The 125,269-nt window shown below is 45.9% G+C and overlaps 2 protein-coding genes across 2 annotated transcripts; one reads left to right on the top strand and one right to left on the bottom strand.

The window, feature by feature from the left end:
- Positions 1–28,334: 28,334 nt before the first annotated feature.
- On the bottom strand, positions 28,335–87,542 carry CAPN14 (calpain 14). Its single transcript, XM_015112047.3, has 22 exons — positions 87,340–87,542; positions 59,027–59,303; positions 56,875–56,944; positions 55,952–56,070; positions 55,680–55,816; positions 54,305–54,479; positions 53,316–53,381; positions 51,106–51,191; positions 48,381–48,455; positions 47,103–47,266; positions 45,819–45,982; positions 45,300–45,308; positions 42,818–43,023; positions 41,857–41,893; positions 41,297–41,353; positions 39,948–40,005; positions 36,204–36,268; positions 33,793–33,861; positions 33,037–33,112; positions 32,292–32,408; positions 31,853–31,908; positions 28,335–29,984 (listed from the first exon to the last, which is right to left on the bottom strand). Exons 2-22 carry the CDS (start codon positions 59,249–59,251, stop codon positions 29,958–29,960), a joined length of 2,058 nt encoding a protein of 685 aa, XP_014967533.3. The 5' UTR covers positions 59,252–59,303; positions 87,340–87,542; the 3' UTR covers positions 28,335–29,957.
- A 17-nt stretch (positions 87,543–87,559) lies between these two features.
- On the top strand, positions 87,560–120,659 carry EHD3 (EH domain containing 3). The gene is given in 6 exon segments (NM_001257730.1): positions 87,560–88,384; positions 98,695–98,871; positions 103,771–103,868; positions 114,917–115,329; positions 115,978–116,142; positions 118,438–120,659. Coding segments are annotated over 6 exon segments (1,608 nt in total). The 5' UTR covers positions 87,560–88,157; the 3' UTR covers positions 118,966–120,659.
- Positions 120,660–125,269: the final 4,610 nt, after the last annotated feature.

Genomic DNA, 125,269 nt, shown 5'->3' with positions numbered 1-125,269 from the left:
TAGGTAATGAGCAAAACAATGAACAAAGACACTGTGACCAAGACTCTGGGCAATTTGCTGTGAGGAATACAAATAAATAAGGCCTATTCCAGCTCTTCTGTAAGCTGGTGATTTGAACAAAGGCTTGAGTGTTAAAAGATTTGGTCCTTCCTCTTGGGTTTCTGTTGAGTAATGTTGAGTCTTAGATAGAGGCGCTTCAGTCCACCTGAGAAATAGCTACATTGCAACAGGAAAGTCATTTTTGAAGCTATGCACTGCACCTGTCTTCAGTTTCCCTCTCTAAGTGCTGTGCAAATGTTAATTAAACATAGATTATTTGAGAAGTGCTTTCAGCATTTGAACTCAACTGGGCTGCATCAGATGATGATATTAATATCATTCCCCTGTTGGCAGAATGCTGTTTTTTAAAATAAAAACTCTTTTCTTTTTACAGTTTTTGCCATACAGACAATTTATTTTGCCCATCCTGTGGCTATTTCACCTTTTGTGTCATCATTTTCATGAGACAAGTGAAAATAATATTTCTCTTATGCTCCAAAGAGCCAAATCCCTTTTTCTAGTTTGATCCGAGGAAGGCCAGTTGGAGCAGTAATGTGAAAACGCCTGATGTACAGTTCAAGTGCAAATCCTCAGGGAGAAATAATGCATCTCTTTGGGGAAAAAAATAGCTTATACTTATGAGGTAGGAGACTTTCAATTTATAAAGGTTTCCTATTTCTTTCAATTGCCAGGATAACTGCATTCCAAAAAGATTGGGCTTCTCCCGTATAAGACAGAACTGCTCTCTTAGATCTGGGATGTAGATTTAAAAATGATGAGTGACAAGCATCCTTCTCCATGCCCTGGACCACTGCCCTGGGGGTTTTAAAGCAGTGCAGATCATAGGGTTAAAATCCATTACCCAGAGAGATGGAAAAGTTCCTCTCAGTGATTTCTTCCTCCATCACTGCTCTCAGGCCTGAATTCCAAATTGATTTCCTTAATAACTATTAAAGATCTTTTTAATTAAACCAGGCATCCTCTTCCTTGGCAAACTTTTCTTGATGACATCTCTGGTTAATTAAAGGTTTAAGCTGCAAAGACGTATTACATAAGAACAAGGGAAGCTGCTTTATGGTGTGCCAGTGAAGGATCCTGCTGATTCCTACTGCAGAAACGAAGGCTATGCCAGAGAGCTGCTCTTGTTTTCCTTTACAGCATTTCCTTTCTTTTAGAGGCCCCAGAAAGTGTTAATTCATAATAATAAAAATGGTTGGGTGAGTGGGGGTTAATTTTTCTGTTTCCTGAGGTTCAGTTTCTCCTTTCATGCTTGCCTGGTAAGTGTTCATTGAGTGTTCTTCATTAAAAAACATCACTCATTTTTATCACGATTCACTGATGCTGACAAAACATTTTCATCCAAAATTCCTGAGGTAGTTGATACATTTAGTAATCAAAGAACAACGAATAAAAACCTCTTTTCACCCATCAATAACATGCAGCCACCTCTATAACAGAATGTACCAGGTTCTAACAATAAGGAAAAATCATATTTTATATATATAGATATCTATATATAATATGATTTTGCACACATATATATATATATATATATATATATATATTTGTTGTTGTCATTGTTGTAAATTGCCCTGATTCATTTACCTTTTTCTTTTTCCTGGTTCAGTTTTTTTCTACCAGGACCCCTATTTTTAAATGGTAGAACAGAGTATGGTGTATAGATTGTAACTATGGAATAGAACTTTTCCTTATGAAAAGCTAAATATCTCTTAAATCGGGAACCAAATCCATGACCTTGACTTTGTTGTCATCATAGTTTAAAACACTGGGTCTCAAACCTAGATATACATTAGAATTATCTCTTGTTATTGCTAAGAGTCACATGCCACTGCCTCACCCTAAGCCTGCTGAAATTTTATAGATGATGTCTCTAGGCACCCAAGTTTGGGAACCAGTGATCTAATCAATACCTTCAAGTCCAATCAGTTCCACCTGTAGGCCTTCCTGGAAATGGGAAAGATGGCGTACTGTTTCAATATTTCAGACTAACGGACAAATCAGACTGTCAAAACAAAGTAAGGGAAAATAGAACCTCACCACTATTTCAGAGGAAAAGTGGTTCCAATTCTGATAAGACACCAAGGAGGAAATTTGAAAGATTTTCTTTTGTTTTCTTCTTAATCTGGAACCAGGAGCATAGACAATCCCATGTCATAATCAGTCACGTGGAGAGACCACTCACAGACTGTCATTGGTCACATGTTCTATAGCTCTATATCAGTGGTTCTCAAAACATTAGAGAGAACCAGAGTCATTGGAAGAATTTATTTTATAGGCCACTTTATTATAAAAATTTTCAAATATATGGAAAAATAGAACAATAGTATATTCGACACCCACACATGAAATATACCTAGATTCAAAAAATGTTAATGTTTTGCCATATATGTATGTGCCCACATATGCGTGGGTTTATAATTGCTGAACCATTGAAAGGTAAATTACAGATGTCATAATATATAACACTTAAATAATAACCCTAAACAACCCAGAAGTACTTCAGCATGCATTCCTCAAATTAATAACATCTGCCAACATAACCACAGCACCATTATCACACCTAAATGAATTTAAAATAATGTCCTATGATCACATAACACCAATTTTTAAGAAACTTTAAAAGGCAAAACAAAATAAAATAGCAAAGCTTCCAGGGTCAGATTCCTAAAATCTTTGATCCAGTTAGGTGATGCTTCGCAAAACGCTACTGCACATGACTAACTAATGAAGAATGTGTCTTTCCAGTAACTGAAAAGAAGTTCATTTTTTGTGTGTGTGCTTGAAAATTGCTTGGCTATTTGCATGGTACTTAACAGTCACAATTTTATTGGATGCTTTTAGCGATGCTACCGTAAGGGAGATAGAGTGATGATAAAACTGGGGCCCAGGGTTATTGAGACCAGCCCAGGTTTTCTAGGTAGCTAACAGTGGTGGCTGGATTCCAACGTTGGCGTAATGGAAGAAACACCAGGCTAGGAGTCTGAAACCAGAATTCTGGTTTTCTCTGTGCTCCCAACTCTGCCTATGTAACTTGGGGTATTGGACCAAACCTCTCTGGACTTTCATGTCTTCTTCTAAAAAGTGAAGAACTAAATCAGTGGTCTCCAAGAGACTTTCTATCTGGATCTTTCTTTCATTCAATACATTTCTGACTTCTTTACTAAAACTCTTCATTCATCTCCATTTGGCCCCATAGCAAATTTGTACAGGGGCTTATCAAGTCATAAAGGAAATACTCAATATTAGGATATTGGTGAGAAACACATGAATTTGACAAAAATCTTACCACTTGCTATGGGCAAGTACAGCAGAATGCTGAGCGTCTGCCTGTGATGCTTGCTGTCTTCAGGTAGCCCGTTAGAGAAAAGAGTGAGTCCCTACAGAGATACAGGAGCCCAGGCCTCCTCTTCCTCACTCCCTTAAAAGAAAACTGCAAAAATCGAAGAGCACATCCCTGGCAAAGTCAACAACTCCTAAACATAAAGGATAAGTTCCATTAACTACTCTCATTTCATTTCACAGGTGATCCCTGCTTCCCTAGCCTTCCCTGTATTACAAGAGCTCAGTGTTTCCCTAAACCTTTACCAGGTCCACTGACATCTCCCAGCACTGGCCCACCACAGACCGGGGGGCTGGTGGGTGAGGACCAGAGCTGTTTAAAATTATTCCCTTGGGGAGACTTTCATTTCAGATGTATTGTGTGAATTTTTTACAACCAGAACATAGTCATGCATTGCTTGTGTGATTAAAAATAAATAATTAAAACCCTTGACGGCTGATGGGTTTTTCTTTGGACTCTCAAACACAAAGTAATCTCCAGGGTGCAGCATTGACCCTGCAGTTTTCACTAGTGTGTGGGGTGTGTGTGTAACAGAGAGAGAGACAGACACACACACACACACATACACACACACACAGAGAGAGAATTCGGGGCAGAGAGGTGGTATGAGATCCCATTTATAGAAACTGAATGGAAATGGCCCATTGATGCTAATACAGCAACGATAATAATGTGTAAGCCCTTAGATATAGATCATGTTTACATTAAGAGGCAATATGAAAACTAAGGTTAGAAAATCATGGTAGAAACTGGGACAGTAGTTCAAGGTGTGAAAGAAAGATGTGGAGTAAAGAACCAACTGTCCTACTTCATATTATCTCTCTCTCTCCTTTCTCTATGTATCTCTCCTTTCTCCTGGCCTCTCATGACCTCTTTTATATCGTCTCTCCCTACCAGACATGGAACCCCCTCATAACTTCACTCATGACACGCCCCTGCCACAGGTTCTCTGAGACAATAACAGTGCTCATTGAACAGGTTTCTTCTTCAAAAGTCCTCTTTTATCACTAGGAAGTTCACCATCACCAGCTGACTGTCTTTGTCCTTTAGGGACAGAACTTGCCAGCAGTCAAGATGATCACCTGAGACAAAGCCCAGCAGTCTCGTAGAGGGGAGTTAAGATCCAGAGCTTTTTCTCCACAAAGGAGTCACGCTCCTCAGGGAGGAACCCTCATCATGGAGAGCAGATCAGGCTGTGACCTTACAGATCACCTGGCTGATGCCCTGATTCTCCAGCCTGCCCTCAGGAGGTCTCTGGGTGGTCTGGCTTCAGTAACATCTCCCCACTCCTAGGCAGGATCAGCTGAGATGGTCACTGTCCCTCAAAACAATGGAGCTGGAAAGGACATGTTTGAAAACCTCAGGACTGAACAAAAAGCATTCAGAACAATGAAGGTAAAGAGGGGCCAGGCAATGCCAGACAAGGCGGTGCTGAACACTGTGTGGAGTCAGCTCAGCTCATAAGGACTGGAGTCAGAGGCTAGTGTTCTGATCCCAACTCTGCTATCAACTGACAGCAGACTTCTGCCAAACGACTGAATCTTTCTGGCCCCAGTTTCCCCAGTTTGGAGTTGGCCAGAGAGACCTCATTTTCTACCCTGGGATTTGCTACTCATTAATTGTGTGACTTGAACACATTATGTAACCTTTCTAGTCTCAGTTTCATCATCTGGCATTAAGAGTATCTTTTTGCAGGGTTGTTGTCAGGCTTTAGAGATAATGTATACAAAGCACCTGGTACCGAAGGTAATCAATAAACTAGTCATCCATTACTGTTGCTCAGGACTATGTGATGAAGATGAAGCTATCACTTGCAGGGCAACCATCACATCATATCTTTTGCATCTTTATACCCTCACATCTTAGTTACAATGTTGGGCATATTGAAAATGCTCAACACTATGGTTTTTCAACAACATCTTAAAAAGTGAGCATTGCCTTCCACTTTGGGACCCCTGCAAGAGGAAATATGAAGTGGGCTCTGGAAATAGAGCACCAAACCCACCCCTCACTGACTATGTCACTGCTGCAGCTCTGGTGGGCATGTGACTTTTGTGTGGCTGCCTCCTTCTGAGCCACTTTCTATCTTGGGGGAATTTCCCCACTTTCATGAGAGACTGAAACAGCCTTTGCCAACAGAGTTGAAAAATACCAGCTACTTCCTTTCCTAGCCTTCCTTGCGGCTAAAGCCCAGATTTACACTCTGCCAGTCAAGCCTTGGCACCAAACTTTTTACCTTAGAGCTGGTGAGACAAAAGAGAAGTGGGACTAGTGACAGAGTAAAGGTCTAATTCCTGGTGCAAAAGAAGCACAGTGTCGGCGGCAAGAGCAGAAGCAGTCCAGTGGAGTTCCAGAATGGAAGTGGCAGTGGTGCAGATACTGGCATGCAGTTCTCTATGAGAGTAGCCGTGGTTCCCTCATCACACCAGTTCAGCTGTCTGGTGTTAGCATCCCCTCTGGAAGCTTAGCCCTGGTTCTCTGTGAGCACCCCAAAATCTTTTTAATATTATGTTCCTGCTTTACCAGCCAGACGCATCTTCAATTGTTTGCAAATCAACATTTTTTTTTTCAAGACAGAGTCTAGCTCTGTCACCCAGACTGAGGTGCAGTGGGGTGATCTCAGCTCACTGCAACCTCCACCTTCCAGGTTCAAGCAATTCTCCTGCCTCAGCCTTCTGAGTAGCTGGGATTACAAGCACCTGCCACCACGCCTGGCTAATTTTTGTATTTTTAGTAGAGACAGGGTTTCACCATGTTGACCATGCTGGTCTCAAACTCCTGACCTCATGATCTGCCCGCCTCAGCCTCCCAAAGTGCTGGGATTACAGGCGTAAGCCACCAGGCCCAGCTGCAAATCAGCATTTTTTTTTTAAATTCATCAAGATACCAAATCTCTCTGAAGCTCAGTTTCCTCATCTTTAGAAAGGGGTAAATTCTTTGGGCATAGGAGATAATGTATGTCAAGTGTCTGGCACCAAGGTACTCAATACATATTATTTCCCTTGAACACAAGCACAGCAGCAGTCGTAACCCCCAATTACACTGCTGCATATATTCCTTGCTGACATTTGAGTACATGTGTGCCTCAAGGATCCATGTAACTCTAGAGAGTTCCCATTTTATTGGTTGGATTTTCAGTTATAGTGAGATCAGAAGGCCAGAAATAGATCAGACCCCAGGTTTACATGTAGAATCGTTCAGAAACATCAAAGAGTAATCTGTATAAACTGAATCCAAGACGGGACCAGCTCTGGCCCTCAATTCAAAAAATCACAGCTCACCTCTCCACATTTCCCTGAACCCTCCAGCCGAAACAGAATGACCCTGGCACAAATAAATGCTCTTTTAATGCTTTCAAGAATATAATTATTTCCAGTTTCGAGATTTGCTAACACCGGAATAAGAAACAGCTGCAGAGTTATTATCTGTTGGCATCTCTTTGGCTCCCAGACTGGGTTTTGCCCTTGTGAAGGCCCCTGTGCTGCAAGGATATTGCCATTGGGTGGTGGTGAAGAGTCACACTCTCTGACTAGGGAGCCTCGGCCGGAATTCTAGGTAGCTCATAGCTAACTGCTGTAGACTTACCTTCTGGATTTAGAAATGGAATCTGTTAGCTGCAAAAAAAGGAAAAACCCTCAAACTGGCTTATGCTAAAAGGGACAATTCATTAGATGCATGACAGAGTATCTTACAGTACCCAAGGGCAGTAGGATGGCCAGATCTTGAGATTTCCTGTCTCCATTTCTCTAGGACTACATGAAGCTTGTCCCTAATCCTCTCAGCCACCCACTTCACCCTTTCCCCTGGATGTCCACATGGATTACTGTCCTCTTTCACCTTCCTGCCCTCTTTATCTGAAGTAGCAGCCTCTCAATCCCATCAATCTCTATTGCCTTAGCAGCTTTATTTTCCTTCGTAGCACTTATTATTGCCTGAGCATATAATATGTTTATTTATTTCTTGTCTCTCCTTTGCCTCACTAACATGTAAATTCCATAAGGAAAGGAACTTTGTTCTATTCACTATTGTATCATCTGTGCCCAGAAGAGGGTATGGCTTATAGAAGGGATTCAGTAAAACTTTTGAATAAGGAATGAATGAATGAATGAATTCTCCTTATTTCTAGTCTTGTTCTCTGTTTCTGGGTTCTCATGGAAAAAAAAAAAGGCTGCCTAATACCAAGTCTCTGCGACTTCCTTTCTCACCTTATCCAAGCTTTCAGTACTAACTAATTTACTTTTTTAGTGTAAAATCTTGAAGACAGAAAGTATCTGATTGGCTTAGTGCAGCCTACAAAAGAGTTCCTTTGGAGTCCACCAGAAAACTTATGGTTCAAGAATAAGGCTCAAAGCACTTTTTGTGCTTTGACAGCTAGGACTATGGGAAAAATAATTTGCCTCCTTAAGTAAAAAACCATTATGTAGTTTATTTTTTGTATAAAATAAACTTAATAAACCATCAATAATCTTTGAAGAACCTGGACAATCACAAATTATTTTTGTTATAACACACATATACACACAATTAAGCAAAAAAAAAAATTACACAAAACATACATGTCTGTGTCTTTCTTCCTGAATTCCCAACTGTTTCCACCAAAGCCCTTCTAAGTGGATCTTTTCAGGATCCCCGATTAGAAGGCTAGCCTCTACAAGGGGTCTGAACCCTAACTCTGCACTTGAGCCTTACCTGTGATTGACTCTTGATGCTGTGATTTCCTTTTTTCTGAAGGCAGCATTCCAGTATTTAGCTGCTGGTCTTCTGGTTGATTATAAGATGAACTATTTTCATCCATCACTGCCTCCACACCCATTATCTGTGTTTTGTTCCAGTTAGCTTTAAAATGGGACAAAGCTTCTACTTTGCTGTAAAACTCTGCGTTTCTCTTTGACCCATTCCTCACCAAGAAGCAAATTATTCTAATCAGTTTTCTCTTCTGTTAAGCTAAGGTTGGGTGCAATCACTGTTGCATTAATTAATTAACAGACTCTTGGTCTGGTTGCCCTGGCAATACCCACCAAAGCAGCAGAACCTTTCCAACAGGAGAGCACATCAAGCAGTCAATTAACTGTTTTCTTCACATGTAGAAGTCAAGTGCACAGAGCACCTGCTACAGAAATGGGCTCCCAGGGGATGCTTAAGAAACACTTGCTGACTGGCTGACAACATGTAGGCCGACGAAGTGGGTGCTGAGTCTGCAGCCTTGAACATCTGAAGGCGTTTAGAGCTGGTGACTGAGACACTGTCCAAGGGGAATAGCAGCCAGTGTGATTTTACAAGAGCCTCAGTGTGGTACCAATCCCTTAAAATAATCTAGAAAAGCATGGAAAGAGGGCCTACAAACCCTTAGGCAAGGCCAGGCTGCCATGGGGAGGAAAACCAAACGAATTCATTTCCTGGTCACTTCCACTACCACCTCCCAAGTCCACAAAGAAGAGTCTCCACTTGGGACCTTGGTGTTGGGGGCTCCACCATAGCATTGTTCCTCTGTTGCAGGGCATTAACCTGACTCACACTAGGTCAGATGTCCAATCAGGAGAATCTCCCCAAGTCAAGTGTGAATAATAGAGAATGCCACTGTATACATACACACAAGAACTAGCTTTCAGCTTACTTACAGATGAGCATGATATTTCCAGTTCATTTCTTCCAAGGCTGTGTTCTTGGTTCCTTTGGGAAAGTTGGGTCTTCTCAGGCACATCCCCAGTTCAGGATGAAATGGTTTGCCCCATTGCATGTTCAGTCACCAACTGCTTCTCAAATTTCTTTTGAATATAGAGAACAGAGCGAGAGATACACTTAAGCTAAGCTAGCCCACTTAAACAAGAGTTTATTGAACAGATACAAAATTCACAGTTATTTGACCCAGTCAGGCAGGCCTCTTGGAAACAGAATCCAAGAAAATGGCAGGTACAGGGCCCAAGCCGCTGTTCTCCCTGATGCAAACAGTCCTGCATTTCTGTCTCTCTCTGTCCTGGGCTATCTTCTCTCTGCAGATCTGCTTCCTCACCCCTCATTTCTGCTCCCATAACTTCAGCTTGGGCTTGCCTTAGAGCCAATTCTGGCCCCATTTCTATATATGCCTTAGGCTCAGATTCTGATAAATAACTCTCCTAATCCCTCACTATTCCAATTTCAGATTTTAAGAGAAGAATCTGGATGGCTTACTTCTGCTCAGGAGACTGCTCTAGACCAGGCAGTCATATGAGAAATAAGGCACAAGAGCACATTGCAGTTATGACTGCCTTGGACAATCTCCTTAATTGGGGCTGCCTGGGAAGGAAGCTTGGTTGCGGGTTCAGGAAACCCCACCTACGTCAATGGCAGCTTCTGGGATTAGAATCTCTTGCCCTTTTCTCCCTTCCTTCCTTCCTTTCTTTCTTCCTTCCTTCCTTCCTTCCTTCTTTCTTTCTTTCCTGTGTGTGTTTTTTTTTTTTTGAGATGGAGTTTCACTCTTGCCCAGGCTAGAGTGCAATGGTGCGATCTCAGCTCACTGCAACCTCCGCCTCCCAGGTTCAAGCGAATCTCATGCCTCGGCCTCCCGAGTAGCTGGGATTACAGGCATGCACCACCGCGCCTGGCTAATTTTTGTATTATTAGTAGAGACAGGGTTTCTCCATGTTGGTCAGGCTGGTCTCGAACCCCTGACCTCAGGTGATACGCCCACCTCGGCCTCCCAAAGTGCCAGGATTACAGGTATGAGCCACTGTGCCCAGTCATTCTCTTGACCCTTTTTATTTCCTGTAGGCTCTGGGTACTGCTGCCCTTCATTCAATCCTTCTTTTTCCGTGTTTTTTTTTCACCTTTTGAACATCCTTTTCTGGAACATGTTCTTTTTTTTCCCATCACCTCCCCGCTCCAAGCCATATCTACTCTTACATTCTACTGTTAGGTTTCAGTGTTCGATGGAGGGTATGCTATCTCAATCGAGAAACTCTACATCTCTCACCCCATCCGTTCCTCCACATTCCATTTACCTAATCACAGCAGTCACTGTCTCGCTCTCTGAAACACTGTGTCTTCAAAATTCTCATCGACATAGTACTCTAGAGCCATCTGTCTCCTGAAGTCTGTTCCAGACTTTACAAAATTTACTTTCTTAGAATATTTTGAGGACCTAAATTTACTGAAGATAGTCGTATTGCAACTAATCAGTATAGTTCCTGAGTCCAAGTTAAGCCATGAATTAGTGTTCCCAAAATTTTCAATTCTGACTTATTAACTAGAGACCAGTTGCCTAATTCTGATTCCCAGGATGTAATGAAACCAGATGCTTTCTCAGTGGGTCCAAAATGAGAGCCCCAACTCAAAGTAAAAACTGCACATTCTTTATCCACCATTACTCCTTTATTCATTCACCAAATGTATACTGAGCACCTGGTATGTGTTAAGTCTTACCAGCTAAGGTGAAGAAGACAGTGCAAACAAAACAGACAAAGGCTTGCTCTTGTGGAGATAAACATTAATGAAATATCTGTATTACTGATCTCAATCCAGAGACCCTATACGTCTCACCCCACCCATCCCTTCACACTCCACTTACCTAGTCACAGCACTCAACTTCTTGCTCACTGGAAAATATTTGTCTCCAAACCTCACAGTGACATAGTACTTTACGCCATCTGTCTACTGAGCTCAAGAGGAGACTTTCCTGAGTAAGTGTACTCAGTGCTGAAAACAAAGTTAGCTAGTCTAGCAGCTGGGATGGGAAGAGAATTCTAGGCATATGCAAAGGCCCAATGGCCAGAGGAGGCATGTTGCATTCAAGAAACTGCAAGGAGACCTGAGTGAGAGGCCATAACGCAAGATGAGACTGGAGAAGGAGGGGAGGCAGCCAGACCCAACAGAGCTCTGAAGGTCATGTCAGGAGCTCTAGGCTTTACCCTAATAGCACAGAGATGCAGTGCCGTTGAAGGGTTTTAAGTGGGAGTGCAGGCGAGTAAGGAGGCATGATGTTATCACACTCCTGTGTTCAAAAGCCCCCTTTGGCTGCAAAAAAGAGCAATTTTCTAGAAGGGGCTAGAATGGTGTAGACAGGCCAACAAGAGACTAGCTTTTTGGTTAATAAAAGCAAGATAATGGAGCCGGGCCTGGAACAATTGTGGCCGAGATGGGAGAAGGGGATGGATTTGTGAGATATTACAGGTAAAACCATCAAAACTTCTAAGCTGCTGAGAGAGCAAAGGCAAATAGAAAAGAAATGATAGAATTAATCCATTTTAAATGACATAGAGAAACTGGTTGGAGCAGAGGGCAGTGTTAGCTTCAACTGGGGAAGGCTTCATAGAGAATATGGCATTCGAACTGAAAGACAGTTAGATTTGGACATGCTGGAATGCGGGGAGAGAATGGGAGTTTCGAACTTCTCTTAGGAATATGTTTGAAGGCTCAGATGATAGACTGTTGCAGTAGTGTACTTTATACATAGCCCTCTAATTGCCATGAGCGGTAAAACTTGAAAAAAATAAATCAGGTAATACTGAAAGTGTACAGAGGTACTCATTTGATATCTGCCAGTGTGTGTTGGTTACCTCTTTTGCCATAGGCATTGTGAGTAAACACAAGTTGACACCACAGAGGCCATGCCGTAAAAATGCTTATGGTCCAAGCTTATTGATTTGCAGCCCATGAAACAGTCTCTAAAAGCAGAATTTGAAAACCACCAGCATCAACAACACCTGGGAAACTTGCTCAAAGTACAGATTCCCCGACTTCTCCCAAGACCAACTGAACCTGGCTCTGTAGACCAAAAGCCCAGAGTCTTCCTTTAAAGAAAACTCGGCCGGGCGCGGTGGCTCAAGCCTGTAGTCCCGGCACTTTGGGAGGCCGAGACGGGCGGATCATGAGGTCAGGAGATCGAGACCATCCTGGCTAACACAGTGAAACCCCGTCTCTACTTAAAAAAATACAAAAACTAGCTGGGCGAGGTGGCGGGCGCCTGTAGTCCCAGCTACTCGGGAGGGAGGCAGGAGAATGGCGTAAACCCGGGAGGCGGAGCTTGCAGTGAGCTGAGATCGCGCCACTGCACTCCAGCCTGGGCGACAGAGCGAGACTCCGTCTCAAAAAAAAAAAAAAAGAAAGAAAACTCATAGAGGGTGCACATGCCTCCTCAAGCTTGAAAACGAGAGTGAGAGACAGGGAAAGAAACAAGTATTCTAAGAACAACCATGTTCAATATGTACATTTACATATTATTTTAATTCTCCCAATGACATACCATGTTTATAATATTATTATTATTGTTATTGTTATTATTATTGTTGTTGTTATTATTATTATTATTTTGAGACAGGGTCTCAATCTGTTGTCCAGGCTGAAGCTCAATAATACAATCATGGATCACTGCAGCCTCCATCTTCTGGGCTGAAGCCATCCTACTGCCTCAGCCACTCAAGTAGCTGAGACTACAGCCACATGCCACCATGCCTGGCTAAGTTTTTTATTTTTAGTAGAGACAGCGTCTTGCTATGTTGCCCAGGATGGTCTCAAACTGCTGAACTCAAATGATTCTTCTGCTTGGGCCTCCCAAAGTGCTAGGATTACAGGTGTGAGGCACCATGCCCTGCCTAATGATTATATTATTATTTTTATTTGATAGATAAGGAAACCTTGATACAGAGAAGTTAAGGGGTTTACCTAATGATATAGCTCAAATATTACAAAGTAGAGATTTTGAAGGTGAGATCTCCTCTCTCACAAAATAAATTTTTTAAAAAGTATATGGTCTAGCACTCAAAAACTGAGAGCAGACTGCTATCCTTTAGTCCACCAAGAGAACAACATTGGTCCACATGATGAAAATGTCCCCAGGGAGATCTATTTGGATTTCCCCAACACAAATAATTAGGTATAGTTTCTATGATTGTCTCTAGAACAAGGGAAAAGGAAAGGAGAGATGGAGCAGAAAGAAGAGGAGGAACTGATTTCCAGATTGGGCAACTGAGCCAGGTGGAACTGAACGTCACCAGAAGAGTCACACAGGAAATTTACATGGACTCACGTGGCAAAGTCATTGATTTGCATGGGGAACCACCCCTCTATCTCAGAGACTCAGCTGGAATTCAGTGGGCTTGAATCACGGACCCAACAAAGCCACTTGTAACAGGGAGAAACAGCAAGCAAAAACATCAACACCCTTTCTTCCTCCTCCACTGCCGTTTAAATATAAACTTCTAGGTCAGGTGCTCCCTGGTTTTTCCTAGATTGCAGACCATACCCAGCAAAGCAGACGCAAACCCAGAGAACCAAATCTGCAATTAAGCCATTGGGAGTTTTGTGGAGAGGATTGGCAGGTAGAATAAACAGGCCCCAGGACTGGAACAGAAGAGAGTGGAGGTTTAATTCCGTTGTGCTGGGGAAGATTGGCAAGCAAGTCCCAGCTGAAGCAGATCATTGCAGTGGAGATAAAATATTTCATAGGATATTTTCAGAGGGAAATGCATGCGGAGGAAACCATTCCAAATTTTTTTTAAACAATCTTTGCATTAACAAACTAGGTAGGAGCATGTGGGTAATTGATGCATATGCATGAGAGCATAATTAAGAACTATAAGACCTGGAAGATTTTCAAGCTCTATGGCAATTATAAACCATGAAAAAATATCCTTCCTTGGGGTTTAGGGCTATTATTCAAGCATCTCCTCTCATTATGGTAGCTGGAACTTACATAGTACTGTGCAGAAATGGAATAAACAAAAGGAGAGCTGTCATAAACTAATAATGATTCCTGGCTTTGTGCTTTTCTAAGAGTCTTCTCACACGTTATCTTATTTGATCTCTATATGTATCAGTTTCCTTTTGCTGCTACAACAAATTACTATATATTTAGAGGCTTAAAATAATATAATATTTTTCTCTTATAGTTCTAGAAGTCAGAAGTCCCAAATGAGTCTTACACGTCAAAATCAAAATGTCAGCAAGAGTGGTTCCTTCTGAAGACTCCAAGGAAGAACCTATTTTTTGCCTCATCCAACTTGCAGTCCTTTACTTTTGGCCTCTTCCTCCATCTTCAAGGCCAACAATATAACATCTTCAAGTCTCTCTGTTTCTGTTATCACCTCACCTTCTGCCCCTCTAATCTGCCTCCCTCTTATAAGGACTCCTGTGATAACATCAGACCCACCTGAGTAATCCAGGAGAATCTTCCCATCTCAACATCCTTACCTTAATCACATCTGCGAAGACATAGCCACAAGTTCCAGGGATTAGAACATAATCATCACTGGGGGCCATTGTTCAGCCTACAACACTACAGAAATCTTATGAAGTAGATGCATAAATCCAGTTTTTCAGATGAAGAAACTAAGATTCAGAGGGCTTCTTAACTTGTGTCAAGAACGCTTGTGGCCTGTGTTGGGGTCATTTTATGCGTGTGCCCCTTTAATATTTATGGAGCACTCCCTCTGCGGTAGACACCGCACTACACAGAGTAAAGTCTACCTTAAGGAGCTTCTATACTAGTGAAAAAAGTAAACAGTTATTTACAAATTCACTTAGATATACACATACTTGTGTTGTAATGGAAAGGAATGGGGTATGAGGAAAGAAAAATAAAAGAGCGGTCATTTTGTAAATTTAAGGGTAGGGAGGTCAGGGAAAGCCTCCTTGAAAAGGTGGTGTTTATGCCAAGACCTGGAGAAGCATAGGAGTGGACTGTCAAAAGGAGATGGAACAGCATTGGATTCTGAGGGAACAGCAAGGGCAGATACCCTTGAGTGGGGAGGAATGTGCAACTTCAAGAAGAGCAGCACGGCTGGAGTATGGTGAGTAAATGTCATCTCCTCCTGGAAGCCTTCCTGGCCCAGGGTTGTGAGCTTTCCTTGGGTTTGCATGACTCCTGACACTCACCCCTTATCAGATCACTGCACTAATTCTAACTCCCTGGATATTTGGGGCTCCTTGAGGCTCCTTGACTAAACTGTGAACCACAGAGAGCCAGGACGGGGTCTATTCATCCCTGAATGCCAGTCTTGCACAGTTCCTGGCATAGAGTAGGTGCTCAATAAATACTCATTGACTAAATGTGTGAATGAACAATATGCAGATCCCTCCTTCCATAAAACTCCCTGTGCTCAAGTGTAATCAGGCCACAAAGTGACTGATACTTACAAGTCTGCTGTGCAGAAAAAGCATTACTCCTTATTTTTCTCAACAACTGATCTGATCTCCCTCCAACCCTCCCCTCCTCTTCTCAATCCTGCCCTCCATCTGTTAGACAGTGTGCAGGGAAAGACAATATTTAGTGAATCCAATTCAAATTTTACTTTATCTATTAGCAGCCTCTTTACATAACTTCACACTCTTTCAGTGTGAAGTTTACTCAGTCTTTCAGATTTCTGACCCTTTCTCACCCAGGTGGAAGTCAGGAAAACGAAGAGAGCTCTTCAGCTTGTGCTGCAGCATCCCCCAAAGCCCCTGCCCAATACAAACTTTGAATTCTTCCATCTTTGAATGAAAGCTCTTTGGAGACAAGAACTGTGTCCTATCAGGTACTATGGATAGTAAAGAAAGTATGGAATGAATCACCCTTGTTTATTTCCTATGTTATCAATATTATTATTAATTATGAGTAACAGAACACATCCCAAGAGAGTCGGCACCTTGGGACTAACTAGTAAAAAAGATAAAAAATGGCTGGCAAAACAATTTTTCTTAATCTCGTTCCCCTTACCTGTAAAACAGGAGAGTAAATACTGTCCTGTCCTACTGGGGAATATTCTAACTGGGTTCAGTTTACAAAATCATTGTGAAAAAAACATGTTGAGGAGGGAAGATTTAAAAATACAGAAAAGTAAGAACGACCACCCAGCCCCCTACCCCACTGCACCCCAATATGATTTATGCTCCCAACATTGTAATTTTGCTATAGATCAAGAGCCATCAGAGTCATATCCCAGTGATTCCCCCCAGATTTCTAGAACTTTCATGTCTTCTGATCATGCCTCCATCTCCAACATTGACTCTCAATCTTCCTGGTTTTGTTACCTTAAGCAATATACTTTAATTTTCCCTGCCTTAGCTTCCCTACCTATGTCACTATTGTTAGCAGATAACTAAGTGAACCTGCCATGACACAGGTCAGATGGTAGTTATTCAATGCATGTCAGTTTTTTCCAGGTTGGAAAACCTACCTCCTCTGCACTCAGGCCATGTTCCATGAATTCCTTCCTCCAGCCTCTGCTCTGGGCCTGGAAGGCCTTGCCATCTGAGACTTCTCCAGGAATCCTTCCCCTCTTCATAAGCCCAGAGCAAGTTTCTCTCCAGAAGCCGTGTCAGTATTAATTCTTCAGCCCGCACTAATATCTTCCTTGCTAAACGCTCACTGCATCCATTCTAAGCAGAACCACACATTTCAGGGCTTAATTCTCTTCCATTAGTTCCACATGCCTTGTTTCCTCAACTCGCTACAAAACTCGTGAGGACTATGTCCTGGACATCTTATTGCAGAGAAGCCTGGGGGAGCCTAATCCCCACTCGTTGACTGGCAGTATTGTGGATCCTTCTGTCCTGAGACCCACAAACTCAAACAACAGGCTCACAACATCAGAGTCCATCAGCCTTCAATCACATGGGCTCCGAAAGCAGTTGGAGGCCTCTCTCGAATGGAGAAGGTGGTGAGAAAGCTGATTTGCCCGTAAGTAAATAGCTGTTGTAATTATGGAAGATTATTCTCAACAGACCAGCAGACGGAAACCAATTTGCATAACAGACGCGGTTATTCATGGAAATGTTTGTGATTTGTCTACCAAAGCAGATGAAGAAGACCCTAAATTAATGTGTGTATGCCAACGCCAGTAAACCAAACACTCGCTTCTTTATCCTCTTCGCTACAACATACACACATTGCCCTTAGGTTGAATTCAGCATCTTCAGATCCACTTTTAGGATTGAGGGAACCCCTAAAGAAAGCCCAGGTTCCAGGGAGCAGGGCAGGAGGAAGCACGCAGACTCATACAAACTACTCGGCATTTTCCATTGTGCTGGAAGCTCGAGGTTGCCACTGCCTTTCGGATGGAAATCTTGTAAGAGTCTGGTGTGTCCTGGAAACCTAAGACACATCTTAGAGCAGGATGGAACAAACCAGAACTGACAGAATTTGTCTGGTAAGCTCTGAAACACTAGTTTTCACATACTTCAGAATCACTGAAAGAGCTTTTTGTGAAAACATGGATTTTCGTATCTTGGCCCCAGAATTTCAGATTTAGTGCTGAATTAAGGTGCTTCCCTGCATGCCCAGGGGACAAGCTATTCTAAAATGCAACCAACACAAAGTTATCTGTAAACCTGAGAAATATGACATGACACGAAAGTGCAATGTGTTCAAATGAAGCCAGGGATCTATGGATCCTGGAAGCTGATTGGACACAAAAAGGTGTCCAGGCATCTTACAACATGTAAATTTACCCAAAGGCATTGAGTCAACTCTTTTAAACCAAGTACTCAATTAAGTTAAGAGCCTGGTTTTTAAGCAAACTGGCTCCTTTGTAGACCACTTTCCTTAGGAATGGGCTTTAGTAGTGAGAGCTCTTACAAACAATTAAGAGACCAAGCTACAATGAACAAATAGATAATCTCCAAATGAAACTTCTTAAATACGGGGTTTTAAGGGGGAATTCACACTCGAACAGAAAGACCTAGGGTTATCTTTAAGGCTTTGTTTCTTCTAAAGATTAGCTCTTAAATGCCTATTAACAACATTTAATTGTTTGCTTACTTAAAAAAAAAAAAAAAAAAGTCTTTCTAAGGAGATGGGGGAAAGGTTTCAGTTTCAAAATCCCAAACTCTTAAACTCAAAGGATGGCTCTGCTTAAGCCCCATACATACTTTCTATTGTTTCTGGCTTAAAGTATATTTACATAAGCCCCCATGGGCTCCTGGCAACATTAAAGGCAGCAGCTATTAGTTAAATAAACCAACACATGTGGTGCTTTAAGGGCAGGGCAGTCTTCTGGAAGCACTTATATCAGGCCTAATGGGAATCCACACTCCTGATAGGGATTAACTGTCTAAAAGGAAATCTTCCCAGGAGTAAATTCTGCTGTGGGAGTGGCTGGGAGTGAGCCACTCGGAAGCAACCATTCGAGAAATGCAATCAACACAAAATGATATTTAAACCCGGACAGGGTGGACTGCCATGAAAGGGAGATGTGTTGAAATGAAGAAGGTGATGTCATGACAAGCACAAGCAGATGGATGAAAGGAGCTGACAGCTGGTCACTATGGAGTCTTTGAAAGCAGAGCCCATTGAGCTTGTGGAGGGCTGGCCAGGGGAGGAAGGCTGTGCACATCTGGCAGCACAGATATATCATCACTGTTCTGCAGGGGATCAGGCTTGTCTCACTCCTGGGTCCTTAACACTGTTTAGCCATCTAACAATGTGATTGCTTTTCCAGGTACCCAGGAATGGCCCTTCTCGGAGGGCAGACATAAACATCTGGTCATTTTAAAGGGGCATCCTTCATTGAGGATTGATTGATACATTACAAGGACATGAACAGGACCAGTGGGGACCTAGTTTTCCAGAGGCTGGTCACTTCTGGGTGCCCTGATCTGGACATTTGTGAGCACCTGCACCTTGAGCTCTGAAGTCCCCATCACAATATGGCCCCTCAGAGGCTCAGTGGGATACTAGACTGCTTCTCTTCCCCACCTCCCTACTGTCTCTTAATAAGGGTGGGGTTATTTCTATACTCCCAATATGCTTTGTCTAAAAAAGCATTTGAGTGCATTTAACCTATTTTGTAGAAAGTTGCAAAGGCAAGAGAAGAAATGCTGAGCACATCCAAGAAATGACCGGAAATTGGCTACTGAGACCATTTGGCTGGGCAGGATGAGGATACAAACGTGAGATGAAGGGAAAACATTTCAAATATGAAACGTGAGTGCAGTAAGCATCTGAGAATCCTATTCTATGGCTGAGTTTTCTCCCCTGTATTATGAAGGTGGAGAGACTTAACTGATTTAGGAATAGCTGGCCAGGACTAGTTCTGCCTTCCTATCTCCCAGGAGTGAGCAGCCACAGAGAGCACTATTCTGCTCTGCCTCTCTGGAGGTGTGCTCCTCCCACTGCCCCAGGGCCTCTTTCCAGGCTGGGCTGCATGGCTGACGGGGTTTGGAATCATCAAGCCCACATGCCCACTTGGTTAACAGACCTAATGCAATATCACTTACTTGGTTCTATCGGTAATAAAAACAGCATTTGGACTTTAGTTTTATTTCTCAACTTATTATGTGTTCTTTACCACCACACACTCTCAGGAAGAGATATGTGATTTCTTGAGGAGCCCAACAGGTTTTGTGGAAAGATCTCAGGGTTTGAAGCTATGTTTGAATTCAAACCCATGTTTGAATTCTGACTCCATCACTTCCTAGTCTAGGAGCTTAGGCAAGTCATTTAGCTCAGCAGTTCTCCATGGGTGGTTTTTGGACCTGGTATTCCAGGATCCTTTTGGGGGCCTGTGAGGTCAAAACTGTTTTAGTAATAGTACTAAGCTGTTATTTTCCTTTCTTGTTTGTTGGCATTTATGCTGATGGTGTGCAAATCGAGGCAGTGGAACCACACCATACTAGTCATTGTGTTCTCTACCACCACTCACTTGCAGGAGAAAAAAAAAAAAAAAAAAAAAGCCAATTTCATTTCAGAATGTCTTCAATGATGCAGTAAAAACGATTAATTTTATTAAATCTCAACCCCTGAATACACGTCTTTTCAATATTTTCTGTGAGGAAATTACACATAAAGTGAGCAATTTTGTAACAGAGTGCCTCTGTTGAGAGCCCTCCCAGGAACAGCTATCCTCACCACCTAGGGGACAGATTTCCAGCAAGTTCTGCAGCATGGCACCACAGTGGCTTCCCTGCCATTCCATGAACCACACCTCTGCCATCTGCAGTCAAGTCTGGATCAGCTCTAAGTAAAGGGCAGGGACCTCTTTCCTTGTCACTCTACCTCAGCTGTAGGATAGTGGATGCCCCTATATCTGCTATTATATTGTTTAGTATCCCCCTTACATTTTACTACCTGATCCCTCATTACTCCAATGCTCTGTGTAACTTTAAAGTCTTTATACTAAACTTCCTTGTTCAACTTCCTGTGTGGTTTCTCTCTCTTGATTGGACCAGGTTGATAAGATGGTTTCCTCTACAAGGAGATCTACCATCTACCAATAAGGTGGTTTCCTCTACAAGGAGCCTCCAGGACGTCCCTGTCCTGTGTCCAGCAGTGCCCTGAATGTTCATTAAGATTCTGTGGTAGCAAAAAAGGGATTTTTAAAGCACCTGCCCAAGGGCCTGGTCTTGCATAGTGTGAACCTGGGTGGAGAACACCTTGTCTCATTCACCGAAGGCCCCATTTGCTTCTTGGGCCATATCTCTTGTGCCCATTTCTTCTCACAAGATTGATGGAACAAAAATGCCTTCCCAGCTGCGTGGGAAAAAACCAAACCTGGATAGTAGCTCTGAAATTGGCTAAGCTTCTTCTTTCTTCCCCTACCTCTCTCAGGTCCTTCCTGATGATGAATAGCTGGAGTGAGATAGCTTGGCTGACTTCGACACTACAAGCTGCCCCTCTTCCCTTCACATTCTCTACCTGGGCTTCATCTGGGTCTCTGGCGGCATAAGGTGTTGCAGCCATGAGGATGGATATTGATGGCAGACTTGATTGGAAAGACACCTCCCAGGGCCTTCTGGGATTCTGAGAAACCAGAGAAAGCCCAGGCAGAGTAGGTCATGAGGGCCTGTCACTGCACCTAGAGTAGGTCACTTATTAATACATTCTCTGAACTTCTTCCTATTTCTACTTGTGCCAACATTTCTTCTGCTAAACTACCAGCTCGACTTCTCCAAAATGCCCTATGTCCTATTACAACCACTTGTCTTACAACCACCTATCACTCTCCTGATGAGTTCTAGTGTAACGCTCTGTCCGTTTCCCACGCTGCTCCTCCTCCCTAGAGTATCCTCCTTTCCCTGGATACAGCTAAGCCTTCAGGTCCAGCACCACATCCTCTGGGAACTCTTCCAGGACTCTGAGGTTGATCTGAGCACCCCAGGTGTATTCCTCACACCATGAACTGGGCACCCAGACTGCCATCTCCTTAAAGACAGGAAATGAACTTTCATCTCTATGCTAGGATCTAGCTCAGTGCCTCTGTGACTATATTTTTTAAAGGAAAAAGTACATAAATAAAAATAAAATAAAATAAAAAATAAAGGACTACTTGTCTTATCTGTGCTTGAAGTTGTTCAATGCATGGCTTCTGTTAATGGAGGTTGGCTAAATGGCATTAATACTAATGAAGAAACCAAGGCACAAAATGTTTAGGTGTCCTGCTTAAGTCACACAGCCAATAAGTGATTGAGGCTGGACTCTAACAGGTGGTTTCTCATGGATGACATTTGGAGGAGCTACAGGAGGGTGATGTTCTTGGAATATAGATTAGGCTGGCCAGGAGGGCATGAGAGTCTGTCAGGTGGTTGCTAAAATTACTTCACTGTCTGTCCTTTTAGGACTAGGGAGGGAAAGCCAGGGTCACTGGGAAACTGTCCTTGGCATGTGGTCGTAGGCATTGCTCAGTGTTCTCTTTGGAGGGTGGTCCATTGTGATGAGGGCTGGTGGGAAGGGGGACTAATGGGCCTTATCAGAGGAACCAGCAGGGACCCCCTCCCCCTACACCCTCACACACCTGTAGACACAACACTCACATCTCAGAAGCCAAGGCAGACAATTGGAAGCAAACAGCTCTACTGCCCTGAGCTCCAGCTCCCAGGTTCTGGCCCCAAGTGTCATGAGGGGAAATGACCTTGCTGTAATGGTATCCTCCAAATCTACTACCAATGAGCTGTTCTGGTCACCAAACAGATGGGCTCAGAGACCAAAGGAGCTGAGATCACATGGGTGATAGGTCAATTTAAAACCATAGCAAGAAGCAAGGGGAGAGGGACAGGGTAAGACAACACACTTAGAACATTGTACTAGAGGACAGAAGGAAAACATATGTCACCTGAGTCATGCCGTGCTCACATGTCCTGAACTCCACCAGCACTTTCTGCTCATGGTGTAATTATAAGAGCCAGAGCTGAAGTCTGAGCAAGGGGCCCAAAAGACGGACAGTGCCTGGGGCCCAATTCCATCAGAGAGACATGGGACAAGTACGACTGGCCACAGATGTAACTTATCAATTCATCTGCTGAAAGCCATGGGTGTTTATCTGTATTTCTAGGGGTTCATGGCGTTGCCAATGGGTGGCTCACTGAATACTGACTGCCTCATGGGTCTCGCATGTGGTTGATGTATCCTGAACACTTGGTGCTTCGCATGCCTCATGTATATTTAGTGTATGTCATGAATATTCAGTGCCCACTCAGCTCCTTCATCTCTTCCTATCTGTGCATACACACACGCGCGTCACATCCTTTATCTATGCCTAACATGGCTCACAAGCCATTTGCTTCTACTCTTAGTTTCAACTATCCCCTTGATTTTCTTTTTATTTACCAGAGCAGAATCCAACATTCTAAGCCCAGCCAATGCACATTATACCAGGTCTGTCTACTAGAATAATAACCCCCGATTCTGAACTCCACATTGCAATCTGCAAAGGTCTTTCACACTCACAATCTTGTTTCATCTTTGCCACTGTCCCATGAGGTAGGAGTTAACATCCCAATTCAGAAGATGAGCACACTAAAACTCAGAGGTTAAATAACTTTCCTCAGGCCACAAGCACACATCCATTTGGTGGCAGAGAGGACATGAGCCCCAGTCCTCTGGCCCCTGGTCAAGCATGTTTCCAGTTTTACCAGCCCACCCCTGGGTCATTTTCACTCCCTTAAGGACCCCCAACTCTTGTAGCAGAACTTGCAGAATTCTTTTGCTTCTGGCTCCTGAGCCTGGTAGAGTCTGATCTGAAGAAGCTTCACTTCTGGTATCCTGGGTATCAGACACACACACACACACACACACACACACACACACGCATGCACGCATGCACACACACACATATCACAGATAAAGGAGCTGCAGCAATGAGCAGGCCTGAGCAGCAATCTCACAGGGCCTATTCCAGTCAATGCCTGCAGACCTCACTCCCATTATTCCACAAAGGGAGTCCCCAGGAGGCTTCCCTGCAGCCCAGTCTCTCCAGAAGCTTATCTGCTTAGGCAGAAGGGCAGCAGTTTGAGCAGAAGAGCATCTGCACCCTGAAAACCCCATAGTCCTCTCAGCATTAAACCCCAGGCCAAGGGCACTCTAACAATCTCTGAGTCCTCCCTGGTCAAGGAAGCCAAGGACCAGAGAAAGAATATTCTGTATGAGTCAACCAGCAAAGCTGCACCCAGGGAACCCAAAGCCACTTGAAACAGCTAAGTGTTTGTGCATGAGGCAGCCTTCTGCAGGGACTGACACGGGCCCACTTCTCCAAGGGTGTGCAATACTAAGGGTGAAGGAGTGTAGGGGACTGACCTGGGGTCCCGCAGCCTGGGTCACCAGGGCTGCTTGTGCGTGTGCTGCTGTAGCTGGCTGCACAGCCTCTGCAGAGCTGCCTCTTGCTGTTGCTGCCGATGACCCAAGGAGTCTCGATAGCCGGATGAGAGGAATATCACACTTGGTGAGGCTCCTCCTCAAGTGAGACTTGATGTGAGGCTAGCAGAAGTCAAACTAAAGACAAGGATCACTTTAATTATTTCATTTGGCCAAAAGATCCCTTCTGGGAAATGATTCCTTTGTGCAAAAGGCCTCAAATAGATGTTTCCAAGCAGAACTGAAGCTTGGATTTCAGGCACCAGAGGATGGTAGCCTCCGGTTTTCTCTGGTTCAGAAACCACTTGGCTTCTCCCCTGTTGAAGAAAGGTCCTCCCAGACCATTGCAGCGTGGAGGTGGGGCTCTCCTGTGGAGTTCACATGGCTGTGAAGGGTAACACTGAACCACACACTGAAGCCCGGCCTGATGCCAATCAGCTTATGTGTGTGATGGTACGAGATCCTCACGGGGGCCTCTGGACCATAGAGTCAAACACTGGTGACTCGCCAAAGGTAACTGACAACTGACACAGCTGGACTTAAGTGGGCACCTTTGTAAAGGCCAGCCTGTGCTCTTGGCAAACTTGCTATCTCTGGCCAGATGCAGATTTAGAAGTTATAAGTCCAACCCCCTCTAATACCACACATTCATTTTTAAAATAGATGAATTCAGAAGTTAGGGAACTTGTTGAAGCCTCCAGGGACAGCTTTTAAGAACCACAAACACCCAGACCCCTCGTCAAGGTGAGGCCTGCCCTTTCCATCACCCCACCCTACCTGTCTTGAGCTACGCAGTTTCTGGCATAATTTTCTTCTGCAAGCAGGAGAAACTATGGAAGCCCAGGCTTAAGGTGAAGATGAAGACAGGAGTCAGCATGGGGCTTAATAACCAGGGGCGTGGGTCTGGCCCAGGACCACCCACCTCCCACCACTCACTCTGTGTTTTGCGACCTGAAAGCAAAAGGTTCAGGAACTTGACCCAGTGGTTGATCTTCCCAGGAGAAGGAATTCTGAATGGGTAAGAGAAAGTGATGCCCTAGTATTTTGAATTTGAGGATACGAAGAACATGTTCAGACAGCATCTGTGATGGTTTGAACTACCATTTGGCATCAGAATGACTCTAAACTTCAGGCCACCAGAGACGGACCCTTTAGTGAGAAGTCACATGTCTCTTTAGGCAAACCTTATATATTGATATTTTCAGTTAGCAATTTGAGTAGAGACTGACTTTTTAAATGACAGGATTCACCTGAATTACTTTAAAGTCATTCATTCACTAAATTGGTAAATATTAAACATGAGTTATGTACTAAACCAGGCGCTGTGATGCCAGGATGTATGGGCTGGGTGCCGCTATATCCCTCAAGGAGATGCACTTAAGCTGAGTGCTTACATAAATGAAATAAATTTCAGAAACAAATGCAATGTATAAAATAGAGTACGGTACATACCTTAAACACTGGTCAGAATAAAGAGGCAAGGAGAGACAAGTGAATCCATGTGAGGCTGAAGCTGGCCTTTTGGGCTGAGTCAGGCTGGCAAGGTACTCCATTAGCCAGGGTTTCCCAGACTAGCTTGTGCTGAAACTCATCTGTGGTACTGCGTCTGGAAGATGCCCTGGTGTGGGGATCGTGCACCACCTAGCGTTGGCATAAGCCACTGCACGTACCACAAAAGTGGGAAGGAAGGTGCCCTCCCCACAAAGAAATTTGTGGAGCTCACCGTTTTTAAGTGCACTGCCAAATGCCATAAATGCTCACATATGTTATCTCATCTAGCCTGCATTACAGCCTATGAGGTCGATATTGTCATCACCATGTGACTGATGAAGCTGCAGAGATTCAAAAAGGTTTAGCTATTTGATCAAGTTCCCCCGAACTAAGGGCCAATGCAGGGAATTGAACCTCCCTCCCCCGTACTCTGTTAATCTCCTAGCCTTTCTGGTGTAGAGGAAAAGATTGGACATCTCATGACCAGGCTTAGAATTCTTGGATGATGGTTCAGCTTCTCAAGATGGGACCCGGACACCATGGCAGATCCTGCAGGGATCAGCCCTTGCCTGCCTGAGCAGCCTTGGTTCTCTTACAACAGAGATAAACTCCGGCTTCTCTGAACCTCTTGCTGTGTTCCGAGCACTCCACTTCATCCCTTGCTTTAGTGTCTTTTTTTTTTTTCCATGTGGAGTGCCCTCCATCTGGAACATCACTGTCCCTTTATTTTCCTATCTAGTGCCTCTTTCCCTTAAGATGGTTAAAGGGAAACCTGCCAGGACGCCTCCCCTGGCCCTCTCAGGTTGTGTTAGATGCCTCTCCTCTGTGTTTCCACAGCACTGTGTGCGTTCCCAGGTCGCACTGCACCACAGACCACGCGTCAGTCATCTCCCACCCCACAGGAGACTGTGAGCTCTGTGTCCCCAGCGCCTAGCAGATGCCTGACCCATTGCAGGAACTTGAGAAATGTCTTCAGGCAAATGAATGTTTGAATGGCTGGATGGAGGGGCAGAAGGATGAGACGAATGCTTGCTGCCCAACTGGCCTCAGCATTCCAGGGTCTCATCAAGGGCCACGTGCTGGCCAGCCAAGTTCATCAGCAGAGCCAATCAGGATAGAACCCCAGCGGGACAGGATTCACCTAAATTACTTACAAGTCTAGTGGAGAAAGGTTGCGTTCTAGACTGCATTCTTACCCTGCCTTCTCACTGTTAGTGTCAGTTCACTTCTAGATCACAACCTAATTCCCAGCAGTTTCTGGAACAACTGCTGGTCAGTACTCAGTCTCTCAGGGTTGCTTGGTCAATGGTCCTGAAAACCCCTAGCTGGCAACCTGGAGCTCTGTTGAATCAACGGGCTGCTTCTGAGGTGACAGGGAAGCAGAGGACAGAGCTTTAATAATGAGATGGCCACTTTCTCAGACGTCCCTGCCTCTGAGTCCCTGCATTGGAGACTGGAGTGGCCCTCCTGGTGCCCCACTTCAAGGAAGTGGTTTGATACATTCAGAAAGAGGATGTGGAAGAAGTAGAGGAAAAGAGAAATAGAGTATAAAACCGTGGGTGTTTCACTATGTCTTCTAAAAACCAAAATAAACATAAGTAATAGTAGCTGTAGAAATTATTCGTTCTATCTAAGGGGAAAAATTGGAGCTTCATTCATTGGATTGAAGCTCCAACAACCTGCTGGCATTATCTGATCTTCACAATGACCCAGGGATGAAGGCATTTGGGGCTCCATTTTACAAATGGATAAACTGAGGTCCAATGTCACACAGCTAGACTGTGTCTTCCCACCTCTCCTCTCTTTCATTTCTGTTGGATTTTGTAGACTCTCTGTCCTCAGGACACTGGAGAAAAGATGGTAACCCAGGACCTGAGACCAGTAACCCCAAAGGGCCATCTTTGCAGAGATCCCGAGAGCTCGACACACAGCCTGCTCCTCCACGATACCCACTTTTACCTACTCATCACTCACAACACTCATTTCCTCCTTTCCTTCATTATAAATCTAAATACGTATACTTCATTGGGGAAACATCAGGTTGAAAATCCTGGAAGCCAAAATCATTTCTCTAACTCAATACAGCAACAGCAGGAAAGCAGTGCTATTTACAGTCAGTCATGGACTGCCTTGCTTCAGGCCCCATCTGCAATCTAAAAGGTTCTCTTTGGATAACTGAAGTTTTATACAAAACATGAAAGAAGAAACAAAACCAGGGATAAATAAATGGTAGTTATTTTCATCCCCTCTTGTCCAGGTAGAGTCCTGTTTTCCTGAGATTGTGACAGCCTGGAACAGGCCTCACTTTGATATGCCCTCCCTGCGTGGGCTGGACTTGATAACCCAACCTCTGGATTCCTTGACCTCACCCTCCTTGGCACTGGCAGGTGATTCCTCGCTCCTCCCTGGCTGCACTTTCCACTTGTTCTTATTCATGGCAGACTTTCTGCTTTCGATATTCCAGAACTGCTGATGCTCACCTCCCAGCCCTTCAGCTGACTTCACCCTGGTGCTTGCCCAGTTTCTCCTGCCCCAGATCTCTATTTCCTCCCCCTTTCCCTGGAGCGACAGAAGATGGGGAAGTGTGGTGGGAGTCGGGAGGTGGATCTGCCCCGTGGTCTTCAGTACTCAGTACTCAACTTTGGGGGTATAGGAGAGAATCTGCAGGAAGGGGGTCAGCAAAGACAGGTCATCTTTGAGTTGCCACAGTGCAGATAGGGACTCAGGAGAGTGAGGCTAACACCTGAGTGACGTAGGACCATTCAAATCACCCACTGAGAAGCCAGCAGAGAGGCTCTCAGGCTTAAACAATATGGAGATAGATCTATCTGCACTAACACAAGCAGCACACTGTAGTCTAAATGTTGTGAGCAAGTTCACGGTGTCACCCTCCCATCACCCAAAAATATCTCCAAAACTGTCTTCATGGGCCAAGACAAAATTGTTTTATTAAAACAGCTATTTACAATGGCAGATTTTAAAGACAAAGATACAAATAAGTAGATGGATATAAAAATCTGTAAAAGGTTACAAATACATGATCATCTTTTATAAAATCAACAATATTTCATGTATCTAGCACTTTATGGAAACCCGTTTTACCTTCTATCATTTGGAATAAATGACGAGTTTTTTCCCTAAATAAAATACTTTCCCACCTCTTAAACTGTGCTTTCAAAGTGCTCCTTTCTTCCGGTACAGTACCCATGCGACAGGCGCTCAAATCTCCTTTAGTCCTTCTGCCAACGGACACACTTTTATCACTTCATTCAGCTTCCTTCCTGAGTCTGCTATGGACTTGGAAATCAAACAGCCAGGTTGGTTACAATTGTTTGTAAGTTAAGATTAAATAGAATACAGGTTGAGTATCTCTTAACTAAAATGCTTGGGACCAGAAGTGTTTCAGATTTCAGGATATCTGCATTATAGATTTGTCAGCTGAACATCTCAAACCCAAAAATTCAAAATGCAAAATGCCCCAATTTCCTTTGAGTTTCATGTCTACTCTCAGAAATTTTAGATTTTGGAGTATTTCAGATTTGGGGTTTTCAGATCTGGGATGCTCAACCTGTGGTAATAAATGGCTCTGAGGTGCTAACTTATGAATAAATTGCATTGACTTTGGAAAAAGGCCATTGTTCTGGTTTTGCACCTGTATTCTGGGTTCGGAGGGATGAAACAAACAAAGTGTATCGTGGTAGTTCAAAAAATCAGATATACCAACCACCCGCTGATTGACTCTATAATTTAGCATGGGTTTGTTTTTGTTCTTTGAAGTAGATAGTCAGAGAATTTCTGGACGGATTTGAAATGGATCTGATAGTCTATAGGTCAAGTGAACAGACTGACAGCTGTCACAAGCAGGAAGCCCTTTGAGAACTCAGGTGTTCTAAACCTACTGGGTTCCCCCAAATCCAATCATATGGAGGTATTGTCGGCAGAAGACTACCCCATGATCTCAGATGCCAGAGCCAGCCCACCCCATCTGGACTCTGGCAATTCTCTTACTGTCTGTGTTTCTGAAAACCCACTATATCCCTAACTCCATCCCCAAACAGCTGAAACTTAGCCTATGTCTCTACTAATTTGCAAATGCTGGGACTAAATGTCTAAGGATATATCATTCCCTCTCCAGACCTTAAAACCTAGATGATTACCCCACATGTGAGAACATATGGCATGTCTAAAGTCACTTGAGTTTGCAGCCACAGAGGCAGTGTTGTATAGAGGCTAAGCATACCAGCTCTGGAGTCAGAATGCTTAGGCCATGTCAGGTAATATCTCTGCTTGTGACAAGGTTGTGGCCTCAGGGAAGGATGGCTAGCTTTGACAAATCTGATGCAATCTTTACTTCCTCCCTTCCCTTTCTGCATGCTGGCCATGCAGGGGGAGGGCTGCAGAGGAGAAATATTCCCAGCTAAGGAGGTGACGACTGGTGAGGCAGTCCTGAAGATCAGTAAGTAGGGTGGGCACGGGTTGGTCTCAGCCAAAGGCTGCTCTTGGGCCACAAGCAGAGTCTTCAGTGAGGGCAGGCGAGACTCAGCCTTCTCAGGAATACAGTGCCATCATCATCCACTGGACATGTTGGGAAAGCAAATGATGGTCAGTTCAGACCCATGTCTCATCTGGGCCTCCCCACCCCACACTCCTGGGGAGCCGTGGAGACAGAACATTAATGGATGGTTTAGCTAGAGGGACCATACCATCCATTAGGAAGTATAAATCAACCTGAAATATAATCAACCTTGACTTCTCACTGTGCCTATGAATGATGACAGCCAAATACAGGCTGATTCTGTATTCAATTCTCAATGAATTTTTTTCCCATGAATTCAATTTGGCATGCTCGTGCCAGCTCTGGGCAGGTGTGCAAACTGGCAGGGTAGCAGAAATCCATTAAAGCATATTCTACGTGTTTACATTTATGGGCCCCTTGGTCTGACAGCTTTATGTGGGTGTGATGAACAACCCCTCTAACTCATATAGAGGGGATCTCTGGGGAAACCACTCCCCAGGCCAATCCCTCAGAATGATAAAGCTGAGAATAGTGAAGTTACCAATGGTGTCAGAGAAAGCCTCAGCGTGAAATCCAACGAGGTGGCTACCATTCCCTACAGACCTTGGGTGGTCCTGATCCTCACTGAGCCAAAGATGGTCAGAGCTGGAGGCAATCTCAGAGACCACCTAGTTCCATTCATTTCACCTGTGGGCAGCTGAGGCCCAGAGATTTAATGTGATTTGCCTAAGGTCCTGCAGCTAGTTACAAGAAGTGTTGTGGCTTCAACCCATTCTCAGACCCCAGTGCAGTTCTCTTCCTGTGATAGCTCTTTGTCCACTGGACCCTGCTCAGTTTTGGACTGTCCTATTTCGGGTGCCACACTTGTGTTGTCCTATTCTCCCAGACCGGAGCCTGCCACTATGGAAGGATTGCCTGGGATCAGGAGTGATGCCCCAGCACTCAAGTGTGGGGCTAAGCAGTTCAGGGATAGGCTCTGAAAATTCTGGCCATTGGCCCTCCAGTAGAATCCCACTTCACACCGAATCTTGGAGGGATTGAGGGGTGACACAGGCTGCAGGTCCCTACAGCTTGGAAAGCAATTCCATAAAATGGACATTTGAGATCAAGAAAGACATTCCAGCTTTGACTGAATCATTTCTAAGCGGCCATATCAGAGGAAGGGTTGCAGAATAAAAGAGCAGAGGATTGAACTCCAGACTCCAATGTCCTTACAATGAACATTACCTAGCGCTACACCTGGCACCTAGCAGCTGCTCAATAAATCAGTGCATTTTGAATGATCAGGAAAGATAATCAGTTTCATACATGAATTTGTCTTCTCCTAGGCATATCACCTCATTCATTCAACACATCCTGCTGTGTCTGCAAAGTGATATGAAAGAGGAGGAAATGGCTTGGCCATGTGACTTGCTTTGGACAACAGAATGACTTGCAGGTGTGCCAGACTGGAGCCTTGGTTTCAGAGGCCTAGTGTGTTTAAGCTCTCTTTCTTGTGTTTCTCCCATTTCCCTGGAAAGAACAAACCTAGGCAGAGTTTCCTCAATTCAGGTACCCAGCAAAACCCTCAGCTAACCCACAGATACATGAGCAAGCCAGCTGAGATCCACTGACTCCCAGCCATGTGACTCAGAAGCTAAATAAGTGCTTATCATATATATGTTGCTTACGTTTTGTAAATTTGTCACATGGCATTATTGCAATCAGAGTTATTGGATACACCTTTCATATGTGCCTGGCACAAAGTGGGTGCTCAGAAAATATTTGATGGATGAATGAATGAATGAATGAATGAGTGCAATGAATGTAGTGCTCAATTTCAAATTCAGCAGAATAAAGGTCCCCAGAGCCCTTCTCCTTCACATGGTCCTGCAAGGGCCACCTCTACCTAAGATGACATGAGCCACCTCCTTGGGGCAAGTCTTACCTCTGGCTTCTGGAGGTATATCCCTTTGCCATCTTGGGTTAAGTTTTGAAAGACATCTGTGAAAATGCAGCAGAAAGGAACACAGTTAATGTGTATATTGGAAACATTATGAATTCGTTCCTCCCACATATCTCACCTTAACCACATCCATTCTGAAAACATGAGGGAACCCAATGTCAGCCTACATGTGATCACACGCAGCCACACCTATGACAAGTGAGCCACTTCAAGCCTATGTCTCTGGAACAAGGCAGGGAACGAATGAGTTTGGGTATCTGCAGCCAGGGATCGCAGGCACTTGGCTGGAGGTCCCCATAGCTTCCCTGGTCTGCCGTTTCTGGGATGGCAGCTGTCCTCCCTTGTGCTTAAACTAGGGACAGGTGGGAAGTCATGGGGCAGCAGAGGAAGACCTGGCCTCCCCAACTTCCTGCCAGCTCACCCTCCATGTTCTCTACACGCAGCATCAAGTGGACGAAGCTGACAAAGCCCATCTGGAGGCGGGGGCAGCCATAGCGGACGAGCATCAGCTGACAGATGTCATCACTGAGCACGATTCCTGCATTAAGCACAAGCTCCTGCTGTGGGTGCTGGGGGCTTACACCCAGCTCCCCTCCTGCCCAAGGCCCCTTCAATTGTCCTGAATTTTAGGGACCTGAATCCGGATAGCATGGAAATGCTGTGATAGGGACCTGAATCCAGATAGCATGGAAATATTTTATAGGGTTCATTTTGAATTGTTTAACCAATTTATTTTATTTAATCCCTACTCCTCACCCCTGCCTGTTAAGGCAATCAGCATGAGGCTCTTTTCATCAAGTATGTTACTGGCCTTCAAGGAAGAAGGCAGTCTGCTAAGTGCTCAGAAGTACCTGCTTTGGGGCCCGGTAGTCCTGGATTTAAACCCCAGGCAACTGAGCTTCAATTTTCTCCTCTGCGAAGTGAGGATTATAACAAGGTGGTGTTGAAGATTAAATGAGAAGTTGAATGTGCCAACCCTCCATCAATGTTGGCTAGGATCACAGTGACAATCATAAAAAATGTTGGTGTTGATTGCAGATCTACATCTTTGAGAGTCACACTGCGTATCAGAGTTACTTCAGCACGCCACGCATCTCCTCTCCTCTGCCTGGTGAGTGTGCACCCTGCCCGTGTGTGCCCACAGCTCCGGCTCTTCCTGTGCCTACCTGCCTCCTTCATGGCAGCACGCAGCTGTTCCCAGTTCAGGTATCCTGACCCATTGTCTTGCTTGTGGAAAACCTTCTGTAAAGAACCAAATAAGAGGTTCAGGAAGCCAGGCATTTCCAAGCACCATCTGAGAGCCCCTGTGTGTCCCCTGTCAGCACTGCAGAGGGGCTGTTGGAGATATCTGAGGCTCCACATGCAGGGCCTGCTGCCAGGGTAAGAATATGGCAGAGTCCATGCTGGGATCCTACCACCTTATGTTTCCTACAGAGCAAGGGTTCTGAAAAACAGAAAAGTCTTTTTCTCATGGGGTATAGACAGTCTTGGTGTGGGTAAACGTGCTTAATGTAAGCACATTATCCACACTTTAAAGTGATTCCAGCTTTCTGACTTAGGAGACAAGTGGGAGGGTTGTGAGCAATGATTGGAAGAGCAAGAAGGAGCAAATTTATGAAAGACTTTAAATTCCAAGTGTGCCAAGGAGTTTGGACTTTCTCTGAAGTCCATGGGGAGTCTTAAAAAGCTTTTTGTAAGGAAGCAGCATGATTAGATATGTGTTTTGAAACTTCAGGAGACTACTGCAACCGGCTGTCTGAGCTTGGAAGAGAACAATGGAGGAAATGCTCACTGAAGGGAGAATAGAGGTTTGGTGAGTTGGATATAAAGGGCTGCATGGCAGAGAAGTATCTTCTACAGCTTTGTAGAACTGCCATTCCTACACCATCTTCCAAAGAGGTGTGGTTAAGATTTGTTCTTACCTGATAGAGCTTCAGCTGCTTCCACAGATCCCTGAATTCCTGGATGCTCATAGTACCCGATGCATTAAGCTGATTAATAGGTTAAGGTAAAAGCTGCCAGGGAGAGTTCCATCCATGCTTTGGAGGCAGTGATCAGCCCTCCACAAAGTGATGTGCAATTTGTGGATGGCCTCATTCAATGTCTGATCGTGTCTGATTTCGCTAGTTGGCCTCACCTTGCTGGCCAGTCCAGCCCAGGGCTCCCTCACTCTTGCTAGGAAAAGACAGAATGAGCCCAGAGCACAGCAGCACTGGGAGAAGTGATGATGATGGAGGTGATGATGGTGATGACCACAGCTAGCATTAAGTGAGGCAGAATTTTTTTTAATGCTATGAAATGTTATCTTTTGTTAGTAGAGTACCAGTAGTATTAATAGTGATATAATTTTAATACACATGAAGTCTTTTATACCTAAACATAAACAAATTAAATATGACATATCCCACTGCCTCTTCTTTTCACTCCTACCTTTTTCTTCTTAGCATCCTTTATTGAGTTCTTTTTTTTACATATATACTTTAAGTTCTAGGGTACATGTGCACAACGTGCAGGTTTGTTACATAGGTATACATGTGCCACGTTGGTTTGCTGCACCCATTAACTCGTTATTTACATTAGGTATTTCTCCTGTCACTATCCCTCCCCCTGCCTCCCACCCCCCAACAGGCCCCTGCGTGTGATGTTCCCTGCCCTGTGTCCAAGTATTCTCATTGTTCAGTTCCCACCTATGAGTGAGAACATGCGGTGTTTGGTTTTCTGTCCTTGCGATAGTTTGCTCAGAATGATGGTTTCCAGCTGCATCTATGTCCCTGCAAAGGACATGAACTCATCCTTTTATATGGCTGCATAGTATTCCATGGTGTATATATGTTACCATTTCTTAATCCAGTCTATCGTTGATGGACATTCGGGTTGGTTCCAAGTCTTTGCTATTGTGAATAGTGCCACAATAAACATACATGTGCATGTGTCTTTATAGCAGTATGATTTATAATCCTTTCGGTATATATCCAGTAATGGGATGGCTGGGCCAAATGGTATTTCTAGTTCTAGATCCTTGAGGAATCGCCACACTGTCTTCCACAATGGTTGAACTAGTTTATACTGCCACCAACAGTGTAAAGCATTCCTATTTATCCATATCCTCTCCAGCATCTGTTGTTTCCTGATTTTTCAGTGACTGCCATTCTAACTGGTGTGAGATGGTATCTCACTGTGGTTTTGATTAGCATTTCTCTGATGACCAGTGATGGTGAGCATTTTTTCATGTGTCTGTTGGCTGCATAAATGTCTTCTTTTGAGAAGTGTCTGTTCGTATTGAGGCAGGATATTTTGACATGGCCAATTTGACATGATTTAAATTTAAAAAATAGTAACCTTTTTTCATTATTGTTTTAAAAACCAGCTTATGGAAGGAGTCAGGCACAGTGTGGCTAAGGATGCCTTTTACATTTTTTTAAGTTTAATGGTTGGCTTTGTAGACCATGCCCAGATACCCCTAGCATCAGAGACATTGGGTCAAAGTACTACCACACCCCATCTCTGTTTGAGCCCTCACTATGAATCCATCACTGAGTTACACACTTCACCTGTAGCAGGTGAGGCCGGCATTAACTCCCCCATCTTCTAGTTGATGAAATGAGCACTTGGAGAGGGTCTGATCTTGTTCAAGTTCATACAGCTGGTGACAGAGCTGGGACCTGCCCCATGCCTGTACACTTAATCCTGCACTGTCTCTGGGTTTCTGCAGACTGTTTTTGTTTTTACAACCCCCCTTAGGCTATCTATTCAATATGCCTCTCCATAGTATGGATGATCAAACATTGATTACAATTATCCACTTAGAAAAGGAGTGCGTTTACTAGAAAAATTGCAGGGCTGAGAAACAGGACAGCTGAGTTTGTGGCATGTTGTTTAACTTCCCTTAGTCCTGGTTTCCTGATCTGTGCATGGGGGCAGCCACCACCTAGTTATTAAATGGAAAACATAGGGCCCCAAGTCTTTTGCAAAGGCTCTTGTAAACCTGGAGAGCTGTTACTAACCACCACCTTCTAGCTGCCTCATCCTCATTCCCAGGAAATGACATTATTGTGATAGATGGCTAATATTGGTCACCTATTAGATGATAACTCTGACCCCAGCATTTTACCTGTATTATCTCATTTGCATTCCCACATTAATCCTACCAAGTAAGTTTCAACACTCTCTCCATGCTTCAGATGAGCATCTGGATGCATAATGAAGTTCAGTGACTTGTCCAGGATCCCACAATGAGCAAGGGTTGGGGTTGGGATTCAAATCCACTCTGTCTAGCTCCAGAGTGAAGCTCTCAACCGACAGTAAGCATCCACCCACAGACCTGAAAGGATACGTCCAGTAAGGCCAGGATACCCTGGCAGGCTTCCAGGCTGAAGAAGGGCTGTCTGCTCCCCAGATCTGTGAAGGAGCAGAAAGAGTTCACATGGGGGCTGGCCCCAGGTCTGCACACCCCTTTTCTGAGCAGGAGGAGGCAGTGCTGCATGGGCCAGCTGTGGGGTCTGATGACCACAATGTACATGGGCTTGGAAGAGTGAGAATGGAAGGCAGTAGAGAGACAGGGGGTGATGGTCATTCCTACACCCATGGAGAAAGTCAAATGCTGTAGGGGACGCCTGGTATGGCTTGGGTTTGCTTACACAGAGGGCCAAATGAGCATGCCCTTTGTACCTAGGGAGGGCCAGGATCACAGAGTCGAACTCCCAAATCTCAAAGAGATCCAAGAGGTCAACCTTTTCAAGCTCCCACCTGAATTGGGGGATTCTTTCCTCAGGTTTCCTTCTTTCCTTCTTTCCTTCCTCCTTCCTTCCTTCCTTCCTTCCTTCCTTCCTTCCTTCCGTCCGTCCGTCCTTCCTTCCTTCCTTCCTTCCTGCCTTCCTTCCTTCCTTCTTTCGAGAGGGTCTGATCTTGTTCAAGTTCATACAGCTGGTGACAGAACTGGGACCTGCCCCATGCCTGTACACCTAATCCTGCACTGTCTCTGGGTTTCTGCAGACTGTTTTTGTTTTTACAACCCCCCTTAGGCTATCTATTCAATATGCCTCTCCATAGTATGGATGATCAAACATTGATTACAATTATCCACTTAGAAAGGGAGTGCATTTGCTAGAAAAATTGCAGGGCTGAGAAACAGGACAGCTGAGTTTGTGGCATGTTGTTTAACTTCCCTTAGCCCTGGTTTCCTGATCTGTGCATGGGGGCAGCCACCACCTAGTTATTAAATGGAAAACATCGGGTCCCAAGGCTTTTGCAAAGGCTCTTGTAAACCTTTCTTTCTTTTCTTTTCCTTTCTTCTTTCTCCTTCCTTCCTTCCTTCCTTCCTTCCTTCTTTCCTTCCTTCCTTCTTTCCTTCCTTCCTTCCCTCCCTCCCTCCTTCTTTCTTTCTTTTCCTTTCTCTTTCTTTCTTTCTTTCTTTCTTTCTTTCTTTCTTTCTTTCTTTCTTTCTTTCTTTCTTTCTTTCTTTCTTTCTCTTTCTCTCTTTCTTTCTCTCTTTCTCCTTCTCCTTCTCCTTCTTCTTCTTCTTCTTTCCTTCTCTCTCTCTCTGTCTCTTTCTTTCTTTTTTTTTTTTTGTTTGGAGCCTCATTCTGTCGCCTAGGTTGGAGTGGCACAATCTTGGCTCACTGCAACCTCCGCCTCCCAGGTTCAAACAATTCTCCTGCCTCAGCCTCCTGAGTAGCTGGGATTACGGGAGCGCGTCACTATATTCGGCTAATTTTTTATATTTTTGGTAGAGACAGGGTTTTACCATGTTGGCCAGGCTGGTCTCAAACTCCTGACCTCAAGTAATCCGCCCATCTCAGCCTCCCAAAGTGCTGGGATAACAGGAGTGAGCCACAGCGCCCAGCCCTCCCCAGGTTTCTTGATGGATGGTCTGTCAGTTACGGGTGCTCACTTTTTCACATGGGTGAAGAGCTTCAGTTAGGAGAAACTTCCCTTCATTAAGTCTAAAGGAACCTCCTATAATAGTGGCTCACTGGTCCTAGTTTCACCTCCAGAAAAGCATAAAAGGTATTTGTCTCTTCTTTGACTTCTGCTTTTGCTTCTAAACATCTGAATATTTCCCAAACTACTCCTCAGATGCAATGGTTTCTAAACCCTCGACACCCTTTTTTGAGCCCTATATTTTGCCAGTATCTCTTTGAAATATGGTACCAAGATTTGAACACAGTCTTCCAGATGCAATTTGATTGAACAGAATACAGTACACCTATCACTTCCAGTTTTCAGTCAGCATTTCCCAAATTATGTTTCAAAGGAGATTTTCTGCAGAGAAAGTTTTGTGGTCAAAGAAATGTGGGATACTTTGCATCTATTGATGCTTTTCTTCATTCGCCATGCACTTTACCGTATGTGAGGTACATATTGTACAATTGACCACAGAAGCTAACCCCTTTTATTTCATGGAACACTTACTAAACCTCTTGGTTTCTAACGTTTCCAGGAACACAATTTTAAAAACACTCATCTAAATGCTCCCATTAAATGCAGCCTGAATTTGTATGAGCTTATTTAGCAGCAACTTGAAACAATTAGTTCATGTTAGCTAGAGGTCAACTAAATTAACCAAATATCTTTCACATAAACTGCCACAAAAATAAGGTCTCTTCTGTTAACTACTTGCGCTACCATTTTAAAATGGTCTACATCAAAATGGCAGTGGTTTACTATCTTCCTGACTGCATTTCATCTTTTTGGTTTGGGCACAGCTTGTTGAAAACATTCTGAATTTCAATTCTGCTATCTATTATATTAATGATTTCTCCCAGCTTTGTGCCATCTGCAGCTCCAATAAGCCTATATTCCATGTCTTCTTCCAAGACATTAATAAAAATTGGGGAAATGAACAGGACCAAGGGCAGATGGAATTTAAGAACTCTCATCTAAACATCTAAGCATATAGACTCTTGCCTGTAACTGGATAGAATTATCCCTCTAGTTTTATATTTGTATAACTCTTGAGAATGGTGATAAGATTTGTTGTAAATACATCTACTATTATTGTTTTCCAATTCACGTTTTATCATTTATCATGGGAGACTCACCAAATATCTTGCCAAAATCTACAGTATTTCTCTGATCTATCCATCTAGAACCCTCTCATATGACTAAATGAAAGCAATTTGTTCATAAATGCTTTGGAAAACCATTTTGTATATATGCAATCAAGGCCTTTAAAAACTTTTAAATGTGCACAAGCCATTTCTTCTAGGTAATTTCCCTAGAATGAACCTAGAATTTATTTTCAGCCGGGAGGGGGAGTCTTACGTTCTACAATTCCTAGAGTCTTCCCTCTGCCTGTTTTACTGATAACTGAATTTGGCTTTGAGAAGCCTTCTGCAAATTCTTTCAAACCCTGAATCACACAATAGCCAGGACTGTAATTTGTCTGGATTTGAAATCTTGGCTTCATAGAAAGAAGAAGCAATCATCTAACTTTGGTAGCAAATACTCTAGTTGTTTTACATTTTTTACTTTGAAGTTCATTCGTCTCCCTGGAGAAATCAGCCTATTTCTTCTGTGTTCTTCTCACTCCAAATATATGTACAAAATATTTTATATGGACTTTAAGCCTTTCTAATAATTTATCCCAGGCTTCATGTGAAAGCCTCCGTGCTACCCATTTGCAGTTCTTCTAGGTGGTGTGTGCTCTCCTTCCAGAGTTTTATAGCTTGATCAATTTAACATGAGTTCATCAGACAGTTCCCTGGGTAGGCTAGTTAATACTTAATATTTATATCCCAGGTTGAGGAAATGGGTGCAGTTCTTCCACATAGAACTGATATGCCAAGAAAGAGGTACTCAGTTATTCCTTTCTGACTAGCAAAATGGCAGGAATCTTCATTTTCACTGCCATATATCTCTATACCCAAAGTAAGCAAAATAATAATGATTTTCAAAGCTGCATAAATTTCCTTACTGCTTTTTCAGATCACATAATCCACCCTTGTGTAAAATATAGCCACAGTTAAGACCAGTGCTCAGTAATTCATACATCCTACCAAGGGAAAGAGAAGCAAAGCCAGAGTTTAGAAAAGTTGCATCCCCTCTGAGTCCTACAGAATGGCTCTAAAACACTTACGTGACCAGGTCATCTGGTTCAGGATGCTCTGCAATTGAACTGCATTAATTTCTGGATACTGAATAGAAAGCAGATTGGCAAGAAAAAATAACTGTTACTGAAGGCTCATTAGATGGCAGAAGGGTCATATGACTGGCCATGAAATTAAACTGGGATTTCCTAAGAACTTCACAATGCTTTTTAACTGGGTGCCAACCCCAGAGAACCCTGGCAGAGCATGACTTTTCGGTAGGTTTATAGAGAATAGTGATTCTCAAAGGTGCTGTCCAGATGCTTCTGAAGTTTAGTCAACAATTTGGTTTGAATTTTATTCTCAATAAAACGTCATCAGTCAAAACTCCAGATTTTAACCTTAGAGTTTATTAAAAGAAACTCTTTATATGAACATTTGATTTTAAAATATATCAATGAAATATAAGTATCAAACATCTGAATTTTAAAAACTGAAGCATATTCATAATATGCAATTTTTAGTTATTTTATATATATTGGGATTCTCTATGCGACTTCGTTTGATAAAAGGATTGCAGCATCAAATGTCTGGAAACCACTGGTATGGAGGAAAACTTTAATAAACAATACATATAAGATTCTGATTTATCCTCTCCAGCTACATTAAACAAAATTCCAGATGGGCAAGGCAGGTAAATTGTGACTTTAAATCAGGAATGTCACTAACATAAGGGGCTCATGTTCTCTGTTTTAGTGACATTGCTCAAATATCAGACCCCAGATTTCCAGTATGTTTCTCACCCTATTCCTAAGTGTCCTGCAGGTTAGAACAGCGTGGCCTCCAGAGCCCTGCACTCATACTATCAGCCCTTGCTAGACTCACATCTGGGTCAGCCCAAGGGAAGAAGCCGCAGAGACCAAGTGTGTGTCCCAGGCCCTCCCCCTTCTTATCAGTCCCACCTCCTCTCCTGGTGACCACTCAAGGGCCCCTTCTCCATGGGCTCCCCTCCAATGGCCCTCCCCAAGGCCCCCAGGGCTTGTCATTGTCATGCTCTGCACCCCCCTCCCCCATCCTACTCCCAACTCTGACACTCTACTCTGCTATATCCCATGTTTTCAGGGATGAAAGATTACAGTTGCTTTCCCTACAACTAATCAATGCAGCTTCCAAGAACAGAGAATCATTTTGCAGGAGACTTCTAGACAATGGCTCTACTCATTTGTCTAAAAACTTGAGGACTTTAATAGAAAGTGGCAGTTTGGGGAATAGGTAGCCTTAAATCACAGTTTCTATGCAGCCTCAAGCAGATGCAAACCTATACTTCATAAAATTATATGCTCCACTTTGTCCCCTGCTCTTCCCAACCCCCTGCCCCCACCATACCTGTTCAACTAACCTTTTCAAAGAATTTGGTGAAGAATTCATCCTGCCCTTCATTTTGGTCTTCTATCTCCTATAGGAAGAGACACATAGAAAGACATAATTATTCACCTGTATAAATGGACTTTCGTGCACACCCTAATGTCTCATGGCTTCCAGGCTTCTGAAAACCATGAGCTTGACTTTGCATTGTCTTTAATTTTACACCATAGCATTTACAAACAGCTCTTGCTTCTCCAATTTTCCCTGACTTTGGGGAAATCACAAACAGTGAAATGGACAAAAGAAATACCAGATAAAGAGAAGCAGAAGAAAGTAGAGATGTAACTCATACAGCCGGGGCTCTGGACCCTCAGTGACAAGGACCTGATCAGAAGGGTAGTTCTCTACTCTTTGTTGGTGCAAAAACAGCAAAGCCCAGGTACTGTTAGGATATAACGGGTAATGTTTGCCATAGAACAGGGTCTGTAAGGATCTGCATATCTCCTCTCCTGACTCCTTAACTTGAAGGGAGAAACTCAACATCTTATCTTGGAAAGCAGTCCCAGCCACATGGAATTCCACCAGACTACTCACCTTCGAGAAGACGACACCAGAATTGCTGCCAATTTCACTGAGAACAAAAAAACAAAAAACCCAGAATTTCCTCTTGGGAATTTCTTGGCCAATCTTCCCCCTCTCCTGGGAGCTTGTCTTCCATGTTCCTTCACTGAGGCACCACAAGGGCCCACCCAGCTCTCACACCTCACCTCCTGCTTCCCCTTGAAGTGTACATTCCAGCCATGTGCACAGCACACTGCTTGTAATTCCCTGCACCCTCATCTAACTAGTCTTAACAGATGAGCATGAGACTTAGTGGTCTGACATGGCATTGGGGTCTGCCTGAGATCAAGTCAAACTACCTGCAGCCAAAACATAAAAAACAAACAAACAAACAAAACCAAAAAAACCCACAAAACTGGCAGGTAAAACAATCGTAGGCAAAATAATATGTTTGGTTGGGATATGTGCACATTAATTCAACTGGATACAGTAGCAGAATGGAAGCCTGCTAGTTCATGATAGCCTCCCCTCATTTGAGCAACCCCTTATGCATCTTTTAATAGTCACCCCCTCCCTGAAGCCACTCCTGCTTCCCCCAGGACCATGGGAGTTGGTTCAAATTCTCCTCCTTGAGTATCTTGTAACAATAACACCCTGTGCATACAAAATGCTTACACTGGGTGCACTGGAAGATCAATAACTGCTCATATATCTGTGTTCTTTCCAGACCTTGAACTTCAGCGGGGCAGGAGCCATGTGTGTTTTATCTTTTTCCCTCTAACGTCTAGCATGGCATTAATTTGTGAGTGGAAAGAGGATGGGAAGGAATGGGAGGGATGTTCTCCATGCAGAAAGTCACCTGGTCTCCTGCTCTCCCCATCTCTCTTCTGTCTCAGCAGCAGAGACCCTGGTCTCTGCCATTTCCAACCTTGCCCTCCTTGCTTGTTCTCACCCAAGTGGTCCCCACCCTCTAGGAGAGACCTTGCGTCCTTACTAAAAGATGTGCTTCCTGGAGAAGACCCTGAGGATGAACTCTGACTTTTGGTTGGCCTCCGATGTGCAGGGCACGATGAGGTATGTCCCTGGTTCCAGACATAGCTCCTGACTCACTTCTTTCTCCTTGAGAAACCTATCAGGCTGGCTCAGAGGAGTGTTTCTCTGGAAGAACTCGGGGGATAGTCTCCTCTGGTCGTCATGGTACTGTGGGTAGAGGACAGAAGAACAGCAGGGGAGGTGATGACCCAGGGCTGTGGCCAGGCCTGAGGCCCTCAAAGCTCTGAGCCAGGACTAAAGTGGCCCCTGCTCTGCCAAATCCAATGTGCCCCAGTGGAGGATGAAACAAGTGGGGAAGGAAGGAAAAACCAGAATATGTGTGTGGAGGGCTGCACCTCTGTTGGAACCTATCAGGGGTTACATAAACACATGTCAATTGATTTGACTTACCTTAAAAGGAACACCAGAGGCCGGGCGCGGTGGCTCAAGCCTGTAATCCCAGCACTTTGGGAGGCCGAGACGGGCGGATCACAAGGTCAGGAGATCGAGACCATCCTGGCGAACATGGTGAAACCCCGTCTCTACTAAAAATACATTAAAAACTAGCCGAGCGAGGTGGCGGGCACCTGTAGTCCCAGCTACTCGGGAGGCTGAGGCAGGAGAATGGCGTGAACCCGGGAGGCGGAGCTTGCAGTGAGCTGAGATCCGGCCACTGCACTCCAGCCTGGGCGACAGAGCGAGCCTCTGTCTCAAAAAACAAACAAACAAAAAAAACAAAAACAAAAACAAAAAAAAACACAAAAAACAACACCAGCACTAAATGATGTGAGGAATGTCCCTGTGCCTGCCATTTCCATTTTACAGTTGAGGGCTCTGAGGCTTAGAGAGGTGAGATTTTCTGCCCAGCGTCATCAGCTGGTTACAGTCCCAGCCTCATGGGAATTCAGGACAGCTGAGTTCCAACGCTCCTGTTCTTTACCCTTCCTGATGCTGCCTCCATGTATGTGATGTAGCATATGGTCAGATACAGATGGACCACCACCACCTCCCCACCTACAGCACACAGCTACACATAGATAAGCTGGCACTCTGCATCATCTCAGGGAAAACATCCTTGTAAAGGACAAAGAGAACTGGGCAAGAGCTCGGAAGACCCGAATCAGGGCTCTTGTTCCGACATTTCTTGGGTATCTGCTTTGTTTTATCTGATTCATATTCTCTTTCTCTCTCTCTCTCTCTCTCTCTCTCTCTCTCTGCCTCCTTTGTTTCTCCATCTCTCCCTATTTTTCTCTCGTGCTTCCTCTCCCCTTTGTTCTCACTCAGGGCTACAGAGGGAGAGGAGACCCACACCAGAATCCTCTCTCCAGTTTATATACAACTGCTAACAAAGACATCACCTACCCACATAAACAGATATATAGCAAATTCCTCAATGTTTGGGAAATAAAATACATATCCTGATGATGTAGGCATTCTTTTATGAGACAAGAGAACTAGGGAATCATCTAATTGCCCTCTTTGCCATGGGCTACTAGGAATCTCAGAGCTACATTGTACAATGATCCACAGTAGCTGTCCTGGGTTTAGTTTTCCTGGTAGAAGCAACTGCCTACCTAACTCCCAGCTCTTTGTTATTTTTTAATGGCTTTTAAATTTTGTAACTGATTTGCAGGTTTCCTCTGTTCACACCTTTTTATTGTAGGTTGACCCAAATTCTATTTAGAAGTAGGCATGACATAAATAACTTTGTCTTTTGAAATTAATAGGCAAATTTAAGAGTACTCAGTGTTCCTGCGAGAAAAACAACAAAAAAAAGACCTGGTGTAAAATGGTTTCTCTACAATAATCCTTTTACTCGATTCAATCCAACCTGAGAAAATTAAGCATTTTGCTCCTGTTTTCTCTGGGAAATAAAATAATAGCTGCCTCCCTCAGAAGCTGGGATTCCTTGGGCCTTCCTCCCTGACCCCTCCTGGCTGCCACAGCAGCTGAAGCACGGAGGTGTTCTTGTCCTTCTACTCATGCTCCTGCCACACGTCCCCAAGCCTTTGTCCCTTCTCCCTAGGGAGGTGGGCTGCATGGTCTTTGATGTCCTGTATGTTTTAAATCCATTTTATTTTGGGTTTCATAACCCAGTCAAGATTGTAATTTATCATCTTTCCTATGCTGTGGTGGCCTTCAATATTAGCCGTAGGTATTTGTGTAGGAATTCAATAAATTCTAAAATGTATTGGTTCTATGCTAGGCTCTGAGATTTTCCACAGATGCATGAGGATCTCTTGGGGGTCTTCAGATGAAAAAGATTAACAGATACACTTTACTTTCATATACACACAGGCCGTTGGCAGACATTCTCATTATCAGGCATTATCATAGCTTCTTACACAGTATAAGCCTGCTCCAGTCTAACTAAATCCCGTGGAGGCTTGGCCACATGTGATATCACCCCAAACTAGGGCCACCCGGTCAAGTGCAGAACTCACCTTGTTCACCTAAAAAACAAAAACAAAAATAAAAAGAGAGAGATCTCATTAGGCAGGGAATCTGGCTCCTTCATAAGCTGAAACCTGAATAGCAGCTGACATACAAGGCTCTACCCAGAAGCCCTGTCCCCTCCCACAAGACCTGCTCTTCTATCAGTGACATTTTAATCCATCACTGGAATTTCTGGAAAAGAGGGAGGGAAAGAATGCTTGGCTTTTGGGGAGAGAAAAAGGAAGCCAATATTGATTATACTATGTGCCAGGCACAATAGCAAGCACTACCACATAATCCTCTTTTATTCTCCCCTTTCCCTAAATGCCACTGTAGAAACTGATGGCCTAGTGCAAGAAGGTGACTTGTTCTAAATCACATGTTCCTAAAGGACAGAGCCTGGATTTGAAAACCCAGGTCTGTGAACAGAGACAGATGGTCAAGAAGACAAGAAACAGGAAGACATGGTAACTGTTGGTGACCCCCATGCTTGGTCCCGTGCCCCTGTGGTTCAGAGGTCCACCTACCCTATAAAGGTAGAAGCCAATGGCGAGGTGAGGCTTCCGCTTGCGGCACCTGTGCCTGGGCTTCTGGAGCAGGGACACCAGTACGCTGCAGGGCCTCAGGGATCTCCTGCCCTCCTCGGGCCGCCAAACAGACAGCAGGAACTGCGGGTTCTTCCAAAATGTGCCTGGGGCAGAACACAGCAAGGTGAGAATGGGCCCCGGATTCCCAAGCATCCTGCTCACCGAACCACTAAGAGGTGAACAGTCCGAGGGCGCCTCTGCCAGGATTGACACCCTGAGGCCCATTGGGACAGAGTCAGGGTCCCCTCAACCTTGACTCTATGTCCTTCCACCTTGCTCTTCCACCTGGAGGTCTTTTCCACCCTGAGGCCCATCGGGACAGGGTCGGGGTCCCTTCAGCGTTGGCTCTATGCCCTCCCACCTTGCTCTTCCATCTGGAGGTCTTCTCCAGATACACTGACTGGAGTTGTTCCCACCACTGTAGCCTCGTTGTCTTGCTCAGTGCCTGGCCCAGGTGTTATACCCCACAAGCATGTGCTACCTGAGTAAGCAATCGTATTCACTCCCTGGGGAGGTGACCATGATCCTAGGGGCTTTTGCATTTTAATCGAGGCAAAACCTTAGCTTAAGGTCAGCTTCAGATTTGGGGGGAAATACTGTGTCAAAAGGGGGACTCCAGAGCTAAGGCCACCCTGGCCTACTGAAGTCACACCCCACAGGACTTGCCTTCAAAAGGGATGGCTCACTATCTCCAAAGTGGAGGAAGGGACAGGGTCACCAAACCTGCCCTGTCTTGCAAGTCCACACAGGTTTGTCTCCCATATCTAGGGAGCCTGGGAAGCCCTGGGTTTGTGTTTCTCCCAGGCTCCAGGTGAGAAGGACCCGATACAATTTCTATCTCAATCCTGCCCAGCTAGGGGGTGGTTCCTTCAGTGTTTTCAGTGGCCTTGTCCAAAACTAAAGAAAGATTCTCCCCTGCCCCTGCTTTTACCACGCCTGTGTGCCTGTGATCCCCTGTGCTGAGGGACAGGGCAACCCTTCAGGAAGATGTAGCCCCACAGGCTGGCAGCTTGACTGAGAGGACTCTGCCTTGGTGCACATTGGGATCAAAGGTGCCCTGTCTTCCCTGTGGTCACAGCCCAGCGCCCCAGCACACACCGAGGCAAACAAGCCTCCTCCCCACTCAGCCAGTGCAGAATTCACGCTGCACCCACCTATGCAGTCACCCTCACACCCCCGCCCACAACCTCACTCTGAGAGCCCTGCTCCTGTGCGCATGCTCACCCTGCAGCAATTGTCTCCGGCCACCAGCTGTGCTCCCCTTCTCCCATCTCCCCTCCCGCATGGTGTACGTCCACTTCTGGGCCGCCTCCTGGCTCAATAGGCCTGGGGTCAGTTTACAGATAACCAGGAGCACAAAATGTGTTTTAAAGTCCTGCAGCGTCATCCTGTGGAGAGGAAGAAGGAAAAGCACAAAGGATGGACCAGATAACGCCTAGTCATCAGGACCCATGGGGAGGGTGAGACGAAGCAGTGGGCATCCCAGCCATCTCATGGACAAAGACACCAGCTTTTGTGCAGAGCTGAGCCGGCCATGGACACATAAACAGGGGCTGGCTGGATCCCTGTGAGGGTCCATCGTGGGGAGTTGGAGCTACTGAGAAGCCCCACCCTCTGGCTGGAAGCAGCTGGCCACATAGCTGACTGGGGGAGATGTTCCTGTTTCTGGAATCATGGTGATAGCAGCTGAATTAAGGCAAAGCTAACTAGTCATTTGTTTTATCTATAAATGTTCAGTAAGAATTACATATCAGTTCTCAATCATTAATTAATGAAGATCTTTGTCCCTACTTGCTAACCTGTGGCCTGTAACACTCTGTTTAAGCTGTCTGATGCTCAGTTTACTTAACCATAAAGTGGAAAAAACAGGAATCTGCAGGGCTTGAATTCAGTGAAAGACCTTCCAAAGGGAGAGGGCTGCGGCAGGCTGTACTGGACGGTTAATGGGGAGAGTCCTTGGAACGAGGGTTGTCATTCATAGTCACAGTGGTGAGCAAAAGCAAAGGAGGACTGATGGGGCCCGTTTCAGACACCTAGAAGCAGCATCAGCTCAGGATGTCCTGGCGGCCTTTCAGAAAATGAGATGAGCAGCTCCAGAGTGGGTGGCCGTGTGACTCTGCTCCGGAGGGCACTGGTCGGGGGCCTATCCTACGGCAAGACTTTGCAGTCTCCTCCTACCTCACGGCCTTTTCAGGACAAAAAGGCAAAACCTGTTTTGAATATACTGAGCAAGAGAGCAGAGAGGAAGCCAGAGAGGAGGAAACAGGCTGGCTGAGCCCTCACTGAGCTCCACCCCAGTGGCCTCTACTCTCATCACAGAGACAGTGACCATTTATTTATAGTCGCTGTTTGTCCTGCTAGACCGTGAGCTCCTAAAGGGATGGTGCCTTACTGATCTCTGTACATGAGGTTCCTGACACCCATGAGGCATCCAGTAAATGTCTGCTGGATGGGTTTTCAAATGTAGGCCAGGACATTTGTCCAAGTCCCCAAGTCCAATACCAGAATTCTCCATCATTGTCTTTCCTCAGAAGCAGAATCTTCTCCTTGGGGCTCAGCAGCTCCCATTTACTTGAACTGAAAATGGAAAAGGGAATGAAAAGCTTGTGGGGGGCATGCTAGAAATTCTTTAGTAAAAGCTCTATAGTATCATTATTTCTTATTATTTTCGTACTACTTCAGACAACTAAATTTCCCATTCCATATCATACAGTAGCATGAGCATTAATTGATAGCTTACTATGAGCCAAGTGCTGGGCTAGGTTATTGACATACATTATTTCATTCAAGGCTAACAACGACTTTGTTGTTCTCATTTTAGAGATTAGGAAATTGAAGTTAAGAGAGACTAGGTCATTTGCTTGAAGTTATAAATCTATTAAATGTCAGAGGTAACATTTGAAATTGTTTTCAGATATTGGACAGCAGGCAACGGGGGTCCATGATCCTGGGAGGCTGGAAACAAATGAGGCAAGCCCTAACATCACCTAGGCTTTCTTCCTGAAGGTAATTTCCTGGCCAGTGCTACAGGGAGAGGGACTCAAAAAAGAACATATCGGTAGGGCTGAGTGGAGGAGACAGAATCTGGAGTTCAGGGAGATCAAGATAGCCAGAATTTGCTAGACAAAGTATCTGAAAGGAGGGGGCTACACGAAAAAAGGAGTTCCAGGAAACTTCACAGGGGTTCCCTTGCGTCTTTGGCTGAGCTTTAATCTGTGCTTTCTTAAAGTGAAACTCCCGAAGACTGGACCATAAGCAGGACACAGTGCTGGGAATCTCAGGCATTCCCACCAGACAGAGTTAAAAGACTTTATTTATTTACTTGTTTTTGAGACAGACTCTCACTCTGCCACGTAGGCTGGAGTGCAGTGGTGCGATTTCAGCTCACTGCAACCTCCACCTCCCGGGTTCAAGCAATTCTCCTGCCTCAGCCTCCCAAACAGCTGGGATTACAGGCACATGCCACCACACCTGGCTAATTTTTGTATTATTAGTAGAGACGTGGTTTCACCATGTCGGCCAGGCTGGTCTTGAACTCCTAACCTCAAATGATCTGCCTTCCTTGGCCTCCCAAAGTGCTGGGATTACAGGCGTGAGCCACCGTGTCCAGCTAAAAGACTTCATTGAATACATGGAATCTTTACTAGAGATCCCAGAGGGTCTACAATTTAGTAGTGGAATCAAATTATCCCTGACATAAAGGTTTGTCTTGACCTTCCCTAAAAGTGCTTAAAAACTTCAAAGTATCAAAACAATCCCTAAGCAATGTAACCACCTGCTTTAAAAAGAAAAGTCCAATACTCTTTAAAGAAATACGATAAAATTCAGTACTCTGAAGCTAAAATTTACAAGGTCCAGCATGCAATAAAAAGTTATTAGCCTATGAAGAAGCAGGAAATATGATCCGTGACCAGGAATAAAAAAATAGTCCATAGAAACCGCCATAGAAATGAGAAAGATGATGGAATTAGCAGACAAGGACATTAAAACAGCTATTACAAAAGTGCCCCATATTCTCAAGGATGTCAAGAGAAACATGGACATAAAAAAGGGAGAAATGGAAGATAATCTCAAGTGGAATTTCTAGAATTGAAAATATAATATTTAAAATGAAAAATATACTGGATAGGATTAACAGCAGATTAAACACTACAAAATAAAAGGTCATCATTTTGATATTCACTATACCTCTAGATCCAAGAAATTAAGAAGCTTGCCTGAACTAAGATCACACAGCTAGGCAATAACAACACTGTAATTTTACCCATCATCTATCTCTAATTTCAGTGCTTGTTCCTCTGTGAAAGAAACCGCCACCAGCAACAATATGATGCTAGATTTCTGAAACACTTGAAAATGTATGTATTTCTTAGATGACATTTTCCCACATAGATCCAGTTCCTCTAACAACTCTGTTTACTAATGTGTAACAAATAAAATGCAGCATATTTTATCAAGAGGAATATTCGACCTATGTTTCTAAGCCTTCATTTTTTCAATGTAAAAATGATTAAGTGATAATGTGTATATGGACATGTTTGTAGACTCTAAAGACCTGTAAAGGATTAAGTATTATAAATCTTCATAATGACAGAACAAAGGACTTTAGGACTTGACCTCCCTTTCTGCCTGTGCCCTACAGCCAGTGTCTAGCCTGCAAAACCCGCATCTCTTTAGGGCTGCCATTAGGCAGAAACAACCTAAATGTAGGTACCTAATCAGAATGCCCAGAGGCTACTATATGTAATCAGAGTGTAGAGTCCAATCCAAATCTGTCTACCTTTAACTCAGCAAACCCAGGAGTGTACTGAACCATGCCAGGGAAAGACACTGAACCCAGGCACCAAAGACCTTGGTTGAGTCATGCTGTATGACCTTAGGCAATTCAATTAATCCAAGTTTCTCTATTAGTAAAACGGGTATAAAACTATCTACTTTGTAATAGCGTTGTTTGGGGCATTAAATGACATAATAAAAATTCAAAGGTTTACCACAGTGCTGGCAAGCCCTCAAATAAACATTAGCTTTAATTATTATAATGAAAGAGAAAGCAGTCTATATACCATAAAGCATCTTATAAATGTGAGGGATTGAGCCTCCCAGTCTGAAGGCTTCCTGATCCTGCCTAAGACCAAAGGAAGCACACATTTGAATCTGCGTGCGAATGGCAGCCTCCTTTGCCTACACCTACCCGTTCTCACCCCTCCAAGATGTCCCCAAAGTTCACCTGTCACTCCAGTCTCCTTTCCATTCCACCTGTCCCCACGGGTTCCGTAGCTTGACGAGATATTCAGGTCTGTGTTTGCAGGTCACCTGCATAAAACAAGAGGCAGTTTAGGTGGCCAGGCTGAGTGCAAGCATTTCAGAGAGCTGAGTGAGACTTGGGCCTGGAGCTGAGCACTTGCAGTGGAAAAATCACAGACCCAGAGAGAGCTGGTAGAGGAGAAAGTGGCTCTGCTTCTTGTATTTACAAGCTGTGAGACCTAGGGCAAGTCACCTAACCTCTCTGTGTCTCTGTTTCCCGATCTGTGAAATAAGGTCAATAGTCATACCTACGATAGTGGGTTGAATGGTGATCTCCCCTCCCCAAAGAGGATACGTACACTCAGAACCTGTGAACGTGACCCTATTTGGAAAAAGGATCTTTGCAAATGTAATTAAATTAAGGACCTGGAGATGAGATAATTATGGATAAGGATGGGCCCTAAATCCAAAGACAAGTGTCAGAAGAGAAGGGGAGAGGACACAGAGAAGGCCACGTGAAGATGGAGGCAGAGACTGGAGTTATGCAGACCAAGTCAAGGAACACCTGGAGCCACTGGAAGGTGGAGGAGGCAAGAAGGGATTCGACTCTTCCCCAGAGCCTTCAGAGGGAGCATGCCCCTGCTCACACTTTGATTTCAGACTTCAGGCCTTTGGAACTGAGAAAATTAATTTCTGTTGTTTTCAAGTTCCCCTCCGCCAACATTTTATGGTAATTTGTTGTGGCAACCTTAGGAAACCAGTAGACCTTGTGAAAGGAAAATAAATCTTGGGACCCCAAAATCACTAATCTAAAGGGAAAAGTCAAGTTGGGAACTGCTTAGGGCAAACCTGCCTCTCATTCTATTCAAAGCCACCCCTCTGCTCACTGAGATAAATGCATAAATGGTTGCCTCCTTTGGAAAGACTAACAGAAACTTGAAAGAATGCAACCATTTGTCTCTTATCTACCTATGACCTGGGAGCCCCCTCCCTGCTTCCAGTTGTCCCACCTTTCCAGATGGAACCAATGTTCATCTCACATACGTTGATTGATGTCTCATGTTATAAAACCAAGCTGTTCTCTGACCACCTTGGGCACATGTCGTCAGGACCTCCTGAGGCTGTATTAAAGGCGTGCATCCTCAACCTTGGCACAATAAACTTTCTAAATTAACTGAGACCTGTCTCAGATACTTGGGGTTCACAACCTACTTAGAGTATTGCTGTGAGGGTGAAATGAGTCCACATTTGTAAGGCAGTTAAACAGCATTTAGCACACAGTAAGTGTTGTATAAATTTTGTTAATAAATGTGGAAATAAATTAAAAGCTCTGGGCACACAGACCAACATAGTCGTTGGAGATCTAGAAGGAAGAATTTAAGTGTGAATTGAATCCAAGAAATTTGAAACAGAGTTAAAGGAAATTGGAGGACTTGGGAGGAGTCGGGCCCTCTAGAGATTATCAGAGGTTCTTTAACTTAAACCTGCTGACTTCTTATCTCCATGCTTTGCTTACACTGCTCCCTCCACCAGAATGCCCTTCTTGCCCCATACAAATCTACCTATTTCAAGGACCAACTCAACGTCACCTGCCCTGTAAGAGACTCTTCTGACTTCTCCCCAACCCAACTCGATGGAGGTCTTTTCTCTTATCCATGAATTCCTAAAGTCTTTCATCTACACTTTCTTCTCTCAGTTTCAACTTTGCTTCCTCCTCATTTTCAGATATGGTTTGTGACCATACCTGACTGTAAGCCCTTTGTAGGCAGGTCCTGCCTGGTGCATCTTCCTCTCAATGCCTAGTAAAGCTCAAAAGATGGATAGCAGCGGAGACGGTCATAAAGAAGCACGTGAGAGAGGAGTAGAAATTTGGGAGGGAAGAACCAGATGAAATGGTTGTTCTTGGCATCCCAGACTGAAGCAAAGTTCAAGGAAGGGTTGTGAGGTACAGCAGGGTGGGAGGATGGTTGGCTGAGGGCTGCCCCAGGGGATGAGATTGGGATGATGCACTGGTGTTGGCAAAGGCTGGACCCACCACTTCACCCCAGGAAATAGGTGCAGAGGCACAGGGACCCACCAAAGACTTTACTCACTCTCCAGATGGCGCAGAAACTAAATCCACCAAGATAAGCTAGGGCCCAGAGAGGGAAGGGCAAGGCTGAGAGGGAAACCAAGCGGCCGACCTCAACCCACCTTCCTGATTCCTGTGACAGTATAGGCATGGCCTTCCACCAGCCCATTCTCCAGAATCTTCTCCTTCTGCAGAGACAAGAGAGGTTCTGATCAGTCTTCTGTTATGTACAGCTTATTATTTGAGTAACGTATGAAAAACTCTTTGTTTGGCTGGAGCAGGGGTTTATGGAGAGAAGTGTGGGAGATAATCATGGTATGGTACATTGCAGTTTTCAAAGCTCTTTGGTATCCATAGTCTCATTCCACCCTCTCAATAAGTGAGCCATTCTGCAGTGATCATGTCATACCCTCCATTTTACAGAGGACAAACTCTATTTAGAGTTGCTGAGAAAATGTGTGAGGTGACACATTTGGCCATTAGTGAAGGCAGGGCTGAACTGAGGGCTTCCTACTCCTGTTCCATGGTTTCGGTTGTTATCAAATAGGACATGGAAAGTGCCTTGCATGTAGCTGGCACTTAATAATTGTTAGCTTCCTTCTCTGCACATCATCTTCTTTTTCCTAGTGTCTCGCCTGTCCTGAGGCCCCAACACTGCTGCTCCGGTTTTTTTGTTTTTCTTTTTTAAAACAGAATCTCTCTCTTGTTGCCCAGGCTGGAGTGCAAGGGTGCGATCTTGGTTTACTGCAAACTCCGCCTCCCGGGTTTTAGTGATTCTCCTGCCTCAGCCTCCCAAATAGCTGGGATTACAGGTGACCACCACCATGCCCGGCTAATTTTTGTATTTTCAGTAGAGATGGGGTTTCACCATATTGGCCAGGCTGATCTCGAACTCCTGACCCCAGGTGATCTGCCCGCCTCGGCCTCCCAGAGTGCTGGGATTACAGGCATGAGCCACTGCACCTGGCCTTGCTGCTCTGGCTTGAACACCAGGACCTCAGCAGTAGGAGCTGGGTGGAGGTCCTGAGCCCACACCCAGGTGAGGGCAGTGGTGGTTGATGGAGGGCGTGGGTGCAGGAGAAGAGGACTGCCAGTGGCAGCCCAGTCTCACCCCTGAGTGGGTCTGGCAGCCAATGAGGGTTCTGTTGTAGGTGGCTTTGGTGAGGATGTCCCAGAGGTTGCCATGGGCTTCTGCCAGGTTGATGGTCATTGTCACCCCTCCAGTGAAGTCTACAAGGGCTTCAGACACCTGTCCTGATTGCAAGTCTTCATAGGAACCAGAAAGCCTAGCCAGAGAAGAAATAAACATGAAAAGAAAAAGTATTATGAGTATTTATCATTTTTTGTGGCCTCAGCATCCATTTTTAAATAGGAGTTTAGTTTTCTCATACCGAAAGCAGAGCTCAGGCAACCCTGACATAGTTTCCAATACCATACCTATCCTGAGTGGCTTCAGCAGATGGTCATAGATAAAACTTAGAGGCATCTCTCCTGCCTAGAAGACTGGGAACCCCTCTTTCCCACCACTTCCTTTAAATGGACCACTCAGATGTTTGCCTGAGAACTTAGTGACCACCTGTCAATCACAGTGAGATCTCCTGGAACTAGTGCCAGCTTGCTTTGAACCTATCAATTAAAGCTGCTCACGGGAAACCTGTTTGGACAACACCCCGGACTCAAGAAAAGGCATGGGTCCACCACGGGTCCATTTTCTCTCTTTCTGCCTGGCCTCCCTGACTTCCACGTGCATGCGTGCATATATGTGTGTGTGCATGTGTGTGTTTGTGTGTGCATGTGTGTGTGTTTATGTGTGTGTATGTGTGTGCACATGTGTACATGCGTGTCTGTGTTTGTGTGTGTGTGCATTTGTGTGTGCGTGTGTGTGTGTATGTGCCCTCCATGCATGCCAAGTACCCTCTAGGGTCTGTAGGTATGAAAAACTCTTAAACTTTCATGTCGCGGTTGTGTGGTTGAAGCTGTGCCCACAATCCGACCACTGATGATCAGGCTGCCCCACAGGGACCCAAGCAGGTGGATCCCCTGCTGCTGCTCCTTCATCCAGGCCTCTTAGCTGCTGGGGACAGCAGTGATCTCTAGGTTGAGAGAGTTTCATTCAAAACAAAAGGAAGGGGCATTTAAACTGTAGATTAGATGGTCCGAATGAGAAGTGAAACCTTTGCTTAGGTATTCTTTGGGTGTATCTTGCTACTCCTACCTTCCATCCCAGGAGCAAAGGAGAGAATAGACACTCAGAGCTCCTATCCCCCTTAATTCCATCCATTAGGGAAAGGCAAAACTCTTGAACGCAGGTTTAGAAGAGGCGACCCCTACCTAAAAGACTCTGAATATGTTGTCACTTCTATGTCGACTGAGACACGCCTCAGGACCTCATTTCATAAACTTTACCTGACTCCACTCCCCTCCTTCAACATTGAGAGAGAGAAAAAGAAGCGATAGGAAGGGGGATATTTCTGCTGGTTTCTTACTTGGCATAGGCCTTTTCCAGAAGTGCTCCCCAGAACAAGTTCTTGTAGGTGGAGGAGACAAAGAGCAGCTGGCCAGCCTCATTCACGGGCAGGCGGTCATCGATCACCACAGGAACCCACTTCCCGTAGTGCCAGAACTGGAGGGAGAGAGTGGTCCCGGGTGAATGAGGACTGCTGCAGGTGGTGATCAGCCCAGAAGGTGAAGACATGGTCCTCCAGGAACCCTCTTTCCTATGACTCCCTCCAGGCCGAGGGCCCGGGAAGACACTCACCCAGAACCGGAAGATGCCAGCATACTTCTCAGTGAAACTCTGATTCAGGGGAACAACCCTGCTCAGGATGTCCTGGTGCAAGGTCAGAGCTTGCAAAGCAGCCAAGAACCAGCAGTCTCCTAAGTCAGACAGCACACAGCATCTGCATGAATCTACTGGGGACTTCGTGCCTGCAGGAAATGCCCGGTCCCTATGGCTACCCTCTCTGGGCTTGTAGCCTAGTTTCAGAGAAGGGAATTACATACTGGGAAGGCAGATGATGAGTGAGCAGAGTGGGAGGCTGGGAGCACTGGCTGAAATCCAACTTGACACCAAAACCAGAGCCATGTTCCTGGACCAGCTTTTAGATTCCTGAATGCCCTATCCTCAGGAATTTGGACCTGAACTCCATCCGCTTTTTCCAAATCTTGCCTCTGAAACTGATTTACGTTCTTCTGGGAAAGCCTCAACCCTTCAGGACCCTATGTCCCTGTCTGTGAAACGGATATCGCTGGACTTGGTTGGGCCTTCCCTGATGACCAATTTACTATTTTAAAAAGGTAGAGTTGAGGATAGATCTGCTTTGATCCTATTCTGGGGAGGCTAATGACTGCTGTCTTAAGAAGGTCCCACTGTGGGAGCTAAAATAGAGTGAGCACATTTTCCAAACTTAGAATTTAGACCTGTAAACTGGTAATGAGGATTATGTGAGGACTTAGGCAGGGTATGCATTCCCACGCATCCTCAGAGGACCAGCTTTTATAAACTTTACAGCAAAGAACAGAGCACATCCAGGTAGCCTTCAGGGTTTGCCAGTGAATAGCCACTTTGGGCCTCTCTCCAGTGGGGATCTCTGGATTCTCTTCTTCATCATCCACTCTGTCTTGGCCAGGCCTGGCCAGCAGGCAGCCTAGCGTCTGTCTCCCAGGGCTGTGCAAACTTACCTACCATGCCCTGGCACAGATCCAGCCTTTTGGTCTTGGCAAAATAAAACTGGGGATTGCTGTGCAGTTCCTGCCGGAGACAAACAGAATTGTCATTCTGACCTCGAACAAAAAAGCTCCTGGAGCTACAGTGACCATGTTTTCCCATACCCCCAAACTGGACTTATGGGGACAAAGATACAGAATATATGTGTAATCAGTGCTGTCCCAGAAGATCTGGGATACAGAATTCTGTCCTTTTTATTTCTCATTCCTTCTTACAGCTTGTGTAAGTCAGAGCCCTGGACTCTGTAGATATTGAGAAATAGCACTTATACCAAAAATGCCTTTTCTTAGAGTTTCTATTAAAAATGGAAACACTTTTATAGGAGGCATTTTTGGTTTTCCTAGAGATCTTCTCTTTCTCTTTACTCTCCCCTACTCCTTCTTCCTATTCCTGACCCCTAATAAGATGGTCTCTTTGGCTTTTCCTGCTGAGATGCAGCCTGGGCTGGGGTGCTAGGGGGGTGGTCTCTGCTCCGTGGCAAGATTTATATCCTTCAGTCTTTGCGTGGACACAGTTTCCCCAAGAGTCAGTTGTAGAACAGAGTCTCTATGTCAGCAGTTCCCAGGATTTTGAGAGAAGTGGGATCTGGCTGCCATGTAGTTTAGGAGGCTCACTGCAGATTTTACACACAGTAGGGGCTTCATAAGTCTGGGGCTGCAGTTATCGATGGTGATGGGTGAGTAGGGAAGAGAAAAGGAAAGTCTGTGGCACAGGCTTAACTTTACCCTATTCGCTAGCCATGTTCCTGAAATCTTGTATGTAAATGAAGTTTCAGGGAGATGGATTACATTTGAACACATTAAGAAGTTGCTTTTTAAAGGAATTGATGCATTTTATAGAGTGAAGAATATTTTTCTGAAGTGATTAATAGCTTCTTAATTTACATGTTTCATGAGCCTGTTTTTGGGGGAGGAGATTGGAGAGATGTTAAAATTTATCTCTCTGGCAGATGGTATTGGCTGTGACTCAGGAAGCCTTGCCATCTCAGATGAAGCTAAACAATACCTTGATATATTTCTGGCTATAGCTATTCTGCATATTTCTGGGCAGGACTGAGGGAGGGCTACATCTTAGACCACTCTCAAAATCACCCCTGGTTTTCTCCATCTGGAAAGTGAGAAGGTGGGAATGTACCCAGTTCCCTTCTCATGGAGATCAATGACAGTAAGACCTGGTGTGATATTGTGAAATATATATTTGGTCTTCATTTGCTCAGTTTTCTGACATTCAGCTCCTAAAACCTTGGGAACCTCTAGAGTGGTAAGAGTGTCCTTTGTATGCTAATGATTGACTGGTGACTGGTGGTCTCTAGGTAGCTTCAGGATAGGGTCTGGTCATTGGAAAGACCAAGGCAGGTTTAGAAGGTTGGGACTTTCAGCCCCACCCCCTGACCTCTGGGGAGGGGAGGGAAACTGAAGGCTAAGTTGATCACCAAAGGCCAATGATGTAATCAATCATACCTAGGTAATAAAGCCTCCATAAAAACCCAAAAGGACAGGGTGTAGGGAGCTCTGGATATCTGAACACATGGAGGTCCCTGGAGGGTGGCACACCCAGGGAGGGCATGAGAGCTCCACACCCCTTCCCCATGCCTTGCCCTATGCATCTCTTCCACCTAGCTGTCATCTGCATCCTTGTAATACCCTTTATAATAAATCACTAAATGTAAGCGAAGCATTTCCCTGAGTCCTGTGACCCTCTCTAGCAAATTAATCAAACCCAAGGAAGGGATCATGGGAACCACAGTCCTGATTTATGGCCGGTCATGAGAAGTACAGGTCACAACCTGGGACTTATGATTAGCATCTGAAGTGGAGACAGTCTTATGGGATGAACACTCAACCTGCGAGATCTGACACTGTCTCTAGGTAGACGGTGTCGGAAGTAAATTTCATTACAGAATACCCAGATGGTGGCCACCAGAGAATTGTTTGGCATATGGGGAAAACCTCCCACACATCTGGTGTTAGAAGAGTGTGTTGTGTTGAGTGGAGAGGAGAGAGTAGGAAAAAGCCTGTTTTTTTTTTCTCCCATATAACTTAGGTGTAGTATCTGAAAGCCTAAACCCTGGGGCAGGAGGGTCTGGGCTGACACATTTTGCCTCACCGGGGGCCTCTTCCACTGCAGGCGGGGTGGCAGCTTCTCCAGCAGAGAGCCGCTGCCGATGGAGCTCAGGGTGGCCGGGAAGCTGGTGTCTTCAAAGAGGCAGCCATTCCTCAGGCACTCTGCCAGCAGGGCCTCAAAGTCCTGTTGGGGGAGCTGTGGAGAGGCCCTCCTAGAGTACCTTGGCCCCAGCTTCCATCCGCATCGGAAAGGTGGCCACAGAGACATGGCAGGCAGTGGGTACAGTCCTGTGAGTCTTCCTGAGGAGTCTCTGCTGCTCCTGAAATGGACAGAGGACAGTCAGTTTCCTCATTTCCTGCTTGTGCTTTGCCATTGCCACAGAGAGGAGGGGAAGGATGGAGAGAATGGGAGCGGAGAAGTCAGCTGGTGAGAAAGAGACAGAAGCAGGTGGTTCAATTTTGTCCCAGACAGTGGGGGTCCTTGAGCACTTGCTCAAGCGCTTGAGGACCTGGTGGGGGATCAGGGATCTTGTGGCAAAAGCCTACAGAAGGGAAAGTTCTCTCAAGCCTCAGGGCTGAGTCCTGGGCCCCTGACTGCCCCAATGTCACAGGGGTCCCTTCTGCTTAGTGGGGAGGCAGGAGAAGAGAAGCAGGAAGCCGGAGCTCAGCCCCCTGGGCTGGAGGGTCCCATGCCTGCCAAGGTAGTGGGGAGTAGTGGCTGTCTGCTCAGGGCCTCCACCAGGCCTGCCAACTCCTGCCTCCCAGCTACAGACACACAGCCTTCCTCCTGCTTCAATGTCCTCCTTATTCTTCCCTGCAAAACCTCCTCCTACATTATCTTTTTTTTTTTTTTTTTTTTAAATTTTTAGTTTTTTGAGACAGAGTCTCATTCCGTTGCCCAGGCTGGAGTGCAGTGGCATGATCTCAGCTCAATGCACCCTCTGCCTCCCGGGTTCAAGCAATTCTCCTGCCTCAGCCTCCCGAGTAGCCGGGATTAGCAAGGCCGCAGGAGATGCTGGGGGCCAGCAGCCTCCGCGCGGGGGCCTCCCAAGGACGTCTCTCCCATCCCAGGAGCCCCTGGGTGCGCTCCGGGTTGGGGGTAAAGCCCCAGGCTCCAGCACAGAGTGCGTTGGTCTCTCATGAAAGGCCCCCATGGGCAGTTGCGGGCCCTGGCAGGGCTGCAGGTTGGCGTGGGCAGGCCAGCAGAGCACCAGATACAGACACCCGCCACCACACCCAGCTCATTTTTGTATTTTTAGTAGAGATGGGGTTTCACCATGTTGGCCAGGCTCATCTCGAACTCCTGACCTCAAGTGATTGGCCCGCCTTGGCCTCCAAAACTGTTGGGATTACAGGCATGAGCCACTATGCCCAGCCTACATTCTCTTTAAAAAGAAATCCTTCCTTGAAGACTTTCTTGCTAATGTAAAAGGGGGAAAGAAATCACAGACACATATTGTGACAAATACCAACAGTTGCCGGTACATGCCCATTCTCCCCTTTTCCTTGTTAACAGAATTTCCTGTTTTGATAACCTGGCTACAAAACTTGATTTCCTGGAGCTTCTTACAGGACAGGTTGGCTACACAATATAGTTTTTCATTTTACAGTTGCAAAACCATGAATCTTATCCAGCCCCACCCCCCACCCCCACCCCTCCATTTTTCAGGTGTTACAACTGAAACCTGTCCATTCATTCATCAAAAATTTTACTGGGAACTTACCATTTGTCAGGCTTGAGCTAGGCACTGCTCACCAAAGACAGTCCCTGCCCTCATGGCTCTTACAGACTAGAGGCTGCGAGGGCGGGAAGGGTTAAACAATCTTTCCGGTGCTATACAAGGAGATTTTATAAGGGCTGTATCCAGAACCCAGAGCCCTGACTTCCATAACAATATTCAGCTCTCAGTGCTACAAACTGCCTATTACACCCAGCACAGTGTTTGGGACAGAATGTACATGCACTAAAAGTAACTCGCAAACATGCTTATACTGAGTGTGAGTACTCTCTCATGGCTGTAGGAGTGACCTGGGGTCCTCTCCATTTGTCAAGGTCCTGCCCATCCCCCAAAGTCTAACTTAAGTCCTTTCCCCAGGAAGCCCTCCTTGAGTGCCTGGCATTCGCTGAGACCCCCTCTGTCTATTGACCCACTGTCTACCCCATTGGGCACCCTACTGTCTTGGTGCTTCTCAAATTATCACTAGTGAAGGGCCTATGTTCTTTTATTTCCAATTTGTCATAGAAATTTAATGAAAATGAATAAATAGAAACATACAATTTCAAAAGATATATAAAATCAAGCCCCCCTTTAAAATTTTTTCAGGTGCAAGGGCTCACATCTATAATCCTAGCACTTTGGGAAGCCAAGGTGGCAAATCACTTGAGCCCAGAAGTTCGATACCAGCTGGGGCAACATGGCAAAGCTTCGTCCATGTAAAAATACAAAAATTAGCTGGGCATGGTGGTGCATGACTGTGGTCCTAGCTACTTGGGAGGCTGAGACAGGAGGATCACTTGAGCCAGGAGGTAGAGGTTGCAGTGAACAGAGATGGAGGCACTGCACTCCAGCCTGGGCAACAGAGCAAGACTCTGTTTCAAAAAAAAGAAAAAATTAGAGCCAACAAAAATTAAATTAAATTTAAATTATTTGATCAATTGCTATAAAAGTTTCTAAACACTTGCTGTCAGTTTTGTAGGTGGCTCACCAAGCACTGCTGGTGACCGGTTGGTGGAGTGGCCCCACTGTGGTTCTGCTCTGAGTGATGCATGCATAAAAGCCTCTTCTGCCTAATACTGGCTTTTGAATCCCCTGCAGGATTAGCACTGCTGGAATGTTGTTTGTCTCACACCCTTACCTCTGAGACCTGAGGGCAGTCCATTCCTGGCTCTTCTTATTTGTCACGGGTGCCTGTGTACTTCCTGGGGGAAGACCCAGCCCCCTTCTAACCCAGGTCACAGAGACTCAAAAGCTGTTACTCAGGTCTTGTGTTTTACCCTGGAGTTTCTTTTTTTTCCTAATGTGGATGAGTAGGCAAAGCTTCCCCCAGGCTTACCCCATTTTCTTCCCAAAAAGTTTCTTCTACCACCGTACATTTATAAACAAACTTGAGGCCTCACAAAGGCAAGGACTCCCTTTTTATCCCTTCAAGCCTTTACAACAATCCTTTACTGCCTGTCCTGTGAAAAATGATAGAGGGTCCCCCGGCTTCAGAACCTCACTCAGGCTCATGCCCTCCTTACCCAGTGCTGGGTCATACTTGGATTAAATACTACATCTCATGACAAGCACAGTACATCATGGGCTCAGGAGACAAAGGTTCTTCTCACCCTCCAAAGTTTAGAAAGAGGCCACACATGTGCACGCACACACATACACACACACACATCTTATTTTTAAATAAATATTTATAAGTCACCTTAGGGAGAATATAGGCCCAGATGAAACCAGTTGGCAGTTCTTGCATGTTTCCTATATATTACAAACCATGGATGAAATGGGCTCATTTTCAGATTGGCACAGCTCTCTGCAAAGGGCCAGATGGGTCTAGGTCACATTTGGAAATTCATTTTGACTACTGTAAGTGAGCAGCGTTGGAGCAGGTCCACAAAATAAGACTATGCAAATAGATAGGTGAAGGCCAATGGGGCTCAAGCTATTTAAGAATGTGCAGCCTAAAAGCATCCTCCTTGGGCCTCAGAGTTCTTTCCTTGGCTCCCCATAAGCTGCTAGGCTGTTCGGCAGTGTTTTGCATGTCAGGATTATTATTTTTTTTTTAATTAGAGACAGGGTCTCACTCTGTCACCCAAACTGGAGTGCAAGGACATGATCATAGCTTACTACAGCCTTGAATTCCTGGGCTTAAAGGATCCTTCTGCCTCAGCCTCTTATGTAGTTAGGACTACAGGTTCAGGTTCATGCCACCATGCCCAGCTAACCTTTTTTTTTTTTTTTTTTTTTTTTTTTTTTTTTTTTTTGTAGAGATGAGGTCTTGCTATGTTGCTCTAACTCCTGGTCTCAAGTGATCCTTCCACCTCAGCCTCCCAAAGTGCTGGCATTACAGGCATGAGCCACCGTGCCTGTCCAAAATTTATTTATACTCAGGAAGTAAATAGAGAGTCAGGCTTCGATCTCCACTTCTTCCATGCTGGCTATTCTCCCCTTATCTATAGATGCTGGGTGCTAGGGAGGACATCATGATGGTAAGAGGTATCAAATAACCTGGTGCTCAGATCACCTAAGTGTCTTGATCCAGAGGAGGAGGCCTTTGAACGCTAACTGGCTCATGAACATCAGGAGCATCACCAGACAAGACACCTGGGGATACGCCAGCCAGCAGTGCAAACTCCAAACCCCAATCCCTGTGTGCAGGCAGGGTTTCCTCATCTCTCCTGATAACCCTCTGCCTATTTAACATGTTAGTGTTTATTAAAAGGTGCATGGGAACATTTTAAATGTGGGAGAAGGAACAGACTCTAGATACACCTTGTGTCAAAATTTACTCCTTCAGGTGGGTCTCAGTGGTATTTCAGTAGCCAGTGTGAGCAAGATGACAGGAGCCAGCTGTGTACATCTCTTCCCAAGTCTATATTCCATCATGCCATGTTAGTACCTTGTAATTGGCCATCGTGAGAGTGTCCATACCATGGAACTGGTAAATGCTACAAATCAGAGCTCCTTGGCCTTTAAAAAAAAAATTGAGAGCTAGTTGTTGAATATTACCAGCACAGCACTGGTCAACCTTAAGACAGCAGATTGCCTGGTCCTATGGGATTGTCCACTTGGAAGTTTCCCTGTTGTCCAGGAATATAGAGAGTCCATAGGCACAGGTGAGAATCTGTGAAGGCTTTACAAAGGGTGGTGTTACAACTTATTTGGAAAGAGAGGTTGATATCAGTGAAAACATTGACTCTGACAAACTGGAGAGAAATTAATACTATATCCCTGCTATTAAATGTTCAGTCAGACTGCAGGTTTTTATATGTTTGTTCTAATCACTTTAAAGTCAGAAGAATTAGTTTTCACTTAGCTATGAGTTGACTTATTTTCATTTTAAAATCCAAATAACATATATTGATTGTGGAAAAATCAAGGGAAAGAAAGGAAATATAAATTACCCATATTCCCACTACTCAATGATAGCCATAGTTAAAATTTTAATGTATACTTTTAGAGAAAATTTTCTATGCTTAATTATTTTCTAATGAAAGTAATATAATATTATACATTGTGTTTTACACTTTTACTTGACAATATCTAATGAATACTTGTCTTTGCCAATAAGTTGAATATACAAGAACACATTTAATTATTGCAAAGTATGCCAAATCATACGTCAACCAAAATTTATTTTTAAAATCTATTGTTTCTGGAATTTCATGTAATTTCTTCTTTTTAACTAAACAGTGATGGTATTACTAGAGTTTATGTCTTTGAGCACATCCTAATTATTTTCCTAGGATAAATTAGGGCTAGAATGAAATTTATTTAACCTAAGAAAAGATATTTACTAAAAAAATCTAGAGGAACACCATACTTTCTGAGGAAAGATAAAAGATATTTCCTTAAAATAAACAGAAGATAAGAATGCTGATTACTACCATTCTTAATCACTTTTCATTGTAATTCCTAGTTAAGCCAATAAAATGAAAGAAAGAAAGAAAGAACAAGAAAGAAAGAAAGAAAGAAAGAAAGAAAGAAAGAAAGAAAGAAAGAAAGAAAGAAAGAAAGAAAGAAAGAAAGAAAGAAAGAAAGAAAGAAAGAAAGAAAGAAAGAAAGAGAAAGAAAGAGGGAAGGAGGGAGGAATGGAGGAAGGAAGGAAGGAGCACAAAAATCAGAAAGCAAAAAAAAAATGACTTATTCACAGAAGAGATTATTTTACGTGTAGAATATCTAAGAAATTTTTTTTAAAACTATAGGAAAAAAAGAATTCAAGAAGGTCAATGAATAAAAGTTAAATACACTATACAGAAACTCAGTGGTGTTCTTTTTATAACAGCAACAACTAACTAGAAAATGTATTAGGAAACAAAGATCTATTCTTCATAGCAACTCAGGTTACCAGTATGAGTAACCTGGTGCCATTAATCAAACACGGAAGTCAATTAGAGGTTCTGTGAGCAAAATGATTTTAGATACAATCATCATAGACACATACGCAATCACCAATGAAGTTGTGTATAGATCATGGCCCCAATATTATTAAACACATGCATGTACGCGCGCGCGCGCACACACACACGATCGGAAGAAAATACGTATAAATAAGAATATGAACTATCTCTGATAATGTGACTAAGACTTTTATTTTACTTTGTTAAACTTTTCTATATTTTCTGGACTCCTCGATTAGTATGTATTACTTTTATCATGGAAAAAAAATATGTTTCATAAAAATACAACATAAAAAAAAGCAAGTCAGTGGTTACCTGGGACTGGGAGAAGGAATTGCCTGGGAAGGAGTGCAAAATAACTTTTGGGGTAATGGAAATGTTCTATATCGACTGTGGTGGTTGCATCTGTATATTTTTTCATCAAAACTCAATGAACTGTGCACAACACGCTTAAAAACATGTCCAGACACAGTGGCTCACGTCTGTAATCCCAGCACCTTGGAAGCCCAAGGTGGGCAGATCACTTGAGGTCAAGAGTTCAAGACCAGCTTGGCCAACATGGCAAAACCCCATCTCCACTAAAAATACAAGAATTAGCTGGGCGCTGTGGCAGGCGCCTGTAATCCCAGCTACTCAGGAGGCTGAAGCAGGAGAATTGCTTGAACCCAGGAGGTGGAGGGGCAGTGAGCTGAGATCCCGCCACTGCACTCCAGCCTGGGTGACAGAGTAAGACTCTGTCTCCAAAAAAAAAAAAAAGGTACATGTTTATTATATATAGTTGTTTCAAATTAAAATTTTAAGTTTATATAGAAAAACCAGGGAATCAGCCTGACTCCTGTCCCACTGGCATCATCATGCTGAACTACTGCCTTGATTTGGAATAATAATATCTGCCCAAATCCTGGCTTTCCTTGGTGGTGGCTACCTTTTCAACCACCTCTGAAGCAGTTGAGGATTGTGGGCTCCATTTTAAAGTGGGAAAAACTGAGACTCTAAGACATAGAAAGGAGCTTCCCAGTAATTTCACCAGAATACAAAAATAGGAACTAATTCCCAGGGGTCCATACAGTGTCTTGAGTCCTTGCCCTGATGTTCAGTTCACATGTTTGCTGAACACCTACTATGTGCTAGACAGTATGTCTCAGGCTGGGAACATAACACCTGGCCTTTGATCAACCTATAGGGGTAGAGTCAGGTCTCTGGAAAGGAAGCTAAAGAAATAAGTACCATGCACTCACTCACATGAACCTGTAGAATCCTCCTGGGGGATGATGGATTTCCAGAGAACTCTGGCATCTTGCCACAACCCACTAAGTTGTCTCAGGCAAAATTGGAGTCGAAACCTAGGCTCTTTGTACAAGACTCTGTCTACATGATAAAAAGCACCAGATTGAAAAACAATCAATTCCTTGTTCTCGACAGTCGGAACAAAAGAACAAGACTAACTATAGGCTTTGCTAGATTTATCGTGAGCAGGGATTGTACTTCTTTTGTGTAATAGGCGGTGTGCAGTGGCCATGGAGTGCTAGGTTTGGAATTAGAAAACCCAGAAGGCAAGTGGGTTTGCTGCCTCTTCCCGGATGCCCGTGTGCTGACTCCTTTACCCTCTCTGAGCTGGCTTCCTCACCCTCAACACGGAATGACGTGTACTGTGCCTATTCTCAGAACTCAAAAGACATAACCGTGTGAAAAGACTTGACGGAAGTCTAAAGTAGGAGTTGGCAAACTACAGCCTGGATAAATAAAGTTTTACTGAAACTACAGCCATGCTTATCTGTCTGGTATTGTCTGTGGCTGCTTTTGCATTACAACAGTGGAGTTGAGTCATTGACACAGAGTTCTTAGGGGCCACAAGCCTACAATATTTACTATGCCATCCTTTACAGGCAAAGTTTGCTGAGCACTGCTCTAAAGCACTATTGAACCAGGTAGATTGCTGCTGCAGGGCTAAGGACAGGGGTAAGCTCCAAATAGGAACTCACAGATTAAAATGTGGTTGGTTGAATCCATCATGAAGAATTTATCTTAATGCAACAGTTTTATCTCTAATTGATTCGTTGACTTTTTAATAGACCCTTAACATTTACAGTTGCATTCATGTCTCAAAACACTTGCAGATGTGGCCTGCAGTTTCTCTCTGCTAAAGTTTCGTGTCTAATCCCTTATTTAGATGTGATAACATCAGGCATTCCTGGGCAGTTTTCAGGTGGTTCTGTGGTTACTGATTATGAAAACCAGCATCTCTATGTATACATCATGACCTGTTCATAAAAGATGAAATGATTTTGTAACATTAATGGTTTGAAAGACTTTAATTTTTTTTTTTTTTTTTTTTTTTACTGTTTAGACATCTGTCTGCATTTAGATCAAGTTTCTAACAGAAAACGTCAAGCATGATTCTTCATTTATTAGAGCAGACATTTGCCTTTCAGGAAACAATGATGAATGTGGCCCAACTATGAGTTCTTGAAGGCAAGAATGGTATAGGCTTTTTTTTTTTTTTTTTTTTTTAATCTCTAGTCACATAATGCCATGAATAAACAGATGCTTGATAAATGCTGGCCAATTGACTCACCGATGGAAGGGATGGATGTTTCTTCACTTGGAAAATGTAAGGAACAATAAAGCATGCCCTCCCCTCCCCTCTTATGAAGCTGAACTGAGATAAAGGAAGTTAAAGACTTCCTGTGAACTGTCAATCACTTGGCTGCTCCTCTGGAGTCTGATCACATTGCTGGGGCTTGATTTAGGTTGAGGGAGCCTCTTGAACATCCTTCCCCGCCGAAATGTTCATCCAGGCTTGCCTGAGGGCTCCTTTCCTGGGTGGTATGTGGGATCCACATCAAAGCAACCCGGGGAAGTAAAACCAAGGTCAGACCTAAAAGAAAAAGGAGTCTCCAAAGGGAACATGCACCTTGGGAGAAGGTGGGGGAGAAGAGGCAGGAAGTCCCTTAACTGGCAATCCCAGGGTGGGCATCCCCTGGGCTGACTGCATGCCTCTATGGAGGTCTAAGAACTTGACTGGTGGAGCTCCCTACTCACCCACAGCCGCCCCACTTCCATTTGACTTTATGAGACACAGCATAGCCACAAATCTTTGCAGAGAAGAAGACTCCCTGGAGCACGAGTTGCCATGACCTGGACACAGTTTTCTCTGAGCACAGGAAGTGGATACTTGGCCTGTGTGGAAGTTGCACCCTGGCATCGCTCACTGCAGCTGAATCAAATATGAGGCTAGAAGGAACTTAGTGGTCATCCCATTCAGTGCCCCCATGTACAGACAGGACCTCGGAGCAGTTCCAGGGAGGCATGGCCTGCTCGGCCTGACTGTGGGGGGAGCCCTGGGGCATCTCTTCTCTCCAGCACAGGCACATCCTCTTTGTACAGTCTCCTCCTAAACTATGACTTCAGTGGGGTCACTCTGTTCCCCTCGAGCTGCCCTGCTCTGACACTTTCCACCCCAAGAGGTAGTGGGACCCTAGCCTGAGAGTCATCCCCTACTCTTTTTCTATCCATTCCCACACTTTCAAAGAGCCAACCCTTCCGATTTTCAAAACAAAATATCAAATGATTCTGAACATTTGACAACACATTTGGACAGGAAAGAGTTTTAAAGCAGATGTAAATTCATTCCTTTTATTTTTTTGCAGGGGCATTTGCATCTTCAGAGAGTCACGGAATTTGAGCTAGATGAGCGGTCAGACTGAGGTAGCTCTTCTCCTCCTCTGATCCTGCATTTGCCATATGACTGGCCATTTCACATCATACCCTCAAAACCACACAGCTCATGGCGTCAAGTCCAAATGGCCAGGCTCTTGGTGTGTTAGTTCCTTTCTGTCTACACAAACCCCCACCACAAACCCTCTGCTCTGTTCAAACTTACAAAGGAGATGTCGCTTCCTCCTGACCCCTTCTGCCTCAGATCTCCCTCATCCTTCAAAGCTCAGGGCAAATGTCCCCTCCTCTCCAGAGCCTTCTCTGGAAACCTCTTGTCTTCTTCTTGTGGGGCTTTCCTGCCCTTCACTCACACTCATGAACTGGGGAGAGGATGCTGGTTAACAGCCCCCTCTTCTAGCAAGCCCACTCCCCGCCTGGAAGACTCGGCCAGTCATTTCAGGCTCTGATTAACGCTACTCCAGAAAATCAAGGTATGCAGTTAAAAACCCAGGAAAACTTTTGGAAAAAGTAAGCCAATTAGAAATATTTTAAAAACAAAAAAAGAAAAGAAACTATTTGACAGTAAATACTATAGCTAAACACCTACAAACTATATGATACAATTCCATTCCTGGTTATTACCCAACAGAAATGCTTAAATTTATGCACCAAAAGACATGTGCAAGAATACTTACAAGAGAAATATGCAAAATATCCCCAAATGAAAACTACCCAAATGTCCATGAACATGGAGAAATATTAATAATATCCATATAAATGGATATCACATCCATTTATACAATGAAATACTTCACAGCTCTGAACAAACAAGAATTACATACTGCAATATGAATGAGATTCACAAACAATACTGAGTAGAAAAAATTCAGACACAAAAACTCTTTGATTCCATTTACATAACTTTCTAAAGTGATGAAACCAATGTATATGTTATAAATTAGCTTAGTGGCTACCCTTGAGGTCGAGCGATCTATCACCAAACCAATTATACCACTGATAGTTACATCAATTCCATTCCTTTTCTACTGCTTGTTTTGATGGTCAGGAGAGAGATTTACAAGGGAGTTTGAAAAGTGGGAGAATCAATTCATTTCAACAAGGCTTTATTGCACTGCATGCTTCCCCATGGGCCAGGCATTGTCCTAGATGGTAGGGGTACAGGATGGATTAGACAGAATTTCTGCCCCCGAGGAAGTCACAGTCCAACAACCAGGCTCACACTCTAGAAAGGGCCTTCACTCTTCAGGATGAGGTGCCTACTCTGTGAAATGGCCAGTACCTAACTCATCCAAGAATTCTCCCCCTAGAAAATCAAAGGTACCCCTCACTCTATCAGGCTTGAAAGATGTACCCAGGCTGAAAAACCTAGGTACCACCCACCAAAACATTATCATACTGTGCCTCCACAGAAGAGGGTTATAAGCGGAACTGAGAGCTGACTGCCTCACTCCGGAGTCCTCCAGAGCCTTGATGAGTGATTTCCAGTGCCCATAGGCCAGCAGACCACCTAGACAAGGGCAATTTTGAGATTTCTAGTCTAGGCAAGGGCCGTGCCAAGCACCACACTGACAGCTATCATTTGAGGCACAATTCCACTCTTACAGTGTGGTCACAGTCCCAGTGTGTTCTTCACATCTAATTTCATAGAGGAAGTCAGCCCAGCCCCACTGCTTATTAGAACCAGAGAGCAGTCGGCCTCCTTGACTCTGAGGATCCCATAAGGCCTCAGTGAGGAACTGGCTGCCTCCAGATTCCTTCTCACCAGGAGGCTCAGGAGACCACTGGGATGGCCTGTGTTCTGGGAAATGACAGCACCTAGCCGCATCAATAACTCTACTAAATGACTTCGAGAGAAACCAGAGCTGGAGGGACCTCAGAAATTACCCAGGCCCAAACATACTCCCATCTTTTTTTTTTTTTAAAAGAGGAGATTGGGGCCAAAGGGCTGAAGTCTATTCCTCAAGGTCACACTAATAAGTGATGGCAAAACTGAGGACAAAATTGAAATCTCCAGACTCCAGGGCTTTTTCTGTATATACTCACCTACAAAGCTCAAACCAGGAGAAGCAAATACCTTCCTCTCACCTTCTAAACCCAGACCCTGTAGAGTCTCACAGGGCCTTTGGGCTAACTTGGACCCACCCCTGGAACTAAAGAAACTTACCTGCACAGGAGATTTTGCTTCTTTAAGCACCTGGGTAGGCTCTAATCCTGGTGCAGTCAGAAGCCAGTAGCCTGAGACCACCTCTTATATATGGGTCCTTTCTACACATGGTGTTTGGCCAAGAATTTGCAACCCCACCTCCCAGGACCTTGGCTCCTCCCCAGTGTGTGTTCTCTGGAAGGGAGTGGAGTACCCAGGGCTTTGTGACTGGATTACACAAATCCAATTATTTCTTTAGAACACCATACAGAGAGAACCTGTTCCAGTAATGCCTTGATGAGAGAGTTAGTCATCTTCTCACTTTCAACCCTGGGGAGGGTATTTTCAGGTGAGACATAGAAAAGCATTTCACTGCAGGAGCACATGACCCCACTTGCTCACCTCCCCACCACTCCCAGGACACCAAAGAACCAAGACAGAGATTCCTCTACATCCCTATGTTTAAACTAACATTGACAGAAGCCTAGAAAGTATTTTCAAGAGGTGGCTGTGGGTTTTCTTTTATGATTGTCAGAGTCTCAGGGATGTCTCCTGCTAAGGAGGAAATCTGTGATTCATTTGTGCTATTGAGATAGCTCCCTCTTCCTTCCCAACCTACTTTCCACATCCCCCATTTTGGCCATCTGGGACTCAGAACATTGGCCTCCCATTGGTTGTCTCCTCACAGTTCACCCTGGGTCCCATTGCTCCAAATCTGGTTGTTCTTCCCTTAAAGTTTTTCCTGGCCCTCCTGTGGTTGCTCTAGACTTCTTCACTCCCCTCCCCCCACCACTCCCAAATCCTTCTCCTAGGCTTCCGCCACCACTTGCACAGATTTCATCATAGCAGCTTAGTCGGTTCCAGCTTGCCGGCCTCCACGCTTGCACACCTAGGATCCCCATACCTAGTACCCAGGAGGTGCTCAATATGTGTCAGTGAAATCAGAGTCCCTTCCCTGTGGAAATCCTCTGTCCTCTTCCTCCCCACCTGCTTCTTGGCATTTGCCTTGACTCTAATCTCTGCAACTCAATCATTTTGTGTGATTATCACTCTACCTATTTTATTAGTACTGATAAATTAACTAATATTGATAATAATAGCCAACATGTTTTGAGCACTTATGACGTGCCAAGCACAATGCTAAGCACATTGCATGCAGAATCTCATGGAATCTTCACAACTTTGTGAGGCAGTGCTATTATTATCCACATTCTACAAAAAGAAGACGGAGGCACAGCACGGCAACTCGCCCAAGATAACCATAGCCGGTAAACAGCAGAGATGGGGCTAAAGTCCCAGGGAGTCAGGTTGCACTAACTTTTTCTCATCTTTGTCAAGGAATTGTCTCCCCGCCACTGTCAAATCAAATCCAAAGCTTTCTTCCTGAGTGCAACACTTTTTGGAGCCTTCCCCCTGCTTCATGCACCAAATAGCCACCCTTCCTCGCACAGGTCTGAAGGTGTTATGCGGATAGTAGAAGCAGTGGATTTAGGAAGACCATTATTATTATTGATCTGTCTCCCAGATATATAACCTTTTCATTTTCATCTCCTCATCCTGGCCCTTAGTTATCTTCCCCCTTCTATTCATCATCTTTTCAGGGACTCCAGGTGAGGGGCTTCAGTTCATCCCTTGGGACAGCACCCTGCACCTGGCACAGGGCTAGGCTCACTGTATGTCTGAGTTGTTGCTATGGTCACCACTGGGCTTATTATAAATTGTGTTGTGGATTCACAGAGCCATCCAGACGCAGAGGGTAAGGCCCAAGGGCCATTTCCTCCCGTGACAACTCTTGAAAGTTATTGTCCTGGGTGACAGGAAACAGATGGCCAGGGAGGCTCACTAGCCTTGCACAGCAGCACTGTGGCCTTTTGACATCTCAGAAGTCATACATCCCTTCCCCAGGCTTCCGATTGTCACCCAGGACAGACTAGTATGCCTGAGAAAAAGGCAGTGAACTCGAGTGCATCTGGTGATGAGCATTCTGTCTCTGCAAGGCACACGCAGTCCTGACCCACAGTGGGCTGTGGACCAGAAGTGGGTTGGCAAGTTTGTGATTTATGACCAGAAATTTACTTTCCTGTGGAAACAAGATTTTAGGAGTTGTGAATTTCCCAGAAAGGCTTTGGTGGGCTTCACAGGCTCAGGAGCAGTAGAACCGGAGCACTTGCTGGAGTTCTAAGTCCTGGAGGCAAAGCAGAGGGAAACGTGTTCCTTGGCTGGTGTTGCAGTGGAGTACTGGAAAACGAGGGTTAGCTTGAGAGTCAGAAACACAGATGCAGGTTCACTAACTTTGTGAAGCTGGGCAAGCCATTTCCTCTTCCTGGGACTCAATCACATGAAACACAATTGTGCTCGTCCTCTCTCTACTTTCTGTTACAACATGTATGATTCTGTTTGGGACCAGCCTTGAGCAAACATTCAAAGGAGGTCAAATGCGTCTGTGGCACCTTCTAATGCCCTACTTTCCATTTCTTCTAGAAGAGTCCAAGTGCCCTAAATAATCTGCCTCTCCCACAAACCTAATTGCTCTCTAAAGTTTCTCCTTCCTTTCCCTCTAATCAAAATTCTCATTCCTTCAGGGCATGGGAAAGCAATTGAATTGAATTCCTGATGTCTCACTACTGTGAGAATAGCTTACACGTCCTTAACCTCACCATAATATTTGCATTTTTTAAAATAGAAAACTCCTTTTCCAAATGAATCCCTGACTGTTGGAATTTGGGGCACTGAAATAAGAAGTAAAAAAATCCAGTTGAGGAATAAAATAGAGTACCTGAGACAGTAAATAGTGACTGCTCCAAGGTGACCTTTCATGGGCACACAGGTTATTTATGGGGCTTCATTAGACTCACATTAAGGAACAAGTAAAACTGTTTTGTATCCAACACAACTGTAAATAAGAAAAACTACTGAAACGCCTATGGCTAAGCTCTAACCATTGATTCTCTGTTTTGCCAACATAAGAGTAAAGCGAGAAAGTCATGGGGTATCATTACCCTGGCCAGGGTTACTTCTGGCAGCCCCACAGACAAGGGATGTCAGGCTGTGGTGGATGCAGCAGCACCAAAGCTTCATAAAACTGACGGCCGGGTGCGGTGGCTCACGCCTGTAATCCCAACACTTTGGGAGGCTGAGGCAGGTGGATCACGAGGTCAGGAGTTCGAGACCAGGCTGACCAACATGGTGAAATCCCTACTCTACCAAAACTACAAAAATTAGCTGGGCATGGTGGCATGCATCTGTAATCCCAGCTACTCAGGCTGCTGAGGCAGGAGAATCACTGGAACCAGGGAGGCAGAGGTTGCAGTGAGCCAAGATCATGCCACTAACCGACAAGTCATGCTATTCCTTGATGTTTTTTTCCACCTGATTTTTGTTCATTTGATTGTACATTTTCAAAACCAGGATCCAACAAGGAAAAGAGAAGGGCTTTGATTTGTGAGTGGGAGAAAGGGCAATAACAAGTTCAGAAGAATGAAAGGAAAAATTGATGATTCCGTATATAACTTTCAAGCATTAGAAATCTATCCAAGAACCAAGATAATAAAAAGAGGCTTTGTGGGGTATCTCATAAATGAAAAGTCATGGCCAAGGTTTCAAAGTAAATTCCAAGACCTAAGTTATTAAATCCTTCACATTCACAATCTTTTTAGAATGTCATAGAAAATATTCTTTAAGAAATTCATTGTGAAGTTTGAAAATAAACACAAACAAGCTATTTTCTCAACAGCAGGGTGTTTTCCTAAGTTCTCAGAGAACTAATTAAAATTTCAATAACATTTATTCATAACAAATAATTTGAGTGAACTCTGATTGACAAGGACTGCTCTGTCTGGGGAGGGCTTGGGGACAGCGCTGTGAGTCATGCCCATCAGGGAGGCAAGGCAGGTACAGTGCACGTTTTTTTTTTTTTCTGCCCCTATTTCAATTGTGTACTTGGCATTGTTTAATGGGTCCAAATCAATACACTACTAAGGAACATATTTCTAGCCATTCTCTTCTTGACCCTTTCTTTGTTCCTGATACCATTTTCTCCAAGTGTCTCACAGTTTTACCTTTGTTTATCTGCCTTTTTGGGGTTTGGTTTTTTCGGTTTATTTTTGGCTTTGTTTTCCTTTTGACCTGTAAACTACCTATCTTTCTTGGCAGAAAAGTATTTCTATTTGCCATTATGATGCTCATGAGAGGGAAATCTGATTGCCAGGGAGAACAGCGTGGTTTCTGCATTTCCTCCCGAGAGATGGTTGCAAGGTTTCTGTTTCATGTCATTGGGGTATAGTTGGAAAGAAGCCCTGATGGTAAATAAACCATGACTAATTTCAAGGATACAAAAGTGAATAAGACATTGCAACTGATGCCCAGAAGATGCAAGAAAAGAGGTACAAAGGGCCTTGAAGTCAGCAGCACCCCAGCCAGAGTGAGGACTCTAGCACAGTTGCCAACGTAGCAGCCCCAATTCCTAGGAGTTTTTCACACATAACCCTCTGAAGCAATGTATCTAGCATGGAGGCATCAGGTCTGTCAGTCAAAGGAATTTCTTACCTTAACAACTATGTCAAATAGCCATCCTAAGGCTTGCATTATCTTAAAATAGAGGGATTCTCTATATACAGGAAATAACACACTTTTATGGAATTGAGTGGGCAAAACTTTTCAATAGAACATGGAAGAGACTTATGTTGAAATGCATTTTCCTCCTATGGTTCCATGGAAAGGTTTATCTGTGCCTTTCCACGCATAAAAGACCAAACTTCCCCTCAACTGAAAAGCATGATATCTGGTAAGTCTTTGAGTCTGGGCTTTTTTGAAAGAGGAAGCAGCTCTGAAAACATCAGTCGCCTAGGTGGCCTTCATACCTGCACCTCCCGAACACATAGCACCCTCCACTTTGACCTGGCCTCTCTGGAATTATGTGGAGTTTGCATCCTAGAAAGACCTTATGTTTGGAGCCAGATCAACCTGCGGTTTGACCCCGACGCTACTCCTTACTAGTCGGATAGCCTCAAGATAGCAACTCACCTCTAAGAGCCTCAGTGTTGTCATCCACAAAATGGGAATGATAGATACTTTACATGATTAGTGGAAAAATTCAATTGTTTGTATTGTAATGAATATAAAACATTTAATCCAGGGGCTAGACTAAATGGGTACTTAATATGCACTCAGTACACTTTTTGAAAATCATAATTGTGATTATTCACTAATGATTGGATTTGGTGCTTACTGAGAGGTTTTTGAGAACCTTTTAACCGCTTGGACTAAGTGTGATTGGTCTATAGGATATCCAGGTGAAAGTGTCAGAAATAGATCTGGAGTTCAAAGTGTTACGGAGTGAATGTCTGCATCCTCCCAAAATTCATAGGTGGAAATCCTAACCTCCAATGTGATGATATTAGTAGGTGGATGTTTGTGGAGGTACTTAGGTCATGAGGGTGGAGCAATGAATGGGAGCTATGAATGGGAGTTATGAATGGGAGTTATGAATGGGATTAGGGCTCTTATAAAAGGGACCCCAGAGAGCTCTCCTGCCAACTTTCCACCATGTGAGGACACAACAAGAAGTTGACAACATGCAACCTGGAAGAACCTGGTTCACCAGAACCCAGCTATGCTGGTGCCCTGATCTCGGGCTTCCAACCTCCAGAGCAGTGAGAAATAAATGTCTATTGTTTGTAAGCCACCCAATCTACAGCATTTTGTTATAACAGCCTAAACTGACTAAGACAAAAGGAGAAGTGTAAACGGGAGACAGGAATGTTTAAGGTTATCAGCATGCAGATGCAGAGAGAAGCGGAAATCTTGCAAGTGGGTGATATTACGGTAGTAAATTGATTACCTTTGGCTCACCCTCTGTCCAGAGTTTTCACCAGCCCATGTGACCTGCCCTTCAAATATAACTTTAAAATTTTTAGCTCCTTAAATTATTCACACAACACAGTTTAGTGTGACCAGTTCCCTCACTGTTAAATATGTCCCATCAGACCACATCTGGAGCACGTAAGTCAGTTCAACATCCAACCCTTCAGAAAGACAATGACACCTCCTCTACTCTGCCTCATTCCAAGTACTAAGCTTCTGTTTCTTTTCCTTTCTTTTTTTTTTCTTTTCTTTTTTTTTTTTTTTAATGGAGTCTTGCTCTGTTGCCCAGGCTGGAGTGCAGTGGGGCAATCTTGGCTTACTGCAACCTCTGCCTCCCGGGTTGAAGTGATTCTCCTGCTTCAGCCTCCCAAGTAGCTGGGACTACAGGCACCCACCACCACACGTAGCTGATTTTTTGTATTTTTAGTAGAGATGAGGTTTCACTATGTTGGCCAGGCTGGTCTCAAACTCCTGACCTCGTGATCCACCTGCCTTGGCCACCCAAAGAACTGAGATTACAGGCATGAGCCACCATGCCTGGCCACTTCTGTTTCTTTCTCTGGGAGAATAATGACATTTTGAGCTGTCATTGTGCAAATGAAATGAAGTCATCTATTTAAGAACACTGAGCGTAACACCTGACATATAATAGGCTCTCCATCAATGTTGATAGTCTTTTTTTCCTATATTTGTTTTCATACAGCCTGAATCTCATCATCATTTTTCACAACTACATCTCAGTATTGATCCACATTGAGTGTGTCATCAGTTAAATATCTTGTCTGTTTAACATGCGAATTTTGTCCCATCCTGTAAAGGAAAAGCCTTTTGAGAAGAGCCTGGGGCACTGCTTTAGTATCCTTGTGGCTATCAGTAGAGAACTCCTCAAACTGACTGCTTGCTCCTGAGACTCTTCTATGGTCTTCCATTGATGGCACCACCATCTACCCAGGCTCCCAGGAAAGAACACTCAGTACACAACACACATACACATTCACGTATGAAGGCTTCCATATACACACAAATACATATGCCTGTTAAAGCTGAGAGGATACTACATACCAGATGCTTTGCTTTAGTAGAATGTTTTTTTATCCAGCCAAAAGGAAAAAATAAGTGTTGAAAGAGATCATCATACCCAAGCCAAGGGGTGGGGAAGTTGAGGTGAGGAGAGAAGAAAGAATCCAGACAGGTACCAGGATGTCATTGAAATCATGAACAAAACAAGAAAGCTGACATCTTTGTTATTTTCAACATTGTTCTGAAAATTCTAGCCAAAATACGAAATATACATTACAAACCAACATAGTATTAATAAAAAAGAAAAGCACTAGTTGATAATCTTTATATAAGTTGAAAAACAAAGAATAAACTAAAATCAAATTAATAAGTAGTAAATAAAATAACTATATATATTGTTTAAATTAATGAGATTCCTATATATAACAATAAGCCGTTAGAAGTTACCATAATAGAAATATCTCATTTGCAATAATAATAAACTACAAAATATCTGAGAACAATCAAGGAAGGTTTTTGACTATTTGAGGAGAACTATAAAAAGTTTATAGAGATATAAAAGATTGGTGAATAAATAGACAGTCATATCATATTCCTGGAGGGAAAGATTAAGTATTAAAAGGATGTCATTCCTAAAATTAATTCCCAGTTTTAATGAGATTCTGATTAAGAGATTCCAATGATTCTGTTTTGTAAGACAGAGAAGAGACAAGGACAAGGTAATTGGCAAAACATTAAAATTAACTTGGATTAGACACAGACAAAAGATTAATCATATCCTTACTGTAAAACTTAAAAACTCTTTCAAAACAATAAGAAAAACACTAAATGCTTTTAGAAAAATGAGGGAAAAAATAGACAATCAGAAAAATATAAATGGTTAATAAACAATTTCAAAAGTTTTTCATAGTAAAATACATACTGATTTTTAAAAGTCTATCATTTCTCATTTCCCAAATTGATGGATATTTTAAAATAATAAGGTTTAGATTATTAAATGAGAGATAACTACATTTTAATAAAATGAAAATATTTTAAAATAGTAACATACAGGGCTGGAGAGACAGAAAAAATGTAGGAACTCTGATATCATTGTGGTAAGTGTATAAATTGATGTGCCTCTTTTGGAAAGCAATTTGGTGATAAGTATCAAAAGCATTAGTAATATTTTCAGTAGTTTCATTTATTAAATATGTACAAAGAAAATAAAACCATGGATGAATGTTTACATACAAAAATGTTCATCTTTCAATGATGATCACAGAAACAGGATAGATAACTCTGAAACAGAGCTTTTATTATTGTTGACAATAATTTTGCAAATGACTTATCTGTCCATCATTGAATATAGTTAATTAGATTACAGAATTTCCATATAGCTGAATATTAGCATTCATTTCAATTTAATTACTGGAATATTTTTCAGGATATGTAAAAATACTGGTGGTATGGTGTTGACTGGGGGAAAATATCAGACAGCAAGTTAAATATATGTGCACAAAAGAAAAGACTGAAGTAAAATTACCCCCAAATTTTCGTAATTACTTTTCAATTTCAATTGGGAAAAACAAAAGACAGAAAGAGGGAGAGGAGGAGGAAGACAATGACGAAAACAAGAAGAAAGTGAGAATATCTAAGAAATTTTAAAAATATACTAGTAAGGGAGGGTGACTATTCATACCAGATATTAAAATTTAACAAAAGTTGCTGTAATTTAAATGACATAATTCTAATTTAGGCAAATAACTCATGGAAACAAAATAGATAACTCTAAAATAAGGATTATGTTACCCAATAATTTATAATAATTTATCTTTAAGAAGACGTGACAAATCAAAAGAGAACAGAAGATCATTGAACCGAAAGAACTAGTAAAGAATGTGGAAATAATTCCTGATGGATTATCACCCCAAACTTTAATACCCCACTTTGTCTGCCTGTGTATTTTTAAATAACCCACACTCATAGCTTCTGCCTTTATCAGGTTCTCTGTGCTCACAGACATTTTTGTAGTCATAGACTTATCTGTTATAACATATAAGGTTACAATAATTGGCCAACTACAGGTAATTCACATTTCTAATCCTTCTGTTTGCTTGTCAAAAGCACATCAGGAATGAGTCAACGTCAGTGCCTGCACCAGCCCTGTGCAGGGTTAAAAGAGAGCTTTTCTGCTCAAGGCACTTCCTCTATCTCCCCTGGCAAACAGACAGACACATAAACAACACTTACAGCCCAGGAAAGATGCTCAGGAACTGGTCTTGGTCCTGGGGTCCTTCGGCACTGGATTTTTCTGCTTTGGGTGTTTCTCTTACTCAAGCGAGGCTGTTGTGTGGGATGGTGCAATCAAGATCCTGCTGGCAGGGACACACTGATATATTTGGGTTTGGAACTAATAACTTGTTTCTGTTTTTGCTTTGATCAAGCAGCTCAGAGCCCAATGTGATGGCTGCTCACCTCTGGAGGCCTCTTGCTCACCTCTCTCTGATATTTCTGTACCACCCACCTGCCCATTCCCCTCATATCAGCTGCCTCAAGGGTTCATTTATTTTTTAGAATTCAAGAGATTTCGGTCAGCTGCCTCCCACTTTTTGTGGACTGAGGGGCAAGTGAGTAGGATGATTGATAGCTCAATCAAGGATGCCTGTGTGGGCAGTTTCCTGCCTCTCTGCACCTGGGTTTCCCTCTGGGAAACATCCCTATCCTCCTCTTCAGGATTGCCGTGAGGACCAGATGCCCACGCTCCGGAAACACATGTGCTACAAAAGCAGACACTGACCATAATTGGGAGATTTTCTAATTATAGCTCACATCTTGCAGGTAGCAAATGTCTTGCCTTTGGAAGTTGAGGTTCTTAGAAACTGAGCTGTGGAGGTTCATCAAGCAGGCAGCTTATTAAAACCAGACATACACCACTGCCTCTCATGGTGTGGGCTTTCCTCTGTGTAATGTTGGATTTCTCAGGTTAGCTCTGTTCCTGCTGCACCTAGGGATGAAACTGACTTTCTGCCGAGGAGAGCTGCTATGTATGAGAGAGCCGCATCCCAGCAATTGGTACCGATGGTAATGAAGGGGGAGTGTTATTCCTGGACAAACCATTAACTAGACTCAGCCAGACCCTCTTTCTTCACCTCTTTTTTGGCTTATAAACTTCCTGAGCACAATTCCCTCACCTGTGTATTTTTATTCCAGACTTCCCTTTCCTTGTGCACGTTCAGTACTCGTTCATCCAAGGGGAAAGGGAATTATTTATTGAGCACTTACTACAGACTTATAAAAAACGTATCAAGTCCTTGACCTACATTGTTTCATTTTATCCCCACAACAACATTGTGAAGTGTCACTGACACTTTTCTGCCTTTGGTGTTTCTCTTACCCTGGTTTCACCAATGAGGACCTTATCATAAACAGAGGTTTGGACTCGGCCTGATCTCAGCAGTAGGAATTGGCTGAGCTGATGCACTTTCGCCTCCAACTGAAGTAAACGGAACGAGTACAACACAGCACCAGGCTGAAGACGTGCCCTGTCTAGTTGAGAGGCAAACAATTTAAACACGTAATTACAGTAAAATATGATGAATGCAGTAACAGAGGTTTACGTGGGGTAGCTTGGAAGTGGAGAGAGGGGCGCAGCCTTCTTATGGGAAAGTTGCTGACTCAGCTCTTCAGAGGATGGACCATCGCCCTGAGCCCTAAGGGATGAGTGGGTGCCTACCAGGCAGAGGGTGGGGAAGGGAAGACTGAGGCTGAGGACAGGGTGTGCAAAGGAGCCCACGTGATGAGGAGTGGGAAGCACCTGTGAAGGCATGGATGCCTGCGTGGTTGCAGGCAGGTCACTCGGATGCAATCAAAGTTGGGCCAGGTTGAAAGAGGCCATAGATTCCTAGGACTGTGGACACTTGGCCCCACTTCCTGATTCTACTAACTCCCCTAGCCAGGGCTCAAACTTGTATTCCAGGTTGCTGCTACAGTTTCCATCTTCTCCCTTTACTTCTGGCCAGACTCTGGGGTTGTGGATGAGAAAGGGAAGTGTCTGTATCCATACCACCCTGAGTGCACCCGATCTCATCTAATCTTGGAAGCTAAGGAGGGTTTGGCCTGGGTTAGTACCTGAGTGGGAGAAATGGAAGAGATGGAAAAGTCCTCTGTTTCACAGTGTCATCCCCAAGAACCCATAGCGAATGCCACAGACATCACTACTAACAATTATATTCCTTTGAGTTAATGAGCCATCCTCAGTTAAGACACAAATGAACTGAAAGAAGTTGCTCACTAACTTATTAGGTGCTAGCTTATTAAATAGATTATTAAATATTACAGCTATTAAATACTAAGCTTATTCAATAGTTTATTCGACAGCTTGTTAAATAGGATGTAAGGCAGTGCCATGTAGTAGATACAAGTAATAATGATTATAATATTAAGAGCTAATATATACTGAACACTCTCAATGGACCAGGCCCTGAGCTAAGCACTTTACACGCATTGTCCCTTTAATCCTGAAAAAAAAGTTATTGCCATCTTTATTTCAGAGACCAGGGTGCTGAGGCTTGAGAGTGAAGCCACTTTCCCCAAGCTCACACAGCAAAGACATGGGGACACCGGGACTCCATCCACTGCAGGTTGTCTGACTGGGAACCCCCATGCACCTGGCAGGTGACAGAAATAGGAGGCATGTGCTGGGTTTGGAAGAGACACCTGGTGGGAGAGAGCCCTGTGGAGCCAGATGGGGCTGAAAACAAATGTTGAATGGGAGAAAAGTCGAGTTCCAGAGACACTACATGTAGCAGGATATGCTTTTTATAAAAAGTCCAAAAACACTAAACCTCAACAATATGTTCTTTCGGTTTGCATTTGTGTGTAACAGTAATTAAGAAGCAAGGTAACAATACACAGTAGATTCAGGATAGCAGGCTCCTCTAGAAAGAAGGAGAAGGGGCAGGAGACAGGATGGGGAGGAGCACATAAGTAGATGTAAATTACTGCTAATTTTTCTAGTCCTCGGTTTGAATGATGGGTTCATCAAGGGTCCATTACATAAATATGTGTTAAGTTTTTAAAAAATATAATAAAAGAGCCAGGTATAGTTTGTCTTGAACCACAATTATGAAAAAAAATCCAACTTTGTGCATCCAAGGATCAGTTTTTTTTAAATAAAGGATAAAAGGAATAAGAAATGAATAGCCAAGTACTCACTATCAAATTTGAGAGATAATCGCCTGGCCAACATGGTGAAACCCCATCTCTACTAAAAATACAAAAATTAGCCAGGCGTGGTGGCTCATGCCTGTAGTCCCAGCTACTTCGGAGGCTGAGGCAGGCGGAGAAACTCTCGAATCCAGGAGGTAGAGGTTGCAGTAGGCCGAGATGGCACCACTGCACTCCAGCCTGGGCGACAGAGGAAAACCCTGTCTCAAAAAAAAAAAAAAAAAGAAAAAGAAAAAGAAAAGAAAAAGAAAGAAAACAGTGTATATATAGTTGAAGCTCCTTGTGTTTTGTGTACCCATCCCCAATGCCATTTCCCTTTTTAGTCCCCAGAGAACACCTCATTCCTGACTAGTGTTTTATGTTCCTTTGCTTCTCTTTTAAAAATTTTCAATGCACACATATGCATCCATGAACAACAGATAGTGGTTTTTACATGACCGAAAACATTAATGAAATTGTATGATTCTATGCATAATAGCCTACTTCTGGCTTTATTCACTCAACACTATATTTTGGCATCGGTAGCACCACTTTCCTCATTTTTCTCATCTGTAGAGTATGTATTTTTTGTAACTTTTATTTCAGGTTCAGGTTCAGGTTTGTTATATAGGTAAACCTGTGTCATGGCGGTCTGCTGTACAGATTATTTCATCACCCAGGTGTTAAGTCTGGTACCCAATAGGTCTTGCTTTTTGTTCCTCTCCCTCCTCCCATCCTCCACCCTCAACTAGACCCCAGTGTGCTATATATTTCACATGAATGTGGTACAATTCATCCATTTACTCGGTGAAGGACATTTAGTTGTTTATATATTTTTGCTGCTACAAATAATGCTACCATCAACATTCTTAGACTTATCTCCCTATGCACATGTGCAAGAGTTTCTCTAGATCATGCCTTGAAATAGAATGGCAGGTCATGCACATCTTCAGCTTCACGAAGCAATGCCACATTGTTTCCCAAAGTGTTTGTGCCAGCCTGCACACCCACCAGCATTTTATGAGAGCTCCCATGGCTCTACATCCTCACCAACCTTGGTATCATCCAACTATTTCATTCTTGCCATTTTGGTGGGTATGGAGTGTTAGTGTGGTTTGGCATTTCTCTAATTACTAATGAGATGCAACATCTTTTCTTGTGTTTATAGGACATTCATGTAGCCTCTTGTAAAAGACATTTTTGTGGCTCTTGCCAAGTTTTTGTCTATTGGAATGTTTGTCTTTTTTTAATCAATGTACAGGCATTAATTCTATATTCTGGATATGCTTTTGTGGGTTTTTGTGTATGGGAAATATCTTTTCACTCACTTTTTTATTTTTAGTTGAACGACAGTTTAAAATTTTGCTAGTGCTAAACTTAGTTTTTTTCATTTTCAGTTTGTACTTCTGATATCTTGTTTAAAGAATTCTTCCTGACTTTGTGGTGATATATATGCAATCTCTAAAGCAACTTCTGTAGATATCAGGTTTCCAAATTTCCTGGCTATTTACTGTGTCGTTATTCTGTTGGTCTCTGTGCCAAAACCATCTTAACCACTGCAACTTTATAGTAATGTCCACTAGGGCAAGTTCTCTTCACTTAGTTGTTGACATTGCTATGTTACTGTTGTCTTCTTCTCTTCCCTGTTCTCCTTTTTCTTCCCTCCTTCCCCTTCCACCTCTCCCTCTCCTCCTCCTCCTCCTCCTTGTTCCTCTTATCTTCTTTCTTCTCCTGGAATATCTAAGCTATATTTTACTATTGCTCTATATGCTATACATTTTAGAATCACCTTGTCAATTTCCATGGAAAACCTTATTTAGATTTTGATTTCAATCATATCTCTCAACTATTGAATTTATCAATTATGTTGTAAAAATTCACATGTTTGTGACACGGAATCTTTCCACGATGGAACATGACATGTCTCTCCCATTTATTTAGAACTTCTTTAACATCTTTCTATAAAGTTTTATCATTTTTCACATAAAGATCTTGCACATCTTTTGTTAGATTTATCCCTAGGTTTTTGTTCTTTTGAAAATGGTATCTTTTTTGAATATTATCTTTTATGACTTTTTATTGCTAGTCTACAGAAATGCTCCATTAGTTCCTTTTTTAAACAGACAGATTTCAACTACTCAAGACTCAGACGGGAGTAGATGTGTCAACAGGCACTCAGCAAATTAGATATTCAGAACAGACATTCAGCAGACAATGGCATGGTTGTACTGATTACAAAATTCTTGAAATATTTCCATAATGGGGCCCCTTGATTTCTTTCCTGTCACGCTGGCCATCCTGTCCTCTCCCCGGGGACAGGCCCAGACCTCTCCAAGGTCCAGACACCACTGTATTAACACCAGGTATGGCACAGGGCTCAAGTCTTGTTCCACTGGGAAGGCCAGTGTCTGTTCTGGGTGTTTGATTCTCATACCTTGTGAGTTGTTAAATATCTTTAATATTATTTCTTAGGTTTGTATGCTGGTAGTAACTAAATACCAAGGGTGAAATATTAATCTGAGTGAATTCTCAACAAGAGGTGATCAGTTTTGGGTTTCAAGGACAGAGTCGGGAGATCTGAGATGTAACTAAGGAGATTCTATTCAGCACTGGCCTCTGATCAATCCGCCCTCCTCTGAAATCCCTGCAGCTTCACCATACTCTTCTTGAAGCTCCTGCAGGCACTTCAAATGCAACATGTTTTAGTTTAAATACATTATATCTGTCTGCTAAATCAGCTCTCTCTGTGCCTCCCCTAAATAGTGGAAGAGCTTCTCCGACGATCTTATCCCCTATGGTAGAAAATTCAAAATCATCCTAGACTGTGCCTCACCCTGATGTCCTCTTTTTTATCACGTACCAAGATCTGACAATTCTATTCCATGAAAAAATCTTTTGAGTCTGACCTCTTCTACAATCCCATTGCTGCTGTCAAGTTTTGGAATCGTTTCCTAAATGGTCTCTTGGCCTCTGTATTAGTCTGTTTTCACACAGCTATGAAGAAATACCCAAGACTGGGTAATTTATAAAGGAAAAAGGTTTAATTAACTCACAGCTCTGCATGGCTAGGGAGGCCTCAGGAAACTTACAATCATGGTGAAAGGGGAAGCAAACACGTCCTTCACAAGGTGGCAGGAGAAAGAAGTGTGAGGAGCGAAGCGGGAAGAGCCCCTTATAAAACCATCAGCTCTCACGAGAACTCACTCAGTATCATGAGAACAGCATGAAGGAAACTGTTCCCATGATCCAATCTCCTCCCACCAGCTCTGTCCCTAGACACGTGGGGATTACGGGGATTACAATTAGAGATGAGATTTATGTGGGGACACAGAGCAAAACCATATCAATCTCCAACCTCTTGCTCCTCCAGTCCCTGCCCCCGACACTGCTCTTGGCATTCCAGTCCCTGCCTGGTCCATAACCTCCTCCTTCTTCATCTGTGAAAGGGAGGGTAGTGGGAGCCATCAGCCTGGGCAGGGAAGAGTGTTTTCTCACTATACTGTTTAGAATGGTGCCAATACAAAGCACATCAACTTTCAGCCAGTTTATTACTGGGTTTAAATTCTCTACACACAATGCACTGCTTTTGCCTACACCTGAACGGTGTTCCCACTCACTCTCCTTGGTGTGATGCCGGAGATAATATGATCTGCTATGAAGGTTAAATAAAGCAATGTTCACTGAGAACTCAGCCCAGGCCCCTGTACATGCTGAGCATTTTGTTAATGTAACAATGATTAGTAATAGCATTGTTATTGGTTCCTCATCTCTGGCAAAGCCTTCCATGCTTGGCCTCCCTCACTCTCTTCCACCTTCCTAAACCCTACACTCCAGCTATGCCAAACAGTTTACTCTGCCTTAGACACACCAAGTTCTCCCATGTTCCTCAAGCCTTTGCAAATGCTCCTTATGCTGCTAGAATAATGAATGTCAATTCATCATTTAGGATCCAGCTTACAGTCATGCTTTCCGTGAAGCATTCCTCAAATTAGCCACACAAAAGGAGTGAATCCTCCCTGTATTCCCATGGCCCTCTGCTCATGCCTCCTCTTTAAAGCCTGCCTTCACTGGAGTTCCTGGAAGGAAGAGTCTGTTCAGCACTCATCTCTGTATCCACAGTCACCAAAATTGTATCTGCCCCATAATAAATGCCCAATACTTGCAGGGATTTTGCTTGTTGGCTTGTTTTGTTTTGCTGGAATGAACGAATAAATAAAAGGGAACGATTATGACTTCACCCTAAGCCTAGCTAAAAGTTTGGGTAGTGACAGTTTTGGTCATTTTGTGGAACCTGATAGCGGATCCTTCTTTCTATGCCAAAAAAAAAAAAAAAAAATCCCAAATAGTAGAGTACCTGTTTTCCTAGGGAATTGACCTCAGCAACCGAAGGAGAGGCGATTCAATGCAGGGAGGGTGATGAACAGGTCAACTCTGTCCTCGCAGCCGTCCCTGAGAGGGCGCTGTTCCCAAATCGAAGCCCCAGAGGCGGAGACTGAGACATCGGCGCTCTCCCCCGGGACTGGGTCAGCATCCCTCTACCCGCGCGGCCGCAGGTCTGGAGCGGAGCGCCTGCCCACAAACATGGCGGCGCCCTGCGCGGCTTCCCGTCGCCGGGACCGTGGGGCCGGCCCTGCCTTGCCAGTACTCGGGGACTTCCTCCGCGCTCCGGCTTCCTGCCCAGCTGGCATTTAAACCAGCGCCTGGGGCTGCAGGATGCTGCTGCGGATGCGGAGCTGTCCGCGGGCTGGGCAGCGTCGCCGCCTCCCCTGAGCCGCCTCGGTCCGGCAGGAGCGGAGCCGAAGCATCCCTTGCTGCACGCAGGGCAGAGCAGGCAAGGGCTGGGGGCCGATCGGGGACCCCGGCATCTGGCAGTTTCCTTGCAGGTTCGACTTTAATTTCCAAGATTGCACCCCTCCTCCTCTAGCCCAGATCATTAATCCTCCCTCCGGCCTGGGCTGCTGGATGCAGCGGCGGCCGGACTTGGTCCCAGGAGCAGGGAGAGTGCGCTCCCGGCCCTCCTAGCCGCGTGCCCGGGCCATGGTGCGGCTGAGCTCCGCGCTTGGGTGAGGCGGCGGCGCGGCTCGGAGCCCGGTGGACCGGTCCTACGGGACATCTTTCCCTGAGGAGGAGTCTTCCCCTGGGGCTGCGTGCCGGGGACGAGCGGCGGCCGCGATGTTCAGCTGGCTGGGTACGGACGACCGCCGGAGGAAGGACCCCGAGGTTTTCCAGACGGTGAGTGAGGGGCTCAAGAAACTCTACAAGAGCAAGCTGCTGCCCTTGGAAGAGCATTACCGCTTCCACGAGTTCCACTCGCCCGCCCTGGAGGATGCCGACTTCGACAACAAGCCCATGGTTCTGCTGGTGGGCCAGTACTCCACTGGGAAGACCACCTTCATCAGGTGAGCCGGCCCAGGGTCCCGGCAGCCCACCCCGGAGCCCAGCACCTAGTCCCTCCGGTCACTCCTGGTGCTCCACTCCTGACAGGGGACCAATGGGAAGCCTTCAGTTGAGGGCTCTGAAGATATATGTGTGTGTGCAGGCGTCAAAATCTTACCCCATAATTTTTGCTGGTCCCCCTTCCCATGCTACCCAATACCTGTACACTCTACTTGGCCCTTGGCTCTAGTGGTCAACCTGAAGTATTCAAGTGTAAAGCCATTCCTGGTCTCCCCATCTTATGGATGATGAAATCGAGCCCCAGGAGGCACAATGGAAGAGCTCCTGGTCTCTGGAGCGCCTCATGCTGGTGGGGATGTCTTGCATCTTCACTTTTTAGAAACACATCATTTCGGGCAAAACCTCTTCCCTTGCTTTTCAAGGGGCTTGGCACTCACTTGGGGGCCTCACAGTTGCAGCTGAGTTCTGATGGGTGCAGGCCTGGGGACGGAGGTGGCCTGGGGATGCTACTTGTCCTTCTTTTATCATTTCCTTCTCTAAAGCAGAGCTCCTGTGTATATATGTATCTTGGAGACTCGACGGAGTCCAGAAGCAGAATGTTTTTTTTTTTTCTTTTCTCTTATTTGATCTTAATGGCTCGATAATAATATTAAAGACTCTTAGAGGTGGAAGGGATATTGGCATTGTCTCATCCAGTTCCTGACTTTGCAGGTGAGATAACTGAGGCACAGAGAAGTTAAATGAATTGTGCAGAGCCATCTAAAGAGTGGGCAGCAGACCTGGGATCTAAGTCCTAGATGCATGTGAGGAGATGGTTGGCTAAACGCCTGTAACTCTGAGAGTGAGTCATCCATTCCCTTCAGTTACAGAATCCATGGGCTGGAGAGAAGCTCAAGAAGTCAATTTGTTCACCCTGCATTCAGAGAGGTCCACCAGAGGCCCTTCCTATCTTTAGATAACAGGCTTCTCTCCAGTCGTCAATCCTCCCAACTTCAAGGCCGGCCATTTTTCTTGGCCTCTTTTACAGCCATTCCAAACTGTTGAGAATGCTGTGGCCCTCTGTCTTAAGAGTCAGGCTCCCACAGACTGAGAATGGAGTTTGGTGGACCCCCAAAGTCAAGCGTGCTCATCTCCTGCAGAGGGTTTGGAAAGCAGGGGTACCCGTGTTCCTATTCCTTGGCTGTCTGAGCATCCACAGCATGTGAAATGCTGTGCTTTGTTTGGTGAGGAGAGCAGAAAAGTTAACAGTCTAGTTACTAATTTTCTAGGTACTAATTTTCTCTAACATCGACCTTGTAACACAAGCCTTCTGGAAGTAGCACCATGCTAATAGGTGATGTCTAAACACAACACCACATTGAGTTTGTCCTTGTGGAGTACACAGCCTAGGGCTCAGCAGCTTTAAGAGGCCAAGTGATTTCTGAAGGAGTTTGGGAGATGGGCCTGTTGGCTCTTGTATGTTTTGTATTGATAGAACTGCAAGAGGCCTTTGAGATTAATCTAATCCATTGCTTCTTAACTTTCTATCTTTAGAAAAATGTACATGCATCCCAAATTTGCATATAATGTTGGGAGTGCAAGGGCCATCTTTGGACTTCAGGGTGGGAATCCCTGATCTAAGCCATGCCCCTTGTTTTATTAAGCACCCATTGCTGCCAAAGGCACTTCAGAGCTGCCTGGGTTGTGTGCAGGGTTTCCTTTGTGAGCCCTGGCCTCCACTTGGCCCATTCATGCCTCAAGGGAAATACAGGCCATTTGCAGATGGCCCTTGCCCTCTCAGCCTTCCCTGGCTCTCTGCACATATGGTATTTATAACCTTTCCTACATTATTTGTAGCTTCTCCTTCCTGGAGTACGATCACTGACAAGACAACATCCATGCCTTAGCATCTCCGGGGCCTCTTCCAGGGTCTCAGCTATAGGAGGTTCCCAGCAGACATTTTGCAGAATGGAAGGGAAGATGGGGAGAGGCGAGGATCCCCAAGCAGCAGACAGGTTTAAGTGCCTTTTGTCTGAGACACTCTACCGGCTTTGCCTGAGTCATCGCTGGCTGTTAACTGGGTCTAAGAAAGTGGCAGAGTCAAATTGCCATAGATGATTCCTTATCTGAGGGAGACAGCAAGACTGGGAGAGACAGATCTCTCTTCTTTCTTATCCTCCATGTGCAATAGTTCCCTCTCTCCACTCATGTCAGCAACTGAATTTAGCTCATGCGTCAAAAGCTGTCTCCCCTTGGGGGAGTGTCAGCCAGCACTGTAGGAGGGGTCGTACCACAGGGAACCCTCCAGAACCAAATCGTGTACTTTTCTTCTTTCTCATAAAATCCAATAAACAGTTGTTTTTAATTGGAAAATATAGAAAAGAATAAATTTAAAGAAGAAAGAAAGTCACCCATAATCCCATGACTTAGGAGAAGCTATTTTAATTTACATATAAAACATTTATATATAAAGCATATAATTTATATATAAAATATATTTCCAGTATTTGTAGCTATTTTATAGCACAGTTGAGATCATGCTGTACATGTAATTTTGTGTGCTGGCTTGTTTGTTTTTTTTTTTTTTTTTTTTTTGAGATGGAGTCTCACTGTGTCACCCAGGCTGGAGTACAATGGCACAATCTCGGCTCACTGCAACCTCCGCCTCCTGTGTTCAAGCAACTCTCCTGCCTCAGCCTCCCAAGTAGCTGGGGTTACAGGCGCCCGCTACCACGCCTGGCTAATTTTTGTATTTTAAGTAGAGATGGGGTTTCGCCATGTTAGGCAGACTGGTCTCGAACTCCTGACCTCAGGGTGTCCACCCACCTCAGCCTCCCAAAGTGCTGGGGATTACAGACGTGAGCTACTGCATCTGAGTTTTTCTTACTTATAGCGTGAACATTTCCCATGTTATAAGCATTATTTGTAAGCATTATTTTTAACAACTGCATACTATTTCACTGTTTGTATATACAATTATTCATTTAACTAATGAGTAATAACTAATGAATAGCATTGTTTTTAACAGCTACATACTATTTCATTGTGTGTATATACGAGTCTTCATTTGCTTAATCTACTTCTCTTGGATGTTTTAGGCTATTTCTAATTTTTTGTTATTGTAGAATAATTCTGAATATCTCTGTGTATAATATTTTTTCCTATATTGTGTGTGTGGTTTTTTTGGTTTTTGTTTTTGTTTTTTGTTTTTGTTTTTTTTTTTTTTTGAGATTCCCAGAAGTGGAATTGCTAGGCCAAAGGTTGGGCAGAGTTTTGTTTAAATTATTTTTTAACTTTAAAATTTTTGTATTAAGAGTCATATTTGGCAGTTGTTTTCCAAGAGGGTGAGTTGACACTGCATCCCTTCCCCAGAGCGAGTGAGGCTGCTCTGGGGTGGATAAATGCGTCCATGCCTAGGTCTCAGAAGGTCTCCTCCCCTCCCTTCTCCCATCCCTGCTTCTCGCCTTGATTCTCGTCTCCATCCCAGGCCTGAACCTGTGAGGGGCCTTTTCCTCAGAAACAAAGACTTGCCTCTTCATTCCCCCAGTTCTTGGCGTTTTGCCCCTGAGGGTCCATCTACTTTGTTATATGTGCTCGCCACGGGGTCTATTTCTTGTCTCAGGAAGAACACACAGAAAAGGACATTCTTCTAATAACTAATTAATGTGCTGTGATCTTTGCCTGAAATAACTTCCCTGGCCTAAGGCCCGGCAACACAGAGTAATAAAATAAACAGTAAATTGGCTTGGCGGCTGCCCTCTCCAACACAGGCTGCCTCTTTGGAGTACAGTAGCTCTGTGTCCTCTGGCCCTGGCAGCCTTTCCTCCTGCCTCTGCTATTCTTCTCCGTTTGCTATTTCTCTGCCTGGCATGCAGCCTTGAATCCCTCCTTCCTTAGACCATCTGGCCCCTGGTCACTCTTTCTTGCTGCCTACTTCTGTGGCCCCTTATTCTGCAGGTAGTGGAGGTGAGTAGCTGGCTGCTCCAGGGGCCGAGAAAGGCCTGAGTACTTCCGTGGGCCATGAGGGAGGCCTCCCGGGACCTTGGCAGAGCTGAGATAGGGGCTCTAGCGGGTTGACTGTGGGGCCTGGGGCTGCAGAGCTAGGCTGCCCTGGGCTCCACAGGGAGGCTGGGCTGGTCTCGAGGGTTGCACGGACCTTCTATCATGTGACTTGGACTCTGAGGCATGAGCACACGGTGGGGCTGCTGGGAGTCCACCCTGAGGGCTACTGAGCTGGCCCTTTCAGCTTCTCCCACTTCAGGAGACTGTGACCTCCCACCCCAAAGGCGACCTGGCATTTGCTGTGGCTGCACCAGCTCTCATCACCACCCTGACATCCCCACCCCAGACATTACAGCGCCACCGCACCGGGAAAGATGGTTCTCCAGAAAGCCAAAGGGATAAAGTAAGAGGACCACCACCCCAGTGGACCCACTCACTGCAAAGTCCATCCTGCCAGGCACAGCCCCTGCATCGCCTTCAGCCCTGTCCACCCACCGAGGCCAGGGGATGTCCTTAGTCTGTCAGGGTTCTGATCTGCTGGCTCTCTAAAGGGGCCTGGGTGAAAATCCACCTGCTTCTTACAAGGCCTGAGTGTTACACAAGGGAGCAGAAGGCCTTAAGCCAGAGAAACTGTGTCTACGTGCCTCAGCCTGGCTTAGGGGCTGCCTTGTAAGTCAGGTGCCTGGAAGTCATCAGGAAAAACATTTACTGGGAGGAGAAAGACCTCTGGGGAAAGGTCTCCCTCCCATTCCCATTGACAGTGGGACGAAGGCCATGGAACACAGTCCAAGTCAGCAGAATCCAGCTCCACCACTTCCTGCCCGGAGACCTGGTTAGGAAGGTCTGACAGAGGTCAGGCCACCTCCCCTTTCTGACCCGCAGTTTCCTTATCCATAAGATGCGAATAGTAATAACTGCCTCACAGCATTACTGACCGGATTCAGGGGGAGGCAGAACCAGTTTAGCACCAGCTGTGCTCCAGGCCCCGCGCATGGGGCTTTATCATTTCCTCTCCTCTCTTGAGCTGACTCTGATATGAGCTTAGAGGCAGGCTCTCAGGAAGGTGCGGGAAGGCCCTTCTCCAGCACGAAGGGGAGGGCTGGAGAAGAGGCACGTCGCTGAGCTCTGGGGATGGTGCCGAGTAGTGCCCTGGGCGGGCTGGCCTGTCGCAAGGAGGCTGGACTGTCTGGCCACCAGATTCTCCTTCGTGCTGGAATCCCTTCATCACGTGGCTGAGGGTGCTTTCGACAGGGCCAGTTATAGCTGCTCCAGGGAACACGGAGCTGACTCATGCCTCAACTTGGCTGTGGAGTCTCCCATCCACTTCCTCGCTTGTGTCTATGGGGTGTGTTACAGTCTCCCTCAAACCCACGAGGCCAACAGGGCGAGTATTATCATCCTGGACTCAGTCTGTCCTGTCTCCCCTCATTCTCGTGTGTCCCTGTCTCCGCTGTTCCCACCCTGGCCTGAATTAACTTTTCTTTTTTTACACGGCTGTGGGAACGTTTTCTCCTGGCAACAGAGGCAATCTGTATCGCTCCCCATAAAGAATCAGTGCATGAGATTCCTCAATAGATTTTTCCTTTCTGGACACAGTGGTGGCTTTGTTACAGGGGCACCCGCTGCTGTAAGCCATACCCAAATGTCCCTGAGAATTTACCCCACCCGACTGTGCTGCCTGGACTTGCTGGTGGCCTCGTTAGACTCAGTGTTTCCCCAGACCCATGTGTGGCCAGCAAGTTTTGGGTCATGTGGGTTTAGCAGGACAAACCCCAGGCCCTTGCCTGACCACCTCAGGCTGCGGTCCTGTAACTTCTCCGGAAGCCACCCTGTTAGGCTGGGAAGCCTTCGCTCATCTGCTGAGAACACCACGTCCCTCTCAGGGGTGGAATTTGAGATGCCTGTGTGAGGACGATCCTTCATCACTGCTGTTTGGCCCTGTTCATTCTGGGCGTTTTTGAGGCTGCCTCAGAATGGTTCTTTTCAGCCCTCTCTGTTTCAGCTGTCCCTGGAGCCTTTGTTGATCCCTACTTCCCGCAATCCACTGTTGCTGCTCCCTTGCAGAGCCCTGCTTAGGGCTTCTCATCCACACACTCACTAGGTCAGCTGCCCGGGCAAGCAAAGATAAATGGGGTTTCCCAATCAGGGTGGAATCTTTCTCATGAAGGATAATCTTGCCCGACTGTTTGTAAATCCAAAAGTGTCCTTTTAGAGCCCTTGGGGCCAGGGACCTGCTCTGATCACGTGATAGCAGCAGCTTTGGGATGCCACACCCCAGTCACTGAGGCCAAGCAGGGAACCCCACAGCTGATATTTATAGAGATGAGTACACTCCTGCGTTTGCAGGCCTCAAAGCCTCACCTCCCCTCCAAGGCCTGGCCCTGCCTGCCTCCTGCCAAACCATATTTCTTTGTGGCCTTCTTGTCCCATTCATTGTTCTAAAAGGGAGCTCAACCCTTTTGGCCTGTCCCTAAAGATGGCTGCATTTCCTGGTCAAGGCAGGAAAGGTGAGTGAAGTGGTTAGGAGCATGAACGCAAATCCAAGTGCCAGGTTCAAATCCTAGCCCTGTTACTATTTACTGAGTGCATCACCTGGGGCACATCATTAAACCTTTATCTCCTCCTTCTTCAAATGGAATGATAATCTAGGTAATTTAAGGTACTGGTTAAAAGCTTAACTTCTGCAATGCATTTAATCCTCAGAACACCCTGTGAGATAGGTTTTCTTATTAGGTCCATTTGATGAGGAAGAGCATAGTGCTGACATCATAGTATATGGGAAGGTGAAATGAGATAATCCATGGAAAATTTAGAATAACATCCAGCACATCGCAGGTGCTCAGTCAGTTTGAACGATTACCCGCCATGTTATGGAGGGAGGTACTGAGGTTCCCTGAGTTAAGTACCCCCTGAAGAGCATAGCCCTCAAGGTTAGAGGAAGCAGGTTGACTGGCCCCAGGCCACTGAGATTCCCAGCTTCTCCCAGGAGGCCCTGAAGGAGAAGGTATTCTGAGAAGGCAGGAAGTGCTAGCCAAGGGTACAGCTGTTAGGATTCACTCTCATCACAACCTCGGTGCCAGCTTTCAGAAGGATCCTCTGACCAGAGGAAATCCTGCCCTCACCCTCCGATCACTGAGCTGGGATCTGGAGGGATGAGGGGCTTCCCAAGACAACCTGAAAGCCATCTGTGCCCTCTGTGGCAGGTGGCCTTTGGACAGGAGGGCTCCAACTCTCAGCGGATCAGCAGCTTCCTCCAGGGCTGGCTGCCGAGGCTCCCCCTTGGGGACGGAGCCCATAGCAACCTGACTTTAACTACCGTGGAACCGCAGAGTGAATTCACAGCTCAGAACGCTGCTCAGAGGCACAAATGGGATGTTGATGAGTGGGAGGAAGCCCTGGCGAGCCTCCCTGGCCACCACCCCTCTGTGCAGACCGGGCCTGCTGCTGCAGTCCACCTGCGCTGGCCCGCCTTAGGGAGTCACAGGATGGGCAGAGAGCGAGGGCATGGGCCCTGGAGATGTGGCCTCTGGTACTAGCTCTGCCCTGTCGGCCTGTGGGACCTTATCAGCTCGCTGGGCAGTGGTTTCCTCAGGGTAGAAGACAGTTGAAGAATGAAGGATTTGGTCAGACTGATGTGCATGTGGATTCCAGCTCTGTTACTAGCTGTTTAACTTTAAGAAGCCATGTAACCCTTCTAATCCTCAGTTTCCTCAGTGCCTGCCTATCTATAGGGCTCCTGTGAGAACCCAAGGAGATGCTGTTGTCAAAACATTTAGCATAATGTGTGACACGTGGAAAGGCTATGGAACGTCAGCAGTTATTTCAGTCAAATGAAAGGCTGGGTCCAGAGCAGGTTACCAACACTGGCTGGACCTAGAATCAGCTGGGTAGCTTGGAGAAGTAGCAGTGTCCAGGGCCCTACTCCTGATAGAGAGAGAGGGGACTTTGGGCTCTCACCGCATAGGCTCGGAGAAGAGCAGAGAGTCACCTACCTTCCCGGGCCACAGCCAGAAGCTCAGAGGAATAGTCCGCTCACCATCCCCCTGTCCTTTCAGGAGTGGCCACCAACGAGGGGCAGAGCTGTGTGGGTGTGAGTGACACAGATGGGCGCCACCCAGAAATGCATCCTTCAGGCAGCAGATCAGGGACAGACTTTTAGAACAGGAGGCACCTGTTCTATCACCTTGTTTAGCCTCTTAAAGGGAATGGAGGATGGGGCCCAGAGAGGGAAGGGGGCCTGCCTGAGGCTGCACAGTGAGTGAACGGGACCAGATCTTGGACCTCTGGCCCCCTCCTGGCCCACACTAAAGGACAGAAAGAGAACATGTTAAAAACCATTCCATAAAAATAAACAAACCCCTTCCTCTTCTTCGCCTGTCTGGTTGGGATAGTGTGTAAACTCCCCTACTGCCATTTGTCTTCCATCTAGGAAGAATTGAAACAGTTGAAAGTTATTTGTAAAATTGTAAGTGGTCAGCAATGTGGCCGTTAAATTAGCCAGTAGTAACCCATATAATGGAATTCTACGTTGTCATTAGGAGGAATAGAATAGATCTGTCCTGCTATGTCCTAAACATATTAAGCATAAAAAGAAACACGTGCATTGATAATATCCATGTCATCATCACAGGATCTGTACATTCCTGCTTGTGCACATTACAACACCCTTCATGGTTACAAAGCATGCACACGTTGTGGGGAGGGGTGTGTGTGTGTGGGTGTTGGGTGCGGAAGGAAGGCATTGACAGATAAAAGGTAACTTTTTGACACCTATTTAGGTAGTGCAGGTAAAAAACCAAACACATGTTTTAAAACATAGCACAATTATAATCTCTGTCTGGGAATCCTACCATATACTATACTTTTGTAATGAAATTGCCTAATACCCAAGGGCACAAGGGAGGACTCATTTGTTGAACATATCTGTTTTTGCCAGGTGCTATACAAGGCATTTTGAATGTAGTCTCTTCTTTGAAAGTTGGAATTAAATGGATAATGACAAGAAAAATAGAATGAAAGGTGTGCAGGTTGCTTCTATGCTAAAAAACAAGATCAGGTGGCTAGGCGCAGTGGCTCATGCCTGTAATCCCAGTACTTTGGGATAGGCCAAAGCAGGTGGATCACCTGAGGTCAGAAGTTCAGGACCAGCCTGGCCAACATGGGGAAACCCCATCTCTACTAAAAATACAAAAAAATTAGCCAAGCATGGTAGCAGGCACCTGTAATTCTAGCTACTCCGGAGGCTGAGGCAGGTGACTCATTTGAACCTGGGAGGTGGAGGTTGTAGTGAGCTGAGAACACGCCACTGCACTCCAGCCTGGGCAACAGAGTAACACTCCATCTCAACAAAATAAATAAGTAAGATCATAAATGTGTAGATCTGTGTGAACACTTAATAACATAGTACTTGTGAGCATGGGACATTTCTGGAAGGATACAGGATACAAAATACAGATACTAGAGGTGTAGGATAGGATGGAGATTCATTATTCTTTCTTTTCCTTTCTTTCTTTTTTTTTTTTTTTTTTTTGAGATAGAGTTTCACTCTTGTTGCCCAGGCTGTAGTGCAATGGCATGATCTTGGCTCACTGCAACTTCTGCCTCCTGGGTTCAAATGATTCTCCTGCCTCAGCTTCCCTAGTAGCTGGGATTACAAGCTCCTGCCACCATGCCCAGCTAATTTTTGTATTTTTAGTAGAGACAGGGTTTCACCATGTTGGCCAGGCTGGTCTTGAACTCCTGACCTTATGATCCGCCTGCCTCGGCCTCCCAAAGTGCTGAGATTATAGGCGTGAGCCACCATGCCTAGCCAGAGATTCATTTTTCGTAGTATACCTTTTATATTTTTTGTGTTTTGTATCACATATGAGCTATTTTTATATTAAAGAACTAACCAGTTAAATAAAGACCTATGAAAAGCCAGCAGAGTCTATGGAAAGTTTAGTTCTAACCATGCCTTTGTGTGGGTACTTCAGCAGGTTACCTTCAGTTATGGAGTCTGTAATACTCTGTGTAAGAATCATTTCAATCCATGCTTTGTTTCTGAGCCTAAACCTTGCTCCTTCCACACCCGCCCACGAGCCCCCAACTGATTGAGAAAGGGAAAAAGATAAGGACCAAAAAACAGAATATTTTAAGTTCAGCTGAAATTCCACCTGCTCTACAAAGTTCTTTGGACTCATTATCTAACAGGCATTTCTCCCAGCCATGAGATCTTGCTGCTGTGGCTCTGCCCTCCCCTCTGACTCGCATGTTGTCTGCCTTATAGTAGACATGCCGTGTTGATCTTTGAGCAAAATGCCTGCATTAGGACTGTGCTCCTTCTTGCTAGGTACCTGCTGGAACAGGACTTCCCAGGCATGAGGATTGGGCCCGAGCCCACCACAGACTCCTTCATTGCGGTGATGCAGGGAGACATGGAGGGGATCATCCCTGGGAACGCCCTGGTGGTGGATCCCAAGAAACCCTTCAGGAAACTCAACGCCTTTGGCAACGCCTTCTTGAACAGGTGAGTGTGGAGGGGAACACAGCACTTTCGGGTGCTCTCTTTTCTTCTTCTTGGAGTAATGGGGGGTGAAAGAACAATAGGCAGGGTCTTGGGAGGCTTGGTGCCTAGAGTCTCCTGTCAATCTTTCCATACCTAGATTGTCCCTTGCTTGCTGAGAGTGTAACTGAGTCAGTTGTGAGATGCAGCAGCTGCAAATGCTGGGCTGATTCCTCCTTCTCAGGGAGCAAGGAAGGATACGGCATTGACTTAGGTCACATTCCCCTACCCTGCACCTACCCCTGGTAAAAGTGGAGGAGGATGCTCCATGTAGTTCCCAGCATTTGCCTAAACGTGCAGTGGCTGGGATTTGCATCCAACTGGAAGGAGGCAGACGAAGGTTCTCTTCTGTTCACGGATATTGTTTCTACCTGGTGGGAAGAACCCCGGACTTCAGAGGGAAGCCTTGGGTTTGAGCACTGACTCTTCTACTAAATTAAATGAGCTTGCACAGGTCACCTCTCTTGCCCCAGGACAAGTTCAGCCTTGCAGATACCAAGATCATCATGACGATTTGAACAGAGAAAACTCTAGGAATGCTTGGCAAACTAATCTGGGCCTTCGCATTAATTGTTCTGTTTAACCAGAATGCAGGCTGATCCCCTGCTCACGCTTATTACACTTATAAATCCAGTTTCACATGTGCATGGTAAACACTTTGAAAATAATTTTAAAACTCCTTTTTCTACTTGGAGGTGTTTAGAGTAGAGGTAATGAATATGGGCTTTGCCTTCAGATAGACCTGGGTTCAAATCCTGCCTAACACTGTGGCTCTTGAACAAGTTACAGACCTTCTTTGTTTCTTATTTTTCCCATCTGTAAAATAGGATAATAGGAGTTAAAGGAGAAATAAGTGGGACAGTGAACAGAAAACACTTCGTGCCTGGCACATAGTAACCAACAGGTTAGTTAGTGATAGTGTTATGTCTTGTTTCATTTGATTCCTTAATTGTTTAGTGAATGGAATAGGCATCTGCTGTGGCCATTTTTCAGTTGTGGAAGGTGAGGCTCATTGCCCAAAGGATTCTCGATGTCTCTTATTCCAAATATATATATATATATTTTTTTGGTGGGACGGAGTTTCACTCTTGTTGCCCAGGCTGGAGTGCAATGGCGTGATCTTGGCTCATCGCAACCTCTGCCTCCCAGGTTCAAGCAATTCTCCTGCCTCAGCCTCCTGAGCAGCTGGGATTACAGGCATGTGCCACCACGCCTGACTAATTTTGTATTTTTTTTTTTTTTTTAGTAGAGACAGAGTTTCTCCATGTTGGTCAGGCTGGTCTCAAACTCCCAACCTCAGGTGATCCACCTGCCTTGGCCTCCCAGAGTGCTGGGATTACAGGCATGAGCCACCGTGCCCAGCCCCAAATAATATTTTTTATAAACCTATGAACTTGTTTCTGACCTTTCTTACAGTGGCAGGGAGTCAATAACAGTCTGAGACAGGGACAGGGAAACAACCACATGAATGAAATGTGAAATTGTGAGTGGCCAAGGTGTGCACCCAGAGTAGGGAGCAGAGGAAGGGCCATGCTGAGAAATCTCGGGAACTTGGCCTGGCAGAGAGGCCCAGGCATGGGGTTTGGTTTATGTCGGGAATGAAGCTAAGGTCCGTTTAGGAAGAATGAGGAGGTCGTGGTGGTAAGGCGTAATGGGGCAGGCGTCCTGGAATCCAGGGGTGTCTCTCATACCTTGGAATGAAGCTGAGGTCAGTTTAGGAAGAATGAGGAGGTCGTGGTGGTAAGGTGTAGTGGGGCAGGTGTCCTGGAATCCAGGGGTGTTTCTCATACCTGGAACTGAGTAAGGAGGTCCTGGATGCCCAAAATGCTAAAATGCAGAAATGGAGGGGGTGGGATGAGCATGATTCAGGAGAATGAATTGCCAGAGCTGAAGAGAAACAGGGATATCTGAGCAAGGGGGTAGGCGATGAATTTGATTTTGGACAGGTTGAGTTTGCAATGCTGGTGAGTCAGCTGAGAAGCATCGTCCTATCTGAAGGCAGAGAGGAGGAGCTAGACCCCAGGGCAGAGGAGGGAAAAGCCGGGGAGAGACAAGAGGAAACTGGGCTCATCACAAGAGAGGAGTACAGGTTTAGTGAATAATGCCATTTTGGGATAATTGTGCTTATAATGATATAGCGTACTGTATTATATGTAATAGCGTGTAGCCTATTATGATAACAGAATTTAAGAGATTGCCATCATATGCTGGGTGTATTCCTGAAAGCTGAGCGCCCTTATGTCATTAATCAAACCCAGCAAGTCTCATTAACTCCATTGTTAAATTTATTGAAACCAGGAGGTGTGGGTGAGGTTGGGTGGGGGTGGTTTACTTTAAGTAAAGACACCTCTTTCAATATTATTATCTTCATCTAGAAAGTGATAAAATGTAAATTGCCATAATCTAATCCTGCAAATGTTGTGTGAAGAAAATTTGAGAAAGGAAAAAATATATAATTCTTTACAGTGGTTACTTTTTTTTTTTTTTTTTTTTCTGTCGCCCAGGCTGAAGTGCAGTGGCGTGATCTCAGCTCACTGTAGCCTCCGCCTCCTGGGTTCAAGCAATTTGCCCACCTCAGCCTCCTGAATAGCTGGGGTTACAGGCATGTGCCACCACGCCCAGCTAATTTTTGTACTTTTAATAGAGACAGGGTTTCACCATGTTGGCCAGGCTGGTCACGAACTCCTGGCCTCAAGTGATCCACCCACCTTGGCCTCCCAAAGTGCTGGGTTTACAGGTGTGAGCCTGTAACCGGCTTACAGTGGTTCCATTTAGGGAGTGGAATTGAGCAGGGCAGAAAGGTGGAGAAGAGGAACACCTTCCTATTTCATTTTATGCCTTGCTGGACCATGTTTGGTTGGTTGGTTTGTTTGTTTGTTTGTTTGTTTTTTACCATGTGCATGTATGTTACAAAAAAAGTATAAAGAAAATATGTAGGAAGGTGTTGTGAAACAAATAACATGCACATAAAAGGTGATACTATTAAGGGGTCAGGAATCTCTCTATATATTTGTGATTTCAGTGAATAAAATGAAGGTGACTCAGGCAAGATCCTGCATTTCCAGAGTGACCTCGTGTCTGGCCTGGAGAGCAGACATTGACAAGGAAAGAAATGTGGCCGCAGGAGGGGCTGTGTCTCCTGCCTCCCTCCCAGGTGCCTTGCTAAGGGATAGAATTCATGTTTTATTTCAACAGACACCAGGCCCCTAGCGGCCTTGGGCTCTGTTTTGTGGGGGAATGTAAGGCTGATCCAGTTCAGTGGACACAGGCTTGGAGAGAGCCAGTGAAACCCAGGCAAGAGGAAGAGCAGGGCTGACAAGGCCTTTGTGGGAAAGTTGCCATTTGACCCTGACGTTAATGGGTGAAGTGACACCAAAAATGTAAAAAAAAAGAGGACATTTCCAGCAGAAAATACTGAAGAGAGAAAGAGAGAGAAAATATGCATCACCAGAGAAGAATGATGAAAGAATGTGGCTTCTTGCAGGCACCTGTGAAATCGTGAGGTTCTGAGATTTTCTCCAGGAGCACGCAGCAGCTAAAGTGGTGGATGTTTAGGTTGGCTGGGGGTCTGCCAGGCATGTCCATTGAAACGACAGCAGGGATGATGGGAGCCCTCTTGCACGTGCCACCGGCTTCACTGCAGTCCGCACAAGGTGCTGCATGTTTTAGATTTCCAGGTTCCTGTCTGCGCTGCTGAGTGGTCTTATTTCACACTCCCTGTTTGCTCCCCTTCCCTCGCTTCTCTTGAATGACACTTGACTGCTATCCTAATAGAGATGTTTGGCCTTTAGATGTCCAGATAAATGTTCCTGGGTGGTTCCCATTCTTCAAGGCCAGCTCTAGTGCCTACTCCTCCAGGAAGCCCTCCCTGGAAGCCATTTCTCTGCCTTGAATTTTCCAAACACTTCATCTGACTTCTCTCAGGGTGCTGGTCCCATTGCACTGTGTGTTCTGGTTGTCCATGTATAGGCCTCCTGTCCTGCACCAGGCTGTGCTCCTTGGAGACAGGGATCGAGTTTTGGACATCTTAGTGTCCCCCACAGCAGGACTTGGCAAGCATGACCCATGGCTGCTTCACAATCATCCAGGGAGCTTCCTCAAAGCATAGATCCTGAGTGAGATCTACTTTTGGGGCTGGGATTCTCGCCTGCCTCCTGGGAGTCTGCATTTTAAGCCAGCCAGGCTTGTCATCCTCTGGCCATGGCACCCAGCCTGCTATCTTGCACAGAGTAGGGCTTCAGTTACTGTTGAATGATACTCTATGTACAAATGAGGACATATACAGGGAAGCACAGCCACTTTGCCCACGAGGATCAAATCAGAAGGAGGATCCTCAGACCCTGACCCTGTGCAGTGATGGCTTGGGACAGATCCGTGAAGTCCCTCCTGCCCCGCTAGTCCCTTGGGGCTCATATGAAGACCAGGCAGGGTGTCTTCTCATTGTTTATCTAAAAAAGCTGAGGTTCCTAGAAAGGGCCAAGCTAAGTGGAGTTACTCAAGGCAGGGAGATAGCTGACCAAGGACAAACTAAGGACTTGGGGCCATAAGAATTAGACCCAGGCTTTGATCACACATGAAGATGGGATGTCGCTATGGAATAGCCCTGCTGGTCACAAAGCATTTTACCAAACACACCCGGGTGCAGGGCACTCTAACACTGGATGTGGGGAGAGGCAGGAGAACTGGGGTTCAGCCCTGGATCAGCTGTCAGCCACGCCCTGAGCTGGGCAAGCCCGTGGTGAACTGAACGTTTCCGGATGCACCTGCAGCTCACCTGAGAGAGACAAGACAGGTGGTTGGAGTCATGGGGCTGGGTCACAAAAGGCGGGCAAGTACTCACCCAGGTTTCCTCTGCCCATGCAGGTTCGTGTGTGCCCAGCTACCCAACCCTGTGCTGGAGAGCATCAGCGTCATCGACACACCAGGGATCCTCTCCGGGGAGAAGCAGAGGATCAGCCGGGGTAAGCAGCCTGCCTGAGGGGTGTTGGCTATGGGCTCCATGGTTCTGACATGTTCACTCTCTTACATACCAGAAGAGAAGCACCCAGGGCTGTGCTGTACCTTGGCGAGCCGGCACTTCTCCTGTGCTGTATGGGATCGTTTTACCTGGGGCAGTCCTAGGCAGGGGTCGGGAGAGGAATTCAGGTCCGCTGTAGCTCAGGAGACAGCTGGCCTCAGTCTTCTCATCTGTAAAATGAAGACATCAATATCAGCCTCACCTCATTGGGTTTATTCATGCTACAAGAGGCACCTTCTATGGCCCTGACCCTGGCTTGCTTCTTAAGTTCCTGGGGAGCTTGCAGCTCTGCAGGGCAGCCAAAGGCATACAGAGAAATTCAGCTCAATGATGTCAGTGCTCTGGGTCAGAAGAGGAGGGAATCAGGTAGTGAAAGCACTTCGAAAACTGTTCACTCCAGAAAAACACGGGGTAATTACTCATTAAAGGAGGTTGCCTGGTGTGGTGGTTAGAAGACAGAACTCTGGAGTCAGGCTGGCAGGGTTCTAAGCCTGCCTCTGCCACTTCCTGGCACAGTGATCCTCGGCAGGTTTCTTTATTTCAGTTACTTTATCAGAAAAATGGTGTGGGGTGGTGGGGGCGGGTGGGGTGGGAATAGTACTATCCATCTTACGGAGTTGTTTGAAGATTAAAGAAATGCTTTGGATGAAAAGCCTTTTCTGGCTGGCACATAGCAAGCACCTAGTAACCATGAGGTATTATAGATCATCATCATCATCATCGTTGTTTTCTTTTCTTTTTTTTTTTTGAAACAGAGTCTCACTCTGTTGTCAGGCTGGAGTGCAGTGGCGCGATCTCGGCTCACCGTAACCTCTGCCTCCTGGGTTCAAGCGATTCTCCTGTCTCAGCCTCCCAAGTAGCTGGGATTACAGGCATGCGCCACCACACCCAGCTAATTTTTTGTATTTTTAGTAGAGATGGAATTTTACCATGTTGGCCAGAATGGTCTCAATCTGACCTTGTGATCCGCCCACCTTGGCCTCCCAAAGTGCTGGGATTACAGTCAGGAACCACCGCACCCGGCCTGTTTTCTTTTTTCTAACTCTAAAATGCTACACAGATGCTGTCAAAAGCTAAAAACAACTGCTCTGGGCCGCCACCCCCAGCCTGTCCTGCCACAGTTTGCTGAGTGTCCTGCATAGCCCCCTACCCTTTCTGTGCCATGTGTTGTATCTCTGACAAGAAAATCAGATGATGCCACGTCCACCCCAGTATTGGAGCTAGTTGCCAGGGCTGGAGACACATCAGTACTCGGAAGTCAGACTCTGGGTAAGGGAGGGGTTTGAACCGCTGGGGATCTCTGGGAAGCAGCTAGAATTCTTGCCTGAATGGACCTAGGTAGGTGACTGACTGCATGTGCCTTTACCCTCTGTGCTTTGTGGCTCCGGCTGGGACACAGATCCACCCTGCCCATGTCAGTGCCACCATAGTGGGTCCCAGAAACCTTTGCTCTTTCTGCAAGAGCATGGCCTGCCCAGGCCAGCACTGCTCACACCAGACTCCTCAGAGGAGAGGTCACAGCCTCATGGTGTGACAGGCCAGTGCTCCTGCAGCTGTGTATTGACGAGACCCAAGTGATGCAGGCCCTTGGCCCAGGTGCAGGCCACTAGTGCCAGACCTGGGCTTCTGTCCAGTGCCCTTGTGAGCTGCCTTGGTGTCCTCTCTGCAGAGAGCAGCTCTTTTCTGATGAGGGCAGGCACGTGATGCAGGGCCAGGCTCGGCTCTTTGGGGCTACACTATGGCTGTGTGTGAGCTACCAAGCCTGCCCTGGCTGGGAGTGCAGAGGGAAGACAGTGAGAGAGGCTGTCCAGGTCAGCAGCCTGCTCAAGGGCCAGGTTAACCCCAGTCAGGCCTCCAGGGAAGACACAGCCTGGAGTCCTCATCCTGTCGCAGGTGGGAGGGAGAGGGGAGGCTGAACATCCTGAGCAGGAGAGCCCTGCCCTGCCTCCTCACCACCTCTTGCTTTGCTTAGGAGGTGAGACCTAGGAAGAAGAGGAGAAATGAAGCAGCTGAGTCAGGAGGGACTTGGGAAACTGTATTAGCAGTTCCTGTAATTGGTGGCCTGTGAATTCTGGGACATCACAGTGTACCCTGGGAAGGGGGTCTTGGAAGACTTGATCCCCTGGCTCCCTGTCTTTGGGCTGTATGGTGGAGGTGATAGGGAGCTGGAACCCCTGGCCTGGGAAAATAGGAATGTCTGAGCCTCCCGCCTTCCAGCCCCCATGCACGCTGTAAGCACCTGGCTCCCTGTTCAGGGCCCTGTGGAGGGCAGCACGGGTGGTTTCTCTGTCTTGCTTTGGTTTGTTTCCCTGAGCACCCCCCTTCCCCTAATCTACCTATTCCCATCCCCAAGTGGTTCATCTGGGGTTCACCCTGCACTTAGGACTGAAAGGGATTTGCTGTTTCACTCAGGCAGCTCAGGACTCCTCCAGGAAGGCTGAGGAAAGCCATCCCTTCCCAGGGTGAACTCCCTGGGGGATGTGCACATGTACACCTGCAAGGCCGGTGCAGCCTGACCAGCAGGTCCAGAGAGGACTCCAGCCTCTGCGGTTTCCAAGGACACTGTACTAGGAGTTCAGAGTTCTGCGCTTTAGAACCTCTGTGTGTCTCAACAGGTCACATTTTCAGGGTCCCCATGTGTAACAAGGGGTAATGATATGCATCCCACAGCCTTCTTGTGAGGTCCATAGACCATATGAAAACACGGGCCATAGCCCTGCGTCTGGATCACCATGAGCTACCTTCCTTCCTCCCTCCTTGTCAGTTGGCCCTACCTATCATACAATCCCAGAGTAATCTGTGTGAATGGTTCCCCTTGCAGTTGTGCAGTGCACAGCCTGTACACTTGTTTGTGGCAGGCTGGTTCCCAGGGACTCCTGCCTTCCTCAGTTCTTATCCTATTCCCTTCTTTTCCTATTTCTGTTTTTTTGTGTTTTTTGTTTGTTTGTTTGTTTTAGTTTTTTTGACTGTCTCCAGGCTGGAGTGCAGTGGAGCAATCTCGGCTCACTGCAACCTCCGCCTCCCGAGTTCAAGCGATTCTCCTGCCTCAGCCTCCTGAGTAGCTGGGACTACAGGTGTGCGCCACCACACCCAGCTAATTTTTGTATTTTTAGTAGAGACGGGGTTTCACTACCTCTCTTCCTGCCTTTGTCTTTGGATCTCAGTGACTGCCTTAAGCAAATTAGGTCCCTGGTGTTCTTGCCTGCACTTCCTGATGCCTCCCACCCCACATTGACTAAGCGCCAGGTCCCCCTACCTCTGGGAGAAGTGATGGGCCCAGGAGTGGCTTTGCAGGCCAGTTTGTTTTCTGCTTTCCTGCGTCCAGACTGTAAATGCAGCTGCTGCCAAAAGCAGCCTGTGTTAAAAACAAGAACTAGGAACTGGGCTGCTGGTGCCTGGGGCCGTGCTGACCTCAGCACCCTGAGGAGACCAGCACAGTTGGGGGAAGGGCGTCAGACACCCTCAGTTATCTGTGGTACCCCAAACGAGGAAAGTTTCCAGGGTGCAGAGCCCCACCCCTTTCTTTCTCACAATTGGCCTTAGAACACGTGGTTCCAGTTTAAACTGACACACATAGACCCTCCCCTGCCCAGACCTCCATTTACACACACACCCACACTCACACATGCACACACACTCCTCACACATACCCCACACATATACACAACTCCCGTCTTCCCCACAGCACCCCCCCGCAACGCACATGCACACACACACACACACACACACACACACAAAATGTGTGCATAGAACCAAAGTTGCTTTCTCATGCCTTCTTGCCTGGGGCTCCAAGAGCTCTGGGTTTGGCCACAGAGCAAACTGGGTGCTTCTCGTCTTACTCCAGCCAGCCCAGGCTAGGACCAGACACCCTTGCTCCCTGGGATAGTCCTGCCAACTATGTCCTGCACGAGGGCGTCTAGAGCCTGAACTTCAGCCCACCTTCTGCTCACTGAGCCTCATACCTGGCGCAGGGCTGTGTCTCAGCAGATAAAAAGGGGCATGGTTATCAAGTCCGCACAGAGGCCCCGACTGGCCACATTAGACTGCCTGTTCTGCGAAGTGAGCTGCTTCTAAGGGCTCCAAGACCTCAGGCTTCACAGGAAGGAGCATTCGGGCCCCAGGCTGGACTAGGGTGGCAAAGGGTCGTCGTTGCTCAGGGTGTGGACCCTCTACTGGGCCTGGGGCGCGGTGTGTCTTGTAGGAAGAAGGGTGGGGTGCCAGGAAGCTGATTCTAGGAGGTCCTGGGCCAGCACTTGTCTCTGGGTGCAGATGCGTTGGGGTGGGCAGGGGAGGCAGGCAGGGAGGTGGTTCCTGGAAGTGGCAGGATGTGCCCCGGCCTGGCTCATTACTGGGAAGAAGTGAGGATGCGGCAGGAGTGGGAGGGCTCCAGAAGGCTGAGTGTCTTCAGCCTAGGAACCACATTTCCTGGCTGCTTCCCAGCTAGAAATCCCCACAGGCGCCACCTTAGGAAAGCAGGGCGGGGCTTTGTGCTCACATCACAGTCTGCACAGCTTGAACCTCCTCCTCACGGGCCCTTTCCCGCACAGGTGAGCTCAGTAGGGCCAGAGCAGCTTGAAAATTTGCCCAGATCACACACCTAGATTGGGAACTCTGGTCTCCCTATTCCTGGTCCAGCGGCTTCTCAGCACATTATCATCACCTGTCCAGGAAGAGCGCAGCGGGTAGGAATGAGGGCAAACCTCTCATCTCCAAGTTTCCTCTAGGGGTCTTTAGGGCTCAGACCTTGGCAGATCTGGGCTCATCCTTGCAGCCTCACATTCCTAGCCCATCCAGGGCACCCTCACTGGAGCAGAGCCTGCACTGAAAGGCCTCTGGGTCCTCCCAGACTACGTGCCGGTACGGGCACACCTGTGTGGGCGCTCCCGTGCCTGGGCAGAGCGGCCGAGTCCTGACGCCCTTCAAACGGCCTTGCTGACCATCTGCTTGGGCCGCTCTTCGCTGTTCCTTCTGGGAAACATCTAATGTGGCATTTCTTCCCCATTGTCAGCCAAACTCTTCCCACATTTTGGAAATTGATGCCTTGTTATTCCTCTTTTGCTCAAATGTCTTTAAATCTTGACAGAGATTTTGGGGGGGAAGGATGGGGTTTTTGTATGTACCCACCACAGGTAAGTGACCGGTTTGAGGGCTCGGCCTCTGAGCTTCAGGCTCACATGGCTGTGAGCTATTATAGAAAGAGAACGTGGGCTGCAAGTCGAGGAGCTGGGTTCTAGACCTGAGTTTGCCACCACCTGGCTGTGTGAGCTTGGGCAAGCCCCTTAATCTCTTTGTGTCCAGATTCCCTGTCCTGTAAGATGTGTATGCCCTACTTACCTCCTGGAATACAGAGAATTACGAAGAGCAAATGAGGTCATTTGGCTGGAAACCCAAAGAAGTGTGCTGCCCTGTGAGGGCCCCGGCACTGCATGTCAGACCACGAAGGAAGCCAGCGGGTGATGAAGGGGTGGCTTTCTTTACTGCGTTTGTCTGATCGATTTCCTCCTGCCTGGCATTACTTCAAAGTGCTTTCTTTCCAGTCCTCTGGAGCCTCGGGTTGGAGGAGACCACAGATCCCTGCAGGCTGCCCAGTCTCCAGGCCCAGAGCTGGCTGACTAGACCTCTTAGAGCCAGCAGACTTGTGCTATGAAGTCCAGGAAGGGCAGCTTCTCTGCTCTCTCAGTGCTTGAATCTCCCCCGACTCACTAGTCCATATTTCATGAACCCTTGGGCTGCCGCAGGTGCTCAAGAGCTACTGTTGTAGGTCTCAGAGCCATTGCTGGGACCAGAGAGGGGAAGGGGGCCTGTCACTGGCCATGGCACTCACCACAGCTGCTGAGGCAGAGTCTCTGCTGTCAGATCATGTTGCCACGGCTCTACCACAGAGCCCTGATTCAGCTCTGCCACAGACCTGTCATTCAGTCATTTGTTATCCCCATTTTGCAGCTGAGAAAACTGAGGTTCAGATTTGCCAAATAAATGAGAAAGCTAATCCTCTACCGTACCCTTTTTCTTACTGGGTCCAGTCCATACCTTTGAGATACCACCATTCCTAGATCTTCTCCTAAGTCCAGGCCAAGTGAACAACTAAATATCCACCCTACAGGTGACACAGTCTCAGGGGTAGCCAGGAGCAGGGAGGTTGAGCTTCAGAGGAACCCATGGAGTCATTCGTTGCTTGATGGTCATGGTCTTCACCGCCGCACCTGGCTGGAAGCTTCTGGCATTACTGAGTCTGTAATTGGATAGCAGCTTGCCAGAGCAAGTAGGAGGCCTCTGCTTATAAAAATCATAGAAAGAGTTCCCAGAAGCCCTTGGCCTGTCCTCAGGCAGAGGCAGACTTCACACAGGCATGCCCGAGGACTATAAGACAGCAGTCTGCAGCTTCTTTCTCTTGCAAAGGGTTCCTTGTATCTAATCTCCATGCATCCTACTGTACTCTGCACCCTCACACCTCTGGTCTCAGATGCAGAGCATTGGGAACCGAGAAAGGAAGCTCGGAGGTTGTCCAGCTCAATCCCCTGATTTGACAGGCAAAGAGACACAAGGCTAGAGAGGGGAGATTGCTTGCCCAAGGACACACAGTAAGTTAGTGGCTAAGCAGAAACGAGAGGTGGGCTCACCCAGGCCAGTGCTCCTCTGGTGACCCCTGCAGAGCACATCCCATCTCATAGAAACTAGGGCTTAGAAGGAGTGCTTTATAAAAAACAGCAGGGCAGTAAGAACAGCCGAGGTCACAGCTCAGCAGTTTCACCTGCATCCTCTGATTTGTTTAGATCCTCACAATAACCCTACGACTGAGTCACTGATTCCTCGAGCATAAAACTGAGGCCCAGAGATTACTCATTTACTGTCTCCCAGATGCAAAACGTGGAACAGGGCTCCCATTTCAGTTCCGTTCGGCAAATACTGATAGTGCACCTGCTGTGTGGCACACACCGTGCTGGGTGCAGGGGAAGCCCAGAAGGGTGAGGTGCTGCCCTTGCCCTGCCCAGCTCCTGGTGGAGTGAGGATGATTTCAGTGAGCTGAAGAGCAGAACAGGAGCATGCATGATGCCAAAAGACCACCAAGGGCAGGGACAGGGGTGGGCAGGGGTCTATCCTGTTCTGGCAGCATGGACATGTTGCTGCCCCTCAACCTTTGCAGACACAGCCTTCTCTTACATCGCTGGTGTCACCAGGGATTACAGCAAAGTTGCAGGGACAGAGCCTCTTCTCTTCTCTGCAGCTTCTCTGGTGCCTTTGTTTACCCCAGCCTGGTGCAGGCATGACTACAGTGCAAGAGTTGAATTTGGAGTTCAGGTCTTGGCTCTGACCCCCAGCATTGCATGGCCTTGGGCCTGTCTCTCACCCTCTATAAACCTCCATTACCTTGTCAGCATAGGACTCAACACTGGCTGCCCTGGCTGCCTTAGCTTGTTCTGAGCCATTGAGCCAATGCGTTGGGGCTGAGATTTGCTGGACAGGTGAGATGGAGCTGCAGCTCAGTCTTAGTCCTCCCAGCAGCCCCTCCTTCGGCCTGCACTGCCACAGCTGGAATCCAGATTGGGGAATAAGGAGCAGCAGAAGGCCAGAGGCCTGGCAGGGAGTTGTGGAGGGGCCCCGCTGCCCTCCTGCGGTGAGCTGTTTGCAGAGGTGGGGGTTGGGGCAGGGGGCTCAGGCTGCCCTGATTTTCTTAGCCCTCTTGCCCCTCCCCACCCACAGCTCTTAGGGACTGCCTTTGGGAGGTGACAGCAGCCTTGCCATGGGCTGTGCTGAAGGGAAGATAAAAATAGGCTGGAGCCATCCCTGGGGAGGGGAGGAGGGACAGAGGGATGTAGGAAAGAGGGGAGTAGTGCAGTGCAGGCTGCAGGCTTCACCTGGAGTGGGAATGCTAAGGCCTCCCAGGCTCCAGTGAGGAGCTGGTTGGGCCTGTGTGCCAGGGAGGGAAGGAGAGAGGGAGGCAGGGAGCGGCCAGGTGCAGAATGGCAGGATGGCTGACAGCTGGGTCATCTGGCCTCACCACTCGCCAGCTGTTTGACTCTCTCCTCTCAGAACATCAGTTTCCTACCCTGGAAGTGAGAGCGATACTCCTTGCGCTGCCTGCCTCAGAGCATGTCATGAGGGTGAAATGAGATAATGACATGAACATCTTGCCGTCCGCAGCAAGCACTGAACTTGGAGTTGGAGAGCTAGGGGTCGTGTCTCACGGGTGGTGTTGGCTGAGTCACTTAACCTCAGAGAGTTTGCGTGAACATCTTTGAGGGAGGGTTGATGGTCCCCCTGCCTACTGGGCAGAGCAGCCTCTGAAGCACTTTCCTGGGCCTTGCCTCGGAGCCGAGACAGGGCACCTGTCTTTGAAAGAGAAGGCAACATCTAGTTCACACCAAGCCCTCAATGATGCACCAAGCAGGGACTGTCCTCAGGTTGGAACCTGGAGATACTGGGCCAGCTCTGCCCCTTCCTGAGCCTCAGTTTCCCTATCTGTAAATCAGGGAGTTGGACCATTGATTGCTAAGCTCCTCGTAGCCTCATCTACCCCCACAGGAGGAGGGGAAGAAGACTTGTGTGTTAGTTGAGATGTATATTAATTGAGCAGCTGACAGATCTTGGAGAAAATCACATGGGAATGGGAATGCTTAGAAGCACTTCATTTCCCAAAGACAGAGGAGTTGAACATGGAGTAGTGCCGGCATCTGGGTAATCAAAGGAGGGTTTGACCTTCCTTTGTTAGAATTCTCTTACAGACCCCAGAAAAACATTACAGGGGTCCTCCAGGAAGCTTTAGGGCAGCAAGTTTTCCTGACCATGCTGATGCCATCCCCCTACCCCCTGTGGCAGTGCCTCCACATGTCCTAAATATGTACCCCACTGGGGCATTCACTAGCTGCCACAGGGTGGGGGAAAGGCTTTTTAAACCTAGCTCTGTTGGCTCCATTCATTCTCATCCCCCACCCCATCGATGCCTGCTACTTAGTCTGAAATGACAGCCTTTGAAAACCAACTCAGTCACTGGTTCATAGCACTGACTCCAGGGCCGTCTTCCTGGACTTGAGTCCCCAGCCCATTGCTTACCAGCTGGGTGACCTTAGACAAGTTCCTTTATCCATTTGTATCTCTGGTTACTCCTCAGAGAAGTGGGGCTGATATTAGCATCTAATGACCCTGTATAGAGTCGTCGTGAGGATCAAAGGAATTAATGATTATAAAGTACTTAGGTCAGTGCTGAACACCTTTTGAATGCTATTGTTATTTTTATGGACCAGTGGTATTCAAAGTGTGGCCCTTGGACCAACAGCATCAGAATCTCCTGGGAGCTTGTTAGAAATGCTCTGCGCCAGACCTACTGAATCAGAAACTTTGGGGATGGAGTCCAACCATCGGGGTTTTAAGAAGCCCTATGGGGGATTCTGACGCAGGCTAAGTTAGGACCCCTGTTACAGACAATCAGAGCTTCTTAAGTCTGACTCACTTACAAGGCAGTTGCCTGATGATCTTGCCTGGTCTCTAGCCTCTGTAAGGCCGGACAGGCTTTGTCCTAATGATTTGGTTTCCCATTTGATGGTGACAATGAGCTTTGGGTCCCCAGCGTGTGTCGCCTTGGAACCCTTGTGCTATGGGGAGCCAAGGTGGTTGATCACTTTAGTGCCCAAGAAAGGGCTCCTACCTCAGTGCCAGAGGTGTGCCATGGGGGAGTAGCAGGAGGAGAGGCTGAGAACCCTGCTCGGACTCAGAATGGGAAAGCCTCACACCTCCATCCTCAGGCCACTGCTGCTGCTCATGGGCTGTGTGCCCTCAGACAAATCACTTGACTTCTCTGAGCCCACTTCCTTATCTCTTGTCTTCCTATTTTATGTGAGAGGAGCCTGAGACACAGAGGTAAGACCTACTGGGGCTCTGGGAGTCAGTGAATGGACGGACTGTTGGTCTACCCTCCTGCTTCAGCCCCTACTGAATGCACAGCTACTTCGGATGGAGCAGAACAACTTCTCTGGGGCTCCTGGAACCAGTCTGACCTAAAGCAGCTTAGTGCTAGATAACCAAGGTGCGGGTGGCCAGAGTTCCAGTCACATCCTAAGGAAGAAACCCCTTGCGGTTTCAAGAGTTGGGCATTTTGTGCTGCAGCTGATTACAAAGGAAAGAGCCTGAGTGAGAAGATGATGTTTTTATGACAAGAATTGCAGATTTCTTCCAGACCAGTGATAGGCATCGTCTGAACCATCATCAGTATCTACTTTTTACTGTTTCATTGTTTCCAGACCTTAGAAAGAATTTCTGAGTCTCTGTGTCAGATTAGGTGTCCAGACTTTCTTTTCCAGCAGGCTGCTAAATACAGAAGCATGGATAGGGGAGCTGGATAGTGGCTGTGTCCTATGGAAATAATGAGGTTAATAAGAGTTACTAGGCCAGGCACAGTAGCTGGCTGGGGGCGGCGGCTCACACCTGTAATCCCAGCACTTTGGGAGGCCAAGGCAGGCGGATCACCTGAGGTCGGGAATTCAAGACTCAGCCTGGCTAACATGGTTAAACCCATCTGTACTAAAAATACAAACATTAGCCGGGCGTGGTGGCGCATTCCTGTAATCCCAGCTACTCAGGAGGCTGAGGCAGAAAAATCGCTTGAACCCGTGAGGCAGAGGTTGCAGTGAGCAGAGACGGTACCACTGCACTCCAGCCTGGGTGACAGAGTGAGACTCCGTCTCAAAAAAAAAAAAAAGTGACTAGCATTTACTGAGCATCTACTAAGTGCTGGATTCTAAGAGGATTTAACCTTTATAGTTCTATTAATTAGGTATTTATATTATTTTAGGATTTAATAGTATTTTTAGATGAAAAAATTTCTATGAGATATTGGGTAATTTGCTGGAGTCCAAACAGTTAAAATGTGGAGGAGCCAGGATTTAAACTCAGATCTGACTCCCAAGACTGTGTTATTTCTACCACACCCGACTGCTTCTCCAAACCCCTACCCTATACCCCGAAGGCCCCAGCCCCTGATTGTCCCTCTGCCGGCAGGGTATGACTTTGCAGCTGTCCTTGAGTGGTTTGCCGAGCGGGTTGACCGCATCGTTCTGCTCTTCGATGCCCACAAACTGGACATCTCTGATGAGTTCTCAGAAGTCATCAAAGCCCTCAAGAACCATGAGGACAAGATGCGGGTGGTGCTGAACAAAGCTGACCAGATCGAGACGCAGCAGCTGATGCGGGTGTACGGGGCCCTCATGTGGTCCTTGGGGAAGATCGTGAACACCCCAGAGGTGATCCGGGTCTACATCGGCTCCTTCTGGTCCCACCCGCTCCTCATCCCTGACAACCGGAAGCTCTTTGAGGCTGAGGAACAGGACCTATTCAGGGACATCCAGAGTCTGCCCCGAAATGCTGCCCTGCGCAAGCTCAATGACCTCATCAAAAGGGCCAGGCTGGCCAAGGTGAGGCAGCCCCCGGGAGGTGGGCAACTTGGGCAGGGGCTGAGAGTTCGGGGTCAGCTGCAGGAGTTGAGGGTTGCTGCCTTCAGCAGCTGGGCTGGAGAGTGTCCTGCAGCCACTGCATCATATGTGTGACACCAAGGGGCAGGACAGTGCGGGAGCCATGGTTACAAGCTCTGAGGTCAGATGGCCAGATTGGAACTAACTCCATTGTTTACTGTCTGTGGGATTCCCAGCCTTGGCAAGGCCTTTAGTCTCTCTGTACCTCTGTCTGCATCTGTAAAATGAAGGGGTTGTTAGAGGATAAAGTGAAATAAAGAGTCTCAAAGCTCTCATCACAATGTCTGGCACCTTCAGAGAGGCTCAGCAAATGTCAGCTCTTGGTATTGTCTTCAGCAGCAGCAACATGACCACCTCACCCTGCCTTGACTGTAGCTCCCCACAGCCTCACCTTGCCCGTGTAACATGGAAAAACAGCCCAGCCCTACAAGCCACGTGGAGGCGTGAGGGTAGAGGTAGAAAGTATTTCAGAAGTAAGAGCAGGAGGAGGCAGGAGGGATGCAGGGGAACAAATGGTGTGAGAGCCATCCTAGAAGGAAGGGACCATCCAGGGTCTTGACGTGAAGGCTTCTCTCTGGTCCTGTTTGTCAGGTCCACGCCTACATCATCAGCTCTCTGAAGAAGGAGATGCCCTCAGTGTTCGGGAAGGACAACAAGAAGAAGGAGCTGGTGAACAACCTAGCCGAAATCTATGGCCAGATCGAGCGGGAGCACCAGATCTCACCTGGGGACTTCCCCAACCTGAAGAGGATGCAGGTAGCGAGGGTTGGGGGCTCTAAGACAAGGGACAGTGTCCTGAGAGCTGGCTGAGCAGTCTGAGTATGGAGGAGGGCACTCTTGGAGCCCCCCAAGGAGAACCCAGCCCAGAATCTGTAGGCAAGGCGGTGGCCCTGGATCTTCTCTCCCTGCTGGACTGTCACTGGCCCAACAGGGGCCATGTCTGGGCCTGGGGAGAAACACAGAGCCCACCACCCCAGTGAGGCAGGTGTGTTAGTTGATGTTGGGGAGCTGACACCTCCAATTAATGACCTTCTCTAGTCACGGCCACCACAGGCTTGACATCCCCACTATCTCTGGTGCAGGGGGATGGGTCACCTGACCAAGGTTCTCCAGGCTCTTAAAGTGCTTGAGTTTACATTCCAGGTCCCCCTTATGAGCAACTTGGGACACAAGCTTCAGGGAGGCAGAAGTGCACACGGGAGCTCGTCATCTTTGGGTCACATTGCAGGTGCCTGTCTTGGGCCAGTGGCCATCACACATGCTTTCTTACGGTTTTCCCCAAAGCGCTCCTCAGAGGGAAGCATTTTGCATCTGCCTTTTTACAGAAGAAACTGAGGTCTCAGTATTTTCTGAGTGTAGCATTCACATAGGCCACAAGAAGAAAAGCCAGGAGCTGTGCCCAAAAGTCCAAGCAGGAAACCACACCACCACATTGACTGGATCCTCTGTGAGCCTCCATCTCCTCATCTGTAAACTGAAGCTACAAAATCACACCTTATACAGGTGTTGTGAGCATCACTGAGATAATATTTGCAAAGCCCTTAGCACAAAGCCAGACAGACTATGCCCTTAATACACAGTAGCAATCATTAGGTGGGCAGAGGGAGGTGGGTGCTGAGCACAAAGCACTTACCCTCTGTACAATGTTTGCAACTTCTGGGAAGTTTGTACAATGTTTGCAAAGTGCTGGGATTACAGGCATGAGCCACCGTGCCCGGCCTACAAACTTTTTTACTTTTGTAGTAACAATTAGCTTAAAACATATGTTATATACACAAATATTTTCTTTATATACTTCTTCTATAAGTTTTTTCTATTTAAAAAAATATATTTTTTACTTTTTTATTTTTGCGTATGCTAAAAACGAAGACACAAACACCCACGCTAGCCTAGGCCTACACAGGGTCAACATCATCAGTTTCACTGTGTTCGCCTCCACATCTTGTCCCACTGGAAGGTCTTCAGAGACAGTAACACACATGGAGCTGTCATCTCTATAATAACAATGCCTTCTTCTGGAATTCCTCCTGAAGGGCCTGCCTGGGATTGTTTTACTGTTACCATTTTTTTAAATAAGTAGAAAGAATACACTCTAAAATAACAATACAAAGTACAGTATAGTAAATATTTACATAAACTGGTAACATAGTCGTTATCATTATCTGGTATTATGTACTCTATGTAAATGTGTGTGCTAGATTTTTATACCACTGGCAGCGCGGTGGGTTTGTTTACACCAGCATCACCACAAACACATAATGCGTTGTGTTATGTACAGTGGCTGCCATGTCACTAGGCAACAGGAATTTCCCAGCTCCCTTATTATCTTCTGGGACCCTCGTCGTATGTGTGGTCCCTCATTGACCGAAACATCGTAATGCAGCGCATGACTGTATGTTGAAAACTATCTTCAGGTGACTCCGATGAGCATCCTGATTAAGAACCATAATTTGGGGATGACCTTTGGCTTCTGTTATGATTTGGTTTTAGTAGCCTGTGTCCTGTTTTGTTTTTGTTTTTGTTTTCACTAAGTGGGGATAGAATGTGATTTTCCTACCTCAGAAGGGCGCTGGGGGAGTGACCAAGGTAATGTAGTGCAGGCGTTTGCAGTGATTTTCAAGTACAGTGTAACCCTTATTAAAGTAGGGGCCCACATGACCCAGTCTCAGAGGTACAGCATTCAAGAGACAGATTCAATAGCCAAAACTGACTTAAAGAGAAATGTAATGATTTCCTCTCTGGAATGACATTAAAGGGGATTGAAATAAATAGATCATGCCAATACTTGTTAAATTTCCCTTTCTTCCCCAGCCCCTACAACTGTTCTGCTCCCTCCTGAAAAATCCCATCATCAGCCCAGTGGGCCTTTATTCCCCTCCTCTCTCATACCTTCAATACCTGATGTCCATCAGCTGAGCCTCTAGGTCACACGTCTTTCATTGTAGAAAGGGATCGACTGTGAACATTCTGGTGTTCACAGGAGACACGTGACAAGTAGAGGGCTCTCCTTTCATTGTATCCTATCTTCATCTTCTCTCCTCCTCTTCCCAGGACCAGCTGCAGGCCCAGGACTTTAGCAAGTTCCAGCCACTGAAGAGCAAGCTGCTGGAGGTAGTGGATGACATGCTGGCCCACGACATTGCCCAGCTCATGGTGCTAGTGCGCCAGGAGGAGTCACAGCGGCCCATCCAGATGGTGAAGGGTGGAGCGTTCGAGGGCACCCTGCACGGTCCCTTTGGGCATGGCTATGGGGAGGGGGCTGGAGAAGGTATCGATGATGCTGAGTGGGTGGTGGCCAGGGACAAGCCCATGTATGACGAGATCTTCTACACCCTGTCGCCGGTGGATGGCAAGATCACAGGCGCTAATGCCAAGAAGGAGATGGTGCGCTCCAAGCTGCCCAACAGTGTGCTGGGCAAGATCTGGAAGCTGGCCGACATTGACAAGGATGGCATGCTGGATGATGAGGAGTTTGCACTGGCCAACCACCTCATCAAAGTCAAGCTGGAGGGGCATGAGCTGCCCAACGAGCTGCCTGCCCACCTCCTGCCCCCGTCCAAGAGGAAACTTGCCGAGTGATGGGGGCGGGGGGACATTCAGATGGGCAAGTGTTAGAGGAGGAGATGGGAGCAGTGACTACACACACACACACACACACGCACACACACGAACACACATGCACACACGCGCAGATCTTGACATTGCTCTGTAGGTGAGAGAGGACCATGATGTCCACGTTTGCAGCTGATACTTGTTTGGGCACACCTCCAAGTTCTCGAGATTAGTAGAAGGACAAGAGCACTCCCAGGCCCCAGAGTCTAAGCCTGAGTCTTCATCCCTCTTCCCCCTTCATCAGCCACTCCCCAGAGATGAGACCTGAGGCAATTCACTTGCCCGTGCAGATGGCCCACCCACCTCCAGATTCCCCGGTGCCTCCACATGTGGGCTCTGAGCAGATGGAAAAGACTTTTCGTTTAGCAGACAATTCACTTCTTTTTCTGTGCTTCCCATACCTGCTTTGGCTTCCTAATAAGAAATCCATTCAGGAGCCAGGAGATCTGAGGGCATGGGGACAGCTGCAGGGAGGAGAGGTGAAAGAGGAAGCGTCTTCTAGAGACATTGGCCCAGAAGCTCTGTTCTTTCCTAATCTACGCCTCTGTCTTCTTCGGCAAACCTTGCTTTGAACTCTGCCAGTATTTCATTTTAAACAATCCCAGAGCAGGAGAGAAAAGAGAAAAAATTTGATAGAAAGAGTGAGGAAACTGTCCTATAGTCTCCTGGAAACCAGTCAAGGTGGTTTTAGTCCATAGATTTTGTTAGATGTTCTTTCCACCTGGCCTGTGATGTTTAGATGTTCATACTTGACTCACATTTACCCAGCCCCTCCTGCGTGCCAGGAGCTATGTTAGGCACTTTATATACATTATTCTATGTGGCCCTCACTGATGTCCCAGATAAGTATGCATTAGCCTTCCCAGTTTGCAGATGAAGAGGCTGAGTAGCCTCAGAAGGGTTTAGGCAACCTACTGAAACTCACAGAAGTCACATGTGATGGAGAGAGGATTTAAAGCCAGGGCCTCAGACCCTCACATGCTTCTCTGTGCTATGATGTGTGCAGGATCCCAGCACTGATACCCAGTGACAAACTATGGAGAACAACAAAGCATGCAGGACCCCGGCAGCCTCCCAGGACAGGCTGGCAAGGGAGGAGGGCCGGCCAGCACTTGGTAGGCCATCAGTCTGGCCATCTGTCGTGTCACAGAAGCAAACCGTGCCTTCTGGCTCTGCGCCCCATATTCCCAGCATCATAGACATCCAACAGCACCAGCAGGAGAGTGGGCTGGCCTGCTGGATGCTGTTCGTGCCTGTCCCTGCTCTGCCTCCCACCCAGTTGCCTGAATCATCCCAGCTCAGATGCAGCCACTGTCTCTTGTCAAGTGGGACCTCATGCTAATTCTCAGAAGGCTAACTTGAGAGGTCTGGGGCCTTGTTCCCTAGAGGGTCCCCAGGGACTCTGCAGTGTCCTTCGCAAATCCCCACTGTACTCAATGCCCTACATCCTCCTCTATGGTCTCTCCCCTGGCTTGCTTCATGGCCACTGAACCAGTCACTTTGTATGCTATGTTCCTACTGTGATGGAAAACTAAATGACTATAACTTATTTTATATCCATATTCAGATTATATAGAGAATATTCTATGTATCTATGATGTGCTTACTACTGCAGTGCATTGGTCATTAGTCTTCAGGTTAATACAGTACATTTATTCTTTGGTACCTGCCTGGCCACAAAGCATCATTCAATGGAGGCTGAGGGAGAGGGCCTGGGTTCTTACTTGGGGTTCCTGGTGGAATCTTTGGCCGGAAAGGGCTCACTGCTGCCACCCAATGGCCAGCATCTACAACCAGCTTCCCAGTGGGCTGGAGTTTCTCTAGGCCCAGTGACCAACCCAGGCGAAGCTGGTGGAGCCACAGCTCCCTGACCCTCTGGAGTGAAGATGTTCCCCTCGCCCCTGGGCTTCCTTCTGCAAGCACACATTTCTCTTTCACATGAAATGAAGGACAGACAAAGGCAAGGCAAAGAGGTCTCTCCTGCTCTGGAGAAAACCCTTGAGTGCCAAGCGCAGGTTAGGGACCATTTCTCAGCTCCACACCTTTCTCTGAGCTGAAGGAGAAATGGGAAGGAAATAGCAAAGGTAGGTGAAGTTCCTGTCTTTTTATTTTATAGGAAAGGGAGATGTCTGTTATCCCCTTTCTTCACCGCCACTTGGACACACGTGTCACTTTCCTGCCCTTCTCCATACACTGCCTCTCTTCCCTCTCTTCTTCTTGAAGTCTCCACCCAGGAGAGATCTGCGAGGTGTGGGAATTCCATGTTTGCACAACTCCCATCTCCCTGGAAAGAGGAACTGATGTTTCAGGGGACAGATGTGGGTCACTTTCCCTGGCAGTGCCCTCTGGCCTTGCTGCCTCGGCTTCCTGACCCCTTTCAGGTTTCAGGGGCCTGGGAGATCTCATGCCTCAGCCCGGGAAACATTTAATAGGAGAGCAGAGACGTGCCATGTCAGCCCCGCAGACAGGAATTTCTAGAGCACTTGTCCTGTTGTTCCTTGCCCCCACCTTACTCAGTCTGGGCTATGGAATCCATCCAATAAACACAGCAACACCCTATGCTACTGACCAAGCAAAGCCTGCCCCTGGTGCCAGAGAGCTAAATCATGACCAAAGTGTGACACGAATGTAACCGAAACGTGGGTTAGTTGCTGAATGTATGCAAAGTCCCATGGACAAGAGTGAGGTCTGATACCAATAAAGTGAATGTGTTCCGAAACTAGCTTGGAGGAGGCGCACACAACGTCCTGCCTTTCAATGTGCCACTTCCCCTTTGGGGCAGAAAGCAGACACTTTTATAAGGTAAGGGAGCAAGTGAGCAAGGGTCCGCCTGATAGCATGGTACCTTATCGACTGGACAGCTGAGTCGGGCCTCCCTGGGCAAAAATAAATTGTAAAAGTGGCCAAGTAGGCATACTTTAGATATACCCTCCTGGCGAATGAAAGTCCTGAGGCAGCCCCTGGAGGTGGGAATTCCAAGGTAACCCCTGGAGGTGAAAGCTTGAGAAGGGCATGCTTTCATCTACAAATTGGCAGTCAATTCTGGAGGACTATTTTGGAGCAGAGAGATGAACTTGCCCTGTAGGGAATGTCTAATGAAGGGGAGATGAAAGGTTGTATTTGCATTTCCCTTTTTTTGAGACAGAGTCTCACTCTGTCGTGCAGGCTGGAGTGCAGTGGTACGATCTCAGCTCACTGCCACCTCTGCCCCCCAGGTTCACACCATTCTGCCTCATCCTCTCAAGTAGCTGGGACTACAGGTATCCACCACCACGCCTGGCTAATTTTTTTGTTTGTTTGTTTACTTTTAGTAAAAACAGGGTTTCACCATGTTGGCCAGGCTAGTGTTGAACTCCTGACCTCAAGTAATCTGCTCACTTCAGCCTCCCAAAGCACTTGGATTACAGGCCTAGGCGAGAGCCACTGCACCAGGCCTATATTTGCATTTCTAAAGGGCTACATAGGAAGTTGGGAATCCAGGAAATGGAGAAAAGAAGAGAGGGGGAAAAAGAAAACACCTCTCAGAAAAATGGGGCACTCATTTACATTAATATTTCCAGACAACACCACTGAACCATAGCAGGGCATGGGCCTTAGCTTGCAGAGTGATGAGAGGCTGCCCTGAGTCATCCCCACTTCCATTTGGTTCTAAAACCTGTATTTATGAGTTAACTCATCGGAATCTGCTGAATGACCTGAAGAGAATAGGCTTGTTTATTCTCCCTATGCGATGCTGACTGGAGTCTATACATCCTCAATCCTTTATTTAATTTGTCCATCCATTCATCCGTCCATCTTTTTTTCACTCAAAAGATGCTGAGCACCTCTTACAGAAAACATCCTGAGGGAGAATATAGAGATTCATTGCTTGAGTCATTCAAAAACAATCAAGTCCACCTGAGAGTAGAGACTATTCTATATGGATCAAAGAGCTCAGAGCCTAGTAGGGGGGATGAGGCATTTATGCAAACATTGATAATATGGTGAGGGAACATGAAAGGGGTGCTCAAGAAAGTCAAAAATGGCTTCAAACTGGGGAGAAGGTGGTCAGAGAAAGCGTGTGGCAGGGTGGACACTGGAACTGAGAAACCATCTGGGGCCAACCTCTTGGGCCTGTTTTCTTCCTTCCTAATCTAAGGAAGACAGGCAGAATTTTTACATAAAACACAACACAGAACATTCTCAGCCCACTAAATCATGACAGACTGAGAACCACTGAAGTATTTGTGGAAAAGCACGATTAGAATTTTGCCTCTGGGGACTATGCTGTTTTTTCATAAGCCATTTTCAAGTGAAAATTATATCAGTATCTTTAAAGTTGAAATGTTAAGTTCCTGGAGGGAAAGAAAAATGGTGATGGAAGAACGTCAGTTATCCCGGCCGAGTGATGAGGACACTGGGGGCACGTCACGGGCACAGACTCCTAATTAGTGCTGTTTACCACAGGTCGGTTCTCCTGTCCTCTGGCTCATGGGAGGACTGTGCTTTTCTCCCTTTGAAGTAAGTGAGCTGTGTGACTTGCTTTAGCTCATGAAGTAGGTGTGTGAGCAACATGTCTCTTCCTTGCAGAGACAAATGTGCAATTTGCCACATTCTACTTTTCCTGCCTCTCCAGGAATGTGTGTGGGAGTGAGTGTGAAAATGGAGCCTAAGTCCTGGGTCATGCTAAAACCCCTTCCCAACCTACACTGGACAGATGCCTTGAATAAGACATAAACTCCATCATTTCACTGTTAAACCATTGATAGTCATGGAGCTGTTACCTAACATAGCCTATACCAGCAGACCTGGTAAGTCTTTCAATAGTTTAGCCCATGGAGCAAGTGAAAAGGAAAGAAAGTTCTTTGGAAATCAAGTTCCTGCCTTCTTAAGAACTGAGGTTGGCCAGGGGCGGTGGCTCACTCCTGTAATCCCAGCACTTTCAGAGGCCGAGGTGGGCGGACCACGAGGTCAGGAACTCAAGACCAGTCTGGTCAATATGGTGAAACCCCGTCTTTACTAAAAATACAAAAATTAGCCAGGCATGGTGGTGCATGCCTGTAGTCCCAGCTCCTCGGGAGTTTGAGGCAGAAGAATCGCTTGAACCTGGAAGGTGGAGGTTGCAGTGAGCCAAGATTGCACCACTGCACTCCAGCCTGGGCGACAGAGCAAAACTCCATCTCAAAAAAAAACAAAACTGAGGTCACTGGAAGCTGAAGGGGTGGATGATTCACATAAAGCCCTTCAGTGTCTGAGTTTTATTCTGCCATATCCTAGCCCCACCCTTCAATGTGACTTTTTATGTTAGAGTACTTTCCACTTACACTGTCAAATGCTAATAGGACTTGCCTTCTCTCTGCAGGAATGCAGGTACTGGGGATTGACTGGGTATTTGTCTGCCTAGGGTTACACAGGGAGGTATCCAGGTTGGAAAGAGGAAAACTACAATTCCCAGACTCCCTTGCAGCCAGGTTCAGGATGTGATTTTAAGTACTGCCAACCAGATACACTTGTGGGAGAATGTGCTGTAGCAGATCATGCCAGAGGTGGACCCAGCAGCGATACAGCTGTAACAGCAGCTCCCTGGCTCCACAGCTTCTTATACTTGCTCAAGAAACTGGAAGTCTTGTGAGGTCGGAGAAACAATGGCAACACTGGTAGACAGCACCATAAGCAACCATCCACCACTTTGTGCTCACCTACCTATGGTGCCTGAGCACTGCTGCTATGTACAGATTGCAGACAGGGGACCTCGGCTGCAGCGGGAGAGGCTTCATGGAGGGTGGGGTGTGTGTGTGTGTGTGTGTGTGTGTGTGTGTGTGTGTGTGTGTGTGTGTGTATCTCTATGTGTGTTTGGTCAGGTTGGGATGCTACACAGAGGTGGTTTTTGCAAGATAATTGAAGACAGGAGAGGATGTGGCAGGGTTTCTCAGAAAGAATGCAGCAGGGGAATTTTCTTTCTTTTTTTTTTTTTTTGAGGCAGAGTCTCGCTCTGTCGCCCGGGCTGGAGTGCAGTGGCCGGATCTCAGCTCACTGCAAACTCCGTCTCCCAGGTTTACGCCATTCTCCTGCCTCAGCCTCCCGAGTAGCTGGGACTACAGGCGCCCGCCACCTCGCCCGGCCAGTTTTTTGTATTTTTTAGTAGAGACGGGGTTTCACCGTGTTAGCCAGGATGGTCTCGATCTCCTGACCTTGTAGAGACGGGGTTTCACCGTGTTAGCCAGGGTGGTCTCGATCTCCTGACCTCGTGATCCGCCCGTCTTGGCCTCCCAAAGTGCTGGGATTACAGGCT

The sequence above is a fragment of the Macaca mulatta genome, chromosome 13 (assembly GCF_049350105.2).
Source record: "Macaca mulatta isolate MMU2019108-1 chromosome 13, T2T-MMU8v2.0, whole genome shotgun sequence".
Classification (NCBI taxonomy): Eukaryota; Metazoa; Chordata; class Mammalia; order Primates; family Cercopithecidae; genus Macaca; species Macaca mulatta.
Note: the sequence above shows the minus strand (reverse complement) of the source record. Positions and strands in the feature narration are given on the sequence as shown.

Coding starts and splice junctions, on each gene's coding strand:
- CAPN14 (XM_015112047.3), bottom strand. CDS start 59,251: ATGTCTCTGTGGCCACCTTTCCGATGCGGATGGAAGCTGGGGCCAAGG. Junction 56,071..56,874: donor TCTGTGCCAGGGCATGGTAG/GTAAGTTTGCAC, acceptor TGTCTGACTTAG/GAGACTGCTGGTTCTTGGCT. Junction 53,382..54,304: donor GCTGCCAGACCCACTCAGGG/GTGAGACTGGGC, acceptor TTGTCTCTGCAG/AAGGAGAAGATTCTGGAGAA.